At 37.1% G+C, this 144179-nt stretch overlaps 1 protein-coding gene across 3 annotated transcripts; it reads right to left on the bottom strand.

Annotated features, from left to right (window-relative positions):
• Nucleotides 1-29550: 29550 nt before the first annotated feature.
• Nucleotides 29551-136551, bottom strand: CRPPA (CDP-L-ribitol pyrophosphorylase A). Of its 3 annotated transcripts, none has more exons than XM_042817539.1 (10): nt 136391-136551; nt 129334-129613; nt 111965-112114; nt 100093-100197; nt 93661-93706; nt 81534-81631; nt 76687-76776; nt 75996-76088; nt 72027-72155; nt 29551-31995 (listed from the first exon to the last, which is right to left on the bottom strand). In XM_042817539.1, the coding sequence occupies exons 1-10, from the start codon at nt 136549-136551 to the stop codon at nt 31891-31893; spliced, it is 1257 nt and encodes a 418-aa protein (XP_042673473.1). In that variant the 3' UTR covers nt 29551-31890. The 3 variants fall into 3 exon arrangements, with proteins under 3 accessions (XP_042673473.1, XP_042673475.1, XP_042673474.1); XM_042817541.1 differs by lacking the exon at nt 136391-136551 and adding an exon at nt 136063-136156; XM_042817540.1 differs by lacking the exon at nt 29551-31995 and adding an exon at nt 49965-50111.
• Between the last annotated feature and the right edge of the window lie 7628 nt (nt 136552-144179).

Genomic DNA, 144179 nt, shown 5'->3' with positions numbered 1-144179 from the left:
AGTGGAAATGTTCAAAATATCCCTGTGATTTTTGAAACAGTTATATGCAATTTTTGGTACTTTCCAGTATAGTACTGATTAACCCAGAAATAACCAAACATTTTTCAGAACATGTGCCTTTGGAATATTACTGCATGTACTCTTAAGTCATTAGCTGCGTGATGAAGGGGATTTTTTAAATGTATTTTTGGAAGCGAAATCCCAGTGTTACCACAGCTGTTCTGAAATGTGTTCTGACAAAAAATATCCACAGAAAGTATTTTTAAAATACATTTTCCAGCTACCAGGGAAGAAACTACTGGAGTAGACGCCTTTGGGCCAGTACATTTCACATAGCAACATACATCTATTACCTTCTGATATTTCCGTATTTATAGACATAAGCCTTTTTATATCCTTATCTAGCACAGTGAAAATATAAATTACATGGACCCAAAACATAGCAGTCTTCTCAGAACTGCACTGTGGCAAGTTCAATACTCAGCTCAGCAGCCCAAGAAATCCCAAGAAGTTGTGTTGATATGTCTGGTGTCCCAACCCGGTCCACCTCTGGAGCAGCTAGCTGTGCCTGGCCAAGCTCAACTGTCATCAGCCCATCTGCAGCTGGTTCTCCCTCCACTCACATTGTCACTCTGGAAAGGTCAAAGCTTATCAAGCTGCAGCAGTGCCTCTAAGGCAGAATTAATGAACACAAAATGCTGTGTCCCTCGCACACTCCACACTGAATACTAAGGATTTTCATTCAGAAGTCTTTAAGGATGTGAACTAAACACTGCTTTCAAAGACTCTCATCCTAGTGTATTCCTCTCCCAATTTCTCAAAGACTGCTGGCATGTTAGTCAAGAAATCATCAAAGCAAAATATCTCCCAATCATTTCTAAATGAGAAATCATTTATTGAAAGGAAATTGAGACAATGGAGCTTATATTAAGCCACTCCAGATGCCAATAGGACTTCTGCTGGTTCTTCACACCTAGAAGTCTAATTCTATGACACCTTTGGCTTCAGTAACTTACTGTCATTACTGTTAACTTCTGTTACTTCTATTTTATACTAGTGTGAGCCTAAAAGAGCCAGAAAAACTGAATATTGTTACCAAGGGCAGAAAACCCTTCAACAGATGGGAAAATGATCCCACTTGGCAAGATTCAATGTTTGGTACTTAAAAAAAGGAAAAAGCTTTTGGATTTCAGCCACTAAATCCAGTCCCCATTCTTGGACTGTGCAGAGTAATTCCCAGAGCTCAAAAAATGTAATGTACTGCTGTGGATCATCCATTAAACTGTCTATTGAATGAGGTATAATGCTAAACAGGCTGAGGAGAGTTTATCATTCAGATTAATGCAACTCCAACTCACAAAACCTTCAGAAATGGTTTTTGTAGGCAGGGCAACTTGGTGCTAAATAAGTTTGTTTGCTGTGAGAGCCAAAATGTTAGAGCATTAGAAGCCCAGAAGAATACAGCTATTTCTAGGGGTTGAGTCATGACACAAGTATGCAACAAAATGGAAACAGAATAAACACTAAGAAACAAAGACAACTGCATGAATTTCTAGTTCCAGTAAAACCTCAGCAACATACCATGTCTTAAAAAAATGTCGCAGATTCTTGCTCTGAAGGCAATTTTTAAAGAGGTGGTTTTTGTCCAGTCAGTGGCCCTCTATGGAACCCGCTCTGATTCCACAGCTCCTTTGGCAATAGTCTGAAATGTGTCATTTTCAGTTGCTGTCTGGACGAAGTTTTAAGCAGCCACTGAATGTGCTTCTAATATTGTCGTCACTGTATGAAACATAGTACACATAGTACCATAAAAAACATCTTAAATGAGAGTAGAGAATATGGCTTTGCTTAAAAAGTAAGAAAAATTGTATGCAACTCAAGTTTATTGAGCATTTAAGTACCAGAATGTTTTTATTTAAAAAGCAAACAAACAAAACAAACAAAAAACACAACAGCTTAGCATGTTGAAAAGAATAATCTTTCCTCCAAAGGACTTTAAATCACTTTGATTGAAATAAAACAGTGTTACCCTCATGCTTCATTTTATAGGTGCCATAGGTATATAAATGTTGAAACATTCATGACATGAGACAGTGAATTAAGAGCTCCATTTCTCTATTATTTATATTGCTCATGCCCTCAAAATAAAAATGTCTTAGTTATTACGTGATTTATTTAAAAATTAACTTCAAGTCATACGACTATCAATATACATATAAATACTCAAAAGTAATTTCTCACTTATTCTTAGATGTTGACAGTCTGTAGCTAGCGAGGGAAGAGGAACAGAGAGAACAATGCTGGAAATTTTGGCATTTTATAGAGGCATCCAGATATGGGGCTATGTATTAGCGATCTCAATCTCTCTGTACTTCATGAACATTATCCTATTTCAATACAGCTTAAGGTATCTGGTTGTTTGGTGTTGGTAAAGCATATTGAAAATTAATGTACAGTAAGTGAGATTTCTGGCCTTACATTTCTTCCTTAGAAATCAAAATTTGATGATGCTTAGTAGCATTGAGACAAAAATTAGAATATCTGTGTAGCTTTGCCCTAGTTTAAGAAACTAGCATCAAAACAACCTGAACCAAACATGGACATAAGCTGCATCAACCCCCAGTGGAGATTCTCATCAAGGTCATCTGTCAAATAAGCTGTAGTGAACTACATGTGCAAACTGTTTCTTATGACATATGCCCTTTTCTGGCACTGCAAATAAGTGGTCTTCATCAGACTGTGGGACAATTTGTTTTAAATTGCAGCTAAAATAGATACAGTGAATTTAAAGTGATACGTCAAAAGCAGAAATAAAAGATCTTACAGGCATGATTTGTAGCTTAGCACAGCAACGGGCTAATATAGAGACTGTTTCCTAACCAGCATGTGGAATCACTTACTTGAGACTCAGTCGTTTGCCTGAAATGGTAAGCAGCATCCCCCAGCTTTCTGAATTATATAAGTAGCGAAAGCATGTGTAAAGAAAGTAATGGACAATAAATGGACAAAATCTACACCTCTTCTTTCATCAACTTTTACACAAATACCTACCTCTCCAGTGCAACAAAAGGATTCTGCCATTACACATTCAAACCAGAGACAAACAAGTAAAGGTAACAAGCAGTCTGCCCAGAAGCAAAGAATTTTGCCAAAAAACCTGACCCATCTCTCACGAGAGAAGTAAAGTAAAAACAGAATTTAGGGACCACATGAATTTATATGACTGTAAAGATCCTTCTGTTAGGATTGTACTCTACTATTCTACTCTGATATCAGGAGCATAATTTTACCAGTTATGTAGAAGACACAAAGAAAAAATCAGGTAGGTTTTGTGCTTTTTATTTATTTTTTTTTTTTGTGGTCTTCTTTTTTTGTTTTGTTTTCTGTAAAATGATTGATACGAACATTAATATTGGCATTTCATAACTGTTCCTAAATACCACATTATGAGAAGCAGATCTCCAGATCTCCAACCAAGGAATATCCAGGGCCCGTAAGAGAAGATTTGAATAACAAAATACTTTCTTATGTCTATTAAGACATTTAAAAAAAAAAAAAGTTTTCTTTTAAGAATCTTCCTCAGAAGGAATTTAGGATTTCAAGTGATTTAAGCATCGTTAAAGTAAGCCTTGCATTTGTGCTCACAAAATTCAGCCTATGCTGTACGAAACTTTCTACCAGCTCTCCAAACAAAATAATAACCTTCTACCACTGAAAGCTACTTAACACTAATGGAAAGAGCCTGGTTACTAAATACAGGTATCTAGTACCAATTTAACCATAAGATATCAAAGATGCCCATATCGCAACAATCCATATAGCGAAAATGGCATTAAATACTTTTGTTTAGCTACCTGAACTGCTTCCTACATACCCTAGGTCTGATTCCCACTGAAGGCCCATGACAGAGACAATTATCTACAATCTGTTTATAGCTTGTGGTGCACAGTAGTTTAAGGATGGATGCCTTTCGGGGGTGACATAGCTCTGTCAGCCAAAGATACTCCCAGATGGCTTGCGACTTACAAGTGTAAAGCTGCCACTCCCGGGCCACCATCAGAAGATGCCTCAGGAGCAATATTTCATGTTCTCCAGTACATCTTACCAGCAAAAGCCAGTGTTGATGGTTTGAACTGGCTCAAAACTAGGCTTTGACCCAGCTAGACTAAGAAATCCAAGTCAAGCCTTGCAGAACTAGAGGGACAAGAATCTTCAGTAATGTCTTGGTAACACACAGCTGCGGATAGTAACACCTTAAACTAACACAGCTGTCTGCAAAATGAACATCTGTCCACAAGCTAAGTATATAATAAATGGAATAAAACATACACTATGGACAACTTAAAAATGCAATTCTTACTAGTAGGTGTTCTCTTAAATCTTACAGATTCCCAGGTATTTCTTGCATTACAAATATGGAAACCCTCATTTGCCTAGTTTGTGCCATGATTGTCTGTCAGTTTAAAGAAAAAAGAAAGGAAATGCAGAAATCCTAAAAAGCTAATCATATAGGACATCACAATCTTTAAAATCTGCATGACTGTCTGGAATGCGGCATGTTTTTCGTGTCACTTCTGCCACTGCCCGAAATGCACCACCTACCCTCTCACTATGCTCACATCCACTCTTTAGTCTCCACAAACATTCGGCAAGAATGTCAATCAGTACAATTTTTCCAAATGGAGGAGTTCAATTACACACCTTTCTTTCATACACACTTTCAAGTCAGACATCATTTTGTCAGACTGTCCCTTTGCTGTCATCTGTCACATGACAACAAAATGTAATGGAATACTGGTGAGAAAGTTCAACCAATATTGCTATACCACCAACATCTGCCTCAGATACTGTGGGCCGATACAATAAAATAGGAGGAATTACTTCTGGAGCATCCTTGAGTACATGCCATCTTTGCATTGCTGAAACAAAATTGTGCTTTTGTCCCGTTTTGGTTACTTAAGAAAGTTTCTTAAGGATTTCCCAATACATAGTGTGTAATTTTAAAGCTATTACTCACTAATAATAATAGTTCTTGTTAATAAAATTTCTGTCTTCGGAGCAGTTTGTACATGTCAGCTCTCACATCATTGTGAAATGGTAGTTCATGGCAGACTTGGATAAACTCCTGCCTTGAAGACAGACACGTGGGTTTATGCTGCTGTGTCACACAGTCATTTTACATGGTGAAGGTGCATACTTTCTAACTGATGTGTCCATATAGACACAGTGCATCTTCAGTTTATCTCCTTTGATGGTAACAGAAACACAGCTGGAGAGTTTCTGTCCTTCAGGGTCTTACGCACAAAATACAACTGGCTAAACTATCCACAGCTTTCCATATGAAGTAATAGCTCTACTAGAAAGCTATAGCAACATCAGATGGGGTCACTTTATATATATGAACTATTTCCTACAGCTTTTAATCTTTTCAAAGCTTTGGAGAGATAAGAAACTACCTTTATATTAAGGGTGGAAACTTAAAAATCAAGATAGATACAATGACCTACCTTCATATTATTCAGAAAAAAACAGCAGAAAAGCCAAAGATTACACCAGAGCATCCACTGTCCTAGTTCACTATCACATACATCAGCTATCCTGGGTTAGAAATCAAAAGATGTGTTCAACAAAATCTGAAGCCCAGATTTACAGGACTAGCTGCTGCTCCCAGGAGAAAGTATGTTCCATTATCCCAACTCCATACGTTATTTCTTCTTTTCCTAATGTCTACATTAAGCCATTTTCTTAGGGATTTTTCACACAGGCTATAATGACAGAGAGGGTGGTACATAACTGCAACATATAGCCATTTTTGTGGCTGTGACCTGGTGTATTTGTAAACTACAATATAGTCTCTATAGATTCTGCTATGCTTTGATTCAGAGCAAGTTGTATGTATTTTGTCAGTATGTCCTAGCTTTATGTCCCTTACTGTCTCTGTCCCACTGACTTGAGCTGGCAGCAGAGCTTTCTGCCAGCCACCTACTCACCAACCTGCAGAGCTTTCTGCTTTTCAGGGCAAGAAGGTCTTCAAGACTGCACTCCAGAGGCTGTGGAAAATTAGCTCAACTCAGCCAGAGGAAACTGCTGTCAGTACTCCGCTGTCATCTTCTCCATTTGATGCTGCCCTTCAGAATGGGGTGCTGAGTTTTGGGGGCTTGATGCAATTTTCTTCCAGAAATATTCAGCTTTCTCAAGACATATTTACTCATATCCTTCAGCATACAGCTGTTTTGTTTTGTTTCAAATTACTCTCTGAGTTTTCAGAGGTCTGAGGCTACCAAACAGTTGCTTATGCAGTTGTGGAATATAAATGCATAGTTTCACTGGTGTGAGTTGCTCTCAACCCTGACAAGCAGTCACGGGAACAATCTTAACATTTGAGAGCTCCATAGGGATTCTCATTCCTCACCCTTTGAACAACCAGTTGAGGTTTAGACAGCTACTCCATACAATTCCTGCTGAACCATACAGCAGGTGCCTCCTGCAACAAGATGTCAGTTTTCAGAGTTGGTACCTACATCCCTAACTCACTGCCCAAGATCAGCCTTGCAAGATGGTAAGAATTACTTTGTACAGTAGGCCCTCAAGCGAAGAGTGCTTGCACAGGACAGAAAAGCAGGACTGGGAACCTGTGTTTGATAAAGAAATACTCTGAGACAAATTATTTTGCTCCTTATTGTCCAGAAAAGGAGAATTATTATTTTTCCAACAGGAAATTGTAGTGTGATGAATAGAATCCATTACAGTTCATGAGAAATACACCAATAGACCAAGGTGTAAGTGGATTTCATAGTAGTACTCATCCTGAAAATATCCCATGAAATGGAGTAAGGGAGGCCAGTTACTGACAGGATCAAGCTTGGACATTTTTTTGGTAAGAATTTATACTTTCTCTAAAGAAAGGGATTGAGCATTGTTAGTTTTCTTGTCAACACTTTTTCACTATATACCTCCTCCACCTCCAGGAACCAATGTAAGCAACTGGATTTAAAAAAATAAGGATACAGAAATACAGAAGGAGGGTTGTTATAATTCAGCTCAGAATGAGGGTGGATAGGGCAGGGGGAAATGGTTTTAAACTGAGACTGGGAAGGTTTAGGTTAGATATTAGGAGGAAGTTTTTCACTCCGAGGGTGGTGACGCACTGGAACAGGTTGCCCAAGGAGGCTGTGGATGCCCCATCCCTGGAGTCAATCAAGGCCAGGCTGGATGTAGCTCTGGGCAGCCTGGTCTGGTGGTTGGCGAACCTACACACAGCAGGGGGGTTGAAACTGGATGATCTTTGTGATCCTTTTCAACCCAGGCCATCCTATGATTCTATGATTCTATGCTTCTACGATTCTATGATTCTACGATCTGTTATAGCTTTTTTGTTCAAACTCTGCAGCACTGGTTTTTTACTTGCATTTGTCACAGGACCCAGGACACCTGAGACACACCGTGATACTGATTGGTAATAGCCTATTTGCCTATGAACAGCATATTACTTATTTTGATAGCTATGAAACGAATGTACATTAAAATGCAACATCTATGGCTCTCTTTCTTTCCAGTATTATACAATATATGCTTCCAGTCACATGACAGAGAAATGTTCAGACAACTGAAACATTTCTCCCACATCCTATCTCTAGCTTATGTATGCAGTGTATCCAACCCTGGGATCTCCTACCACTGTTTTATTTTTCCTGTTTTAAAAACAGAACAGATCATCTCTTTTAACTTATAAGGAGATGAAGAGAAAAAAAATGTAAAAGGAAAAACAAAAAAAACCCAAACCTTTTGTAAACTTGGGGGACAGCCTGTAAGGAGGAAGATACTGGAAGGTAGCTGAATCCAGAAGTAGATGACATTGTCCAGTGCTTTAGGAATTGCACTTTAAATATAATAGACTGACTAGAGTCACTAGGCATAGATCAAAAAGTTCAACTGATGAAGACAAAGGGTAACCAGAGATTCATCAAATTTCTTGTAACACATAAATATGGTGGTCCAGCATACCACATTTTTGCTCTATTTAGGATCCAGCTACTGGGGGAAAACAGCAGATTAAGTAATTTCACCACCAGAAAACAGTATTAAATCCATGATAAATGTCAACCACTGCTCGAGTTGTGTTTTTTTCTTTCACACTTGAGCATTACTGATTAATCACAGGAACAGAAGAAGCTTTCAGTACCAGGCTAAATTGTCTGAAAGTCTTTCTAGCTTTCCCAAGCATGAATCCACACCAGAAACCATAAGGAAAAATATTTACAAGCTGGGAGGTAGGAGACACCTGGGTGGAATGAAATGGATAGTGGAAATAGAAGTCTGACTTAGCCATGGTTAGAGGGAAAAGCTTATCCACAAAGTACAAATGATAAGTCATTAACAGAAACTATGCTCTTGAGATTCATTCCACGAGTATGATAGTACAGCAAGGAAACAGCATCAGCAATGTCAACTGGCAGCAAAACAGAAAAAGAAATATCAGCAGGGTATTAGAAACTGATCTGGGAGAAAAAAAAAAAATGCCTTTTGCAGGTAAGATATATTAGGTGAGATCTGTCCTGTGACTGCAGCTCTTTCACGTGAGGAAAAGGTTCAACCCATGAAAATTGCCTCTAAAATCTCCAGATGCAACTGATGGAAGATTTCCTCCAGCAGCCATGAGGAAGGTTTTTGGCTGCTCCTCTAAAAGTCACCAGCGACCCCAGGCATTAAATAGGCCCCCCGTGGAAGAGTGGGCCAGAGAGCCAAACCACATGCATTTCAGACACATTGAGCAACACTGTCATCCACAGAACACACAAGGCCTCTGGGCTATGCAAATTGTGGAAAAATCCAAAGACCAATTTGGTGCCTGCAGCATCCTGGGCTAAAGAGTGCAGAATCTGGCTAAAGCTGATTTAACTTCTCCCTCCCTTGGCTCTTTAGCCCAGGCCATCAGCTCTTATCTTATCTCACTGACATCAAGATCCAAAAATTTAAGGACAGGCACCATTTTAAAAGAAAGAATAGAGAATCACAAAGCCAGAAGATGCACTGGTGAAGGCCTACTTCGGTATCCCACAGGAACACTGTAGTGACCACAGTGCACATCGTTACATCCCTAAAATCTCTGAGGACCTGCTTCTGTGGGCTGAGCCCAAGCACAAAGCTCCTTCCACAAGGGATGGAGTGCTTCAGCCATCGTTTGGACAACACACTCTCACGGCCTTTAGAGCTTTGGCCTCAGAAAGAAAAGGAACAATTTACGCACCACCTTCAAGTCTCATATTTTAAGACTTCATTCATGTCAAGTCAATTCCCATGACCATAAAACAAAGCCTAATCGGAACGAGAAGGAGAAATAGAAGTATATTCTTATTCTAATGAAAAAATTATTAGGCTCATAAGCCTGCAGAAGCACATGGGAAGATGTCATAAGCATTTCTTTGCTCTGACAAACTGCTTTAACAGTGAGAGCATCAGAGTAGAGATCCATCAGTGGCTTAAAAGGGAAAATCCCCAAACTGGCCACAGCATCCAAGAAAGTGTTCAGGTCTGAGTCAGCTGATAATTAGATAGTTTCACATGGCAGAAACCATTTATGGCAAGCCATGATTTCAAAAAAAATAATTTAAAAAAAAGAAGATCCTATGTACTCCATCTCCATCTGGCATTATGGCAGGCCTGTGAATGTTAGAAGACAAAAAGAAGCAAAGCAAAAGCTTTAATGGTGGCCAGGAAATTTTTTTTTAACTCCTTATCACATTTTCATTATCGTTTGTCTCCTCCATTGGTTTGCAGCTTATCTAGATACATTAGATTATGAAGTCATGCAGAATGACTCAGTCATTGAAGTGAGTAAGCTCTTTCTATCAGAAAAAGAATACAGTGGCAAATAAAATGTTTCATTGGAGTTCATAACAGTAATTCCCATGGTGTTGCAGGGCAGAGAACCACATGCTGTAAATGACAGTTTTGCAGTGATAACACTGTTTAAAACAAAATGCTGAGAAGTAGGGAGAATGATTCTGCAGCCTTCTGGTTTCAGATTTACTGCTGCTGGTGTGATCTCATCATTCCAAATTACTGAATTATTTAAACAAACCTAAAATACAGTTGGTATGATGGGTTCTTGCATTACGTTCACTTGCGTCTATTTTATTTTATTCCCATTCAATTTGTACAACAGACTCCCACAAGTATTTCCCAGTAACTTTAAAATTTCTACAATTGCTGAGATAGTGTCTCAGACAAAGATCTATAGGTCTGAAATAAAAATAGTGAAGGGTTCAAGATGACATCATGTTTTATGAACACAAGACATGACCACAAATAACCTACAATAACCTTTAAAATTAGTTTTTTCCTGACTTCATAAAACAATATTTTATTTGGCAGCCCCTTATTGGCAAGCGCTTTGAACAGTTCTATTTGTTTTCTGTAACCAGGAAGACACAACCAGTGTTTTCACATAGGTTTCCTCAGGACTGTGGTTTTGCCATTTTCTGCCTCTTTATAGCTGCCTGCTGCTGTTGAATATTTTTCTTTGGGATGTTTATTAAGAACAAGGATATGAATTTAAAAAAAAAAAAAAAAAAGACCAAACTTTCCTTATAGCTGTGCTGGTGAATTTGTTCCACTGTAATACAGCTGTATCAAACACACAGAAATAGATCAGGGTATCTAGAATGATCTGATTGCTTTATGTCTAAAGTTATGTAATAACATACAGCTGGCTATATGTATATTATGAGAAACTGAAGGAAATCAGCCCATATGTCCTTTGATGCATTAACCAAGACCAAGATTTAGAAATCCACCATAACTTGTAACACCATATGAAAATGGAGAAACGGAGTTAGCCAATCACTAAATTGAATAAAAAAACCAAAATCTAAGTGTTCAAGCTAAAGTAAATTAGAAATGAACATCACAGAGTGCAAGGAATGCTTCTGGCTTCTTTGCACATCTTACCTGTGATGAGTTGCTTTTTTGCGTCACCATTACCAGCTGTCCTGGTTGTGAGCTCCAGTTTGAGAGGTGTGTTTTCCACAGTGCCTCCTGCAACGAAACCAGATTGCTTGTTGTATTTTCAGCTGCTCAGAGTTTTGTTGTTTTGAATGATGCCGCTGTGAAAAAATGGACTATTTTCCCACCACATCTGTAGAGCTAGCTATGCTGCTCCCAGTGCCAGAAGTATGTATTTTTCATTGCTGTTTTTTATTATTTGGAAAAAAATCTCCATACAGTTTGTATTCAGTATATTTTGAGCTACGGGGCACACTTAGTCGGCAGTTCAAAATTCAGTAAATCCCAACTCCTCCCAAAAAATGTTTTGTATGTTTGAGAAGGGTCACAAAATTAACAGGGATGAGCTTTTCAACCTCTGTACACAGTTTGGACTTCTTAGTAATCCCTCTTTCTTCTCTACAGTATGAAGCTTGAGTGAATAAGGAAACCTCCAATAATTAAACTTGCTCTATTGACCTAACCAAAATGAACTGGCTTTGCAACAATGTAGCTGTCCATGTAAAAACAGGAAGTCAGATTTCCCCAAGTAACCCTTATTCACCATGAGAAAAACAGCTGGTGCTCTCTCTTCACATGCAAGTGTGTGGGGCATGGATAAAAGATGTACACTTCTGATATCCTCTCTTTTAAAAGGTTGTGTGTGTTTTTTGGGTTTTTTTTGTTTTTTTTTTTTCCAGTGGAAGTTTTCCAGCACTCAGTTCCTGAGAGGTAGGGCCCCAAGACAGTCTGGTCGAAATCGTTAGAATCGTATCGTTGTAAGGAGAAGTCTGTGAAAATGAACAAAGAAGCCACATTAGTATAACATGAATAATCCCCCCTGACCTCCAAAGAGAAAAATAATAAAGGATTTATTACACTTTTCTTTTTCTCCCTAAGAAAGAGTAATACGAAAAATCCTCCTTACAACAACAATAACCACTGTTTCAGAATCAGAGCTTTTGTGTCACTATTTTTCAGTAGTTACGCTACATTTCTCCCAGTACACTGCTGGGATTTTTTATTTTTTATTTTGCTACACATGCTTGCACATCTGCTCCACATGTGTGATCAGCAACTGGATTTTCTGAGCTGAACGTCCTGTTAAATGGACAGAGTGGGCAGATCATTCCTTAGAGAGCAGAGAATCTGCCTCTGGTGGATTGCCGCCAAAGGCAGTGGTGTAATAAAGAAAAGAAAGCTGCTCATTCGGATTGCTCTGAAATGAACTGTGTCCTCTCCTAAAATACCATCTGGTTAGGATCCCTGGAGGCGCAGTCCAACACACCTAGGTCTGGCAGTCTGTATGTTTGATGGCTGCAAATGTCTCTGTGTAGGTTGGCTGGGGGGAGGTAAGATCATTAAGAATCAGAAGAGGTGAAACTGTTGTGACTTTGTCTCCTTTCACCCACCCAAACGAAATAGCACAAGAAGGCTGTGGAGGTGTTTGTGTTTTTGTTGTTGGAGTTAATAGCTAATCTTTAAAAAAGCTGTCTTGGGCTTTGCCTTTCTCTATAGGACAGGTTGTGTCTCTTCAGCTTGGGCCTTTGGTTCATTAATCAAGGATATAAGAGCAAACTGTGCAAAGGAGATGGAGTAAGCCTAATAGTATGTGTGCAAGGAAAGCCGGCTTCCAAAAATCAAATCACACCAGGGGCTGATAACAGATGTACAAATTTAGAGGAGAAATTAACAGATGCTTTCCAGTTTTTGCCATTATCACCAATGAAATCCAGCTCATATGGTCCATAGATCACGTTAAAGAATCTACTGCAGATGAATTCGGTTCTCTCCTGATGCTGGCAAAATTAAGGTTGCAACTGTACCATACTGCATGTATCCTAGAGACAAGTTGGCTTTTTCAAAGTGCTGACAGTGCTACTATAAGGATTCCTCTTGTTGCTTATCAGTTAAGTCTGTAACCAGACAAACAAATGCTATCGCACTGGATAAATCCATCCCTGTAATGCATGTGCTGCTAAGCAGGGAACATGACTGTTTCATTCTCAACAAACAAAATCTTTCATTTTCTTCTCAGTCTGAATCTATCTTGGTGAATTAGACAGGGCCTGGGAACATTCCTGGGCACTGGATTATGATCGTCTATGATGTTAAACAGTCAGGCAAGTCCCTAGCACCCGCAGGGCTGTTGCCAAGCACCTCCAAACCACTCCCAGGCATAAATCAGAAGCAGGGGATTTCCAGTACCGTTCTCAATTGACAATTTGCAAGTAGACATCAGTTCTGAAGTTTAAGAGTATTTACTAGAGCTGAGCTGGCTGCTCCTCACCCGTTGGCCTCGGTTCCTGGGAACACTGAGAATGTCTCAGAAGTCCATAGCCCTGGACAACACTTGCCAGCATGACTTTATTTTAAGCAAAGGCAGAACCTACCAATTCTTGAGGTAGAAGTTTCTTTCTGCCTGGGGAGACCATTTTCTTTGTAAACAAGCCCAAGTTACGAAACTCTGGAGTTATTTTCAGGACTTCTTTCTGCAGACACCACTTAACAGGGTTTTGTTTCTGCAACTGCCCTGGAAGCTGTTGGGTGACTGATGGAGTGGGTCTCACTGCCTCTAGCTAATGCAATCACTCTCCCCCTGTGAAACAACCCTAAAAACATTTTGTCTTTCCTTTGTTGATTTTTTTTTTTTTTCCAAAGGTGTTTTAAAATAGCTACTGCTGTTGGTTATACTGTGAGCTCCTACTGTTCCTATTTATCCATCTGCTTGTAATTATGCTGGCTTCAGGATGATTTTTTAGTTAATTTGAAATAATTAATTTGATTATTGCTTACCGCCCAACAGAAAAATGACTCAAAGTCATGATTCTGCCTTTGGAGGACTTTTCAAGAACTTGAATTCAGTTCAAATTCAAATTGATTATCATCATTTTAAAATTATCTTGAGCAAGACATTTAAAAAAAATGCTTTAAAACAATGGCATAAAGCGTATCCTAAAGAAACGACTGTCCTTTGGCTCCTGTAGCTGTTATTCTGGCAACTACAAAAACTGAGAAAATCATCAGTTTCACTAACAGCTAATATTGGCTCTGTTGGGTCACAGCAGGTATTCCAAGGAAAGCCTTTTGTTTAACTTGTATTTTCCGGGCTTCCCCGCATGAAGCTACAATCTGTCAGGAATGTTCACTTGCAGTCTCAGGGGGAGTTTTGACTGAGCCCAACACTTCCAGGCTCAGCCCCAGGGTGCCAGGTGCAAAGAGCAGGAGTTGAGGCTGGGGCTGAAGGGCTTCCAGTCAGCTGGGAACTAACTCTGGTGCCCAAACTGGTCAAGCCAGCAGCTTCCATCACAGATCTCCAGACCTCTGCCCCAGCAACCTTGACTGTCCACAGCTTGGGGTTTCATGTTCAGCATTTTGGGATCAGTGAACCAACTTCATTGCAATGACAGTTTCTATTAGATAATTTCTGATGGAAATGAACGGAATAAACATAAGGTAGGAAAGAAAGCAGTAAAGCAGTGAATTGAACTATTTATTAATTAATTATTATAATTAGCTAATGCTATGTAAAAAAGCTGAAGTTTAAAGTTGAGGGAAGGTTTTGCAGATTGGGAACTGGAGATGGCTAAGGAGCAGAATTAAACATCTTTAGCCAGACTGGATTAAGTTCAGAATAAAACAGGATCCATTTCAGGAAATACTACTTGCAAAATAACACTGTTTGAGTAATATAAAGACTTCTCTCCTTGTTTCAAATAGAGATCCTATCATGATCAATCATTGTGTGCAAAAAGATGACTTCATAAATAGCCATCAATAAAACTTTTTAGGCATTATCTAAATCACTGTAGCAAGTTAGTAAGTAATGATTAGGTGAAGCCATTTTGGTGATGAACTAGAAGTCTCTCAGAGCCCAGCACTTAAACTGAAACTAGTCCGAAGTTTGGTTATGTTCAGTTAAAGGTTTTCAGTGTTTTCTGGTTTTCTTCTTGCTTTTCTGAGCCCTAACCATGCTCAGCCCTCTGCCCTTTTCCCAATGAGCTTACATCTCCCAGTACAGCAGCCCCCTCATTAGTGACAACAGCATCTTGTGGCAGTGACACAGCTGTGGCTGTGAGTGGACCTGCTCACTCTACCTGTGCTACCAGGGGTCTGTGGCACCTCTGCAAACTGAACTTGTGATGGAGGAAAGAGGCCAAGGATTTTTTGGAAGTGTACATGAGAAATACATTGTTGGTTTGAGCAGAGGAGATCCTTTTTTGAGACTTTTCTTATTGGCACTTTTGTCCTGCACCACAATACTTTTTCTCATTGTAAGAGAAGAAAACTAGAGATTGTCTATAAAAAAGACTAAATTCGAGGCCAGTAACCTCTCTCACCTTGGGAACTGCTTTGGAAATTGGGACCCTTTGTTAGAATGCCTCCAACCAAGCAAATAAAGCTTTGAGAAATCAAACCATTCTACATTTGTATTTCTCTTGTAATACACCTAACAATAATTCAAATCTTAGCCTTTCTGTAGGGTCACATAAAGAGAGGGACAAGGATATAAAGGAAGACAATATGCAGGACATAGATTCCTGCATCATAAATAGGTGATTTTAACAAACAGTGGTACAAAAGCAGAATTCTTCACACCATGCAATAAGCCATAACAACTACCTTCTACTGTGCCTGGTATATGGCTTTCTAGGTTTCACTAAGCTTAAAACAAGGAATCAGTCCTACAGTATTGTGCCATACCTTCTTACTTCACAAATACTCTGATGGCATTATGGGCTATTTAGAGAAAAAAATAGGAAAAGAATGTTTGCTGACTTTGTTCAGTGTTGTCAACACGGATTTTAATTGCCTCAGCAAGTTGTCATTAGGTGAAAGATAACAGTCTGCCAAGTCTAGAGAGTAAACACTTTGTGTTGATCCTCCCACAAAGCATTCAAATAAGAAACTGGAGCTTATTCAGCGTAACTCAGGTTTAAGTATCTCATTTTCAAGATAGTTCATTCTTCATGACCTTTCAGATTCTCATCTCTTCATGTTTGTGCTCAGCCTGCTGAACCTTGCTGCCTGCTCTTTCATGTTTAACATATGGTTAATCAGATATAGGTTATCATAATATTTGTGAACAAGATGAAGGTGCCTCTTTATTACTCACCTGAAGCCTGGTTTTAAATGTTACCATCTTAAATGTTCATAGGCTTTATTCTTATTCTCCAAACTGCATACTGTTTACACATGTTCCTTCTAGGCATGTAATACAGATATTAAAATGCAAACACACACACATATGAGGGCTACTCCAAAAGTAATTGTCTTCTATTTTTTTTCATTGGCCCATGATGCCAAGGTTGAATGTAGGTGATATAGCAGTAAAGGCTGAACCTCCCTGCCAATATTCAGTTGTATATTGTTGCCGTGAGACAGATGACAGCAGAGGAGCAGTCTGACAGAATGGCATCTGACAAGGAAATGTGTATGAAGCAAAAGTTTATGATCAAATTCCTCCATACAGAAAAAATAGCATCCACTGATATTCATTAATACTCATCAAATGTTTATGGAGACCAACAGTCAAAGTGAGCACAGTGAGGCAATTGTTGGTGCATTTCAGCAGTTTTGACAACACCAGTGGGTCATTTCCACTAGTACAGGTTTTTATGAGTGCACCATGCAGGCTCTTATTCATCACATGTGAAAATGCACAGCTAATGGTGGTGCCTATGCTGGAAAAGTAGTGTTTTGAAGCTGAGAATTTGCTCTATCAAATAGTGTAATTGTGCTCCTTGTAGCTGTCGTAGTTTCCATGTGAATAAATAGGAGGCATTACTTTCGGAGCAACCTATGCATGTGTAAATTTGCATTCACGTGACATATATTGTATGTACAAATAGAATGCACACAACATATCATACATGCAATCTATGCATTTATATTAAACTAGCACCTCTTAATGCATTTGCAAGATCACTTCACAATCCGAGTCAGCACAGCAAAGCAGCCCAAATGCTTGGGACAGCTTGTATTTAAGTGCTCTTTCCACATGCGGGTGTGGTAAGCAAGCAAGTGCTGAGTGGAAGAGGATTACATTGAGAGAAGAACATATTTGCCCCTGATTTTACAGAGCAAGGATAAAAAAAAATAAAGTACGTAGAAGGCATTGCCCTAGGAAACAGAAGAGGGAGTTTCCAGAGGAGGTTTCCAGTCTCATCTGGAAAATGGGTCAGTCAGAATTTCAGTCCAGAGAAGATAACAAAAAGTTAGTCAGGGGTAAGAAAAAGTCCTGGAATGGGAAAAGCATTCTTGAAGCTCAGAAAATGATGGAGCAGGAGGGGATGGATTTGCAGCTGACAACAATCTCTATATGAAGAGAAATTTTGCAGCTGGTGTAGCAGAAGGTATTTTGGCCAGCAGGACCTGCAGCAGAGGCTGTGATATCATCTGGAATGTCAAAAGCTTTTACCGTTCTGAGAAGTGTGTGCAGAGGCGAGTGCTGCCAGTGGGTTCTGCATTCTCTCTCCTTGGTAAGTTCCCTAGGAGCTACTGTTAGATTTTTCCCCTGAAATGTGTGCAAATCTGTAGAATATGCAAACCCCTACCGTATGACATGTCATCTGAAACAAACCATAAGCCTTTGTCTTAGGACTTTTTGCTTTTCTTATGCTAACCTACTTGAAGATTGGTAAGGCTTGTATGAGAGACTTCAATCCTCTTCTATTCAGAAGACAAGAGTGCAATATTTTTACTAAGCTGTGTACTTTCTTGATCTCCATCCCTCAGGAGAAATCTTATAAAGCATCTTAGATGATTGGTCAAAACTTCTGCTCTTGTTATTCTTTTGGACCTGAGAAACTGGCTGAAGTTCAAGGTTTTGGGACTGCTTCAAAGGGGAGGAAAAGCTGGCACAGGAATCAATACTTCTTTCAAATAATTTTATATATTTACAAGGAATGGATTGACCCTCTTTTCCTTAGGAGAAAAACCACAGTTGTTCACCACATCAATGTCCTTCTAAGTTATCTCCCCATGAGGACTCTTTCAAGGCTTTTCAGGGTTGTGCAACCAGCTGTTGTTCAAGTGCATTTTTTTATTTCTCCTCCTTTTCCTTCTATACCACATGAAGAAACGCATGGCAGAGGGGTCACAAATAGTAGGAACTGGGCTAATAGAAAAATCAAACTAACACAGTTACATCAGACCTGTGTTGCACATGAGCTAATAAAATTTGCAGAAGTTAGGGCTTATAAATGCAAGCCCAGTGCAATATACAGGAAGTTGGTTTGTTTGGGGGATATCTTTTACTATCTCCAGAAGCCAATACCTTGAACAGTATGAATGGATCACCCTGGGTTACTATTAGCTTGGGAATATATAGAATTAATAAAAAAAGAATATTATTCTTTTTTTCCTCCATTTATTTCTCTTGTGCATTCAGTCCTTAATTCAAGTGACACTTTTTTCATCTTTCCACCCAAAGTGTTAAGATCCTTCAGTTGTTTTCAATACGTATTTGTTTTACTGCAGAAATCAATGATAGTACATGAAAGGTGTTTTTTAATTGCAGCCAAAGAGTTTGCGTTGTCAATAAATGAAGAATTGGAAGAAGCTGAAGAAGTTGCAATTCAGCAATTGTTTTCTATGAATAATAAATACAAAGGTATACTGTGCACTGCTTAACATTTTAATCTGTAGTTACTTTTTATATTTAGTGTGGACAGTATGGATTTTAATTGAGTATCTGTGAACCAAACTTACTCATGCACCTAGTCAAATCCTTAAACTAGTCCTCTGTATAAAGTTGCCAACATACATGGATACAGACTTCACTTGGATGGGCCTCACTGAGAGGGGGCTCACAGGAGCAAGCTGTAAGTAAAGGTGGGGTCAGAAGTGGTAGCAATTTTTGAGCATGTGCTTCTGTGTTGCAGGAGAGGTGTAATTGTATGAATTCACTGTCAAGCCTGTGGGTAAATGGTGACAGAGAAATGATGTCTGTGCAGAGTGGGAACAGCTCTCCCTAGCTACAACATGTTGCATGCTGTCACCTTTAATGAATGTTTATAAAGTACTTGGGGACCTTTACATGCAAAGTGCTATGCACGAGCCACTGATAATTAAATGTTTTATGTTGTACTTGTTTAAGCCAATGCTAACAGTAACTAATGGAAAACTTCATGTCTGTGACTGAAAAAGGTCAGAATAATTGGAAAGAGATGGCTGTCTGGGTGAAATGTGTGAAATCGGAAAAAAGCCTGTCTGAAGAGTGTAATGTGTTCTCACAAATGGGTGGAGAAAGGATTCTTTTTCATTCAGTTGTATTCCATTATTCCATCTAATATGTTAGAACAAGAATGCAGCAAGCTGATAGCGTCACAATGTCTTCTGTGTATGTTGCACTGACAGCAGGCAGCACTTAAACTGGATGCAGTATCGAAAGGATCCAGTGTCTAAATGATAATCAAACGTATTACACGTCAGTGGTCATTTGAGAATTTTAACATTAGCAAAAGAGTCCAATCTCCTTGTTGGGAGTTATGATTCTTCTCTGAATTGGGGTAAGACACTCATTATCCACAGTGCTAGTACTGCTGCTTAAATCAAGAGGTGAGTGGCTGCAACAAGCAGCATTATAAAATGAACAGGTAGGGGACAGCTGAGAATAACACCAACGGGCCCTGTTGTACCACACGAGATTCAACGAGACTGAATGTGTGTACAGATGCAATCTGAACGTGCCCTTGTGCACGTGTACGGTGTCTGGTTAAGCTCCTCATTCTCTGGTTAGCCCTGGCAGTGGAAGAACTGCTGCCTGCTCCCCAAAATCACACACCAGGTGCAGCTCCCTTGGCTCAGCACTGCCATTCACAGCACTGATTTGCACCTGCTTCAGAACAGCCCACACATTCTGTTAACCTGAAAAAGCGAGAACCAGGTAACAAGTGCTTTAACACTAAGCAAATACGTGTAAGAAATCTTTGCCGGCTCTCTTCCTCGCTGTTAACCCGTGACTCCATGACTTCATGATAATTTGCTACAATAAATTTTACTTTTAAAAGTTCTCTGCCAGATTGGCTGAAGAACACACTCACTGCTTTCTCCACACGTTCACTCGTGCAGCTACCTGTGGGCCCCGGCTGCCCGATTACCTCAGCAGGTGGAGGCCTTGCATCCCCGTGAGCCAGCTGGAAGGCTACAAACTCACCCTTGGCACAAACGGGGATGCCTTCCTTCTCTCTTTTTTTTTTTTTTTTTTTTTTTTTTCCCCGTTCCTACACTTTCACTTCGTAATATCGCAAATTGCATTTCATTAGCTAAGCCCATTAGCTAACCTTTAGCAGATACCCAGTAAGGTTAAGTGCCGAAGTGGCTCACCGGAGGAAAATTGCGCTGTGCAGACGGCAGGGCTCGGAGGGGCGGTCTGCGGGAGTCCATTCCTGGTGTTATACTCCCTCTGCAGGGCACAGCCGGCCCGCAGCTGCTCAGGCTTCCTCCTCTCCCCCCCCCCCTCCTCCTCTCTTTCTTCCAGGGAAACGCGCTTTCTACACCCTGCAATTATCCAGCGTATCCAGGGGCAAGTTACTCAGAGAAGTATCCCACAAAAAAGGCTATTAAGTAATAAGTAGAACCGTATGTTTACCACAGAAACAGCCTTCATTCCGTCCTCCATTTACTCTCTTTCCTCTTTCCTGGTATTTTAGAGGTTCTCTCCATCACCTCACATAACACAGGGCTTTTGGGGTCCTGTTTTCAGCATGCCCTCAGGAGAGCCCCCTCCTTTCGAGGTCCAGGTCCTGTCCCCAAGCGCACGTCTCCCTTGCACTGGAGCCTTGTGCTAAGGCCTGTGAGGTAAGAGATGAGGAACACACGGGGCATTTTTTATCCCTCTGTGAATTCTGGCATTTGAACCATTTCAACTTAATTCAAAGCCAGAAAGTGACATTTACATTTTTTTTTTTTTCCTTAGTATGAATACTGAGAGAAAAAGGAAATTTTGAAACATCTGGTTTACTATTTTCGATCAAAGTAAAACATAGTTCAGCATCTAAGTGCTTTGATTGCAGTTATGCAGCTGGTTTCAAATGCTTTTTGAAAAGCATTAAAATTATTATTTAACTTACATTTTCTTATACCAGTGTATTGCTTATGGAAGGAATATTTGGACATTTAACACCATATCTTTCCCTATGGATTTGTCTCACCAGCCAAACATCTTTCACAGAGAGTTGTGTGACTCTGGTGCTTACTTATGACATTAGCTAGAGGAAAACTTATGCTACCTTGCTGAGAGATGTCATCCTGTGAGGAGCCTGGCCAGAGAACAGCCCCAGACTGGGGACAAGGTTCTGAACCACTTTCTTCTGAAGTCAGTTCCACGATGAAGAAATGCGAGACACTGGTTTTGGTGAACCCATGTGTTCTATGCTGGTTTAAAGAAAAGGAAAAAAGGATAGAAATACTCCAATTTGGTCGTGATTTCAGCTTCACACATACTGTGTTTTCTTCCCAAAAATTCATTCAAGTAGAAGACTCCTATGTATTTCCTCCTCCTTGACTCATCAAACGTCAGCCCCCCCATTGTCAAACAGAGCAGGTGAAGAGGAGCTGCTTCATGAAAATCATCTGGGAAAGCTCAAAGAAGTGCCACCTCAGGTACCTGGATTCCTGAGCTCAGCAACTGTCTAAACCAGTAATTCATCACACCAGGCTGAGGATCACGAAGAGCCTTGGCCAGCGTGGCTCCTGGATTGCTCAGGGAGAATGTATGTCCCACAGCAGTCTCTTCACAAAGGCGAAACTTGGCCTCCAGTGGGCCTCAGCTACCAGCAGAGGAGTCTGCTCCAGGCATGGTGGGTTTATGCACATCCCTTATTGCTTTCCTAGTAATGATGAGCATGGTAAAATAAGAAATGAACCAGATGTTTTGGGCAATATCTGCTGAATTCTCAGTGGCTTGCATCTGAGAACACCAAGAACAAGCCTGAATAACATACCTAGTTGTATAATATAGTCACCATAATCCAACTCAACATCCTCAAATATCTTACGCTGTCATCATTTGATTGACTCCATTTTCACATACCCTCTTCAAGCCACACAAATTTCAGGAAAATCTGGCATGACATAAATTGAAAGACCTGTTTCCTCTATCAAATATTTAAAAAAACAAAACAAAACAAAACAAAACAAAAAAACAACCCAAAACCCCCAAAAACCACTCTAATTCCTAACTGGCTAGTCACAGGTTAGCATGAGTGATGATTGCAGGTTTGTCACACTTCCATGTCAAACAGCATTTTGTCAGCCTGTGCCTCTTCTGCCATCTGTTGCACAGCAACAAAATGTAATGGAATATTGGTGGGAAGGTTCAACCTGTACTGCCATACTGCCAACATCTGCCTCTGATATCTTGGGCTGACACAATAAAACAGGAGGCAGTATTTTTGGAGCAGACCTCATAATTTCCATGGAAATAAATAGGAGGCATTACTTTCAGATCAACCTACTTACATGCTGCAAGTCCATGTCAGAATCAGTAAGCAGATGTCACTCCTCAAAAAACACAAAAAGCATCATTAGGAAAAACAATCACAGAGGTTTGGTGCTTTAAAGAGCAGGTAATTCTCTTAGCACCAATGGTCTTTTACTTCATCTATTTAGCATTGTTATTACTATTGCTGTTATTAATGTACTGGCTTAATTAAAGCTCAGCACTGACCTTCTCTGACACTGTAGGAATAAGAAAGAATACATTCCTCTATTTTCATGCTAACTAACTTTTATTTTTGTGCACTTTATGCATTTCCATGCATAATGAGCATCACATGCTTTGTTATGTATATGCTAAAGTGCTTTGCCAGAGTAGGACCTGCAAGCAAGAAATTTACAGTACTCCTTTTAGTCTGAGTGACCATTTCTTCTTTCTTTCTGTTTAATTTTTTAATGCAGTCTCACATATTTGCCTTCAAATACAAACAGAAGTGATATGATTCACTGTATACAAATCTATGTCTGAAACTCAGACATCTCCTTGAAATCCGTAATGTTACCCAGTTGCAATCACTTGAAATGACACATTTCCTCACCGGTTTTTACAACTGATTTGAGCATCATGTTTTTCTGTGCATAAACGTAATAAGCAGTCTCTAAAAAGATTAATAATAAAAAAAAAATGTTGCACGCAATTGATGAAACCCATTATTTCTTTAAAGCAGTTCATATGGTCATCTAAACATTTCTAACTTACAGCAAATATTTATGAGAATTTAAGCCTGCATATATGTTTGCATACATGAAGTGAAACCGTGTGCTCCAGCAAAGCTCTCACACTTGATTGCTTATTGTCACACTGCTCTGCTTATTCTGTACTCTTAACTATTGCTATGAGTGGCACCATGATAAACACATAGGTTCATCTGCTTTACAGCATTGCTTGATAGTTAGGTGAGTAATAAAGGCCACAACGTAGCCAACAGATAACCCCAAAAAAACTTCTAGTGGTATTGGACTCGATGATCTTTAAGGTCCTTTCCAACCTGAGCAATCTATGATTCTATGATTACTGCTTTGCTGTTTATCATTACCCTAGGGTGTCCAGTTCAAGACAAGGAAAAACACAGTTTTAGTGCACAGATACAAAGCAGTGTTTTAACTGCAGAGGGCATGAAAGAGCTACTGAACAGCCTGGTGTTTTCTTACAGGATATCATTATTTGCAGTATGATTTTCTGCAGTTAGTTTGATCTACATTGAATAATTATTACACTGCACTTTAGTCTTGAAAGATCCTCCAATGATCCCTCTGGCACAGCTCTTGTTTTCTTGTTGAAGAACACAAACCTAAAGAACATGGATCATCAGATTCACTGTCCAGGATATCTTTTTATGATAATCAAGGACTACAATTCATCCTGTCATGCTCACTGAGTCTAATGCCCGTCACTTCTTACTGGGATTATATTTCCCATTTTACCTCTTGCTTAAAATCTTTCTAATTTTATTTATTTATTTATTTTTAACTTGCATACAAAGCTCCTATTGTAGTGTGGGCTGACAGTTATCAGTTTCCCATTTAATTACAGTTTAAAAATCCCCCAATTTCTTTTAGCCATTCACAAACGCTCACTGGGTTCACTGGCCATATCCAACACAGTGCAGGATAACCAGTCTTTAAAACTAGCCAGAACTTGTCCATTTAGGCTGTATTTTAGGGTTTCCCTGCGACAGGAAACAAATGATACTGAAGGTGTGCTTTAAGAGGAATGAGAAACCAGCATGAGCTCCCAAGTATCTAGCCTAAGGCAGGCACCTGTTGGCAGGAGTAGTCCCAGCAAATAAGAAGTGTTTTGCCATTCTCCACCCATGCAACCTGATTAGCCTGATTTCCCATTTCCATTAGCCCACACTGTATCCAGACCACACCGTTATCCAGCCTCCCGTTTAAGCTAGCTGCATCTTTTTCTCTCGGTAGTCACTGGGGCTCATGTGGGGCCGGTGGCTGCACCATTCTGTGTACGGGAATCAGTGAAGACGGAAAGCAGAACACCGGCTCTCCCTCTTCTAGGTGTTTGTCTCTTCACACGGAGGATTCTTGATACAGTATCTATGGTCACCACCAGAGGGTGCATTGCTGCCGCTGTAATCCTTATTCTTACACTAAGTTACAGTGCTATTGTGAAGTTTTGGACAAATCCTGTACCTCGCACTGACGTGGAGTTGCCTACACAAAGGTGTACAGTGGAAGGCAGGATTAAATACGGAAGTCAGCTGCTTTAAAATAAAAATAAAAATAGTGAATGATTCTATGAACTCTGTGCTGAGCACTCAAGGCATTTTGCAGCTTTTCTTGAAATATTCTTTCCTCTTTGATCTGCTGCTAGCAGCCACTCCCAGAAAGGGTGAGAGACACTTTCCTTCCTTCCTTCCTGGTCTTACCCTGACCTACCGTTGTGGAATGCAGTTCATCTCTGCCATTTTCAGATGTATCATATTCAGAGAGGCTGGCATGTCACAGTACACAGCCACTTCCGCACTTACAAAGTCTACAAATGATCGTCAAACAAAGGAGCCACACACGGTACCTGAACCTCTTGTACTTCACCTGCCTACATGCCCTTGTTGAAGAAGGGGAATAACAATGACAGAACAACAAATATTCACTGGGACTGCAAAGTTAAGAAATAAGTGCCCCAGGGATGCAGCTCAGGGTTTGTGCTGAGCTGTGCCTGCATGGCTGTGCTGTGTGCTCCTGGCCCAGTGCTTCCCAAAAGGCCTCACTACATCCCTCCTACCCCAAATCTATCCCACCTCACAACTCTGAGGAAAGCTATTCACTTCTCACACAGATATTTCCTGCCAGAAAATGCTTAGTTTTTTATCTTTCTCTACCAACCTGTTGTACAGAAGCACAAACTTCAGTGCTAGTGAGCAGAAAGAGGGACAAAACACTGTCCAGAAGACACTAGGACTTTTCCTAGCCTTGTAGGCTAGCTTAAACCAAGCGTAGGACCAATCTTTTAGGCTTATTGTGCTGTTTCTGGACTTAGAATGAGTCCTTAAAAAGAGATTTTAAACTCTGAAATACTGTTTGGAAGTGCCCATCACCCACTAAACTATAGGCCTGTGAGTGCTTAGGTTGGAGGTCGCAACTAAACTCCAAAACATATTTGTGATTAAACGAGACCATAATGTTCCCCCACCAAATGCTGAGGGAGTTCAGCACAACATAAATACACACTTTAAACTGCAGCACAATAAAAATAATAATAAAGAAGAAACAAGCATAACCACCATGGTTATGTGTGAAGTTAGCAGGAGATGGCCAGAGGGAGGAGATGCCACACATTCTTGGAAGCACTGGGAGGAACTTACAGTCCCATTGACTTCAATGGGTTTTCAGTCAGGCTGTGTTTTTGCTGTGGAAAGGAACTGCTTAACACAGCATTGTGGGGTGCCTTGTTTTTTGTCTCTGAGCAACTCCTGGCAAAGCCACTGGTTAATAAGTGAAAACATACTTTTTCCAGTCACCAGGATGTCAAGCTGTACCTGAATCTGGCTTCTTTTCTTTCACTTTTTGCTGTTGCTGAGATTCTGATAGATTTGCAAATCTGGCTTCTTAACTTGGTGCTGACTTTACAAATCCTAGAGGGGCTCCCTGAGCCAGCGGGGGCTCTGACCTTGGAGCGGATCATTTCCCCTTCGAGTGGAACAGGGCTGCTTGCAGCTTGACACCGGTTAATGAGCGGCATTGGGTGTCAGCCCAGCAGCTGCCATGCAGGAGGTCTGTCCCCACGGGCAGCTGCTGCTCATCTGCCTGCAACTGGCAGCGGAAATGACATCTGCTCTTGGTCCCAGCTGTGAGCAGAACAGAGGTGCCAAAGCCACAGTGCCTCAGTTCTTGATCCAGGAGCAAGGAAGGGTTTCTGATGCCAGACCACGGCCTAGCTTTCAGGAGAAGGGAGGGAGATCACCTCCTTCAACGATGGTGGGCTGGGAGGAATGGGAGTGACAAACAGAGAGAGCAAGTAACAGAAGTAGGGGAAAGGATCGGAGAATGGCATGGGAGACGACAGGAGAATGGACTAAATGAAAAGGAAACATGAAATTTGAAGTGACAGGGCTAGTCTGAAGCAAGAAAATAAAAGGAAAGAGGCAGTGTAATGAAAAAGATGCAGAGCTAGCAACAAATGAGAATGAGAACCCATGAGAAGCAATTGTCTGAAATGACTGCTGAATAGGAAAGCACTTTATAAAGCTCCAATCCCAGGCACTACCAAGCCTGGGAGGCTTTCCTCCCCACAGTAGTTCATGTTTCGTGACATTCAAGGGTCTCCCCTGCAGATCTTGCCATCTGGAGGTGCTTTGGTATATTCTCTTGCCTCTTCGCTTCTCCATCTTGCGTAAAACCATGTTACCATTTATTTGTCCAAATCTTTTCTTTCATCTGTGTTTGTAACTATGTTACAACTCGGTGTTGTGGCATTTTAATGAGTTACAATTTCAGTTTTTGAGTGCAGGACTAAGGACAAGATCTGCTTCAGTCTAAAGAGTGAAAAACATACTTAAATTAATACGTAGGTAAACATGTTAAGAAATGTCACTTTCCTTCTCAGGTCGGTGTAGGCAAGCCAAGTATATTCTATCATGAAAAGTATTTGCACATTTAGGAATCTTTCCTCAGCACAGGCACTGAAATTGTGTTTTTCTGATCTCAAAATCAATTGCGTATTCCTGGAAGAAATAACCAAGGAAAATGTATTTAAGACAAGGGTTTTTGAGACCTGTCAATTAAAATCAACTCACATTGGGAAAAAATGTGGTTTTAGGGATTGTTTTTTTCCCAGGGTAAAGCCAGAAACAGAAAACAAACTGAAATGTGATAAACAAGTGGGTTGAGAAATGGTACAAGGAAGGCAAACACCATAAAAACTTACCAATCTAAAGATGAAGGGGTGGGCACTGTGGGCACAAAGATTGGAAATCATTTGCATGCTTTGTGTAGGTATCTTACTGAGGCATACAGAGAAGGGCATTAGTCATCTAACTGGGTGCAATTACAAATTATTATAAACCAGGTGCAAAAGATCAGATTGATTGAACGATTTGGACAGGAACAATGAAATCTGTCTCACATTTTTTCTTTCACATTTCTTAGAATTCAACTCTTCAAGATTGCTGTTAAATAATATATTTGTATTTGAGCATTTTATATTAAGGTTATATATTTATATGTTAAAGATGAGACAGATTTTTATATCTTAGTGTTTCATAACCGATTTTCACAATGAGAGACTGTAAAGATATTATTATTATTTCTTTTTTTTTACAAGTCTCAGCATATCTCCCCTTTTCAGTGCGAATCAGATGTGGTTTTAACAATCTTTGGGGGGAAAAAAAGAGGAAGTTCCTCTCAGTAGTATTTTTCATTATTGACAAAAAGAGAAAAATCTACCATTTAGCAAACCTCACATCTGAATGTAGTCTAATAGCTTAAATAGTTTGGGTGTTGGGTTTTTGTTTTTGTTTTGTTTTGTTTTTTCCAGCCATACAGGACTAAGGGTAGACCACCTATTATGTGGAGCAGAGGGAATGATCAAAAATCTTTCAAAATATAAGGCCAAGATATACTAATACTCTGAAGAGCTACATACATCCCATAACTCTGCCTTCACGACTATAGCCATTTATTATGGCCCAGCCATCAGAGCAGCAGCCAGGTAGCTCTAGCCTACACTTCAGACTCCTATAGGAACACTTAACAAGAGCCATCCCTGAATCCTACAACTTTCCTTAACAGGAATGAGGGGAAAGCGAGGAAAGTAGAAATGGCAGAGACAAAATGTGACCAGGGCACCATGGTTACCTTGTCCCTACAAATGGCTACATGGACATGCTTTACCTGACATCCTGGTGGTAACTTGGTAAGATGAACCAGCAGTTCTCAAAGTTACGGATGAAGAGGAAGGAGAAATGAGACAACAAATGCTTTCATGTATCTGGAAGTAAATGTGCTTTTCTTCTGAAATAAAACCTAAACAGAAAGCCATGACTCGTATAAAAGGTGCCCAAAATTGAGAGAATAGAATTACAGAATCACCAAGGTTGGAAAAGACCTACAAGATCATCCAGTCCAACCAACCACCTATCACCAATAGTTTTCACTAAACCATATCCCTCAACACAACATCCAAATGTTCTTTGAAGACCTCCAGGGTTGGGTGACTCCACCACCTCCCTCGGCATCAGAGAAAACAAATTATGAACCTTCTAATTTTCAGTGACCTACATACAGGAAAAGTTGCCATATCATTGGAAAGTGCTAAGCAGTAATCGAGAACCAGACAGTTCTTTGGAGGCTCCTGTTTGGGGGGGGCACCAGGAACAGTACTGTGGAGATGAGGAGACGTTGTACAAATACAAATCTGAATGCACTAGAGGCTTTAAGGCTTCCAGACATGCTTTTGTTCTGCAGCCTGTGTCAGTTACCAAGACAAACTGAAGTCCTCATATTCTGAAGTCAACTAGATTTATGCCACTGATTAGAATAGGGTCATATTCCCCTTCATTTCTTTATGCTGTTGTTTTTTTTTTAAATGCAACTGTATTCAATCCTCTTCATTGTTTCAGCAGCTTTCACAGAACCATGAGACCACCTTTTCAAGCTAGGTAACCTGGAAAACTAAAGAAAAACATTGTAGCTAGAAACTCTTTAATCAAGGGATGTAAGACAAACGATATAATGTTAGACACTGCTTGAAGTGAATTAGTTTCAATACGCAAATCTAATTCACTTAACTTTACAACTATGAAAAACATTCTTAGGGCCAGATTCTGTGTTCCCTCCACTGGTGAACATTTTACTAACGGAATATTAATTAGAGTGTTTGGGGAGTAAGGTAAGCAGAGATGGCAGGGTCTCAGCTTTTATTTACTCTGTGTTATCTCTGCTCAAATGTTCAAAGCAAAGTGACTGATTCACTAGCTAAATTCAAAACAGCATGTGTGTACAAAAGGCTGCCAAGTTTCTTGTGTGTATAGCTATTTGTAAGAGGCTATGCACAGACAAAAACCAATCAATCTGTTTCTTAATTTCATTTTATATCTTTATTCCCATTGTAAGTACTAGCAATCATCTAAGACAGCATTTAACTTTGGTTTGGATATACAATAGCATTACTCACAGTCCAGTTTCTTTTTTTTTTCTTTTTACTGCTGCCCTACTATCTTGTGATGTGTTCTAGTTGTTCTGCTGGTAGTGTTTGGCTTCCTGCAGATTGGATTTTTCAGTGATTGTAGATCATTTTAAATGATGGTTAAATTTAAAAAAAAAAAAAAAATCCGTAATGTGATGATTAACAGTACATTAATAAATCTTTCAATGAGTTTAGTACTAAATATGTTCGAGGACCTGAAATGCACTTCTTAATAGGCATCAGTTGTTCTCTTTTCACAAGAAGTTCATAAACAATCACGATACCATTTTTCTTTGCAGCACTTCATTGCAATGGCATTTTAAATTGGATTTAAATCCTTTTAAGATAATAAGTAAAACAATACAACAAAATAAAAGGTTCTGTTTAAGCAAATGACAATTTACCCAAAATCCAGTGCTAAGAATTTATCTCAATGTGTATATTAGAGTGGAAGGAAAACATAAAGGGCTTTTTTAAAATTTACTTGCTTATTATAATGTGGGGAAAATACATCACAGATTGTAGTTAAGTCTTAAAGCAAAGAATTAAAAAAAATATGGTCAAAGAAACATCTTCTATCATGTCTTTAGAAGCCTGTGAAACAAATTCCTTCATAAAATTCATTACTGTAAAAGTGAATTCAGAAAACTTATTTTTGAAAGTTGTCCTGTTAAATTATGGATACTAATAATAAAATATTTCCTCTGAGTTTATCTGACTACTCTGCATATGAACAGGCATGAATATATATATGAATAAAACACGTCTTATTGGCCACAAACTGAACTAATATAAATGCCCACATTGTACAATGTCAGAAAAGGACAAATTATTAACCAAATTAGATAGGAGAAAATCAAAGAAGGAAGCAGATGATAAGAACCGTGTTAGCAGAAAAAAAATGTATGATTTGGATACAGAACAGTCAGCTGCAACTACTATAACGAAGAAAGTTTTGGATCAACATCAGCTTCTAAAAGTAATTTAAGAGGGAGGTGTCTCAGCAGATACTAGTAAACCATTTTTAGGCAGTTATTTAGAGATCTGGGGAAAAGGGAGGGATAGAGTTCAAATCTCATTCTATCCTCACAGTTTTGTCCGTACACCAGAGGGACTGGAACCTGGTGGGAGTGCTGGGATCTCTTTCAGTGCTGGCATTGGCAATCTCTGTTGTTGAATGACAATCAGAGCTTTTCTCCCTCTATCCTCTTGAATAGCTGAGCTACATCCATTGCTGGATAATGGAGAGCCAAATTCCTGAGTTGAATCAGAAATCTTATTTGAGATGGATTTTCAAAGGTTTACCTAACAAGGGAACGATTGATCCTGAATGCCACGCAGATTGACACTCTCCACTGGACCAACCCATTTCCTTTTCCTGACTAAATTATGTTCTACATTTAGGATCCACGAGGATATTGCGAATTCTTTACAGTTTCCTTGTGCCTAGATATAAGAGACTGTACTCACGAAAGCACAGCAGTAAGCAAGTAGCTGACCTATCTGATGTCAGAGGGAGACTGGATGGACTTAGGACAGATGGAAGGGGAGGTTCTCTGGACACTTCTAGTGTGGATAATACTGTACTCAGAAAAGCTATTGGAGCTAGTTCTGAATGATGGCACATGGGTACTGGAAGCAGTATTAGTACTAAGGAGTGCTGCAGCCAGAGAACACCTGATCTAGAAAACCAGGCTATAGCACCTCAGTGTTCCCATGCACATCTTTCTTCGTGTGCCAAGGTTACCCTTTATACCATGGAGGACAGAGAGCTGACCTAACAAACACTTTTTGCAATGTGCATTTCCACTGATGTTAGTAAGGCCATACGGTATATTAAATATTCATTAATACTTATAGCAACAAATGTTAAATAATTTCATCTAAAGAACAAAAGCTGTGTTTTAGGATTAATTCATTAATGCAAAATAACACACATGCATGGGTTAAAGACAGTTCTACGTGAAGACTGAATATTTTGATGTCCTCTGTGAACACTGTTAAATGAGCAGTACCTCAGAAAAAATGTTTTGGTATCTTTCTTCAAAGCACATATCCAGTGTATTTCAGAATTACTTTCATTTTACACTTTCTACATAATATCAGACTTGCATTTTAGGTATCAAAAATACGTTGTTAGAAGAGCTTAATAGCAAATGTCATAAATCCAGAGTTTTCATCAAAAATTAAATGATTCAAGACCTTTGGTGAATGAATGGTGACAAAGAAACATTTCCAAAAGCTACGAATGATTTATGACCTTATGCTACCAAAAGCTGGCCAGTCAGCTCAGGGTTCCTGTCCTTTATTAGTGCCATGGTAAGAGCAGCAGCTGAATTTACTGTCTCCTGAAGTGGGGAATAGTCCTGGAAAAAAAAAAAAAAAAGAAGGTAGCAGGGGAAGCAATACATTAAAAAAAATGGAGGAAATAAATATTAAACAACAAATTACAAGTATGCAATTGAAAAAAAAAAATCAAAACATTTATTTGCACTTATTAGTTGAAAAACTTTTGTAACTTCTTTTTCTAAGGAAACACAATTGTGTAACAATACCAATTTTGCAATCTCCACAACGATTTAAAAAGTGAAAATAATTTTAGAAAGGAATATACTGCAATTGTTGGAATTCATACAAAATACCCAGAGAAAAGGAAAACAGAAGTTTGATTCTCTCATGTCCTTTGTAACTGATTTTTAAGATGTAAAACGTAGTCAACATTTTGGCTCAAAATCACTGAAACACAACGTATGATTTAATTAAGTAGCACAGTTAAAGACCCATATTTTCAGTACACACTAAATCTCACCTCAATTTTACAACCTACTTTCAACTCACAGATTCAAAGGACTGGGACTTCAGTAGCTTACAGTGAACTTCGTATCCCATAACCTTAATAAGTAGCCTGGTTTTGATAGGCAAGTAAACAGATTAACACAGGAAGGAAAAACAAAATGTCACTTTGATGATAGGCTTCCAACTGAGCACTCCAGCTGACATTTCAAAAAAGTCCTTTTTCTAATTGGCACGTTTTCTTAATTGTACTGACAATAATAGGTTGGCCTCTTGCAACCAGTATCATTTTTCATTTGCACATTGGGAACATTCTGATAGGTGTAGTCAGGCACAGACACATTCTTGGATAGAAAAAAAGGAGGGAACAACTAGTGTGAAGCAACAGATGAAAAGAAAGGTCTACAAAACTCTAGGGAAAATCTAGAAGAGTTTCAAATACAGAAAGTGAACCACAAAGAGAAAACAAGAGCTGTTCTCCATATGCACAGTGGATAATACTGGAAGCATCAGGCTTAGGGGAACTTGAACTGGGATATAAATTAGAAGTCAGGAGGGGAATACAAAGGAACAGATAACTGGTCAGAGCAAGAAACTCCATCACTGGGGTCTTGTAAAACAATTTAGATACATATGAAGTGGGTAGAGACGGAATAGTTTGATTCCAAATGTTTCCACCACTACTTCTCTAAGATGCTGTATCAAGGAAGAAATTGCATTTGACATTTTGAAGAAATTTGGTTTAATAGAGAAAGAGTAAACACCTTCAACAATTTATACAAAACATAATGCTTTATGCAATAAGGCTGCTGCTGGAAGGACATACTCTATCAGCTACTACAAAGGGGAGCAGTAGTCTCAGAAGTTGAGGCTGAAGGAAAAACTGATGGAAGAAAGATATCGCTGAAACACTATATATTACACAGAATTATATACTGTAATGCTGTCATTAACTTTGTGCTTTATGTAAAAGCCAGTAAGCATGACAAAGAAGTAAATGGGTATACTACCTGATTTTTTCATTATTCTTGGAAAAAATATTTGTATTTGACCAGATTGTCCTAAGAATCATCAAATAAGTAAGTGGTTACTATTTGTACTGCTGCCCCTCCAAAGATTACACTCTTCACAAATTCATGTTATATATTCTAATATGCAACAAAATTAATTACTAGTGGTCTAAAAATTGTCTACTATTTACTGAGCAGTGCTTCCCTTCCATGCTATGCAATGCAGGGGAATTCAGTGAAGCAAAGAATGCAGAAGTGTACCTGCTTCTTCAGTACCTTTTGTCATGGACTGAAGGTACAAGAAGGAACTCTGAACCCACTATTCATGTTTAGTAGGAGTTTTCCCATCCTCTTTTCCCAGGGATAAATGTTGTTATATTATGTACAAGGAGAGTTCAAACCATGTGCATACACCCGACTCAGACCATGAACACTGCAGTCACTGTCAAGATCTAGCAGCACATTTCTCACCGCCCAGCAGTGCCAGCCTCTTTGCACCCCTCATCAACTTTTGTTCAGTTTGTGTTGAGGAGTGCACAACCACACGCTCTCTGCTTTCCAAATGGGCTTTCAGCCATCTCTGAAGTTGGCGGGAGGTGTGTATCTTTTTTCCCATTTCACAAAAAAAGAAAGAAAAAAAATGCACCTGGCCAGGAATGCTCTTAATGTTTCTCTCAATAAATCTTTCCACATCCTCTGTTGGTTACTGGATTCAGTATGCATTCCTTTGCAGCAATAAATTATTTAAGTTTTTGAACATAAAAGGAAGCAAGAGAGAAATTTAGCTTCCACAAGAGAGAATGAAAATGAAACCATAAGATTATTTTAAAGTGAAAAAAAAAAAAGCTTTTTATAAATCTAAACCTAAAACTAAGGCTTTACTGCTAACTTCTGTGTTCTGAAGGAAAGACACGCGAAGAATTCTGAATAGCATTTGTAACCCATGCAATACAGCACAGCAATGGGTACAATAAGACCATTTGGTAGAGCAAAGTCCATAAATTACTATTTTTCAGCATAAGCACCACCAGGATATCTGCATTTTCACCAGAGATGAACAAGAGCCTGCACCAGTGAAGACGACCTACCGTTTCACAGCTGCTATGAGGGCATCGTTGTTAGGAAAATGCTGCCCGCACACTTCATGTTTCACTGTGCTCACACATCCACTGTTTGGTCTCTACAAACTCAGCAAGTGTTGATGAATGTCAGTGGGTGCCGTTTTTCCTGCACAGAGGAATTCAATTCTACGCTTTTGCTACGTATGCACTTCTATGTCAGATGCTGGTGCCCAGAGATGCAGTGGATGCCCCATCCCTGGAGACTTTCAAGGAAAGGCAGGCAATGTGATCTAGATGTGGATGTCCTCGTTCACTGCAGGGGAGTTGGACTGAATGAGCTTTAAAGGTCCTTTTCAAGTCTAAGGATTCTATGATTCCACGCTATTCTGTCAGACTGCCCCTCTGCTACTATCTGTCACACAGCAACAAAACGTAAAGGAATATCATCAGGAAGGTTCAACCTTTATTGCCATACCACCAATATCTGCCTCCAATGTCATGGGCCAACAACAACAAAAGGGCGGCATTACTTTTGGAGTAACCCTCGCATTATCCAATTTAAGACAACAAAAGTAAGAGGAAACATATCCTTAACTCTTTACAGTTACAACTGATAGTCAAACTTTATAACATATGATGTACTGATGCTTTCAGAAGGGCAAGAGATCACCAGACGGGTTACTAGCATTTATATTTACATTGTGGCTCCTTCCTGATAACACAGTCCCACACGGGCCTCAGGGCCAGCTGTGCAAGGACTAGGGTGCAGTGCCAGGCCTCCTGGTCAGCACTGGCACTGAGGCACATTGTTTGGCCATGCAGAGGTTAAGCATGTGCTGATCTGAACTTGCTTTATTCTCACAGCCATCGTGCTACTGAAAAGAAGCAGAAAATAGCCTGATGAAGTGGACTCTTCCAGGAATTTCCAGATAATCGTATAAGTTCTTTCCTCCTGAGAATCAAAACTTGCTCTCATGCTAGAAATCACTGTGGTAGTGTCTGTCATGGTCTGTGCAGTATTATTTAACTGTGGATGAACAATTCTATTCTGTACAATCCATCAGAAAGCAAATGGGAAAATAAATTTTAGCAACTGAAAGACAACACATTGTTCAAAGTAAAAGGGAAAGACTTCCTGAGGCAATAGTTAAGTTGCATCTTCACTATTCTTTCCTCTCTAAATCCTACAAAGAATTTATTTCATTTTTAGGCCTTTACTGTGCATTTAAACACATATTTTCAATGGGATTTCATTTTTTCCTAAGTAGTTACAGGTAATTCAGAAGCCAGCAGTTTTTATAAAGAATACAAAAAGCCTTTAGATAACAGGATTAAACAACACAGGAAAGAAAAAGAATGTTGTGAAGCTTTATTAATCTACACTTAAGCAAATACATGAATACTTCAAGTCTCCTGGCTATACCCTTCAAACACCCATGTTTTTGACACTGCAGTGTTATTTCTGGCAATGGTGCTGATTACACCTGATGGTGCCTACAGGGAGGCTTCAATAAGGATGCCAGGACAAATCTAATCTACCACACCTAACTCCATTGCACATACAGGAATCCAAGCCTCTTTTATATTCAATGGCATAGTACTAAATCTTTCAAAAAGCTCATTATTAGTTGCAGGAAGTCAAATAATCAAGCAGAACCAGGTCCTCACATGTCTAACTGCCTGACATGTTCAGATGTACTGCAACCACGATAAAAAGCAGGATGTCAGAAAAAAAGCAGCAATACAAATGCTCATGTAGCCCACAAGAGCGCTCACATTATTGCCCACCCACTGCTCAGTTTGGCGAACTCCAAGAGAAGAACATACTTCAGTGCACTACTCAGCATGTGCATATTCATGCATGCACTGGATGGATCAAACACAAATAATTCTTTCACTCATCAACAAAATCTTTAAAAAAAGACCATGACCTTTAAATAAGACCCAGAGGCAGCAACAATTTTGATGACTGAAGTTCCACATGATCTACTAATGTGCTATGATCCCCCCTAAACCATTGTGATATTCATTGTCTATTCATTTCATCCATTTGACTTAAATGAGTCTCTCGTAAAAAAGGAAAACCAAAAACCTCTAACGTTTCTTGGCCATTAATAAATAGAATTTTTTTATTGTTTGAACAGATGATTAACTACATTTATAAGCTAAAAACAAAACTTTTACCACTTTATATTTATGTACTTTGGAATAGAAAGTACTCAGAAACTCTGCCAACCTTATAAACCATAAATCCACATAACAGCACAGCACTTTGATTCCAAAATAAAATATCCACTTTGTCTGTTATTAAATAGTAAAAGTATTCCAACATAACCATATTGTATGGTGGTTGTAACTCACATTCAGAATTTATTTGATGTACAGTAGGGGTTTTCTGGTTGGCAGAATAAGACTGGAAATGGATACTGGGACAGAGTTAAAGTTGTGTTTGGAGCACGCAACGTGATACTTTACAAATGTGCATTTGTTTAAGGAACTGTGAGGGTATCTGCGTATTTATTGACATTCTCATGATTCATTTCCTTGCTTCAATCTGTTCAGGATTTTTTTTTTCCAGCTGTAACTTCATATACACACATTCCCATTTACATATGTACTAGTTCAATTTAAGCATAGCTCAAAAAACACACAGCCTCCTCTTCAGCTCCAAAAATATCTCTGCAGGTATTACCTCTGCCTTTTACTGCACTGCTCCAAAAGAATAAAACAGCTGTATTCCATTACTTGCACTCCATTTTGCTATAATGTTGTTTGACTTCACCATTAAAACCGTTTCTACAAATGAATAGGACGGCAACATTAGCCCTGATCACTCAGCTGATAGGAAACCTGAAAACATGATTTAAAGATTGGGTTAAACTTAGGGCACATCGATGTGAATACAGTTGCATCTGCATCAGAAGAGGCAAGGGGCCAGAGCAGTGCTGGCGCTGGCGTGCCCTTGCCCTTGCCGTTCCATTGTGCGACAGCTCCCTGGCACAGCTTTGGCTCCCGCCTGCTAGCATGTTCCCAGACAATGGCTGGGCACGGTTCAGGGGACAGCACAGGCCAGGAACTGCTCCCACGAGGCAGGCTGAATGAGGCCACCCTCTTTTGGGAAAAAGAGAGCTTCGCCATATGGGCATGAGACATGCTGTGTCTCTTAGCCCTAGGACACGAGAACCATCCCTGGCCTGCCATTACAAATGTGTCCTAGGCAGCACTGTGAAGTAACAGCTGTGCCTTTCTCTCTCAACCCAAATGCATCAAGAATACATAGAAATCTACCCCCCAGAACACTGTGCAAACACCACGTAGCTGCCACATAAACACACATTTAAATTTATAAACAACAACAAACAAACAAAAAACACGAACTGCTCTACGGAAATCTTTCCCTCTCAACAAACTTCAGGATGACAAAGGGAAAGAGAGAGACAAATCACACTGCAAGGCAGCACTTGTGCTGTATCTCACATTCCTGCCACTGCATGGAAAATACCAGCATCCAGCAGAGGATGGCTTGATGAAGAACGCTCACTTCTCCCCTTCACAGAATAGGCCTGTGTGTACAGCAGGCACACCACAGGGCATAAGTACATAAGTAGAAAATGGCTGAAAGGGCCTGTGTTCCGGCAAGTGCATTGCAATACCCACTCTGGCAGCACAAGAACTGCCGGTAGTGTAAATCTCTACTCAGTGCTGCAAGTTACACTTTGGCCAAACCACGTGCATCCAAAAATTTGCCTCATGACACAGACCAATATTGTTTTATCTGCACAGAAACCAAGAATAAAGACCAGCGTCAAAAGCCTCGTTATTTGACGCTTTCTTCTTCTTTTCTTTCAATCTAAAATATTATATGGGAGGACTTACGTCATTTTTCACAATATAAAATGATTTGGTGTTCATTCAAATCTCAGATTCATGAAGAAGCTTTTTTTTCCTACTCAAAATATGTAGTGGCATGCATCCACAAATTAAGGCAATTTCCATTTGTGTAACAGTACAAATTAATCCCCTTCTTTTTCAAATGCTCCCACATCAGATTTTTTAGTCCATGTGCCAAAGGATCTATTGATAAGTGCACTCTCATACATAATATCAGTGCAACTATTTACCTCAATAAGCAGACAGCTATGCAGATCATCCTAAAAGATAAGAAAACTATTTCTCTGAATATTTTTAGCTTTCCTTTCAAGTAACACATAAATAAGCTAGCATTTGAGTTCAGATAGGTAGCTGGGTTCAAAAATACTGCAGCAGGTCCACAACTCAACCTTTGCATCTACAGTCTTGCTTCTTTACTCAACTAAGAAAATGCAATGGATTCTTCACCATCATTGGATAGAAACAGAAAATCCAAGTGTGCTGCATGCAGTGGAGAACTGAGTAGCACTAGAAAAACCAAGCTGTGTGATAATGGAGCCAGGTTTTAATAACCAATAGTTTAAACTCTGATACGTCTGAGTTAGTTTGCTGCAGTTAAACAGTTGCAAATGCATGCTACAGTTGAACCAAATCCAGACAAATTGTACATAGATGTGTAGTACTGCACTGCATCTCCCAGTCTGTCCTGCACTACTCATTAACCACGCCACCTGTATTTTACCACAAGAAAACAGAAAGCCATCAACGCATAAAATGTGTATAGTTACACTGATAGACAAGTATTTTAAATCTTCTGGAGTCTGTAAGAAGTCCATCTCCAGTGCTACACATATCTTCTGACCTAAGATTCACAGAGTTAAAATAGAACGTAAATGACACGTGTTTGTTTAGAACAAAGAAACAAACAAAAGCACAACATGGACAAAACTAATTAATTACTTTCTCAAGAATGAACAGCATACACAGAATTCTCCTAAATGGGCAGTTTTAAAACATCTCCATTATTGTGTTCTGCAATATGTAGGTAACAAGGGTTTGCCTCAGTTTCCTTCTTTGTCTGATTAATCCATTGCCCCTCCCTCACACTTCTGGTGGGCTGAGGCTAAAATTCCTGTGAAGGGAGACCCATCTGAGATAGATAGTGTATGCCTCAAGAGAAAGATGACAAAATTCCAGCCTAGATGCTAGTCCAGGTGCCTGAGGGGCAACTGCGAGCTGCTTTCTGTAACCCTTGCTTGGATTTATTCTTTTCACATAAAAAAAGAGATCAGCCTTGGAGCAGACACAAGCCAGGTGCCTGTGCCTCTGTCATTTTTTGCCTACCTAGGCACTGTATTTCCTTGTTCTTGCCCTCTCCAAGGACTTTTTTCCTGTATGAAAAATTTTAGCAGGATCATACAAAATAATTCATAAAATTCCTGGACCAAAAATTCTCTGAAAAGGTTGCTGTGAAGAGCAGTTTCAGAATATTCAGTCTCTGCAGCTTGAGCAAGGTTTCATTCAGCACTTACCACTATCTGATCTGAGTTGTTGGCAATGGTGAGCAGTGACAGAACAGTCAGCTAATGACCACCTTCCCTCCACGCTGTTCAGAAAGCTACCTGATGCTTGAATTAGCAGCCAATTCTGCCACCTGTATGTACTGGGAAAGGAATAAGCCATTTAGCATACGTGGTTGTCTGCAAATTTGGAAGTGTATTACGTGTCTGAGGTTTCTTAGAGATGGTCTCTCAACACCGTATGACACCAAATAAGATTATAATATGAAACATATTAATGTTAATGAATGTTACTCTTCTACCTAACAGGTCCTGTGAGATATCACTCTGGTAACTTCGTAAAACACACCACAACAGTTTTTAGGAGGAAGGGATAATTGCTTCTTACTATCATCACAGAAAAAATGAAATGCTCCTTGTGCACAGAAAACTGGCATTCTCCTCTGACAATCACCATTGGAAGCTGCTGAAAAGCTGAGTGACGTTGACTGGCCAAGTCTTTCCTCTGGTTTCCAGTAAGCTCTGGAACAATCCAATAGCACTGACAAATTAATGTGGGAGTGGGATGCAAGTCTTCTTCCTCACAGCATCAGCAACATATGACAGGCTTTCTTTCCATGTATGTGGTGGATATTCTGCTGCCTGTTGCACTGCAAGAGTCAGTAAATACATATTTTGTTAGGCTGTGGCAATGAGTCCCACAGGTGGCCAGGAATACATAGCAGACCCATCACACATGCATACAGAGAAACGGTTGAGTAGTGCCAGCCTTCTGCAAACTATAACACTCTAGTCATGCAAATCACTTGCAGACTGTTGGAGTGCACCAGCCACCAACCAAGAGTGGAGTAATTGCATCATGTATGAATGGATTTGACAGATGGGGCAGTAGCAGAGCAGAAGCAGAGTTTAAGCAGATTTTAAGCCATTTTTATCCTATTGTAAGCTGAGAAATACAGCACTTCCACACTCAGTGTCACTTGATGAGCAGCCCTAGGGAAGCTATAGGAAATCAGCAGTATGTAGGAAGGCAAAAATGTAGGTGTAGAAAAAGCTGAGAGAAGTGGTGGGGAACAAGCTAGGAGAAAAGGCAGAAGGTGAAAGCAAGTGTTTGACACTTTGTTCTTTGGAGAGCTTTTCCTTTAAGTTGAGCAATGCTTATATTTCGATACTTCAGTAGTCCACATTAAAATATTTTCCCTTTCTTCCTAACTAACCTAAGGCAATTCCGTGAAAAGTTCTTCCTTTCCTATGTACTTTTGAAGGCACAGAGTGATATTATGTTACTCAAATTAAAATACAAAAATGTTCCAGACATTTTTTAAGGAGTGATTCATTTTCATACTCATCATCCTTTACCTTTTTCTCAGTAATCAAGCTACCACTGAGAGAAAAGGAACATATTATTACAGGAATAACACAGTAATAAGTACATCATAATACTAGAATAAAAGAAAATACCTCTAGATAAATTGCAATTTCAGATAATTTACAACTTAGTAGGTCAATGGAGACCCCTAACTCTTCTTCTTGACCTTCTGTTAGGATAACCCAGTACATTTTATCCAAAGTCTGTTTAGCAGTTCCTTTAGATTAAGTACACAACTATCTCAGTCCTCTAAAGAGATATTACTATCGATGCCAGAGGCTCTATTTGATAGGAAAATTGTGTCATATACAGCATGAAAGAATAAAAAGCATTCAAAGAACCTAACAGCATATTTCTACCCAGTGATGATGATCTGAGATCACCAGCGTAATCATAAAATTATAATCACAGAATCATAGTCTCATATCAGTTGGAAGGGACATTTAAAGATCTAGTTCAACTCCCCTGCAATGAACAGGGACACCTACAGCTAGATTAGGTTGTCCAGAGCCCAGTCTAGCCTGACCTTGAGTATCTACTGGGACAGGGCATCCCATAAGTAAACATCACATATCTGAATGCTTCCCTTTACTGTTACAGCACTACACCATCCTTACTGACAAAAAAATACCTAATAGGGAGAGAGAAAGCAACATATCACTTCTTCATATTAATTTCTAGTAAGAGCAAAAAGTACATACTTTATGGCAAATTTAACACAGTACATTTTAAATTTATAGGCTTTTCCTTTCTACCCCGTGTAATACTGAAAACATATATTGTTTGAACCTTATTTCAAGAAAAAAAAAATGAACGAAGTAGTCTGCAAACATCTAAATTGCTAATATGCAGCACAACACAGTAAATGCTCTAGCTATCGCAGATAATAAACTTCTGCCTACAAATATGCAGGATGGGGGTTTACATAATTTGTAACATACTGTTTGTGAGATATAAAGAAAGACTGGGCAACTTTTAATTGCTGTAACTGTAACAAAATGGAAAGGTTCTCAGAAAGAATGAGTGATGCAGCTGAATCCCTGGAGAGTGCTGAAAAACAGTGCAGAGGAAATCTAAGCATTTTTCCCATTCACTCAGTTGAAAGCACATTTTTCCTCCTCCTCTAGGTGCTAAATTCATACAGAAAATAATGCATAATAAATACCCAGCCTCCAAAAGAAGCAGGGGCATGACTAAAACCATTTCAGTGTAAGTGTTCTGTTCAGTCATTAAAATCTTCATTCTATAACTCCTACAGAGTGTGAATAATCTGAAATGCAAGCTCATGGCTGCGGTAACTACTGATTGGAAACATTTCTCTTGATTACAGATAATTAATTTGAGATGATTCAGAAGAAAAAAACTCTATAGCCTATTAAAAAACAAAGTCAAAACTTCTCCTCAGGGGAAGAAACGAAAACCAAGAGATTCTGAGGGTCAAAGTATGCATACACATGTGCTGTACTATTGTTCGCATCCCAGCCTTGCGGCTTCCAAACTTTTCAGATGATAACATCAGTTCAGTGGGGTAAAGGATACATTCCAATTTTTTGTTACAGAAAAATAAACCAAAGGAACTACACTGCTAGCAGCCCAGGGACTTTACAGAGAACAAAACAACTTTAGACTTCATATTTTGCTCTAGAAAACCTAATATGTAATCGCTTCAGAAACTCTGAGAGATGAGTTTAAAAGCAGCTTTACAGTAACTCAAATGACAGCATTTGTTAGTGAGACACAGTGAGAAGGATTGGCTGTCCAGAAGTTCACTGATAGCAGATTCCCATCATGTGATGTTCTTCACTGAATCTAGCAAGTTGCTTTGCAAGAAATTCTCAAGCTGCATCATCTCATCATTATTTGAGGGACTTAAAAAACTTCATTTTTAAGTTATGCAATGAAATTTGAAAACATTCTTCAATTATATATTAACACACAGAATTGAATATCCATCCCATGTATTTCAACTCGGCACTCAACTTCTACTTTTTTGAGAATATTCAAGTGACCTTTAGATATGACTCATGTCTCATCTCATTCAGGGAGGTGATTGTCCCTCTCCACTCCACCCTCATGAGGTCCCATCTGCAGTACTGTGTCCAGGTCTGGAGTCCCCAGTACAAGAAAGACAGAGAGCTTCTAGAGTGGGTCCAGAGGAGAGCACAAAGATGGTCAGGGGACTGGAGCACCTCCCCTATGAAGACAGGCTGAGGGAGCTGGGCTTTTTCAGCCTGTAGAAAAGAAGGCTGCAGGGAGACCTCATTGCAGCCTTTCAGTACCTAAAGGGAGCCTACAAACAGGAGGGGAGTCAATTTTTTGAAAGGGTTGATAGCAGCAGGATAAGGGAAAATGGTTTTAAGTTGAAAGAGGGAAGATTCAGGTTGGATGTCAGGGGGAAATTCTTTACTGTGAGAATGGTAAGGTGCTGAAACAGGCTGCCCAGAGAGGCTGTGGATGCCCTGTCCCTGGAGGTGCTCAAGGCCAATTTGGATGGGGCCTTGGGCAGCCTGGTCTAGTATTAAATGTGGAAGTTGGTGGCAGGGAGGGGAGGTGGTTTGAGATTCGTGATCCTTGAAGTCCCTTCCAACCTGGGCCATTCTGTGATTCACCTCTGTTTTCTCTTCCTGGCTACTGCTGAGATGTAGGGATATGAACTGAGTCCCAATATGGAATGTATAAGAAAATAACAATAATTCAAAAATACATTACCCACTCTAAACTCTCCATTTCTCCATTCTCTAGTTCTTTGCCAGTCTTGCATAGCTCATGGCATAAAAGCAGTAAATAAAGAGCACGTGTTCGTGTTAAAGAGTTCAGCTAAGCAATGTGCCAAGCACATGAATTTTGAAAAAATAATTTTAAAGTAAAGATGGTATTTGAAGTATGACGTGAACAGAAGCACTGGGCTCAAAAAACAGTTGCAAATATCCAGAGTAAAATCTAGCAGACAGATTACAGAAGAATCATAAAAGCACACTGGGAAACCACTGTGGCAAAAGTGCTCCCACATGCTGGGAAGACTGGAGAGCCCAGGACACAGGGTATCTTTTCATGGAATAATGAACAATAAATAAAGATGAGCAGGGCTTACGGGAACACCATGACTCTTAACGATACAACTAGAGAGTCCTCAAGTGAGTTAACTTATTGCACGTTTGACTGGAACAGCACAAAATGTCAACACAGTGACCACATGCACTTCTTCACTTTTCTCATGTGGTTTCTGTAGTCCATAGGTGGCCCACGCTGTGATGGCCCCAATCTGATCACATCTCCATAGCTCGAATGGCACGGAGAGATCCCTCCTGCCCACGGCTGCTGATCAAACAGTCACACAGCTGGAGGGGCTAATAGCCAAGTTCTAGAAGAAACTTCCTCTTGAGTATAAGCCCAGTAATAGGAAGGCAGAAGAGGGCCAATAACATGCCTTGTAGATTAAACACAGAAAACAGATAATGCAATTAGTACAATTCCTTCAAATTTAACAAAAAATATATATAATTTTAAAGTGGAAGATGTGCTTACTTTATGCTTCTTGTTTCCTTTTAGGCTACAAGATTCAAGCTACACCAAAAATATAGATCTTACAGACGTTCTCTTACATAAATTCACAGTACGCCAAGACAGGCTTCTCTTTCTTTTTGCCTGGTAACAGAAGCACAAAACATGTAGCACAATAGCCTCCCTATACATAAATAAAGGCACTCAAAATGAAAAAATATCCAAGTGACAAAAGTCTTGTGAAGTAACAAAAATTTGGTTTTGTGTTTTTAGAAAAAGAAAAGAAGCGAAAGGGGAGAGGGGAAAGAAAAAGCTACTTTAAAGTTAGTCTCACAATTCCTTATCTCTGCTTAAAAACATAAAGGAACACAATCCGTGTTGCTGTAGCATAAGATTAATGGTACTCCATAACTAAGATGCTTTATTAAAAATTAAAGAGATGAAATATTTTGGTAGTTATGAACACATCTCTTTCTATGAGATAAGCACTCAAGGATGTCCTTCAGGTATCTGGCATCCTGACGTGCATTACAGAACAGTCTGCTTTACTACCTTCAAGACTTTCAATTAAGTTATTACCAAAGCTTCCTTTCAAAACATCCTAAGACCATCTTGTGCATACTTGCAACTTCAAATATGTCTTTGACTATCTGTAAAGATAAGTTCAGATCTCTCTCATACCTTCTCATGATAGGTATTTGATTAAGGAACTTCATTAAAGTTTGTATGGACATGACTAAACATGATGTTACCACATCACTCACATTACTTACTCTTCACTTTAAAACCTGTGGATCATCTGTGCTACTTCCACGGTGAAAGGCATTCATCTTCCTCGCAAAAAAAGGTGATTGCCTTTCTTCAAGACGGAAGACTGAAAGAGGCAATATCAGTGCCTTGTAGACTGCCTGAATTTGGAGTGCTTTAATTTTATGGCATTCCTTAGAAGATAGATATTCAGCTAAATAATACTAAATATAATATTAAATAATATAAATGACATAATACTAAATAATAAAACTAAATAATACTATTGTCATTATTTACAAATGATGCAAGAACACATACGAGACATTAAATAAATATCTGTATAATTCACTTGCAGGATTTCCAAAGCATTTTTAAAATATGAGCTGGTAATAATATTAATAACAATCTTAGGAATAGTTCAGAGAGCACAACAAAGTTTTTGAACTATTTTCTAAAACTACCTGTTAAAAATGAAAGCAAAGTAGAATAACTGTTTTCATCCTGATAGCAATTTTGACTGCAGTTAATCATTATAGATCATGGATGTAAGTTTCAAGACTACAGAGAATTTTTAAATTGGTTTTTAAAAGTCAGTGCTTTCATTTAAAAAAAAAAAAAGTATTGTATTAACATTTATGTTTAAGGGAGACATAGTAGCTTAATTTTGTTAGGTTCTTTCTTGTATTTTTATTTGTATCCTCAGAAGAAATAACTCATGAAATGGTAGAGTTGCTCAAATGAGAACACTGAATGGCACAGGTAGCTTCCCCACTATGATTCTGAACAAGCACTATATGAGCTCAGCTCTTGCAGACTATAGAATTGCAATGATACAGCTTTGTCTGTTTAAAGGGAAAAGGAATGCAGCTTTCTTTAAGCCTTATCTGTATTTAAAAACTAGTTTAGCTGCTCCAGTAAATAAGGCATTTGCTAAGAACAAACTTCTGGGTGCTTCAGTTAGAAAGCAGAACTTTTTCTCTTTTCCTCACTTTTTTCCTTCCAGCTTCAGCATTTGCTTCCACTTTCACAGTTGCATTTTTAACTTCCTGCATCTTTAACTTCATGCATCTTTATACACAAGCAACTATTTCACACTGTTCATCTCCTCAGCCTGTACTGATCAGATGAACATGTAGTTTGGCTCTCTGTGGCCATGCTTTAAAAGTTTCCTCCCAACAAAAGAAGCAATCTCAAACTCCATTTCCACTAATTCCTTTTTTTACTCAGTATCACTTCTATCTTCAATGAACTGAATTGCCTTGTGCCCACTCGGCCTCAGCTTTTAGTCCGTATGCTGTAGTTCCATAAACCCACTGTCTATTCAGTAAGCAGAACTGTGTCTGCAGTGTTATATACACACCACAGCCTTGTCTCTTAACGCTCCCAGTGTCCTCAGTCACAACGTCTCCTTCACATTAACTACAAAGGTTAACTTCCTATTATTGTCTAGAAATTTACACTTTAGGGACTTTTGTGAGAACTTTTGCTACTGAGTACCCTTTCAAAGACTCAAACACCGTTCCAGTCTAACAACTGTAAGAGAGTTATGCATTCTCTTCAAGGTTCATTGACAAAACACAAGTTGTCTTTTACATGAGACCAGCTTCAGTCCAATGATGGGACCTAAAAACTCACGTTCTCTCAGTTTACTGCTTTTTGATTATTTCCCACTGGTTTCCATATATCCTTTCCTTTAAGCAAATCTGACACTAGCAGAAAAGATTTCCTGATTTTTTTTAACCTAATCTTTATGTGATAAAGTATTCTTGTCTTCAAGCCCTAGTTATTTCCTTTGTCTTATGATCTTGATGCTGCAGCAAATATTTTTACGTAAACTGTGATAGAAACATGCTAGAAAAAAAAACTTCTGAGAGACCTGGGGCTGTTCAGCCTGGAAAAGGCTCTGGGGAGATCTGGTAGTAGGCTTTCAGTACCTAAAGAGGGCACTAAGAAAGAAGGGGACAGACTTTTTCGCAAGATCTGTTGTGACAGGACAAAGGGAAGAGATTTCAAACTAAAACAGGGGAGATTTAGGTTGGATATAAGGAAGAAAGGCTGGATATAAAGGCTGGATGTTGTGTTAAGGGACATGGTTTAGTAGGAGCTATTGGGAATAGGTGAACGGTTGGACTGGGTGATCTTTTAGGTCTTTTCCAACCTTGGTGATTCTATGAAGAAGTATTTTACAGCAATGGTGGTGAGACACTGGAACAGGTTGCCCAGAGAAGTGGTGGATGCCCCATCCTCGGAGACTTTCAAAGGGAGGCTGGACAGGGCTCCGGGCAACCTGATCTAGCTGCAGGTGCTCCTGTTCACTGCAGGGGAGTTGCACTAAATGGCCTTTAAATGTCCCTTCCAATTCACATGATTCTGTGACTAAGTAAGATCAACATTCACTAGAATTTGCTAAAATAAACTCAAAAGAATAAATGCGGTTGTATAAAATGGTAGAAAAAAATTGTGGTTTTCATTCGTATATCATAAATATCAATAAATATTAATAATTTTGCATTAGCATTTACCATTAATCAGGAAGTCTTTTACTTTAAAAATTCAAATCAATTCTTGGGAAGAACATATTTTAAAATGCAGACTGATTCATAAGAAAAAAGTGTAATTAGGCCAAAATCATCCATCCAAAAACATTTCTAGATCACTCTGTGTAATTAGAATTCATTTAGGGAAATAAAGAATTTAAACAGCTTTGTAAAAGAATCCTTATTTCTTCAGCTGTTGAAGTAAATGTATTGAGTGGCCAAAACAGCTGTGTAATTCATGATCTGCCATCAGTAAATAGCAGGAGCTCTAATGCCAAGTTACTCAAGCAATCCTTTAATATGTTTAATTGATAACGTTCTGAGAAAGTTGCTATGGGTCATAACGATTTTCTAAGCCCAAGAGCTGACCACTGTAATGTTACTTTCTACTGCAACTTCAGTATGCGTTTAAAGGAACCAGAGCTGTATTTACACAATAGATAATACATAAACTTTAATAGGTTATGACAAGCATTGTATTTCAAGACAATTAAAAATTGCCTCTAGTAGGCATGAGACTAAATACCTACTGAGTTTTACCACACAAGAAGTATTGTTTTGAACAGAAATGCCTGGATTATATTACAGATATAAAATAAAAAATAAACTCAGAAATAAAGAAAACAAGGCCACATATTTATTTGTGAATGATCTCATTGCACACCAACTCCAGCACACTAATTTTATCAGGAACACTGAAGCTATTTGTAATGGCAGTTCCTATCAGTTTGCTTTCAATTTCTTAACATATTAGACAAACAAAAACACAGTTCAGATAAAAAACAGCTATTACTCTCATAAACACTAAAAAGCAAAAATGCTGCATAATTATGAGACTCTGCTGGCACCCACAATTTATATATCATGCATCCATATGGTCTCTATTATATTTGAAAATATTTCAAAAAGTTCAAAATTACAAAACAGTACTAATTTGGGATCAAAAGATCAAAATCCAGGACGTGTATTCACATGGATTCAGTTAAAAGCCAGTCTCTGAATCTTTAAATCTAAAGAAGACTTTGCTAGATGCTACAAAATGTTGCTCTGAACGTACGCCTCCTATTTATTTCCACGGAAACTACAACAGATACAAACAGCACAATAACACCATTTGATAGAGCAAATCCTCAGCTACAGAACACTCTTTTTGACAGTCACCACCATGAGCTCTGCATTCTTGCCAGTAAGAGCCTGAACGCTGCACTCATATAAATCTGCACCAGCAGAAGTGACCCACCGTTTCACAGCAGCTATGATGGCATCACTGCTAGGAAAACGTTGTCCGTGCAGTCCAGCTTTCACTACTCTCATATGTTCCGTCTTCTTAAGTGCTCAACTGCTGATGAATGTCAGTGGGTACAAATTTTTCCACGTTAAGGATTTCAGCTGCGCACCTTTGCTTCATACACACTTCCATGTCAGACAGCGTTTTGTCAGACTGCCCCTCAGCTGCCATTTGTCACATAGCAACAAAACATAAAGGAATACTGGTGGCAATGTTCAAACTCTACTTCCATACCACTAACATCTGCTTCTGACAGTATGGGCTGACACAATAAAATGGGAACATTACTTTTGGAGCAGAGCTCATTGTTTGCTATTCTTTTTAATGCTTGTTTTGCTTTTCTCCAAAAACCTCTAACTGCATAGGCTACTTTAATCGTGTAATTGAAACACTCAATGAAGCTAAACATTCAACAGAGTGAATCAGCTTTATGTTAAGTGTCCAGCGCTAGCCATAGAAAAATATGGATATTTACAGATAGAAATAACTAAGTTTTTGCTATTTCTGCTTGCCCTGTAAGCAATCACAATCTGGCTCACTGAACTTGAAAGCCCAGCAATCACTCGCTGTTTTTGGCTTGAACATTTTCTGAACAATGCCTCAGGATTATATTCGCTTTTAAATTATTTTCTCCCATCACTAACACAAAGTAGAATTTCAAGAAAGTGGAAGCATACCTGTAATCCCACTTACCCCACAGCACACAAGTTTCTTCATTTACTATATGGATTACCTTCCATAAAGAACACAATTCTTACCTCTGGCACAGAGCTCATAGGCATCCTGTGTGTGGGATAAGCAAAGTCACAAAGACTAAGTGTAAAGCAAAGTAAAAGAAAAGACGAGCTAAGAATTAACAAAATTCATTAATCTTTCACTTTGCCTTCAATTTATCTTACAACTGTGTACTTCCAATCTATGCCAGCAGGCAACAACGCTTTTGGAACACAAATGTCAAACGAGAGGTCAGGGAGGACAAGGCTTTGTCCCCTCTTTGCTATTGAGTCAGGAAGTGGATAAATTGCAAAAAAAGTTATACTTCAGGTGACTCCCAGCTTCTAAGAAAATCCCAACCTGTGCAGAAAATTAACAGGTGATTTTGATTCCCTTCTCAGGTAAGACTAAGCAGAAAATGATACTGTATGGCATACTTTTGTCATTTTGGCTTTGAGGTTCTGAGTTGTAACTACAGGCAATGAGGGCCAGTGAACCTTCTTTCTGAATAAATGATCGGGACTGAGAGAGAAACAACAATGGCAACACAAGCCTTCTGTCTACCGACCATGTTCTCTCAGCATCCAGTTGCGAATTTCTTCAGCTTTCAGCTTTTGTTTCCTGATGTTTATTTGTCTCTGTTCTAATACAGATGGCTTTTTGATGGCTAACTGAATTAAAGGCTAACTTCTATCTGATTGCATTATGAAAGACGAAAAGCATCCTCAGTTTGTCTGTCACAAGGTGCATACAGAGAAATGCACTTTCTGTTATGAACTAAAACATGGAAAACCAGATTGACACAATCCACAGGAAATGAAGAACTGCAAGACCAAGCAATGAGAGAACAGTTCTTTACGTATATACAAAAATTCACCCTTAAATGAGATGACAGGTTCCAAAAACTGTTGAGATTTGGACACCAAGTTGTAGAAGGGCTTGATTTGCATTCAATCTTGATAAGAAAAATAGTAGTGCAGTCCACAAGCATAACTTTCAACATTCAAAGACACCAATGAGTGGTGCGTGCATTTTTAACACCATAGTCCTCAGATAGTCTAGTTAGGCACCAGACTGCTAAAAAGTAGAATCTCTAGGCCTAAAACCTGCTAAATCCCTGTGTGCTTTCTCTAAGCTGTCTGGCTTACTCCAACCCAACAATACATGCAAAAACTGTTAACTAAATCAGGATTTCTGTTTCTCCTTCACTCCCCTTACAGTCATAAAGGAATCTCTTCTTTCCTATGAAGTGATTTAAGATCAGGAGCCAACAACTTGTTTGAGCATTATAGTTGGATTTCCCGACCAGGTGAACGTAGCATGGAAAGGAACGTGTTTTGTTTCATTTCGCATTCCATAGAGCATTCTGCATCTGCTGCAGATCTGAAATAATTTACATGAGAAAAAATCTTGTGTGAAGACACTTAAAAAAAGAAAGGCATTTTAAAAAATCTCCTCTAAAGGAGAAAATAACTTGATGTGATATATAAGCAAAAAGACACTAAATGAAGACTCATGGATTTTTATTCTTCATAAATCGCCGCCTAATCTGATTTTGGTAATGAAAGATAATTTGTGAAATTATTACTTGAATTGTCACTGAAACAATGCATTACAAAAAATATTGTTCTATTAACAAACTATGTAACTCCATACTAGCATTGGCTGTCTCCCCGTGCACTGAGAATTACAATGTAACTTGATAGATTTAAAATTGTTACAAATTATACCTAAAAAGAGGGTTGTTTTTTTTTTATTTTACCTCTGAAGAATTATAACAGTTTCTCACAGAAGAAAGTTTATCTTCCTCAACTCACTTCACATCTTGCAGGTTTGTTTTCAATTTACTATTACTTACTGTCTTTACTTATTTAGGGAAAAGTGCTAAAGGTAAGTAACACATTTTCTTAAAGACTTGTCTTACAGTCTTCAGTTGTCTTCAATTTAATTTTTACATTCTGAAATTTTGTATATTGTGCAAATGTAAGGAAACGCTGTATGCCAGTCTACCTACTTCCGAGGGCATTTCACTGTCACAAGGAAGCCCCGCAAAACTAAGTGATAAATTTAAATCTACAGTGGTTCATTATATCCAAAAAAGAGCATTCTTAGAGAAAATTTTGTATTTTTACAATGACATTCTGCTCTATTATAGTTGCAAAATCTACAGACTATGCGCTATATGCGGAAATTTTTTAAACTCTGACATTCATATTAAGCACAGTCCTACTTGTTTAAACTGAGGCACATATGTGATTTAAACATGATATGTTCAGTGTAAATCATTGGAAATACAGTATGTCAATGAACAATCAGCCTTTGGTAATCTCATTCTGTATTACCACACAAAGACATGAATGCCCCAATTAGTTTTTCCTATCTGTGATTATGTAAACATCATATACGCCCAATAATGTTGTTTCAGATGCTGTTGGGGTGGAGCAATAAGTGCCAAAGATTTTGGAGCTAACAGCTCCCTCTGCAAGCTGGCATTCAACACAAAATAACATTTTAGCTTTCCTGCAATAGTTGGCAGTGTTCTTAATCTGGGCACAGGAAAACTTTGTAAGGTATTTGCACACAACATTGTGGTAGTAACTTAATATTCCAGAAGTAAATCTTGTTCTGGCTAGATTTAAAACTAGCATTATACTACTGTTATACAGCATTCAGTTGATCATATACTGCTGAAAGTATGGGATCAAGCTGAAGGTCAAGCGTTTTAAAACTCCGAGCAGTGCGCTCTAAACAGCAGCACACATGAAGTTCAGCTTCGCTAGTAAAGTTAAGGTAGACACTGACAAACTTACTACAGCCTTGACTGAGGAGTGCAGTCCCCATTATAATGAAGTTTTAACTATATTTTCATTGTGGTAGACTGAAAATCAAAGTTTAAGAAGCTTTTATGGAGATGCTGTTTAACAAATGCCTGATAGGTTAGACTATTCACAGATGAGGCTTATAAATGCTCATTAAATTAGAAAGGCAACAATCACTTAGCTTGTATACATTGTGAGACAGGTATTTAAAGTTAAAAGAAAAGCATTTAATGACATCTGATTATTAGAATCCAAATCGCTGTATAAAGCTATTCAAAATTGTTGCCCTCCTGTCCTAGCAATCACACCACAGACACCCAAAAGGCAGCTTGGGTCTGTCCTGGCTGATTGGCTCAGCGTACAATATGAGCTGTGCTGAAACAGCCCCCAGCTCTGCTCTGGATTGCACTACTCCTGGGTATGCTGTAGAATGTCTCCAGGTACCACATGTACACAGTGGAGAGCACTCAGTGCACTTTGGGAAATGTCAGGAAGTATTTCTAATTATCAATATTTGAGCAATGCTACCTGTTCAGGCCAGCCTGCTCAGAATTTAGCACTGCTGATATTTTCTTTTGATGAAGGATATGAACAAAATAACATCTGGAGATATTTAACAGTTCCCTTCACCTCCTAATAAATGAATGCCTGAGTTGATGATTCACTGCAAATTTTCTAGTAACTGGCAACTTTCTGTTGCCAATTATTTAAATATCAAAATAATATATTTGCTCGAAGCAATGAAAAAAAAAAAGAAGAAACAAAAGAAGAGCTGGCAGTTATTTCTTACATTATAAGAAGCTTGACTCAAACAGTTCATCCAATGAGCAAAATAGTAAATTAGCTAAAAGATACACTATGCAAAGTATCTTTCACAGTGTATTTTGCTTTCCATTCCAAAATAACTACTAGCAAGAGAGAAAAAGATCCATTTCACAGACCCTTTCATCTGGCACAGAATCCCTTGGAAGAATAACTGTTTGAACACTAAATGCTTTCATGAGAGCGAGACCACATCTGTGAGGGGCATGGAGGGCAAAAGAACTAACAGATGTGGAGTTTACTGATGAAGAACTGGAACAGGTTGCCCAGAGAAGCTGTGGATGCCCCCATCCCTGAAGGTGCTCAAGGTACCCAAAGCCAGGACTGGATGGGGCCCTGGGCAGACTGACCTAGTAGGTCTCAACCCTGTCCACAGCAGGGGAGTTGGACTTGGATGATCTTTACAATCCCTTCCAACAGAAGCCATTCTAAAATTTCATGATTTTTCCTGGACTGGGAGACGTCTTCACCCAGGAGCAACCTCTGTACTAGCAGGATCAAAGCTTTTTAGGTTTCACTTATTGAAACACAACTCATTCCAGCCCTCCTCTACTCAGTACCAGTAGCCCAGAGGCACAGCAGTTCAGCCAGAATTTGAGTGATGATGAGACGGAAAAGGAAATGAGTGTAATCTGGAGTAAATAATAGAAGGTAATAGGTGGTTTCACTGCTGAATGGATCAATGGAAAGGGTCCATTTGCCTATCAGAAGGACAATGCTGCTGATTTTCAAGGCAGGAGAGCCCATGAGTGCACAAAGCTCATGTGTACATGAAGCCCATGTACCAGAAGACTTGGATTGATATTTTGACAGAAACTGAACACCTCCGGCAGCTTCCTAAAGCCAGATTTCTTCACTAAATCACCACAACAGGAACAGGTCAATAGAACAATGCAGTTGCTGCTGAGGACCCTGCAGTCACACACTGCAGATTTTGGAAATTATAATTCAGACCACTTCAAATCTGAGCCCCAGAACAAGCACTCTTACTTCAGCAGTTCAGAGGAAAGCTATTTCACAAATCTTTGATTTCCAGACAGCAGGTATTTCACTTGGATACTCTCAGATGAACCACATCACCCTCTTCTCTGTCACATACAATAATGCTAGCAGTGACATGTGTTTCCCTTATAGGCCTTGATTCTGGAGTCAAAGCCTTATTTTTATTTTTCTTTCTACTTCTGCTCTGCATCTTTCTGTCTTTGGTTGCATAGAAGTGCCACCATGACGCCTTCAGGAGCCTCATCTCACAGTCTCTTTGCAATACTGTTTTGTCAACAACAAATATGGAAGGAATTGCAGTGCTACTTCTCCAGCTGTGGTTGTTACTCCATGAGGATACCACTCCAGATGAACTGACTTCAGGCTTCTTGGAGGCACTTCGGTCTAGGGAGGAAGAAATATGTAATACAACTTCTAGCAGTCTCTACCAGCACTCCTACTTTGTCTTATCATCAGGACGTGCCAGAAATATCTTTGGACATGAGATGGCAGATATGGTGTGCACAGAACTTTTGAGGCAGAGAGACAAAGTCACAGCCTTCCGCCACCAGCTTGCTTCATGACATCACCATACTATGAAATACCATTATGACTGACCCTCTATGATATACCATAGTAGTTACCTTGTTCTAAAACTAGAAGTTTGCAGTAAAAATGACTAGAGAATTCCTACAGGAATCTGTGTTACTTATACTTTTCAGCAAATCTACACATTCAGTTCAATGCAGTTGGAGTTTTATAATCTTCGCAATTTTAAAGGAGAGAATAGTTCCATCATTACTTTAATTCATTTTTATAATCTTGCAAAATGTTGTTAATGTTAATAACAAACTCTCTACTGTCTTCCAAATTAAGAGTTTTAGTTTGCTAATCTCATTTTTGTGGCATCACCAACCTGTATTCAAAAGGTCTTCCTTTTGAAGAGAATATATCAGCATCGCTGCAGAATTTTGTTAATTGACACTGAATTTTTTTCCTTTAGCATCTCAGATAATAATTAGGTCTCTCCTGAACATCTTTATCAGTAACTGAGAAACACTTTTTAACATGCGCACTCTGTGAAGTACGACGAGCAGTCTGGCACAGTCATTTTCATAATTGAGTAGCTGTTAGGAATTCATTTTCTTCAACAGAAACATACAACTAGAGGAAGTCTCCATGGTCCTCTATTCCAAACCCTTGCTGCTGAAAGAACGGATATGACGCTCACTGCCATTCACAGATTGACAAAGCTTTCAAAATATTAACGAAATGAAATTAGTGAAAATGAAATCACAGGTTGGTTTGTTACCTTTCATCTTTGTGTTTTAGTGCAGCACTGAATTTAGACATTAAGTAGTTCTTTTTCCTCAGTTACACAATTCTTTTCAAAACTCATTACTTTTGCTCTAAGGTTTTATTTCTTCTTCACTAAACGAATCAAACTCCTTAAAATAAGCTCTACCACAACACAGCTTTACTACAGCTATGCACAGATGAGCTTTTTGAAATACTGAAGTACAATTACTACAGCAAATGGATCTTAACACTGACTAAACACACTGCTTCTCCCAGCAATACACAGAGACAAACCCTTCACTCTCCTATGTTCTGAGCTCCTACCCAGTCTAGTTTAATTTAGCTTTCTTCCACGTAATTAACTGAAAGCCACGTGGTTTACATACACTCATACATACTAGTATAAAGTACCAAAATCAATTCTGAAATACTGAACAATAACTGTGCATGCTACAGAACAGATTTTCAAGTAAATGTTTTCTTTCAAGACTGCGATTGCAATATATCAAAATTATGCAATATATCTAACTAATACATTTAAAACAAACAAGAAAACCTTTAAAAACAAACTTCTCAGCCTAAAGATTCAGCACGATATAAAACATTTCCTCTATTTCAAGCTCAAGATGAAGAATTCCCCACCACTTTTTCTTTCTTCCAAATCTGATCATTTGTGCTCACTCCTCCCATGTCTTTTAACAAAAGATAATAGAGGCCAAGATTTGTATCTTCAGATCTGGCCAGACACAGCATTCCCCCACACAGAGCACAGCTTCAGTGGTCCTGTCATCAATCACCGACGTAGAGAAAGGAATATGAATACTTTCTAAACCTAATAGCTTGATGATACTTGAAAAGAGATAAATCACTCTACAAGTATCTCATAAATATCATTCACTTGCAGTGAAAGCAATAACAATTCCAAGTGTATATAAAAAGCTAAATAGAAGAAATATCTATCACAGATTATGGGCAGAATAAAAACATAGAATAAACAGTTAAAAACCTCTGAGGGGAACAAAATTAGTAGGTAGGCAAAATAAACTTAAAAGCTATAAAACACTGTTGGGGAAAAATGCAGAATCACTAAGGTCTAAGCATTAAAGCTGAGAATCTGCATGCATTTCACTCCTGCAGACACTTGCCCTAGGCTACCATATTGCTGAGAGAGCGTCTGCGTAAAGATTTACAAATTAACTTGAGTTTCAAGAACTGTTACTCATCATTGCATCTTGTTTTCAATGAGGACAGTTAAAAAACTCGAAATGCTTCATCTGAAGACTAAATATTTGCTAACTTGATACTAACTTTGATTCCAGGGTGGAGAAAAGACCAAAAATTAAGGAGCATGATAGGCCAATTTCATGAGAATTTTGAAGAGAAAACTATTTTTTCTGATTTTAAAACTCCTTTCTGCCACTTGAATTTTTATTAGGAGCTCTTTCTGTCTATTTGGTTGTACTAAAAATACGCATCCTAGCTTCTTCTCTAGTGAACGATGCTGATAATCTCCAGCTAGTGGAAAAAAATAGCACAACTAGAACATAACCTGCATCACTGCTACCTCTATTTATATCTGACAAAATAGAACTGTTTCCTAGGTGCCTCCACTTTACCCTTCAATATGTCATAAAGAATAAGGATTCAATCCACCTAGGAAACAGCCATAGCTCAAAAATGAGAAGCTTGATGAATTTAACAAGCAGTCTGAACACATGGTGCTTCCTTGATACTGTATGCATTTCTAGCTCTTGGAAGGCCCTGAGCGTGCCTGCACGCGTGAGCATGCGTAGGAATGTCTTGTTTCAAAATAAACATTAGAAACTTGAGTAATAAATATTTAATTATCATCTGGATAAAATCAGATGTCTAAAATTTTATTGCTTCTGAGTATAATTACAGCAATAAAAATATTGCTGACTGATGAAGAAATGTACTATTTATGCTGCAGGGATTGCAAATCAACACTTATTTTTTTATACCCAGCCACTTAAAAAAATGCTGTCTTCATTACAAAACTTCACTGATATATAAAACAATTCATCTTTTCTGCCTTTCTTCTTTCTGTGTTATCTTTCTTCCATGATTCATACTATTGCCATGATAATAAATTCATCAGTTCAACATAGTACTTTATGTTTAGTGGATAAAACATATTTACATAAAATGCACGTCTGTTGTCCTAAACTGCATTTTCTTAAAATATATTTTGTATGTACTAAAAATTATCTCAGTAGATTAAAGCAAATATTTCCAAGCATGTCTACAAAGCACAGCTCTCAGAATTGTCCTATCTTATTTTAAAATCACATCTTTAATCTTATTTTGCTCATAAATCCCTGGAATGAATATTAAAAAGATGGTCTATTTTACAATTGTCAAGTGGAGATACATCATCTGAACTGCATACTTAAATTTAAATGCCTTAGATCTTCCAAAAAAGTTAAAATGCTACTAGTGCTTTCATCTATATTTATGAAGTACTTATTGATAGTTTCCAAGTTCTCTCAGTAGGAGTAGAAGTGCCCCTCTCACATTCAGAGATTATGTGGATATTGCAGTATCTTTTCTATTCTCATTGGAAAAGTTTCAGGCATTAGTCTATATTTGATTGAGCCACCTCATGATTACTTCTACATTACATCACTTATGAAGAAAAGGGGATGAAACCTCCTGTGCTGTATGAATTTTCTATTATAAAATCCAAAGACTTCACTGAAGTGGCAGAACTCCAACAACTAAGGACAAGTGATTTCATACCAGTGATGACTCACGTTTTCACTCCCGCAGGACCCGCTGGGGAGAGCAGAGCACTGACAAATCAGGTTGCTCACCTAGTGCTGAAGGCTACTGGGGCTAGTAAAATGACTGTGGACTCCATAACCTATTCCACACTCAGCTATGTTCACTGCTGCTCTTCTACTCTCCGTTTTGTGTTTCCTGCAACTCCCAGTCCTGCCTTGCCTTTATTCTCCATCTTTCAATAAAAATATGTTTAATCCTAAGTAAGTACAACAGAATGCATATATAGATGCATCCCCTGGCTAAAACTGGATTAATTTGCAGGAAGAGATTCCCTTACATCACCTGGCTGGTGAGCTTCCTGCCAGAATGCAGTTTACTTTCAATATTAAGAAGAAAAAGGGAGGAAAAGATTTTAAAATAAAGTTTTCTGCATTTACTGAATCTCTCAACCCATTTCTGAGCTCCTGGGTCAGATGGGAGCATGGACTCTATTAAAGATCCCTGCGAAAGGCCAGAAGTTAGGAAGCTGGGATACTTCAGAGTAGCTGCAAAAGTGGCAGTGATGATCTAACACACAAGAAACGATACTTAATAATCATAATAAATGTAAAAACAGGATTTTGGTCATTTTCCATTAAACACAGTGTTAGGAAAGTTTACAAGCATTTGCTAAGTCAGCAAAAAAGCCACACAGCTGAAAACATTCCATATTTTAAATTTACTTTCATCTCCCATGAGAACCATGCAAATAAGAATATTCCTTTCCTAATTAGAGAACTGTCATTATGCTTAGGTTGAGTACTTTTCCAAAAGGTAAAGTTTATCAGTTTGTTTTGAACAGTTAATATTTAGTAAGATGTTGTTGGGAACCTCAAAGGTTTACTAAGTAAACACAATATTTTCACAGTCTCAGAATTTACCTGAAAAAAACAAACAGAAATGGTCACATTGGTGCCTCCTTTTATCATTCTGAAATGAACTGTAACTAGGAAAGCACACAAATACAATAATCACTGATATCAGTAGCAAAATCTTTATGGTTCAGGTGAAGTGCCTGTTGAGATTGAGGCAGCAGGGTTGGAGTTCAAAGAACAGCTCTCTATTCAAAAAGCCACCAAAGCAAGTCAGTAAAAAGTGCTGAATACAGGGTATGACTTCAGTCTTTCTCCTCAAAACTTAGGTAATCAACTTCATGTTGAAGTGCATACCTGCAGCTGAGTATCTTTTGCATTTGTGAACCCTATGAATTTCTCCTAAATTTTTAAATACTTACTTTTTCTGTCAAAAAGAATTCACTGGTTTCAATTGGAGGGAGAGAAATGCAAATTCAAATTTGACTTAGAAGAGAAATTTTTGTTCACATATACAAAGGTGGTATTCAACTACATTTTTTCTTCAGCTAGAAAGCAACTTCAGAGTACATACATATCAAGACTTTCTGCCTCCTATTTTATCAAGCTTGTGGAGCATAACTGCTGCTGTTGGTATAGATCAAAGACAGGTAATAGAGCCATGACAATTACATAACACTGCTTATAATTTCTTGTACATAGGGAATTCTTGATCACAAGTCTGACAGAAGTTTACAATAGGACTACATACAATCAAAAAAATTACTTCAGATAAAGCAGATAAAGTTTTACAGAAAAGAAAAAAAAAAAAAAAGAAAAAGAAAATATTAGGAAAAGTCAAATAAATTCATTGCTGAGCCTAAGAGATCAATAATGAACTAATGAGAAGTTAGCTCTTTGAACTAACAAGTAGCAAGGTACTTATTTCTTCAAGCTCAAGGGTGCGTCTCAACAGTCTCTCCAAAGAGATGCCCAACAGGATAGTTTAGAAAATCCATAATGCAGTCCTAATTTGTTCCAATTAGCCACCTAGCTCACTCACACCTATAGTCCATTTTGCACATTTAAAGAGACATTTTGCACATTTAAAGTGGTTATTTTGACCTAAGGGAGTTTTCCCTAATCTTACCCAACATGACCATTCCATATTTAAGTGAGAGTGTCAATTTTACAAGTACCTTGTTCATAGTTTAGTTACTAAATGAAGCTGAAAGATAGAGATGACATAAATTGAAACTAAACACAACATACAAGGATATCAACTTGCTTACAGAACACCCTAAAGCTTAAGAAATAATAAACATGCTGCTACTAATGATAAAACCATAGTAAAAAAAAAAGAGCATATTGGATCAACATCATAGGACTGTACTAGCCAAGACTAATTAACACCAAAGTAGTCAATGATAAAGCTTATGCTATAAATTAGCACCCTCAGAGCTATTTTTCCAACATTCCTATCCCAAGTGAATCTGATCTTTCACATCCCTAATTATGCTGGCAAGTACTACCTTAAACACAGCTATTCTAGAAAACGGTTCATACTTGCAACTCTTACATATCTACAAAGCATGTGGGTTACAGCTGTGGTTATACCACTTTGATGGGTTCATCAGTGCTACTATACATGTTTAGGAAATACACTATTATAAAATAAATGTCCTCTTCATTCTTTTCCTGTAAATAAAAAGCTGCCTTAAGTGTGCTGCATTGCAGTGCTTTAGCCTGTGATGGACTTTGACCTGAAGCAAGTGAGAGTGTCATTTTCAAAATGCCACATGAAGAAAGATCTTGACTTATGAAACAACATGTAATTGTAATGTGTGATTCAGGCAGGTAACTGCAGGAAAAATAACAGGTTGCTTTTTAATAAAAACCCTGAACATTTCAGTGTATCCCAGTATGTATCTGAGAAGATACTGCTCACGTCTCCATTAACTCGCATGTCTCATGTCTCTATTAACTGAAAATGCGTAGGCAATAATTAGGCACTGAGCCACTCAGCCTCCAAGCAGTTTATCTTAACTTTGTAATGTGAATTAGTACAAGACATATGCACTTGCTGAATAGAATGGGAGAATGGCCTAGTTTGTAGCCTAGTTGAAAGAGTTAGACAAGGAAAAATATCCAGAGTTAATTACATAATATTTCTTCGCCAAAGAAAAAAATCAGAAATAGATTGGTACACCAAAGAATGTGTGTTTTGGATAAGTTGTATCTTGTCAGTTATGTAAGATGGACAAGAGTACTAAAACCAACACAGGAGGAGGGCAAAGATAAGAGTGTTCACTTAAATTAATAACCCTGCGTGTACAGTGTGGATGATGAATCACATTTTTTCTCACTCTAATTTCTGAAGTTCTGTATATGTTAGCCACTGATTTTGTTCAGCATTAAAATATCAAATCAAGCCCTTTTAGAACAGACCTCTTCCAATTGCTCATAGACTGAGTAACAAGGAGCTGGTGGCACATAAAATCATACCTGCTCTTCTACTATATACACAAGCCCTACTACCAAAATAAGTACAATAAATAAGTACAAAAATAATATGCAGAACTAATAACTAGCCAGAACAGGCACACGTCTGCTATTTCTGTTTCTGCCACAACCTGTGAAAACCTGATAGAATAATGTTAGAATTTTCAGCAGCTACTTTCCTTTGTTCACTGAATTTTATCCCCTTCCTCATTCTTGCAATCAACTATTTCAGCAAAGAGATGATATTGGTTGGTAAAATGGCTTTACACATGTGACAAAGATGCGTTTTTTCAATTTGTGTCTACCGTTTTACGTTGTAAATCTGCTGAATGTTAATTCTCAGTTCAAAACTAAGCAATTATTAGTTACAGACTACAGCTTTCTGAACACGTCCAAGAATTACAAATTGGTGATTTTCACAGCAACTTCATCTTTGTTCTCTAAAAGAGCTTCTGAATTGCATGTTTATCACAGTATCAAAGTAATCACAGATGATCTACTTATTCCATGCACATAGGAAAAGGCATACTTTCTATCAGACCAAACTTTCCCTGCCAGAGATAAGTGTAGAAACTTAGAAGTGGCCTACAGCCTCCCACAATGACTGACCTAAAACCATGCTCTGCTTAGAGTCACATTTAGTTCAGGCTCTCCTGTAGGATTAAATATATAAGTACAAATTTACCAGAATATACATATCACATTAATAATCCGTTTTATCTAACTTTGCATTATTAAAAATGTGCACACAATAAATTAGCATCCAGTACACTCAATTTCTCCTAAAAATGTGCTTTCAACAAAAACAAACAAAACAGATAAGTTGTTTGGGAGAAGATGTGCAATAAAATTCCTAAATGCATCTCCACTTATAGACCTCTATTCTATAATAGAATTCCAATAACAGTAAGAGTCTTTCCTGTGGGATGATGTAATACTCACCCGCTTAAGGAATGCTTAAATAATGCTTTCACCATAAAATATTTCATCTGGGAGAAATACACTATGCCAATATAACTATAAAATAGTTTGAATTCAAACTATTCACTGGAACCTTTTTCCATTCAAGTTTTCAGATAATTGATCCCTTAACACCAATTACTATTGAACAGATTCTGAAATACAAAAATCAGCAAGGTTTATTTGTAGTTGTATGCATTTATTTGAACCTCAATAATTCAATCTCTTCAAATGAATGTAATTATTTTAGGCCATAATCATTGCAGTATGACAACTATTTTTTCAGGAAGGAAAATAAGAGTTAAATTCCTGCCTAATGAAAGCATCTGGAGCATTTTATGGATGGCTTTGAAAATTCAAGAAATGAATGCAGACTCCGAAATGTCACGCATTTGCTTCAAATTTTCTTCTGCCCAAACATCAAATACAAATGGCAAACTCCTCTGCATTCTATCTCAGAAACAGATTCAGGAAATTTCATCTCTAACTCTGGGCTACTACATCATGTTTTGTCCAGTTATCCCATGTCTTAAACCTGCAAGAGTTACATTACTATGCAACATATACAACTGGTAGAGGAGGGGAAACCTTTTCCATTCAAATTTCTTGTAGACAAAATTAGAACAAAGTGCCCAAGAACAGTACCTTCACTGCTATTTTGATGGGGTGGTCCTGAAAAGAAATAATTCACCTCAGGCAGAAGGAACTGATATCTTTTCTTTCAGCAGCAATACTACCAAAAGAGGGAGGAAGATTACTCACAACATCAGAGAGAAAAATGCAAATGATGTCACTTTTGACAAGACCAACAATTCTAATTCACGAACTCTACAAGCTTCCACAGACAGTCAATGACACAATTCCACAGACTAATCTTTGTGCTTTAAACACTGCGAGCACAAAGCACACTCTGAGGAGAAAAATCAAAAACTGAACTATGGCACTGGAATGTGACCCAGCTCTAACGTCCATTTCTCTCATTTTGGATAATGAAAGATCTTGCAGAAAAAGAACAAGCTTCTAAGACTGCACAACTTGAGGACATAAAAGTTTTAGTGCAATCAGGCTTAAAAAGCGTACTTCAATTAACTGTTTTTTATGCAGGGATCATATATTATTTCTCTCTCAGATGTTTTGCTAAAAATTTTGCCTACATAATTCGACACCTGGACTGATAAGTATAAGCACTGAACACTGGAATTAACTACACAAGTCAGAGATACTTAGCATGTGTCACCCTTGGAATGGAAAAACTGAGTCAGTGACAAAGCTGAAGCTGAGGATCTGCTAAAAGTGAGCATTCAGGTTGCTGCCAGAACCATACAGGTCAAATCAAACTCAAATGTAAACAGTCATATTTTGTAAAAGATTTTGCTTGGTGGAATCTTCAGAGATCAAAACAGTTATAAATCAAGCAGACTTATTGAGTACACTGTGAAGTAATGGGCCTCCACCTCCCAAAAGAAAATAGGACTTTTCTGAGCTGGCTGGGAAATCACACTTGTAAGGTTTCAAATATAGTTAAAATATTATTTAGAAGGATGAATAAAAATTAGCTCAGGAAAATAACAGTACAAAGACTGTTTTAAAACCAAATTTAATTAGCTCAGACTGCAAATGCTGGAGATTATAATACAGTGGTGACATATTCCACCTCTTTTTAGCCCTTTTTTTTTTTTTTTTTTTTTTTTTTATGTGGCACGCAGTACCCCTTTGGTTAGCTGGGACCAGCTGTCACACTGTGCTCCTTCCCAGATTCCTGCGTCCCCCTTGAACCTACTTGCTGGTGGGACACTATGCAAACACTGTTCAGCAATAACTAGAACACGGGTGTGTTATCAGCATTGTTTCTGTCAATCTAAATCTAAAACAGAACTATGTGAGCTGCTCTGAAGAAACTTAACTCCGTCCCAGCCAGACCAGCTACACCGAGGAAGTTATACAGCAGAAATTCACATGGCACAATAAAAAATTCTGAAGCATAACAGATATCCTTGCCATTGGGTAAACAAAGGGAGTAAAAATTACTGATCTTTGCCTGTAGAAAATGTGCAATTGTTAGTCATCTTTGCCATACGATAAAATACAAAACTTGGAAGAGAGCACATCTGTGATAGAAGATGACTACAGTAAAGTACTGAAACAATATCAACATTAGTAGTCAAGCGAGCATTAACTCCATAAAATCCGATTAGTTTCATACCTCAGCTATAAAAATTAAATTTTGCATTGATACAATAAAGTCTCTGGGGAAGAATCTTGCAACCATCCAATAAAGATGAAAAGTCTCTTTATCAGGGAATGCAGAGATAGGACATTCAGAGAATGGTGAGATCAGGTTGCCCAGAGAAGCTGTGGATGTCCCATCCCTGAAGGTATTCAAGGCCCAGTTGGATGGGGCCCTGGGCCACCTGATTTAGTATGTGACAGCCCTGCCCACAGCAGGGGGTTGAAATGAGATGATCTTTAAGGTCCCTTCTAAACTAAGCCATTCTACAAAATTAGGGGAAAAAAATATATATATATAAATATACATGAAAAATTTCTGCCATTTTTTTTCCTTAGAGAAGAACACAAGAACACAAAAACCATGAGGAAATGAACACAATAGCAAGCTTATAACATTTTTAAAATACCTCTGAAGCATACCTAGCAATTTTAATAAGCTTCTTTTTTTGTTTTGCTCCTCCATGTATTCAGAGCTAAAGCCAAAAAAAGCACATGCATACATCTCTATAGGTGAGTATTTTGGGTACCTGTTAAATGATGCCTTTGGGGAACAGCATGTAAGAAAAGTGAGAAGAATAATTTTTGATGCTCTTGGTTTGGTGCCCTACTTACTCCAGGAGTAAAAAATGTAAGCACTGTTTTAAGCCAGGAATTGCAGCACTGTTCACAAACAAATACAACAGACATCACATGTTTTAATTAAGCAAGTTAGCAATGGAAAAAGAAAAGTTAAAAAGCAGTTTGTTTGCAAACAAAGCTGTATGTCAATATTCCTTCTTTTTAAATGTTTGTATGTTTCCAATAAGAGATAGTAGGTCAACATCAAAGTTTTCTTAATATGGAAAAAATGTCAGATAACAGATAACTAATAACAGATTTAAAGATCAAACTCAGATTTGATATTCATAATATTTGTTTTTGCAAATGGTTCCAATTCACTGTTTACTCCCTATCACATTGAAGTATCTGCTATAATTAAACCATACAAACTAGCAAGTTAGAGTGTATCTCCCTTCCCCAAGAGAACTTGCCATTTCCCCTTTCAAACTCATTTGCTCACAAAAATTTTACTCCATTCTTTTAAACTATTCTAGAACAGTATTATTTTATACAATTGAAATATCTGTAAAAAGAAATAACCAAGAGTCATTACTGACTAAAATTCCTAGAATGGTTGAACCAGGCTATGAAATCAAGGAAATTTAAAGACCAATTTAATGAAGGCCAGATTTTTAAGGATAAGTTTAAGTGCCTTTGGCTGACATGGTGATGTCCAATTAAAAGTTCAGGAGTGAAATGAGTCTAAAAGGGTCACGTGTAAAAGGCATAAAACATTGATCTTGTCATATTCTCTGCCGCTTGTTAAAATCCTTGAAGCTGTAAGAGCAGAGACAAATTAAGCAAGCTTCCAATCTTCTCCTGATAAAAACTCAGACAATTATTTAATGAAAACCCAAAAGATTACCAATTATTTTTCTAAAAAACTCTTCTTCACACCGGGAATTCAGTACCACACTGCAAAGTTAGCTTGCGGAAATGCTTTGAGTGCCTTTAATAAAGTTGCACAGTTGTACTAAATCCATTAATTTGTTACCTATTTTTGCTAGGGGAGGATGAAGACTTTAGGGGAAACAAAGAAAAGAGAGAGAAGTGACAGAGAAAGGTAGTAAGAGAAGCTGAGCAAGCAAGTATAAGAGCACCTGTGCACCATTTCAAGATGGACAGACTTATTAATATCCTGAAAATCACAGTGACAATTTGTTGACCAATATAATCATGCACCAGGCTTCGAGTACCTACTAAAATTAGCAGCATGCAGTACCGGTTCCTGCAATAGTACACACAAGAACTTTGAAAGCAGAACTAAGACTTCCAGGCTTTGTGTTAAATAATTTACCGTAAGTGTTTATATTCTTTCCTGACTCAAAGTATTTATTTAGAACTATGCCTCCTTGTGTTCTGCAAGCATTAAATTTGGAAATTGTTTTCTGTAAAAAAATAACACAAATATTTCACTGACAGAAACAAATGCTCATCAAACATAAAAAACTATAGAAATGTGATAATACACATCTGTTACAAATAGTAAGTCTACACTTTAATATTGTGCTATTTCTGGGAATTCTTTTAAATTTGATTTTATGTGAGAAAGCCTGACAGACAAAACATTCTGATGATAAATCAGCAAAATTGACTAATGTTTCCAAATATATACTTCCTGAACAAAGTCCACTGAGATTTACACACATTCACACCACAAAATATAAGAATGAATGCTGATCCTGGAGAAAAAAAATAAACGAAGAGAATCATCAAGCTGGGTCTGAAAGTTATCTGTAATTTTTCAGGTGTGTAAAAGTACTGATGGAGTGCAATGATTCTCCACCATGCATTATCTTCTTCATCAAAGCAAATGAATATTATCAAAAAGTATCCACCAAACTAAAAAATTCTGATTTGAAGATAAGTTTAACATTACAGACATTAACAATATTTCTGTGTGAGCCATTCCCAAGGTAAATGGGTGGTTCTATGATTTCTTGAGTATCACCTCAATACAGCTTCATTGAATAGTTGTGTATCTTTCATTCATGGAAATTTCCTTCAAGAATTACCTATATAGTTTTATTTAAAGGTCTGCTTACAAACATTTCAATCATATCAGTTCTACCTATTGCAAAATATGGAGTTATGACTAACCTCAAATTATTGTACATAATAATTAACTATGAAGGATCAAATAGTGTCTCGTGTCCATAAACATCAATCAGTATTGGTGAATGCCTTGCTTGGCCTTAAAAGCTTTAATAAGCTTTTAAATTTCAGTGAGGTTATTGACACAGACAGTTTCAAGCTGGATGTGGTTTCCCTCTCTGTCCCACACACTTAACAGCCCAGATCACTCTGGCACTTTTAGTTCATCACTCACTTACCCCATCTTCCTTGATGAAAGAGTGAACAGTCTGCAAGATCATGCTACTTAAGAGCTCAGTTTCTGGCTCTTGAAAATAAGACTTCCATAAATAGATTTTTCTATCCATTAGAACATATTATATCATTACAGCTGATAAGTAGAAACATAAAAAGTACTATCATGAAAACAGGGAGAATTCTCCAGCACCCCAATTGTTCTAATTAGATTGCAATCATCTGATCAAATTCTATATTGACTGTGAAATGAAATAAGCAGCATACAGGGGCCCCAGGGAGATTATTACTTTAATAATAATAGTAGCATATGGACTAACTAGTATTTTTTAAAATTTAATTGACATACTTCAATATAAAACCATTAGCCATATAGTGTACTATAAAAATATATATAAAATAATAATAAGCTTTTGTGATATCAAGGCTCCATTTCAATATTATTCCATTGTTCAGAACACAGAAGTATCACATGCAGTTGAGGTCCCCTCTGAAGTCTTGCAGTTTGGATGACATGAATCAGACATGGCTATAATATTGTGACATTACCTATTGTGTACTCTGGTTCATTAGAATTCTTCAAATAAAACAGTGTTTTATTGGCGACTCAAGACTAATTTGGCTTCTTTTTATAGCTTTTCCTTCTAGTTTGCAGAACGAACTGTCACACATTAGATTAGGCTGCTATTTCAAAAGAACATTCTGATATGATATATCAACATACCATACCAATGCAGTTTTCAGAGTAAGGTACTTGTACTAAACTCACTTGCAGCTTTGTCAACCTCGTCACCATCGCAGACTATTAATACCTTCTATTAAAACTGGATTTGTCTCTCTCTTATTATAATAACGTTTATGAGAGAAATAACTGTTTGTGAACAGACTGTGAACATGCGTTCAGTTTGAACAAATGGAAAGTAGGAAGCAGTTCCTTTAAACAGCATATAAAAGCCTTTTCCTTTAATTTTCCTGACTAACTGCTTGGAGTACAAAATATTTAGTAAATTATTAAATATCTTTTTCTAAATATAAAATAAGCACTGCATTTAACAAATGAAAATGAAAACACACTTTACCATCATATTACTTCCAATCAAAAATGTACTCCTTGGCTCCAAAAGCATTTCACTTCCCTTTCCAAAACATTATGTATACAAAAACATATAAAATGTATCTATTAATCTCAAAAGGATATATACCTCTCAGAAAGGATTTATTTCAACAATCTACTTTTCTAATGTAGAACCTTCACCAATGCCCTTAATATTCTTTTATTTCTCTCATATCAACATATCATCACACCTACTTACATATATACCTTACAAGTGTAAAATAATTTCACCTCTATTTCAATAGTAATGCATCTCAGTAAATTATTTGCCCATTATATTTTACTCAAATTTAAGAACTAGTAAAAGTGCATGTCAACTGTGCATGTTGTGATGATATGATGATATAGTGATGAAATAACCTGTCAGCTAGAGGGAAGCTCCATGAAGAAATCTATCATCAATCTTCTTCCAAAATAATTCATACTTTCCAGAGACTTCCAGATAGTGGATACTGACAGAAATTGCAACTACAGCCCAAGCATCCTGCATTACAGCACCTGGTGCTTTTTATGGTTTCACTTCCTACAGACTCCCCATCATGCCAGTATTAAATTCACTGTTCCATTCTCAAGCGTGCAGCTCGTATAAGTGTGACAGCATACACTCTAGCTAGCAAGCAGTGAACAGATACCACATCTAAAAGGATAGATGTGATTACAAGTTTGCTGGAGAGTCAAATTCTTATCAAAATGATACTCATGAACTTTCACTTCAGTAAAAAACAAATTGAGGACTGACGTATTACCTAATGGGTTGCACTTGAAGTAAAATACCTTGGTGACTTCTCAAATCATGCTCTGAAGTATGAAGTCTTGGCGAGCAGGACACATTTTAAAGCAGGCGTGTCCAACCTCCAGCCCCCAGGCAGCATGTGGCCCTGGAGGGCTAGTAATGTGACCTCATAAACTTTCAACACTTATTGCGACTTTTAGTGATCTTTCATGACTCAACTGTATGTAGCTGAAGCCCAGGCTGCAGAGATGAATACGGAATGCTGTGTAGGGGAGAGCAAAGTGAAGTGCTAGCACTTCCTCTCACAACTGCCGCACACACTCAGGTGAATTAAAGCTCACACGTATTGCACATTACATGAGTATATTGAGTGCTTTTGCTCTTTGGCAAATAAAACACAGTGATTGCCAATAATGATATTTCAGCCTACTTACACATGGGCATGCCTGTGAAGACACATGCTTTTTTATTAAAAGGACACGTAAGTTTTCTTATTTAATTACTAAACTTGTGCTTGTATTATTTAATAAAGTAATATATGAAATTAACAGAGAATTAACACAGAAGAAATAGTCAGAACACGTGATGCTTACAAATTTTCTAATTTTCAACTTCTCAGAAAGCTTAAAAATGTATAAAATAATTTGTGATATGTCTTTTTGGTGGACTTGATCGCTCATTTAAATGAGCTAAACATGTATCTGGGTGGCCTGGTCTTGTGGGTGGCAACCCTGTCCATGGCAGGGGGTTGAAACTAGATCATCTTCAAAGTCCCTTCCAACCTAAGTCATTCTACAAGTCTATGGTTATAAAAGATTTTCCATTCAATCAGCTTCATTAACTGCTGTTATGAGCTTATATGCATTTGGTCCATCTGCATACAAAACATAATACACTCCATTTAAGAGGAAACAAATACACTTACACTCAAGTCATGTTTTAATGTTAAACTATGACCACGATAAAGGGTTCTTTTGACCTCCTAAAGCTACTTTTCACCAATTATTCAAATGACTTTTGTCATAGGAAGACAGAATTCACCCTAGAAGAACTGAATTTTGAGAGCACCAGACAGAAGTCTGAAAAGAAATGTATGTTCTATAATGTTAAACAAACGAGAAAGGACCTACTATCATATAATAACGTTAGTCCCATACAAAATATTTATGGTTGACACCATAATTTTGTAAAAGTATAAACTAATAGGTATTGATACACATATCTCTTAATAAAGCCAATAGAATCTGGGGGAAAATCTTGTTAGATATATTTTTGTCAGGTATATCTATAGAGAGCTTTCGTCAATTACATACAAAATCAAAAACACTTCTCATTTAAAAAAATATCAGGTAAGACTACATTTATCCTTCTGTACTAAAAATTCCATTGAACATCTGACTTATTTCCTTGTTTGTTGTTGACTAGGTTGTAAAAATCTCTACAAAAGCAGCAAAAAGCATTTCTACAGTGGATGCAAGGCAGTCTCTACCTTTCTGGTTGGCAGAATGCATTTCCCGGTCTAAATGGTTTCTTTCAAATAGTTTCTATGAATGCAAAAGATGCCGGAGTGCCATTTCTTTTTCCCTGCAGCTGAAGCAATTGGCTGTTACTGGAGACACGGATAGTGTTTGTTTCACCACCTCTATGCTGTGCTCTAATTGTCACCTGAATTCCAAACACTATCTTGATGGGGAGAGTAAAATTCATCAGAATCACTGATTAAAAATGTTTTCACTACTTTTTATAGGCTCCAAAGCAGAAAAGGAAAAAGAAAAAAGAGCCGTGACTTTTTCATGTTTTAAAAAAGTGTTTGCCATTTGTTCTTCTCTACTCAAAATGCAAACATTTTTGCCTATAACAACAGGTCCTTCTCGATTTTGATCGAGAACAAGCAAGAATCTTTCTATAACACTTTCCATGTCCTAATTAACCCCCTCTGATTTTGTTTTAGATGAAGATTCTATCATTAATCATATAAATCACAAACATAGATATTTTGCAGGAAGAAAAAGAATTACATACCTTATGTTGGATAAGGAGTCCATAAACCAAAATATTTTTCCTTTTCATTTCCCTTGCAAATTTCTTCATTCTAGTTAGTTCTTCCAAATCAACGCTGAAAGAAGTATTTTCTGAAGTACTCAAGTGAACCTGCAAAAGAACAAATTTGAGAAAAAAAAAAAAAAAAGCACTTTTTCAAATTGTGTTATTTTAGCCTAGCTGTTTTTAATATCTCATGCCATTGTTACACTCATACAAGAACACAGGCAAATCAAGGTTTCTCTTAGGTTCTATTCAAGTTGAGTTCCATCACTCACATATTTAATGACAAGTATTTCTTTTCAAAGAACTGTGAAATCAATACATCAGAACAAAGCAGAACACATTGCTGTAATTAAATAATAACTAAAATAGAAAACAAACATTCTTTTCTAAGTTCTAATCTCTTTCACAGATTCTTACTTATCAGGATAATGGAGAAATAAAGCTGTTTTTCTCAAGCATCTTAAAGGTTTTCCAAATGGAATTCTATTCTTCAAAGTTTTATTTCAAACTTACTAACCTCTCAGTGCAGCATATTTGTTTCACTTCAATGAAATACCTCATGCTTAAAAAACAGAAACTACTGCAATATAAAATATGACTATCCTGAACTCCTGGGCAGGAAAAGGCAGGTCTCACACCCAGTGGGGATGCTGCACAAACAATGCGAGTCTTAGAAAACCTAAGCTGGGAGGTAAGAACTAACTAGCTTAGGGTTCTGTCAACCACTTTCCAAGATTTAAGCATTCCCACACCTTAATCAGTTTATTTCACAAAGTTCCTGTTAACTACAGAAATCAAAATTAAGGACGATAATTTGTATACGTAAAATTTAGGTATCTCTTAACAGTAAAAACTTTTTCCACTAAAATAAGAAAATGTATTTTCTGGCTGAATAGTTCAATCCCTATAAAACTTATCTTTAAGTTATACAGAGAGGAAGAAACATAGGTAGCTTGAAAGAGCTGTGATTACAAAATATATTTCAAGTTCCCTTTATACCTCATGTTCAATGTATCCTGACAGATAATATGCATTTACTCATTTTCTCTTCCTACATTTTTTAAGAAGCTGTTTATTATGTGCATATTCACAAGTAGCAAAGCTGTCCTCTTCAAATACACAGGCAGAGATTAATTTCCAAACACTCATGGTTTTGATAAGGTTACTTTTGACAAAAAAGCAAAGCTTAGTATTGCTCCTCTATGGATATTTACAAGAAAATTTTAAGCCTGTTGTTTTGAGACAACATGACCTAACTCATCAAGATTTACTTTTTCACTGAAGTGCAAATGCTAGCAACTAAGAGCTGAAGTACTAGAATTCCCTTATTTCTGCACTACCAAAACCAGAGTAGGATCACATCTATTCAGTTACGTACTTGCATCTACAGACGTGAGCGTAAATTATTATGAAAAGTAACATCAGTTTAAGAATGCTATTATTATGGATATAGCAGGGTTGGATTGAATATTGGTGAGAAGAAGGTGAAGTAACTGCATGAAATTTATCACTGCACTTCTTACTTCTCCTATGACCAGATACAATAGTCCAGTTGTTGCTCCAGCTTACGGATGCTGCAAAAACCTCCCTTAAGAACCAGTACAAAGGACAATTAATGCAAAGGAGGGAATATGGACTGAAGTCATTGTCACGTCCAGTGCAAGATCGTCCTTATACTAGGATCATTCTTCCCAAGCTGGTTAAACAGATAACACAATAGTAACACCTGTCATTTTTGCATCCAAAAAATGTCAAACACGAGAAGGAAAGATAAAACTGGCTCTCGATTATCAAAATGCTACAAAAAAAATTACAAGTATTCTGAAATCAAAAACAGACAAAAACTTTCTGATTATGGAAAACTCTAAACTGTTCTTCAGGCTGAAAACAAAATGTTACTGATTACAAGAATAGAATGGAAGCAGGTAGCTGCTTTCTTTGTTTATCTTTTCAATTCTTCACAAAAAGGGACCGTTTTACTTTTGAGAGTAGATGAGAACAGTGCTTCCAGTATAGACAGTACCTAAAACATATGCATATAAATGCCATTACATTGCTTAAACTTCTGAGTCACTTTGAGAAATATTTATTTGCCCTTCTGTAACAAAAGAGAAATGACCCATAAGTTACTAACAGTACATTCAGGTTCCATATTAACTTAAGTATATGACAAAAAATAAAGCTGAGAATCCCACTTATAAGCCTTATTGAAGAGGACACTCAACATTAATTAAAGACTGCTGAAAGAAGTTTCTATCTCCCAGACATTACATCTGTAATGAGTTTTAGGGATCGGAAGTTTAAAGGACTTAAACAGTTCCCAGTAATTAATATGAGACAATGATTTGTTTAGCTAACATATTAGTTATTTAAAACATACTTTCCAGTCCACCTTCAACCTGTTCTTTCAAAAAGATACCACATAATGTAAAGTGTAGCACAAAATGTCTTTCTATAGCTATGATACTTCATTGTTTAGAGCTTATATTTACAAATACGTGTATCTGTGTTTAAATGCTACCAACCACTTGCACCTAGTTGTAAGACTTTTCTCCCACTGCCCAGTTTTGGGAAATTTCAAATACTTGCTAGGAACAATAGAAGAATTATATTGTCTGGACAACAGCAAGGGAATGAAATGTATCATTTCCTCTCGTAGAATCATCGAATCGTTAAGGTTGGAAAAGACTACTAAGATCACCTAGTCCAACCACCAATCCATCACCACCTTGTCCTTAAGCTTACACTTTTCTTGAACGCCTTCAGGGATGGTAACTTACGGTTATCCTAAAAGGTGTTCACTGAAGTAAGTAGTGCATGCAGCAGACTGCTCAAACAAGTACACTTTCATTTAAAATGGTGCTGAATACTGCAATGACTTTGAGATCTGCTACATTACAGATAAAACCCGAGATTTATAGTGAGTGTGTTACCATTATTTGCATCCATATCTACTTCTCAGGAAATATTATGCCGAGAATATTATACCTGCAATCGTTTAAACAAAGTCCCAACATTCCACATTTCACAGGAGTCAGATAATTTTAATGTCCCTTCCAACCAACCTATGATTCTAATATTCTAATTGATTAACAATTATAACTTTAACACAGTCAATGATACCCATTTTTCCATTTGGAAAATACTTGATCTTCACTATTTCTCATTTATTTATTGGCCCAGTAATAAAATTTCAGAAGAAAAAAAAATCAGAAGTAAACTCTCAGTTTTGTCTCCAGATCACTAGACTATGCACTTTGGAAGCCAAAAAAATATAATGACAGAATTGTAACTGGTTAGAGTGCATAGACTTTCAAACCTCCATTTTAACAGACTAAAATAAAAGTCATGTACATCTCCAGCTGTTGTCTCTATGAAATGTTAGAATTATTCTGGCAACAATACTCCAAGAATTTCAGGCAATACACTTCAAAACTTTCGCCACATCAGAATATATGCTTCAATCTTACAGCATTTATATAAGTATGTTAGTTAAACTCCTATGTACTTCACAGTTCATTTTTAATACTTGATACAGAAAAGCAATAATAATTTTTAAAATTTTTAAAAAACTACATAACAGAAAAATAAAGGCATTCGATTTTCGTTCTATTGAGCATTCTAGCAGATGCCATCATTTGTGGCATCCCCAGAAGAGATGGAGAACAACAGAACAACAAAAGTTAGCAACTCAATATGAACAGCCATAAGTGATCTTTTACAGAACTATATAATAATTTACCTTTTGCTTGTGTTGGTTTATTCTCTGTCAGAATGCACTACTTTTGCTGAAATGCAAATGACACTCTTCACAAATTAATTTACAGTTCAAATTTTAAATTTTATTCAAACATAGCAGTGTCTCTCAAAATAGTCTAAACAGAGAATAACTGTTAAAAACACTTCATTAGATACTTTCTACAGGAAATTATAGGATTTACATACTGAAATAAGAACAACTGGATGTAAGAGAGGAATATTTGATTCTTCTAACATATCCACTAGCTGCTGGATTTCTTCAGTGGAATACTTTTTATCCTAAATGAACAAAAAAGATCAGAATTACTGAAAACATCAAAGAATTATTACATTCAAAAGGAATTCAAAGGTCCATTATTTACTAAAAAAGTTTTTTGTTTATTTTAATGCTTTTGTCAGATAAATTATGATTGTTTGAAAAAACTGGAGACAAAGAATACTGCCTTCAAGAAATATATACAACAAGCTTAAGGATCTTAAAGGATCTCAGATACAGTTCAACTAAAACACTCCTGTTCCCATACAAGGGCCCTTATTATGGCCACACTGGCAATGCACAGTTAGATGACCACACACAAGATATTCTTCTTAAGGCACTTCACTATAATCTCTACAAAAGGAAATTTTAAATAACTTTCAGTTGCACCTCTCATTTACAGGTGGCTTAGGAATATACTAAAGGAAGTACGAAACCAGGAGAGGAACAATGTAACAGGAGGTCAACAGTTGACTTGGATGTATATCAGAAAAAAACAAATGTCAGTCCAGATAAATCAAGGGGTTAGGAAAAAATGTATCATTTGAATACGTAACTCTTACTTGCTTTTACTAGTAAGCTTTAGTGCAAACGATAAAAGCATACATCCTTCCTACTTACATTTATGCAAACAAAATTGTAGCACTGTCCCAAAAAGATGTTCTGTAGATGGTTATCTCGTTTGCTTAGAGATATTGATATAGTTTCAACCTGATTAAAAAAATACATATTATTACTTCATGAATTAGATTTTATATACATGAAAGCTTCTACAATCATCCAAGAGATTGTTAATTCAAATGGCGTAAAAGTAGCAAATATTATTTTCTATATAAGAATTAAATACTGCTCAAACTTGTAGGTTACTCAACAGTGCAGCACAGAGTCCAACAGCCTGCAGAGGTTTTTGAAAATTTTTCCTGAAATGTGCTGCTAGAGGAAACCAATCCAAAATCACCCCTGAAAGTATCATACACACTAGAGCTACGGCCTGGATTAGGGTATTCAACTGTTACCAGAGATGAAAGGCTGCTAATACAGTAAGACAACCAAATTATTTCAGCTCTCTGATTCTGAGCAAATCTTTATGAAGTTCAAAAAATGCATATATATATTGTCTTCATAAATAAATAAAATACATGATAAAGAATATATGAAGGAACTGTTGCACAGGTATACTAAAATTTTGTTCAGAAGAATCATTTAGAATTTCTTCTGAAAAGAGAACATTTAGTTTGTAGCACCAACTATGAAATTGAACTTCTGCTGAAGCAAAATCAGAAATTCCAGATGTATTCACAATCTTCTACGTAATGAAAGAAACAGGAGCATACTCTGCAAGACTTTTCAGAAGGTAAATGGAACATGACCCAAATAAGCAGTCCTACTTTTTTCCCAATATACCAGAATGCACAATGCTTAAGCATTCCAAAATAATTAAGTGTATCATTTTTCATTTAACTTGAACAATTTGATAAAGTAGTACAACAAGCTTTTGTTTTACAGCTATATTCTTCAGGAAAAATAAACAGAGAGGAATTAGATTCCTCTCTTGGAAAAGTAAGCATAGCTAGGACTACATTCTGTAAGGGGTGGAATCACAAAATGGTATCAAGACAAACACATATAAGCAGTATATGCATATGCACATATCTCCTTTCACTGGTGGGTTGTTCAGCTAAAGAGCTTCTCAAATCATAAACATACAATGCCTGTTAGCTTCTAAAAAAACCCTTCCTACACATGAGATGCCTAATTCTGCCCCTTTCCTTCTATGATTTCATTGAAACTATGCATGTGTTCTCAAATGAGCACAGGCTCATGCAGCACGCACACTCCTCTAGTAACATGCAAACAAGAACACAAGTAGCTATCTTCATGTTTTTTGCATATCACTTCACACATGTAATTTTTCTGGTAAACCAAGCGAATTCCAAACTAGTAAAGTCAGTTTAAATTCTATGAACTGAAAAATTAATGCTTCTCTATATCATCATTTTTTACTTCATTCTACTAGAATACTAGGAAAAAAAAATAATTGAACATGCCATTCTGCAAACAAATAATAATAATAAAAAATTCTTAAAAAATAATTTTTACACTCAATTCAAAAGAAACACATTAAAAACAAGAAGGAAGAAAGCATGTCTCTGGAAAGGCTTAGTGGAGTTACATACTGATTTATTTGTTAAAAAGCAGACTCTAGAACAGCTGGGATTGTGCTACTGTACCTTTTCAAAGTTCTGAAAAGTTATAAAAAATAAAATAATCATAAAATGTATGCTACTGTTTTTATTTCTCATGTCATTGGCCAGCATAGGCATGATTTTTTTTTTTCCCAATGATGTGTAGAATCAGTATTTTTCATGCAGTGTTTTTAAAGATTCACAGATCATTTCTGTCTTTTCTAGTTTTATCCCAGGTTTCTTGCTTAATGTTTTCAAGTTACTGAAGACATAGTACCAATGATGATAACCCTTGCTTTTATTCATCTCACTCAAATAATAACATAAATATAATTAAGCAATGATTCCTGATAAAACGGTTCTCCAAACTGGTGTCAAAGGCAGCTTTTGAGCCACTCTGCCCCAGATCTCTAGTGAGGAATGGGGTTTCTGTAACAAAAATGCAGGGCTCAGCACGAGGTGTTGTTAAAACTCATACAACCAGACTGAGCCCATGGATCCAGCCTATCCAGATCCCTCTATAGGGCCTTCATGCCCTCAGGCAGATCAACACTTTCACTGAATTTAATGTCATCTGCAAACTTAAAGTCTAGATTTCATCCATAGCCTTTCCCTCATCTGGTCATAGAAGGTGATTAGGTTGGTCAAGCAAGACCCGCCTTTCACGAACACTTACTGGCTAGACCTGATTCCCTGATTGTTCCATGCATGCTACATTACTGTAGTCAAGACGATTGAGGGGAGTTTATTCTGCTCCCCCACCCCCAGACTTCCAGCTCAGGGGGCTGAGTAACCTGAGGACAACTGTCCTGACTATTAAAGACAGAAGCAAAGAGGGCATTGAGAACCTCAGCCTTTTCCTTGTCCTCAGTGATAACATTCCCCACTGCAAGGCAGGAGATTCTCCCTCCTCTTGTTCTTAATTTATTTGTAAAAACATATTTTATCATCTTTAACAACTGTGGCTAGATTAAGTCCTTGTGAGGCTTTTGTCTTTCTAATCTTTCCTCTGCATAGCTTATTGATATCTTTACACTCATATCAAGTTGCCTGACCCTTCTTCCAAAGACCACAAGCTCTCTTTTTTTTTGTCCCTGAAGTCTCAGCAAAAGCTCCCTGTTTAGCCAGGGCTGTTTTCTTCCTTTCCAGCTCATCTTCCAACACAGGGGGCAGCCTGTTGCCTAGTCCTGAGCCTTTAATAATTCCTTCTTGAGCAACATCCAGCTTTCCTGGACTCCTATGCCCTTCAGGACTGACTCCCAAGGGATTCTCTCAACCAACAATCTAAACAGTCCAAAGTCTGTCCTCCAGAAGTTCAGGGTAGTTTTGTTGACCCCATTCCAGACCTCACCAAGGAAAGAAAACTCAATCATTTCATTATGACCAAGACAACTTCCAATCACTCTGACCATTCCTTCTTTGTTCATAAACAGTAGCAGACCTAATGAGATGCTTACCCTGGTATGCTCTCTTACCAGCTATGTCAGGAAGTTATCTTTAACACACTCCAGGAATCTCCTAGACTGCCTCCTCTCAGTTGTACCAGCACATGTCAGGTAAGCTGAAGTTCCCGCCAGAAGAACCAGGGCTACTGACCAAGCGAACTCAGCCAGCTGCCTATATATAAACACTTTGTTTCTTCATCCTGGTTGAGCACTCTACAACAGACTTTCAACAGGACCTTAGCCTCACTGGCCTTTCCCCTTATCCTCTCCAGTAACAACTCAATGTTATTATTGCCAGTACTGAGCTCCATAGAGTCAAAAAATTCTCCCTAACACATAACCATCCCACCACCTATCCTTCATTGTCTATTCCTCCTGAAGTGCTAGACATCATCGTTCAGACTGATTTAATAGAGCCATCAAGAAAAGAATCAGTCTCATATCAGTAGGAATCCTTTCACTTTATTCTTTCATTACCTTGGTTGTGGTAATTTTATGTATGGTTTATTCAAATGTCCCATAGGATCAGATGCTTGACCCACCCAACTGCTAGTCGTTTCTGCAATGAAAAGATCCAAAAATGTCAGAGATTTTAATTAATTCTGACACAAATGTGACTTGAAGTTATTCAATTTGGCTTCATAAAGGTGATTGTTCAAACAAGTTATTTCCTTTTTCTTACTGGCTCTGAAGTGCTTCTTATGACATTTTTGTGTTTAAAAGCAAAAGACAGAGATGCATAAAAGTGTGTTTGCTTAAGTCAGTGTTTAAAGATTGGGCTTCTTAACATGGGAAAGTGATGTCTTCCTACCAACTGCAGCACAGTTTAAAGAGAGAAAAAAGGAAAACTAGTAATGGATATAGTATCAGTGAAGTGGAAAAAGACTTCTGCTCCATCACACAGCTACTCAGACAAGAAAAAAAATCTTATTCAACTCTACTAACATTTTACATTTTAAAATGTGGATATGCAATTGATAAAAACATGTTCCCTAATAAATACAATTGCTTCCAAATAAAAGCTGAAAGTATAATGTTAAGTTCATTTCAAAATGCAGATCAGCCAGTTCAGTATACAATAACATCCCATATTAACTGAGCACAAAAAGCAGATCAACAGACACAAACAAAATACATTATAAAACTACAATTACACAAATTGGGAAACCTGTACTTTTGAACAGCTATTCCTGCTTTGTTTCTCTGTGTAAAAGAAAGATATGATTCCATCACATAATGCATAATTAAGAATTACTCTATTATCAGTCAAGATATCTCTAATTACCAAATGTTAATCATATTTGGGAAATGAAAACATGATAGCTCCATTAGTGGGAATAATAAACAAGGGAAAGATAGCTAAATGTCAGCGGAAAAGTGCATCAATATTCAGCAATGCTTCAATAAGCATTCACTGTGAGAGAAATGCACCTCCTTATCTCTCTGTCAAAAGGCTGAACCTTACATTCACAGTTATTCAGGAATACAGCTCGTTCCTTAATTGGTTTAGACTTTAATTCAGACTTCAAAGTAACAGAAGCATTTTTTCTGTAATGTATTTGTAACAATTTGGACTCACTGAATTCATGAAATCTAAAGAACATGGCCTCTCTGCTGTTTGGATCCAATTTCTCCTCTAATCTAATAAATATATTTTTAAAAGCATCAGCAAGATCCCTCTCTACAGCATAATTAGGCAGGAGATGATTCTCAGTAACTTCCACACCTGGTGTTAATCCTTTTTATTAAATACTCAAGTGATGCAGGAGGTCTCAGAGTCTGTATTCAGAATTTAGATAATTTGTTATGAATTGTGAGAACAAGAAATAATACTTACTTTTATTTGGCTCCTTAGTGCTTCATGAAGGAGAAAACCTACTTGCACAATAGCTTCTTTCACATCAGTAATAATACAAATTTGTTGTGATAAGCTGTCTGCAACCAAGAAAAAAAAACCATTTATTTTCATGCGAAAAATAAATTACTTATCCGTTAAACATTACCTTCAATACATACACTGCTGTCTCCTGGTAGAATTTTTTCATCAGCTGTACATTTAATTTTAAGACCTCTTTCAAGGTACAATTAACATAAACACACAATTAATATATATCTGAAACTTAAAACTCATTTTACATTTTGTGACTTTTTTTACCATTTTAAAATATCATATTTAAATAATGGGTACCTGTGAAAGGGTATTTGCTCAGATCCACATTACTGCCATTAGATGACCACCAAGAAAATAATTTTTTGAAATATTTATGCTGCTTATCAATTCAGTGCCACTGAATGTAGTATTACCACCTTTGTCAAGAAGTTGGTATTAGAAAATAAACAAAAAAAAATCCAGTAGACACCAAGCAGAATAAATCTTTGTCTGAGGTAGTCATTTTTTAATTAGCAAAAAAATTTAATAACTGTGATTGAAAACTAATTATATTTAAAGCAGGTTTCAGTAAGACTTCAGGGACAAACAAATACTGAATATCTCCACAAAATTAACTAGTAGTGAAAGATGTAAAAGAAATTATGAAACTACAGCCATAGAAACAAGCCTCCTTAAAATTCAATCAAATACATTTAAGATTTAAGATATTTAAGCAAAACTCTCACATCATATTGTAAATTCAAAGACCTTAAAAAAAAACCCACAAAAATAAACAGATATATAGGCCTATAAATTAATTTTAAAATGTATGCGAAGTAAGCATTGTTGGAAAATGCTTTGTGCTTTTTAAATGATTATTGTGAGCAGGAACAGTGAGTTAACCACTGAGGATCTCAAAAGGTAACTAGAATGATTCTGTGAATCATGGACACTTATTGTGGCCAATATTTATAAATATTTACAAAAATAATGGTAGCAATTCTCATGTATTATGTAAGCAAGAATGGGGCAGGAAGGAAAAACAAAAAAAAGTATAAACATCTGTGTATAAACCACCACAACCAGATGAAAGTGAGAAAACAAAAATGCATGATCATCTCTCACAGGACAGGAGATCACAGGATGTCACAACTGTGGGAGAAAGCTTTCCACAGATTCAGTGGGCAAAAAAAATACACTGAAGATAAATCAGAGTTGGCTTCTATTTAATACAGAATAACTGTATAGTCTAAAATATGGGCCAGCAGGAAAACCATACTGAATTAATTTCTTATCAGTAGAAAGCAACAAGTAGGTAGACTGAAATCAAAGAGCAAGAGCCGCCTGAATTTAGTACTGGACATGGAATACAGATAAAAGATGGATGTACATAACAAAACAGAGCGGCATTTCAGATTTCTGAAACTCAGATTCTTTGGAACTGATTTAATAAAGAAAGTAAGATGGAAGCTACTACAAAAATCCACATGTGGAAGAAGGCTGTGGAATCCAGAAAGGCACCACAACTTAAGACTGACAGTCCTTTTATAAAAGAAGTCAGCTATCAACAAGGAGTGTCAAATGTATCCAGCAAGAGGCTGCTGAATGCCTGCAACTATAAAAGTGCATCTCACTCCCCTCCCCCCTAAATCTCTAACTTCCTGTAACATACATTAGAAAGAAGATGAGCACAAAAAGGGCAAGAAAGAGCAGCAGCTTGAATTTAATAAAGAAGAAAACACAAGCAAGGATGAAAACATATTTTTAAATTGAAGGAGGAATGCAATGCTGGAGTATGAAAAAATGAAAGCAATGAAAATGTACACATTAAAAAAATACTGAATGCTTTTAAAAGATCAAGAGGAACATGAAAGAAGTCTGGGAAATCTTTTTTTTGTTTACAAGAATCAAGCTAGCAAAGCAGCAGTTCTCTAGCTGAAGTTTAAAAGTCACTTTCAATTTAAACATCAACACTATCAAGTAGTCAAAAAAAATTCTGTATGACAACTTAAATGGTCTGCACCTTTGCTGCGTTATGGGGAAAAAGGCTGAGCACAGTCTTTCCTTTCAAGACCGCCTGTGTGCCAGCTCTGATAAGCTGATCCATCTAGCTGTTGCACAGCATTACCACAGGGAGCGCAGGAAGGCAGCAGGAGCACTGACTACAGCTCCCTCTGACTTCAGGAAGTCTGCTGGCTGAGGACAAACTAACTACATGCCATTTCAATGCTGGTTTTTAGAAGTCCGTCTAGGTGAATCAAATTATTTTGTTCAGGAGAGCTATGTTAAGGCCATGTCATCCATAATATTAACATTCAGCTAACAAAATTTTGCATCTCATCAGACTGGAAGGGATCACAGTTAATCTCCATTACAAACTTCTGCTAAAAGCCTATGAGGACAGTCATTAACCCCATGGATCTTGAAATCCTCTGAGGACAGAGCCTGCACAACCTCTCCAGGGAACCTACTGACTCCTTCACTGTCTTCATGTTCCTTTTATTGAATTGGAACTCCCTTGTTCCATTTTTTTTTTTCCTTTTACCTCTCATCTACACACTGATACTTCATCTTCCCAATCTCACCCCTCACTGTTATATTACCTATCAAAATGTCCATTACTTTGGCTTTTTCTTCCTCTATTATTTTAAACTTATTGCCCTGGAAACCTTCTCTTCCCAACACCTGTCTCCCATTGTCCCCTAACTTCTTCCCAGCTGTACCTGATTATGGAGTAATCCTCCCAACACTACCACACATTGAATATATATCTGGAGCATATTATGGCATAAAGTTAAAAATAGTTAAACTCTTTCACACTGCCAAATTCTGATCAGTTAAACATTATATGTCTCTGGGAGGAAAGTAGGAGGCTTTTTTTTTTTTTTTTTCATTAAAGATAGATCTGATACAGGATTTCAGAATTTATTCTGTTTAAACTGCTTCCTCTCTACAGTAGACTCCTTCATGTTGCATCAGACAACAAAGCAAAGATTCCCCAGTGGGATTTTACCTTCTCTACTTCAGGCAACCCTGGTGCAAACACACAGATCACCTTGTACAGGCAATAAGGAAGCATTCTTAGGAAGCAATTTATCTGGCACACTTCAGTTGTTCCCTTTCAAATAAGATTAGCTGCTCCCAAGACAACACTGACTAGATCACCACCAGCTGTAATAGTAGGTACCAGATACTAGCTTAAGATATTAATACTTGATGTCAAAAACACGTACATTCTGTTACAGGAGTCCCAACTTCACAAACTTTTCACTTATTATTTTCTTCCTGCAGACTTTGGGTAGTTATCTCCCACTTCATTATCCTTTATACTGAGCACCTCTTATACATGTTCTTTCCCCCATTACTGGTACACATTAATTTCTTCCATAGACAGCTCTATTTTTGTAATTTTATTAGACAAAGCATTCCTGATGAAATTAAAGATTTCCTCACATTAGCTTCTAGTGACATAATATTGAAATATTACAAATTAACCTGTACAGATTTGTAAAGGAATTCAATTTGGTGGTCATCGTTTTAGGAACATTGTTATTCCCCGGCAACAACTGTTTGTTCATTTCCCACATTCTACCAAAGTTCGTGACAGTAAAATAAAGAACTGATATGTAGACAACTGTAATTATATAGTGACATTAAATATTTAAATTTTATACTCAATACACTAATACATAATGCAATTATAGGCACATATATAGAAAACTCCCCTTTCCTAACAGTCCTGAAAAAATGCCATTAACAGGCTATGCATTAATTAGGAATTTTGCTTGTATTACCTAAACATTTGGCTGAAATACAGGCCTCTTGGTGGATTTCCCATCCCTGGAGGTGTCCAGGCTGGATGGGGCTCTGGGCATCCTGATGTAGGGCCTGATACAGTGTTTGGCCGCCCAGTTCAAAGCAGAGGGTTGGAGCTCAATGACCTTCAAGGATCCATTCAGCCCAAGCTATTCTATGATTACTCCATTACGAGTGCAGATAGATTCCACCAGGCTCATTTTTGAAGTGTCACAAAAAGATCACTGTAACCTATTTTTGCTGAGAGCAAAGCAATAAACAACTTAACTTGAAAAAGAGTTCTCTAAAATCTTCAGAAAAGGATAAGAGAATTTCAGCTAGGAAATGTAAACATTTTAACTTTTGGAAATTAAAATGGAGAAAATATGCCTCAGCTTAAATGTATAATTTAATTTTAAAGACAAAATTCTCTTAAACCAGAAACAAGCTAGATCAAATATGAAATCTAATTCTAAATTATTCTACACCTTATTTTGTCTGTCGAAAATACTAGATACAATACTGTTTTAGGTCACATAATTATTCAGTAACAACTGTTACAGTCTTTTCCTAAGATCTCACTCAAAATTATAAATTAAAAGGTACATGTGTTTAAGAATTACCTTAGTTTCATAATGTATTAAGTCTACTCTAACAAATTATTGAGTTTACTCTAGAAAGCATGCCACAAACAAAGAGTAATTATAACACCACTGTTTGAATACAGATCATAAATAACATATTCTACTGATTTAATAGCATAAGAATAAAAATGCATCTGAATGGCATATAGGTTTCAGCCTAGAGACAACTTTGTTTCTTCTAATTGCACATATTTGTATAATATATATGCTTCTTTTTGTAAGCATATTTACATATCATTCCTATTCTTGGTCTGTCATTATAATTCCCATTGCTTTGTAATGTTTCCTGGTCACCAAATAGTTTTAAATTTTTAAGTGATTTCAAAATAAGAAACCAGTTTATCAAAACTTAATTTTCACTTTCTGAAAATGGCTTAACAGCTCTGGAAGTTCTCCCTGGCATCTCCAGTCTGTCATAACAGATTTGTATCTACCACTGTAAACACAAGAAAAAGGAATTAAGTATTGCCAATTACCTAGTTCATTCACGTTTATCATGGGTTGAAACTGTTTGTACAACACAGATAACCAAAAATATCTAATTTTTGTTTACCCATTCCACATTTCTTTGTTAGCCACAAAAAACAAAAACAAACTCGATACCACACCTACCAATACTAATATACAAAAAGGAGAAGAATATTCAGTGATAGAAGATGAGGAAGAGGGTTATTTTCATCCAGCAATAACTATTTTGAGGAATACCTCTTTACCTACTATTCTATTTCTTTCGCACTGTGAAAAACAGCCACTGTCTAATGGGCACACAATGTCAGAGGCAGATGTTGGTAGCATGACACTAGAGGTTGAACCTTTCCACCAATATTCCTTTACATCATGTTGTCGTGGGACAGATGGCAGCAGAGAGGCAATCCAAACAAGTGGCATGTGACATGGAAGTGCATATGAAGCAAAGGTACCTCACTGAATTCCTCCATGTAGGAAAATGGCACCCAATGACATTCACTAAATCTTGCTGAACGTTTATGGAGATGAAATGGTGGATGTGAGCACAGTGAAATCTCGTCTGCGTGGGCAACATTTTCCTAGCAATGATGCCATCACAGCAGTGTTAAACAGTGAATCACCTTCTCTGGTATGGATTTTTACAAGCACAGTATGCAGGCTCTTGTTCATTGCTGGCAAAAACGCACAAAAAAGGGTGGTGACTATGTTGAAAAATAGTGTTTTGTAGCTGCAAATTTGCACTGTGGAATAACGTTATTGTGCTTTTTATATCTGTTGCATTTTCCACGGAAATAAACAAGAAGCATTACTTGCAGAGTGACTTATTTTTCTTCCGTCTTGCAAAATTTAATTGTGTGTATATCCACAGAAGCAGATACTCATGCAGCCAAATAGGAAGGCAAAGTATACAATCTGCAAGTGCACATCTGTTGAAAAGTCACTACAGAATAAGGGCCCTTAAGAAAAACAAGGAGAGGGAAAGAGTCAAACTCTAAATTACTTTTCAGTTTTACCGAGAAGAAACATTTAAAGTTTACATGTTGGAACTAGAGTTCAAAGATACTTGCCCTGAGGGCAGTAGTCATAATGGAAATATTTTTAGGATGTTTTGTATTACCCTGATCTTAACTGCATTTCTAGGTGAGTCACTCTTATTGTAAGATGATGTTTTCTTACTTGAAGACTATTAAAAGTAGGCATGTGCCACCTTGTCTGTATACTCTACAAGTTCATACCTGCTTAATTAAGAAGAGCACAAAATTGTTAGGACTCTGAGATTTTCATAAAGTGGTTGTTTAAAAGAAACTAGAGGAAATAAGCAAATTACTAATACATTTTATGAAAACAGTCTCAAAAGATAAATAACAGTCCATTTACATTACTGAAGTATTTCACTTATTACCTTGAATGAAAATAACATTTATAATCTGTAAAGTACAACGCATGTACGCATGTACATTTTCCTTACTTCTACTTGAGTGAAGTTTAACAAGCTGAAATTTGTCCATTATTACATCTAATTAGGCTAACAGTTTAAAAACTGGCTGTGCTTCTGCAAAACACTTGGGACTTGCTTCTTTTTGTAATACGGCTGACTAAAAAAGCGCTCTCATAATTACAGACACATGATTAATTTCATTTTTTTTTTCAGACATTTAATTGCCAGGTACTTGTTACCATAATCATTTTTTCTGTATTGGGTTAATTAAATAATTATAATTTAATATATGGACAAAGAAATGCAGAAGTACCTCAAAGGAAAAAAAAATAGCAAGTAGTAGTTCAAACTAAACCACAAATAACATATTCCTTAGCAAAACTGTCCACAGACACAAACGCAACCTTAATATTCCAGCATAAAAATGTAAACATTGGAAGATCAGTAGAAACTGCATTCTACTCAGTTTGAACCTGGAGCCTGAATCCACCCAAGTGTGCGATACAGGACCACATCCTCATCAAAAACTCTACTCAAAGAACCACCATCATGTAGTTCACCGCCCCACAGGTAACACCATTCATATCCAAAGTGATATTCAGTATCAGGAACTGGCACCTATACAAACACAGACATCCTAGTAGTACAGCGCTTCTGAGGACTACCAGACCAAACACAAAGGTTTTGCCCACTATGCTCAGCAAGGTTACAGACAAAACAGGAGCCAATTTCAAGCAAAAGCATTTAGCAAGGCAAAAAATAGTAAAGAGAAAATTCCTGCTGTAAATATTTTTCTAAGAAGTTGTTATCATCATCCCTGAGGTTTCCCCTTCCTTAACTCCTGCAACACTGTGAAAGCAAATCTAAACTTTAAGGAACTTAGTTTTTTCACACAGACCAGGCAAAATAAAAGACTACTGAAGCAAATTTATTAAATAGTGCCAGAGTAACAAAATATATCAGTGAAGATCAAGCAAGAGATTAATCTGATTTACCACTGTGCAGGTCTTTATTTCTACTTAAAACCACATAAATCTTTTATCATAACCAACAGCTGAAAAAGACTTACCACCTATTGTGAAAGTAAAAAATGTGATAACATGATGCAATACACATGTAAAATATATATCTATGTGCAGTATGAAAAAAAACGAGCAGTCATTTACAGCATTCTTGCCCCAATTATAAATGCATAGGTCCCGCCAAAAGTAACACCTCCTGCTTATTTCTATGGAAACTACAACAGATGAACATGGTTCTACTTGATCCAGTAATGACTGAGTCTCAGTATTCAACAGCAAAGTAAATATGAAAGATACGTAGGAAAAGGAGAATGAGATCAAAATTAACACAGAAATATGAGTTTGGTGAGATTTACTTCAAGTTGAAGACTGAACTTTTGCCAAGACATGATCAATTTTTTTCATGCATTCAGTTGACTTATTACTTGCATCATTTTATGCTGACATGATTGGCTTCAGAAGGCCTGAATAACAAAAAAGCACAATTCTTGATAAATATTTTCAAATATTGTAATCAAACAATAAATTCAAGCAACTGCACCAGACTCTGATTTCCTTACTAATATTACAATTAGAAATAAATTTATTTTAAATTCTCTACTACATAATTTTTTTAAGAATATAGATAATACTTCAAATTTTAAAAGAATCTTTACTATACATGCATGCATAAACTATCTATCATAGTATCCTATGAGTAGGAATTCATTGAGAATTCTCATACAGGTACAGACAAATTAGTATATTGCTAGATAAAATGAACTGGATGCTGCTGGTAAAAATAGGGACTCAAGATTTATTTAATACTTCGCTACTATTCTAGCTTAGTACTGATAACAAAAACTAACGATTTAACTGAAGTTAAGTCAGTGGAAGAAATCAGGTCATTAGTTATGGACAAGCCTAATGACTGGTGGAATGGGATCTACAGTTAGACTAGAAAAAAAGAAGTCTTTTTTAAATATAATTACTTTTGCAATTATCAAAGATTGGAGACTTCCCTCTGTTCCACTGAACCATTATTAAAGTATTACTTCTAATCCCCACTCATCAATGAGATAAAAATCATTTATTGATTCTATATCATACTACACCACGAAATTCCTGTTTTCCACATTGATTTGTCCTATTAACCATTTTTTTTTCTTGCAACTCATTTCACTTATGTGACAGGCATAGCAACAGTGTGCAAGCTTTCAAAATTTATAATCAAGCTGAGTTGTTTTATCAAGGAAAGATCAAATAAAATTAAGTGAAAACTACTACACAGTTTTCCAAGAGCACACTGATTCAGAACAGTAAAACATGCTTTGATAATCACTAAGTCAAGCCAAGAACTTCTACCTTTTATTTGCAAAAATCTCATACTGGCAGAAATAATTCTGATTGGATAATATTTGTAAATACCCAATACCATCTGTAGATATATATTATATATATATATATATATATATATATATAAAACAGTGGGACAAATTGCAGAAAAAACATATATTGAAACATTTTCTATTTTAAGTCAGACCACATTCCCATTTTTCAAAGCTTACCATAAGTTAAAAATACTGCTTGGAAAATATTAAGTAATTTATCTAACACAATAAGAGCTGATGATCTGAACAGGCTGGATTCCTGGGCTGAGGCCAGTGGGACGGAGCTCAACAAGAACAAGTGCCAGGTCCTGCACTTTGGCCACAACAACCCCAGGCAGTACTATAGGCTCAGGGCAGACTGGCTGGAAGACTGTGTGAAAGCAACTGATTTGGGAGTGTTGCTCAATGCTTAGCTAAACATGAGCCAGCAGTGTGCTCAGGTAGCCAAGAAGGCCAATAGTATCTTGGCTTGTATAAGAAACAATATTGCGAGCAGGACTAGGGAGGTAACTGTCCTTCTGTACCCAGCTCTTATGAGGTTGCATCTCAAGTACTGTGCTCAATTTTGGGCCCCTCACTACAAGAAAGACATCAAGGCCCTGGAGTGTGTCCAGAGAAGAGCAATGATGCTAGTGAGAGGTCTAAAGCACTAGTCTAATGAAGAGCAGCTGAGGGAACTGGGATTGTTTATTCTGCTGGAGGCTCAGGGGAGACCATACTGCTACCAACAATGACCTGAGAGGAGGTTATGGCGAGGGGGGAATTGGCCTCTTCTCCTGTATAACTAGCAATAGGACAAGAGAGAACGGCCTTATGTTGCTCCAAGGGAGGTTCAGGTTGGATATCTAGAAGAGTGGTCATGTGCTGGAATGGGCTGTGCAGGGAAGCTGTTGAATCACTGCCCTGGGAGGTGTTCAAGAAATGTTCAGATGTACTAAAGGACATGATCTAGTGGGGAAATATTGGTGGTAGGCAGACAGCTGGATTGGATAGAACTTTCTCTTGGAGGTCTTTTCCAAACTTGGTGATTGTATGATTCTATAAAAATGGCATTTAAAAGTTCTGGATTCCAGGAGAAGCGTATTAACAGTCCCCTAGCTTTATAATTAAAAATCTGAGAATCCTAAAAATTCCCAGGCATTCCAACATTTATCAGCATTGCCTGTTGTCTTTTTGCTGAATACAGAGGAAGAGTCTGGCTCCACCTTCTTTACTTCACCTCCATTAGGTATTTATACACAGATATGATTCCTTGAGTCTTCTCCAGGCTGAACAGTTCAGGTGCTCTCGGCTTCTCCTTATGAAATATGCTCAACTATCTTCATTGCCTTCATAGCCATGTTCCAGCAGGTTCATGTATGTCCTGCACTGAGGGGCTCAAAACTGTGGCACTTCACGTGTCTTACCAGGGCTGAGCATACAGAGGAAAAATCACCTCCTTCAACTTGCTGGAAGTGTTCTACCCAAATGCAGCCCAGGGGGCTGTCAGACCTTCCTTGCTGAAAGGGTGCTTTGCTGGCTCATGTTCAATTGGTTTTTCAGCAAGGAACTACAGGTCATTTTCTGCAAAGCTGCTTTCCAGCAGGTCAAGCTCTAAGATTGTACTGTTGTGCTTCTCTTGTTTGTGAGTTTGCATTACTGAATTTCATTAAGTTGCTGTTCACCAAATTCTCCAGCCTGTCAATATCGTTCTGAAATGGCAGCGCAATTGTCTGGTTTATTAATCACTCCTTTTGATTTTATACCATCTGCAGTTTTCCTGAGGGTGTTCTCTATAGTATCATCTGGATAATTATTGAAGTTAACTAGTATTGACCCCTGAGGTAGAACATTGTAGTGTTCTACCTGTAAGAAAGGTCCACTAGCAAGACCTCACTCTTTGATCCCAGCAATTCATACAGTTATCAGTCCTCTACATTGTCTAGTTTTCTAATTTATACTTGATCTGTTTTTTAATGAAGATGCTATGGGGCACTGTATCAAAAGCCTTCCTGAAATCAAAATAAACAATAGCCACTGCCCTCCTCTCAGCCACAAAATTAATCTCCTACAGCAAAATGACCATCACCACGGTCAGCTATAATTTTCCCTTCGAAAACTCATGATGACTACTCCCAGTCACATTCTCAGCTTTAATATGCTTAGAAATCTTAGATTTGAAAGCTAGAGGAGTCTGGTACCCCTAGGAATCTTACTCAAAACAATATATTCAAGAATTCTAAGCTACCAGCTGTGGAGAGAAGAGCCAAGTCCTTGCCAAAAACAGAACTTTGAGGCTTCCAGGATTCTATCTCCATGATGTGTTCCTCAAAAATTCAGTAACTTACTTTCAGTGACGCATATATTAAAATTCAAGGAGGTATAGAGAAGCAGTGTGCAGAATGGCTGATACCACAGAAACATGTGAGTTATGTTTAAGCTTTCTAGCTTGTTTGCACTGGCAGAGCTGTGCTCAGCATGTACTGCTTTACTTAAGCTGGTAGCTAAACTTACATCAGTTATTTTAACAATACTCAATCCATCAAAGTTACTCACCATACTCCTTTCTCTGGAGAAATATTTTTAACCTGAAGTCCCCTTTTCTTTATTAGTTTTTGGGTATTTATTCTTCAGTTCACAACAAAAAGTCAAGCAAGAGTCACCTGAATCAGCGTCTCTCAATTTAAAATAACCACTGTGTTCACTGTGAACTACTTACAACTTCATCCTTTCTAGAGTGTGTTAAACCTAGATTTTAGGCTGCTATTAAACCACTGTATCAGCACAGGAAAAGGTTAAAATCCAGTCAAAATGTGTATATAGACATGTACGTCTGCATATATATATATACACACATACACACTTCTAAAAAATACATATTTATTGTAAGTGAATATGTACATGATGTATCTACAATATAAATATATATTTATATATTTTTTTATTGTATATATAATATATCTACTTACTGGAATATCTCAAGATCATATAGTTGCTATGAGAAAACAGTAAAAAAAAATCCTAAAGAGTTAACAGATGTTTTAGTCTACTACTTAGAACAATGGAACATATTCAGAATTGAACTAGAATTAGAAAACAGATATTTGTTTAATGCTTATAAAGTCTTTCAAAATTAATCTTATTTGCTATGTACACAGCTTTTTTATAAGATTCTCTGTTCTAAGAGTAGTAAATAATAAAGGTCAAAAATGCATAATTTAAAATATACCTGAAAACTAGATAAAACAAGTTGCCTAAGCACATTTTACTCATCTTAAAACTTTTGTTAAAGACATTTAAAACAACAGTGTACAAAGAAAAAAAACTACAACAGACCCATGAATATGCAAACTGGCAGCAATAAGGGCAAATACGTACCCTTAATAATTGATTCAGCTGCATACAGATCCCTCTTGTAGGTCACCTAAAGGACAGACAAACCTCATTAGATTTAACACAGCAGGAAGGAATGCAAAACCAATAAAACAATGCCTTGAAGGCAATTCTTTACGTTTGAAATACCAAATGTAAAGAAATGATATTGTCAATTTCTTAATTATGATAAAATATTACTGGCAAATCATGAGAACAGAAGTTGCAGATACTATTGGAGACCTGAAACATTTTAAAAAATACTCAGACCTGATTAGCAATCATTTGAAAATACACCTACTTTTAACCCTTTAACAAATCTTGAAGTATGATATTGCACCAATTTTCATACATTCTTCATAATTCCTTACAAAAACGTATTTCTAATCTGCAATTTCATCACGAAAGAGATTCATGTTGAAAGGACTTGTGAAGGTTAAAAACCATCCAGGTAGAAGCCTAGTTATTTCTTTTGCTGATATGGGTGATTTTCTTCAGCACTGTAAAATTATTACTACTAATGAGAGTCTTGTTTCTTATTTCCATATCCAGAGCTGACACAAGGTATTTTTGTCCACAATAAAAGCTTGCTATCTACTGTTAACCCTAAAGCACTTTCAAAGTCTCTACCTTCCTAGAACAATTCTACAGGTGTGGCCTAAGGTTCGGGGGGCTTTTTGTGTGTGTTTTTGTATTTGGCTGAAATGAAATGCATGCCTTTTGCTTACATTAGTTTACCAAATAATTCTTAGGTTACTTTTCATACTTTGCTTCTGATCAATTATCTTTTTACTTGTAACTCCATAAAACTTTGTGTCCTTTGCAAAAAAAAAAAAAAAAAAAAAAAGTATAGGTAAAAATGTATCAGATCAATACTGTGGAGTACAACAGCTTCTGCATGTGGTGAAAACTACAGAAAACTATCAGTTATCTAACTTTTAATCTATTCAATGACTAAAACAGTTACAGTCATCTTTTATTTTTAATTAAGATGCCATGTAGCAGAAGTGAAACTGCTGCCAATGGAGTACTACATCAACACTAACGTCTTATGAGCCAAGACTATAATCTTGTAAAACAGGCTTGGAATCAATTTCACAAAATAAATACATTCCATGTTGGTTATATTAATTATATTAGTCCACTAACTCTTTGATAATCAAATTCTGCCTGTAGCAGCATACTCCTAAAACTGCTGATCAACACCAAATTTACATACTTTAAGTACTCAGATACTACATTTTCATGCGACAACATTAATTTTCATACAGTCCACTCAAACATCCAGCATTTCAAGACATTTTTAATACGTTTGTTGTAGAACAGAAAATTACTGTATCGAATATTAACACAAATAACTCACCAACACAGAATATGAAACCAACACCTGCTTATTCCCCAAAGGCTAGTCTTAATTAGTAAACACTTCTCTACCATTTTGTATTATAAACAAACTATTGTATCTATTTTATGAAATCCATTCATATATGCTATATTTGAAAAACCTCAGAATTGCTGGAGAGGTGTTTGTTTGTTTTTTGATTCTGTGATACCAATAATTCTACCAGAGTACTGTCATTTCAAGAAAACAACAAATACGCACAGAAACAATCTTCTCCAACAGCTTTGAGTTATTTAATGCTACAGTTTGTGCACCTAATACAGGAAGGCTGATCCAACAGTAGGGCTCCTATTTCATTATGCTGGCCCATGACTTACGGCAGCAGAGGTTGAACCTTCCTCTAATAATCCATTACATTCTGTCACTGCGCAACAGATGGCAGCACAGGGGCAGTCTTGGCAAAATAGCACCTAAGATGGACATGCATAAGAAGCAAAGCTGCATCACTGAATTCCAACATGAGGAAAAAATGGCAGTTGATATTCACTGACACTTGCTGAACATTTATGGAAACAGTGAATGTGAGCACAGTAAGGTAGTGGGGTGATGTGTCCCAGCAGTGGGAACAAAGATGTGAAAGACAGCCATATTCCAAACAGCCATATACAGCTATCATACCACAAAATAAAGTGCAATTCAATCAGCTCATCTTTGAGAATCAGCAGATTACAACCAGAGAACCATGTACAGAGATGAACACTGGCTTCAAGGCACTGAAAACAATGGCAGCAACATTGGAATATCACAATGTTTGCACCAGCTGGGTCCCATGATGCTTGCACAGGAACAGAAGATCATATACAAGTTTGTCAGAACCAACTGAATACAAGGCTGAAGGTGACAGTTTCCTGAGATGAATCCTTACCAGTGATGAGACATGGTGGCATCACTATGAGCCAGCATGGAGTGATTATTCCGGATTTCCTAGAACCCAGACAAACCATCAAATCTGACCACTACATTGCAACACTGATCGAACTGAAGGCTCAAACTTCCAGTGTCGGGACTGAGAAGGCGACAACCTTTCTCTTGCAACACAATACTGTCAGGCCCCACGCCAGTTTGAAGACTGTGAAACACACTAACAATCTTGGACGGATTGTCCTACCACATCCCTTTGTATAATCTGGATTTGGAGCCTTCTGACTTCCTCTATTTAGACCAATGAAAGATAGATTGTGTGGACAACATTTTCCTAGCAATGACACCATCATAGCAGGTGTGAGATGGCGGATCAAACAGAAATAAATAGGAACCTTCGCACAAACAGAATTCTTCTAAATACCATGTGTGTACTTAAAAGATACTAGGTCCACGCAGAATGAAAATTTTTATAACACTTGGAATACACAACCTGTTCTCTACCTGCTAACTGACTGCAGGTTTCCTGTTACACATATTCTGAAACCTCAAAAGATGTTTGAAGTATTACTATTTCAGTTCTCATCTATCTGGATGGAATATCCTTTTTCCTCTCACTGAAGAAAAGACAACCGGCCATCGGAACAACACCAGTTCTTGGAATATATCATATTGTGCATCTCAGTGTTGAAAATTTTCATAGAAAACAAACAACGACATATTATAAATCATGTAGTTTATAAAAGCTATGGAATGACAATCTTGCTTCTGAAATGTGGTCAGTAATAAACAGCTCCTAACTATTTCATAGGCAGACATAAATTGAGAAAACTGGCAGTCTTCTGAATTTCATCAAACTCTACAAACTGAAAAGTGTTTCCCTCTTTAATGCAACTGCCTCACGTCAAATGCTGGCATAGAATGGCTAAACAGCATGGTATAGAGCAACCAACAAAAGTGTGCTATTCAAACAGGAAGGAGCCATATGTCTCTGTAGGTTCTAAAATTTATGTGCATTTGCTGCAGAAAATTTATTTTACAAATCTCATCATTTTTATGACTTTAATGCTCTGACTAACTTTACAGGTGTCACTGACACTTCAATACAATAGTAGGGAACAGAATGTTAGTATGTATAAGTACTTTAAAGATATGGCACCAGTATACTTACATATACATATGTGTTGCACCATGTGCAACACAGAATTTGCACATAAATGGGTGCTGCTGTCATTGTCATGCACTACACACTTCTGTCAACACTGAAATTCTTTTTATCTGCTCTACAATATTTTCATCTTTTTGGGCGAAATCTCTTCCTCCATGATATTCTCAGGTATGTCACTAGCTAACAAACTTCTCTGTCCAAACTCTGCATGGAGTATATTAGGAGTCCAATCAACTGGGCTGTAATAAAGTAGATAGAACATAAATAGAAGTAATTATTTCCCTGTACTTGGTACTGTTGGAAAGACACCCGAGTGCTGTTTCCAGTTTTGAGCTGCTCAGTATCAAGCACTGGCAAAGTGGAGCAGAAGAGGGCTGCAAAGAACTTGGCTTGTTCAGTCCACAGAACAGAAGGTTCAATGTAAGGATGGGTCACATTACTGGTTATATAGTAAACTAAGCTTTTCTTGCAGGCTTTTCCTGTTCTCCTCTCATCCTTTCCCAACTGCAAAAGGCAGCAAGGGAAATGCTGATCAGATCTTACGGAAATACAAGTCTGTATGTAAGGACGGATAATCACAGGAATTGTTTTTCCAGAGATTACATGAAATTTCTATTCTTGGATAGACTGAAAATTCACAGGGACAGAGCTCACCCTGCACAGCCAGATTAATCTAACTAACCTGGCCCCTAGATGACATTCAGCTACTTCTTTCAATCTTAATTATTCTGTAAGCCTAGTTCATAAGACTGCATGCTATCTACTGGGCACTAATAGCATCTACAGATAATAAAGAATCATAAAATCATAGAATGGCCTGGGTTGAAAAAGACCTTAATCATCTAGTTTCAACCCCTCTGTTGCGGGCAGGGAATCAAAACATTACAAAGAATGAATTGAACATTATGGAACTATTTTGTTATCATAAGCATTATGATACTGCATGGCAGAATCTGTCCTTTAGAAGACTGAAAAGGAAGGCAGACAATCAGTTTCAGAAAGATTATCTCCACAGAAAAAATCCTGAAAGACTTTTAGGCAACCAATGTGTAAGTAAATTTTGCTGCTAAATGGCACAGGAAATTTGCAGTGCAGATTCAGGAAATTACCTTTCAGTTTAAGATTTATGTTCATATTATTAGAAATCATGTCCCAGTGGAGAAAATTTACTGTCAGAGACAGATGGAGTGATTTGAGCTGCTTCCAGATCCCTCAACACGGTAACGAGAAGAAAAAAAAAGAAAAAAAGGAACACTTACTAATTGCATGACACAACAGCTAATGGATTACAATCCAAAACAATTAAATGATAGATTTACTTAAAAACTAAAGAGATATATTGTTTGGCACCTGAATACACACTTGTTTTGTCTGTTGTTACGAACCCGTAGACTGTTGGACCTTGATATTTACAACAACAACAAAAAAATAACAGCTTGTTTGAAGAGGTCTTAAACTCTCCAGGGTTTTTGAACGCAGTGAAATGTTCAAAAATCAAACTGTTTCTAGCCAGGTATTTGACATCAGAGAACAAGAAATGTTTTCATAGAAAAAGCAGAGGAAAACAGGAAAAGTATTTAGAGGAAGCAGGGGAAAGTTAATTTCATAAAACAATGTTCTTAGTTTTATAGATACACATACAGAGTTTAACAGATTCTCAAACTATTCAAGTGCCTAGCTTGTTTTTCTAGTTCCAGATACACTCTGTCTTCATTAATTATCTCAGATAACATCTGCCCAAGCCTATCTACAATGATGTGCCCAAAACAGCTCATGATAATCCAAAACCAAAATGAACTTAGTAGGAATCTCAAAGTTATTATTAGCACAATCTATGGTATATGAAAACAGCCTTGAGAGGCAAGACAATGTGAATCAATAACTGATATTTTATTGACAATTACCAAAAATTTTAGTAATATTAATAGCTAATAATACATTATTTCAAAAATATCATTTTTCCATGAAGTTCCAGTATAATTTATCCTCGATAGTGATTATTTTATGGAAAAAGAAATGATAGCATGTTACATAGACAAATCACAAAACCAAATTCATCCAACAGGTAACGCCAGGGGCGGTAACATAACCCAACTCACGGACAGAAGACTAAGTAAAGCAACAGAGTTCTTTCAACTCTATATTTTGTAAAACTAGCTTTATTTCTTTCCATAAGCTAGTATATGATACCAGAGTTTGGGACAGCTGCTCTTCTTTTTGCATCTTGAAACTTAAGTAAGCACGTGAAAGCTGCTACCAGAAACTTAATCCATGCTTTTAGGAATTAACTCTTGTGACGTGGCCTACAACCGCATAGATGGATTTAAGAGAATATTAATTCCATAATCATTATCAGCTACTGGCTGAAGCACTCAAAAAAAAATCCACTGTTCTCTCAATATATTAAATTTCAGAATAGACTCCATATTTCTACTTGGAAATAGTTCTCCAAAGAGTAGCTATTATTCTTTTCATTACAACAACATGAAAGTTCTGAGTTTATAATACTGGAAGCAGTCAAAAATAACTGTAATCAGAACTCTTCAAAGTATCTTGCAAATCCAGTTTCCATTCCCCTATTCTGAAAGATTATCATAGACTATTATATTTCTTATTACCTGGTTTAGCACTGAATGTTGCAAAGGTTGACAATCTCCATCATCAATGCTCTGATATTTTTAAACTGATTTCTAAAATTCAAGACAGTAAGGCTACTACCAATCTGTATGAAGAATGCTTATCAAAGGATAAACATATGAGGAACCTTCACTTTCACAAGGTTTTGAAAGTGTAGGTTTTATTTATTTGAATATTCATAAAAAGAAAATAGACCTCTTAATTGTCAGAGAACATTCTTTTATTTTCAAAATTGTGAAATTTAGTAGACAAAAGTACAATTATTACACTTCACACACACTTGAATTTTCATGATTATAGGAAATCTGAAATGTTGCCTTCATTAATTTCAACAAATGTATAAGAAAATAGAAATGTTTACACTCTTTACCTTCCAAAGGTCAGCTGTTCCTTCAACAAGCTTAGCATTCGTTTTACAGTATTTCAGAGCCAGATGCAAACATTCTGTTCCATAATCCAGATCATAATCTGTGCACTGTTAGAATTTAAAAGGACATTTTATTAGTCTTAAAGAAATTGTGTTGGTTTTTTTTTTTTTTTTTGGTAATATAAGTAATAAAACATTTTTCTCAGCAGTCCAGTCCATTTACCAAATCTCAGTCTTTTTTTCCCCAGGCTGAACAGACCCAGGTTATTCAGCCTTTCCATGAGAGATACTCCAGGCCCTTTAAGTAGTACCACTACTTCCTTTTCCAAATTATTTATGAATAAAATGAACAGCACAGTGCCCAGCACAACTTCTGAAAAATTCTGTGGCTATCTCTTCCTACTAAACTTGGTCATGTATTATGTCTTGTTTCTTATCTTAAGAAATCATTTACAATCAAATAAATCCTTCCCTCTTATTCTCCATACATTCAGCTTCATTATCAAGCCCTGGTAAAACATTTTAATACATAAGCATGTTTTAATACAAAGCAAAACATTTCAATACAGAAGTCAGTAACTCAGTATCCTCCAGGATTCCAAGTTGTTAAGAATGAAATGGTATAACTGAGTTAAAGAAGACTGAAATAAGAGTGTGATAAACACAACTCACCTCTTCTTCTTAAATTTGCTCAATACATTTTTAATAAAAATGAGAGACAAAAAATTTAGTTTCTATTCTTGTTTTATAGCATAGTAGTGAAATTCAAGGAATTAACCAACATTATACATCCAAATTTTATTATTATAATGCAGAGCAGTCTCTGAAAAATCATAGTTGTCACTTCCGCATAATTTAAGTTAGTAATTTCTGACGTTCTGGATTGCTGCCATCACTGCAATCAAATGAGGATCCTTTTATACAATAAATTTTGAAAAAAAAAAGTAGTTCAGCTGTTATAATCCTCTACTGAGGTTATTAAGAGATTTCAGTACCAATAAAAATTTTAAAAAACAAAGTAATCTTGAAAAGGAAACTTATTTTAGAACACTGAAGAAAAAAAATGTAACAAAAAGATTTCTACACAATGCAGAAACTATTTGCATTCTTTAAATACTCAAGGGTTCTTTTATGGTTTTTTTTTTTTTAAGGAAAATTTTAAGGTAAAATGAAAAATATTTTCTACTGAAGTGAATAACATAAATTAAAGAATGTTTTTCCCTTGCCTTATAGTTGAAGAAAGTTTCAGAAAAGCTGTTTGTCTTTGAAATAAATTAATGTTAATTTTAATTAAGTTACATTTTTAAAAATATATGAATTACCAAGACTAGGCTAAGCAATTCCGACTTATTTGCAAAGTATTAATTACACATAATTAGTCGGGAGTGGAAAATATCCATAAATGAGATTAAACACTGTAAGGATATTGCTGTCTTCAAGGAAAGAAATATGACAGAAAGCAAAGTAATAATTAAAAACATATTTCACTAACACTTGTACATTGTGACATTTACTACTCTAATTATCAGTAATTGTTTAAACCTAAACATATTGCTATAGTGTACTCTCCTGCAACTTAATATACTGATGTAAGTGGAGAAAAAATGAAGTACAACTATCAACTCAAGACCAGCTTAATTTATATTTTACCCATACACGTGTTCTCCACACATGAAACTTAAATCCATATTTAAGATTCATAACTTGAAAGTTTCTACACTGCTCTAAGAAATTCAGTTACTGAATTTAAGTGTTGTCAGGGAGTGTCCATAGTAAAGAATAGTAGAATATGTAAGAGGAAAATTTTTACTGACTTAGGCATGCAAAAATTAGCAAACTAAATTTTCTGTTTTTCAGAAAATTTCATTGTACATCCAGAGCTAACTTACACTGCAATCACTTCTTTGAAAATACTACCATTCCTAAACTGTCATTTTAACTGAAAAGCTTTGTTAAGAAGTTAGACACAGTGCAGTTAACCATACTTGTCATGTACACATAGCTTTGTGAAACAATGAACATAGTTTAAGCTTCTGACCACAAATTCGAAATGGTGAAAACAGATGGAAATATTGGCACAAATCATATACACAAAGGAAAAAAAACAGATTAACTGAGCTCTGTAAATGTCACAGAATGAAATATGTTATTTAAAAATGCTTTTGATCTGTTGAATATTCAAAGGCATTCTAATAGGTAGTTTGGGGGACATTCTTTTTTATGGGTGCTTTTTTTCCCAAGGAAAGATGTCTGAATAAAGTACACAGCGGAGACTGAAATCTAGATTTCCACATGACATCAATTTTTCCTACCTCCAATCCCCACAGCGATTCCAAAATATTTTGATAAATAGTATGACTTCCTAAGAATGGAGCTACCCTGTGGCTTCTGATCGTAAAACACAGAACATAACTTTAGAGGAGAGAGCACTGTCTGGGAGGCACTGAAAGTCCACAACCTAACTTGTTTCCAATATGAAAACTGGAACAGTTAAAATCACAAAGAAGCAGTATTTACAATAAAAAAATACTTAACTGTTTAAATTATGATTATTTTACTGAGTACTTAACTGACTTTGGATACATGAGATCTGATAACCATAAAGCAGAACTAAAACAGATGCAATACAATTTTTCATTACAGCTTTGTCATTTTCTTACTATTTCATAATTCTTGAGTTGTAATATGCTTACAAAATAAGGGAACAAAATTAATAATTTTCATGTATTAACTGAAAGAAAATCTTCAGACTCGCTCCTTTAAATACATGGCCTTAAAGTGCATGAAAAATTGGTCTTACTTCCGCAAGCGGTGGCTGTATCATCTTTGGTACTTCTTCCCTCTTCAGCAGCAGTTAGCATCCCTACGTTATAAACTGACTGCTGTTTAATGTCAAGCACGTTTAGTAAGTTTACACACTTGCGGAATCTGAACTTCTGTTTCTATTTTTAATACACTTCCCATGTTCGTTGCCTTGGAATGCAGAAATTGCTGAATTTAAACAGTCAACTGCATATTCTATACACAAGAATTAAACAAGAATGAAAGCAGCAAAGATAAGGAAACAGGTGAAAAAGTGGAAGAAAAAGTGCAATAAGTGCACTAAAAGTGTGCAATAAAACTGAGGTGAAATAAGCTTATTCCTGAAAGATTTCCTACTGAAGTTTATTATAATTGCTGCTCCATACATCCAGAAGAATCAGTGACAAGAAAAACAATACAATAATATACTCCAGTACAGAATTATGCAAACCTGTTTAAGTACAGATCTGCAACCTACATCCCAGTGCTCCTCACTGCAGTAACTGCAAGCACCCTCTCCAAACATGGAGAAAGTGAAATCCAAAGTGAAATCATGCACAAGGGCACTAGCTGAAGTACATTTGCGGTGATAGCAGTCAGGACTCTAGGCATACTTTGGAGGCCTGTATCTAGCGGAGTTCCCCAGGGGTTGGTGCTGGGTCTGGTTTTGCTCAACATCTTTATCAGTGACCCTAATGAGGGGATAGTTTCCACCCTCAGCAAGTTTGCTGATGATACAAAGCTGGGAGGAATGGCTGACACACCAGAAGGCTGTGCCGCCATTCAGTGAAACCTGGACAGGCTGGAGAGTTGGGTGATGAACAAAAGCAAGTGTAGAATTACAGATTATTTAGGCTACTCTAAGAAAATGTAAAGACATGATGATTCAGAGTCTCACAATTAAGGAATTTTTAAATAGATATCCAATTCTAAAATTAAGTAATCAACAACAGAATTTGATCAGGCTTAAAAACCAAAGTGAGTCAAACTCCAACTAAGGAAAAATACATCCTTTATTATTAAATAATTGGAACAGAGAAAGATATTCAGTCTTAAAATAATTTACTTAGAGAATCACATCTTGAAGTTATGCATGATAATATATAGTCCTTTTCCTTGCCTTTGGATATACTAAATTGTCAGTAGTTGAGATGAAAAGTTCTAACATCACTGCATTGTATTCTTCTCAGCTTTCTGAAGAGTGGATCACAGTTCAGATGGGTGGTCTTCTGCCTGCTAGATAATAGATACAGTGATTCTCTTCAGTATTAGGCACTTTCTGAGTCTGCGCCAAATGGATGATTCTTACAGATACAGTGTATTTATCAGGGCAAATACAATAACACTTTAAATAACACTCACAAACCAGTTTAATAACCAATTTTAATAATGTCTGTATGTCTCCACCAAGTTATATCTTTCACTACTACTAAGATGCCAGATTTCACCTAGGCTGTGGCAGCTTTGCACTGCTGAAAAGTTCTGAGCTTTGAGATTCTAAAGGATGAGGAGTGCCATAAAATGGAAGCAATTATCCCATTAGCAAGTTTTTTTTTTTTCTTTAAGCAAGGCATTAGAATTTCTCTAAGCATTCCTGTGGCAGAAATTAATTAGGGCAAGGTGGGGATTCATACAACATCCTGGCTCTACCATTATGCCAAAGAACTAATCAAGTACAGAACTAGCTAAGCTAGCATGGTTTTCTCAACAGACCACCAATCTAGCTGCAGGTTTTGAATAGATGAATGCTCTGTTGACCAAAATTCATGAATTACATTTAACCTGAAAATAACTGAGTGGGTTTTATGGATAGGAAAACGGGAAAAAAGAAAATACTTCCTATAAATCTCATAACCAAGCTGTTGGGATAAGATGATGCTATATGAAGTAACAGTAAAATCTCCATGGAAAACATCTTAAATATATAATCTAAAGACTGTACAAATTTCTAAATTCATTACTGTGAGGTTGACAACCATTTAAGTGATAGTCTGAGTGCATCAGCCTGAACTGAATAGAGAAAACCAAATTAAACTTTTTTTTTTTTAAACAAAGATTACAAATTACATTATTTCATTCATTTTCAATGTAAATTCATTACAAATTAGTTCCATTAAAATTTTGCATTAGAACTAAAAAAAAATACCAATTCTCATCAGGAATTAAATGGAACAGAACTAAGATACTCCTGAAGCAGTCTTTTTTGGTTGTTTGTTTGTTTTTTTAATGGGACTAAAACCAGACTTTAAGTCCAAGCAGAAATGGACTACAGCAATGACAAGGATGCTAAACTAGAAGCTTCTTACGTAAAGAGAAATGACATTTTCCATCATTTAGGGGATACACAGACTTCCCTGTCAAATAATTAAATCTATAATCCTAACAATCTACAGGCAAATCAGTAGAAAGACTTCCTTTGTTATTTCATAAACTTAAACTGAAAACTGAAAAACTTAAAGATATTCTCCATTTTTATATTATACAGCTAATTAAAATCTATATTACCATTGAAGGAATTAAGAGTTGGAATTTTAACAAGCTGAAATAATCCACGCTAGACTAGTACACTGCCTAGGACCAATCAAGTGGTGACAATATTAGAAGTATAATTATCTATTGCACTTCACGGGCAGATGGAAGTATGATATCTTTACAACTCCATATGAATAAAGGATCTGGCTTACAGTACTGTCCTAATACAACTTACAAAGGTAGCAGATTACTATTGTTTGTTTTAGCTAGCTCATTTAAGTCACATATCACATTTTGCTTCAGTATTTCAAAATACAGTTGATGGGAAGGAAGAAAACCTTCAGACAGAAAATGAAACATGGAAGTAGAAAAAATGCAGTAATATAATGATACATGTCATATATTTGGAAAGCCTGAACATAAAACGTAGCTAAGCAAGCTTGAAGAATGAGGTAAACTTATTTTCCCAACAAAGCACACTTAATGAAAGATGCCTGGCTTTCTTAGAAAACAATGAAGGCCAAGACACAATCCTTTAGAGATTATAATAGAATCTACATGTCTTACCTACTTACTGCCATTTGTTTTTAACAATTGTGATCTATTTTTCAGTGCCTTTCTATTACAAAAGCAAAACACTTCTAACCCAAATCACCAATTCATCACTGACTGGTAAAGATTTCACATCATGTAAAGATTTATGTATCTTTTTTCCTCTGAGTAGGCAACAACTTCAACACCTTAGTAAACACATCATTTAACGTCTGCTCAATGTTAAGAAAGTTCTGTTGCCATGAAGATTCAGGTATCTTTAGTCTTAAGAGAGAGGTGTTATTTGTTTTGTGTTTTTTTGTTTGGTTTGGCTTTTTTTTTTTTTTTTTTAAAAGGATTTCAGTGTTCAACTGAAATGGCCAAATTCTGCCTCACTTGCATTTTGACCTTTTAGTCCTTCTACTGAGTCTGACCCTTTCTCCCAAAGTTACCAAGGCTTTAGTTAACAATCTGTCTGCTACTGTTCATTTAATCCTATGTTGCTTCTGGCAATGTTAATTTGAATGACACTGATTTCTTTAACAAAGAATGAACCCACAGGAAAATCCCCAAATCAGTCTAGACATTTTGCCTCGAAGGACTCGCCTGACCTATGCCAAAATATTACTAAGCTGCTACAGCTGACTCCACTTCCCCTCTACAGAGGATACTGAAACGTTTCACACATGTTTGAAGAAGAATCCCAGGGATCTTGTACTCTTTTAAAAAGCACTTGAGAAGTTTACAAAATCCACATGGAATACACTCCCTGTTATTTACATACAGAGAAGACAATGCTTTGAGCAAATACTTCTACAATGGGCCTAACAATAGCCAACTTTCTTACTCTGACAAAGTGCTCCTTGAACATTCTCAGAAGTTTGTTTGACAAGAAAAATTTCATGACTTCTGAAAAACATGAAGTCTTTTACTTCTACTGAAGATTTGTTTGGACAGCTTGCAGAATCTCTCTTCTTACCATAGTCCCATCTTGAAATGATTTTCTGGGAGTGGAAGAACATCTGCCTCCCAGAATTTAGCATCAAAGTATTTCCATGCCTCTGCCTGACACACTATTATTTTGTATCTTGACATTACTATGCTTACACATAGCAGTTCTCTCCTATGCAGACAGATGCATAAGCATAGGCGACTCCCCTCACAAGCATATGCAACTGCTTATTATCCAAGAAGTGGGTAAAGCTGGCTACAAACAGATGTATTAATTGCAGCATCAGTCCAAAAAGTACAATACTCTACCTAGTCCCTGCAGAAGTTAGATAGAAACTCCAAGGTTTCATCTTCCTTGTGGTAGTTTCTGTAAGGTACTTTAGATAAGCAGAAAAAAAATCTCTAAACACCCTGAAGTTTAGCCTCTTTTAAGGAATATTCCTGCTTTCTCTTCTTTTTTATTATTTCTGCTTCATTACCTTGAGTAACTGAATATAAACTTTATAATCTACAGGTCTACTGTCAACAGGTTAATTAACTATACATATCCATCACTGATGCTGACAATTCACTAACAATATATCATCCTCCCTAGGCTTTCAGTTACATCTCCAACACAGAAGCTATTCAGGGTCTTCTACATACCCCTCTTCTGCTTCCATTTTCAATTGTTCCTCTGCAAGATCAGGAAGTTGTTCCTCCTATCTTCCTTACACTTTAAGATACATCGTGATTTCTTGAAAACCTCAGCTATTCTGTATCATGGCTGCCTTCGTACACTAACGCGACATCACATATCAAGATGCTTTGTACTGAAGACAAAGGATACCAGTGCATTCCACAATATGTCAGAAATAGGAATTAGAGAAATCACTCTTGGCCCACACTGACTAAAGAAAAAAGAGGTAGTCTACCCGGCTTTCTGATACTCTAATTTCACATCTGATACTGCTCCAGGGAAACGTTTGACTTCTACTAAGTTTTCCCTTCACCCTACTCGTCTTCCCAGGCTTACAAGATCCAACCCTGCATTTGCTAATGTTTTATATAAAAGATGAAACTACATTACGAAAAAAAAAAAACTGGTCTAAGGAATTCAGCCTTTATTTCTTTTATTTGGAAAGAATGGATTTTCAACTAGCACTTAAACTATACTGACATTCCCAGGGGCTGATAAGAATAGGTAAAAATGTTCCCAAAGAAGAGAAATTTAATTCTTGGTAGTTCAAAAAAACAAAAACAGAGAGAGAGAAAACCAACTGGCTGGATTTGTACTGGGTAGCTAGGTGTGATTTTACAACCCATCCACAAGTTTCACTAATTATTAGGGACCTGCATTTTTTATTTTATTTTTTTTTATATACAGAATACTTCAACTAATTCTCTACTAACATTTCCTGAAGGATAGCAATACAGTTCAATACATCTTACAAGAAATAAGAAATCACAAATCAAGAACAAATACCAGAACTAGGACAATAGTATGTTAAATTTATTCCCTTAACATATGTATATGGCCTTTTACCCAACATCGTAGGCAAAAACCCTGATTAAGGTAAAGCATCATATTACTGCCTGTGTGATATCACATATATTATGAAGTTCTTACTCCTCTAGCAATTCTTTGCATCTGACATTTGTCCACCTTTTGCCAAACACACATTATACCACATACAGACTTACATAACCTTAAGAGAACACAAACAGTGCAGTACTTCATAAGGATTTGAGCTCAGGAAGCATATACATGATAAATAACATCATAAGCATACGTAATTCATCGATCTCTCTCTTCAGAACCATTTCAATGCCAAAATCTAAAGTCCCATTACAATGCAGAGGCATCAGAATACTCCAATGTATCAGAAGTAAACAGCCATTTTCCCGTGATTCGTGTAAGCAATGGAACAGAGACTCGCAACAGAAAGTGTTAGGCAGCATTACATCTATCCATCAAAATCCACTTATACCTGTTCATTTTATTATAACTAAGTGCTCCATCTAATAACACAAAACTCACAGTGGAATCGTAGTCACAGTAATGAGGCCTTTTAAGATCAAGACACCATTTTAGCTCCACCGTTTATTTTGAGTTTCAATATTGGTTTTAAATGTTTTATAGTGCACCACTTACATGTCAGACATGCAACTAAAGACGGTGGCATGTTCTAATAAGCTCTGTCATTAAAAATGGAAGTGCATGCAATTTCTGCGCAGTTAAATTTAAAAGGCTCCAAAAGCAATAGTATAAGTTTCAAAGTTAATACTCATGATGTCAGAAGTCTTGATGATCGTCAGAGTTAGATTAGAAAGCAGTATATACCTGAGCACAAAAGATCTCTTTGGAATAGGTACATTTTTTAGGCTACACAAAAGATGTAAAACAGTGAAAAATAAGCTGAGATTCAGCAATAATGCAATGCAACGCACACACACAAAAAAAATACACATACAAATAACTTGGCTGAATACCCTTAAAAACCTGTGTTCTGGCACCACAGGTAAAGCAAATTCACTGTTATATATATGCACACACACACATTTTATATTTTACTTATATATAAAATATTATATATATAAATATTTATATATATATATATATTTTTTTTAAGAAATACTGAAATAAATCTTTGGCATCTGTTATATCTATTTCAACTAACTTTATGTACAAGGTATGTATCTCTTACCAAATCACTGCCTTTTTAATCAACCAAGAAATGGAAAAAAATATTCCAAAGTTGTGATTTTTAATTTTTAAAAAATAAGAACATACAACAGTAGAAAGGTATACCAGACTGATCTGCTCAGATCTGTGCCAAACAAAAAAAAAAAAAAAAAATCAAGAAGGACTGTAAATGGGAAGCCTGCAACAGTGAGAGAACTGACAATTAATTGAATGTTGTAGCTGAGTGGCTAAGATTCCCAGAGAACTTAAATTCATGAAAAAGAACAAATCTGGAAGCAAATTCTCTAAATCTTCTTATTCATACCAGTTGATGTATTTAAACAGAAAGAATTCAGAAGTGGTATTCCATATCATCCTCAAATGCAATGTTACTTGAAGAAAAAACTGAAATGGATGTCTTTCTAAGAAATGCATGTTTGACTGCTGCTTTTCCCCCACTGCTGTTGCATAAAGGTCACATCTGTATAAAATGCATGGGATCGTGGTCACAAATTAAATGATCCAAACTGAGTTATTCCATTCCCAGCTGTGAGGAGCTGTGAGTCCTGTGAGGGACTTCCAATACGGATAGCAACATTATACTTTTTATTTATCCATACAACTATTTTACTATATCATTGTGGGAACTAAATATGGATATACTAATATCTACAAAGCACCATAAGCTGCACCCATTCCTACAGAAATCTGTCCTATAGTAGCTTTAATAAGTTCTTAAGGACAGCGATTATCTTTTTTTTTGTTTGTAGCAGAACAATAAGGTTTTAATCCTTGAGTTGGACAGCTAGGCACCATTGAAACATAAATAATTAGCAAACAATATGAGTTGAGAGGTTTAGCGAAGTGTTATCCTTCCCAGAGCTCCAAGGCACAGAGTATTTTAATGACCAGAATTTAGCCAATGCAAAGGGAATCGAGGACAAGGAACCATGGCCTCGGTTGCTTGCTAACAACTTTGGTGGCTTGTCCTTGAAAGAGCAAGGATACAAAAAAGAGAACTGATGGAATTAATATGTGAGAAGACAGCACTATTCAGAGGAGCATAGGGATTGCAAATATAGTTGCCTTTTGAGTGAGGCATTGAGAAGCAAAAGCTTCTTATGTATTTGCCAGCTCTTCTGTATCTGCAAACTAAGAGCAAACAGTAGGAAAAAATAGAGGGGCTTTTTTTTTTTTTTTTTTTTTGAGAAAAGACAAACAAGAAAGTAATGGTTGTATAACCAATATTCACTGCTGTCTCTTGATATGTGTTCTATTTAAGTATAACACTGCTCGCTACTTTCAAGCTGGAGACTTTCATTTAGAAGCCATGTACACCAAGAACATCGCCCTGTCTCACATTAGAAGCAAAACAGCTGGAAGTAGTCCAATCATTTGAATAGTTCTTCATCTTGGACAACACTCCATCTTCAGCATTTAAGAATAGCTTCAGGTGTCACACAATCAGGGTATGACACAGAAGTTCTGCAAACATTTCAAAGTATTCTTCATTGCTCGTCCATGCATTCATTCTGTTCTTGGTGACTTCAAAGCTGTGTACTCTCTGAAGGTGACTATCAATAATTTGGTCATGTTTACTCTAAAAATGAAAGACTGATGGGAAGCATAACTGTCAGCATTAGCAGAGTGAAAAATAATTCCTTCTAAGAGACAAATGAAGAAATGCTCTGCTTCCAGTCAATCTGGAAAATACCTGGAGGACAGGCAATTTCCACAAGGTGATGAATGAAAAGGAAGTAGAATGCTGAGACGAAAGCCTGGAGTGTCTCCAGTAAACTGTGAATGCAGGGTGTGGCAAATGAAAGCACTCTTCAAGGGGAATAAATGCAAAAAAGCCAGGGTTTATTACAAGACCCACAAAATTTTTCTTAAGTGAAGATGAAGTTAACATACTGTATTAGAAAAATAATAATTACAACAATGTAAAATATTATTTTCACTAATTGAAATATATATGATCATTTATTATAATATAAGAAATAAAAAACCACTTCAACCATTTACCTGGGTATACAAAGGTAATATTATCCAAAATATTTTAAAATCACTAGGATCTTATCATATTCTTACCTAACGCCATCACTACACTATGTAAACAAAGATCTATTTGAAACTCTTTCAACAAAACATACCTAATAAATACCCAACTTTAAGCACATTAGCATCCTCATTTAAGTAATCAAATGTGCAGCAAAAACCTGATCAGTCTTTCTGGGACTTTAGACCCTTCACCTACCACCTTGTAGTTTTCAGTTCAATACTGCAAAACACTTAAATATGATAATGATAAAGTACTGTCACCAAAAATACCACAGATAAACAGTACAAATACAATTTGATGTGATCAAAACAGATGCTGAATCACTTCTTTTGGTTTGTTTTTAAATGCTACAATAAAGGTAAAACGTCTAATAAGAAAACTCAAAATCTTACCTGTTGGTATGCTTGATAGATTATGTCAAATAAAAAAGCCTGAGGCATTTCGCTTGCTCTGTACTTGGCACGTTCCAATGAGTGGTCTAAACATCCATCTGCAGCAGAGGCAATGACAGTAGAAACTAGAGGACGAATTGCTCCTGCTGCCTACAGAACAAAACACGAAGAAACCTAACTGTTAACACTAATGTATATCAGATAGTCACTGCTAAAGGACAAAAAAAGTCAAAGTTTTAAAAAGAAGTTTTCTACTTACATTTCTCATAATACTTAAGTCATACTACTTATTCTGTAAGAGACTTTTCACATCAATATAGCTATGGAGGACCGTACTCAGTAGATAATGAGGGCCAATTTTTGAAACACACATGCACAAAAAAAATAATATATCCTTCAGAAACATCTATTGTAAGCATGTGCAGACCTGAGATGTCCTTTTTTCAGATCTACTTCTACATACATATCAGGTGGTTGCTGTGAGTGTGTACCTGATCTGATTCAGATTTAAAACAGCAGGAGACACTTGGAAGGCCTTAATCCACAACACCTATTGCTTTAACAGGTTTCAGCTGCTCAGATATAAGCTACAAGAAAAAATTCAGATTGAGCTCGTTCCTCCACACTGAATTATTGCCTCCCCACTTCAGTTGCTGGGCATTTGGATTAAGTTATTTTGCTCTGCCATCATGTTTTAATTGGTCACACACAAAAAAAGTTATAAAATTAGAAGGTCATGGGAAAAGAGACATAGCAACATGCTAGCCACAGCTTTTCTGTAATTAGTTACGTCTTCTTTTTTTTTCCTGAAACAGTTACCATTCCAGAAAAACAGTTAGAAAAAAGATTTCTTAGGCTGGTCCAATACTTTATTACCGTTTTTAACAATCATGTCATGTTGCATTTTAAGCATAAAACAGGCCAACAGAATACAATGTGACTTGCATAACTAAATCTCACAAGTGAAACATGCACTCTGAGGAACAAAAAAACAAACTGCAATTCTAAATAAAATTGAAATACTCAAAACGATATTCTTAAAAGAACTCTGAAATGTATTGTTTTCTTGACATCTGGTTTATTGCACAATAAAAATTCATCAATGTCTCTATCTTTGTGACAACAATGAACCACATCTCCTGCTTTGCTTAGGCCTAGCTCTTCCAGAAGATTCAGGAAGATCTCACTTCTAATAAATCCAAACATGTCATTTTTTAAAGCCTCCAATTAACTTTCAAATACTTGAGATGCTTTACAAAACTTAAGTTTTAACAAATGGAACTTTTTTAACAATTGCAATTTTGCTTTATGTTACCCTAGAACTGAATCCAATGTGTCAGCGTGAGGGTTTCTCAGCTGCCTTCCATTTGTTTTCTGCCACAGGCCGTCTCAAACCATCCCTGACACTGACTGAAAACATGAAGTTTAATACAAAGAATAAGATTTATGACTAGCTTTGTTGTCCTCAGTAGTGGCTCACCTACTTGCATCGTCCTTCCTCTTCCTCAGCACACATGCACGTGGTCCCTCAACCACACACTGTGACCCTACACTGCTGAATTTATAGTTTCAGTGACACATAGTAGTTGTTCATAAGGCCATTTTCGTAATGGGAGAAAAAAGAACAGAGCAAGGGAAAATCTGGCTTATGTATGCCTCACATAATTTTCATATGGGACAAGAGAGTTGAGTCCCTGGCACAGTAAGTCCTGCATCTGCAATACTTCTGGCAACATTCACCAGCTGGTATATGCTGACACAGCTGCCAAACCCACCTTGGCTTACACAGGACTCATCACACATATTTCAGGTTCCAAAATTGGCTCTTAGGTATATTCATTCATGGTGAAAGCATAATATTTGGCACTAAAAACAGCAGAATTATGAATTTTCTTCTCATACACAGACCGAAGAGGAACAAAAATTAAAATATATGCAGTATTTCCTTCTGGTCAAACCAAGGGTCCTCCCTACTCAGCACAGAGCCTTTTCTGAATTGTACTCCTAGCATTCCTTCAATGAATGGAACAGGGGAAAGGCTGTAGTTAACATTTTTCAGAAATCCAAATATCAGAATATATCATAGCCAAGTATTTTTGTACTTGAAGGACCTTTTGCCCTTTATAACTGTGGGATCCAAGTGAAGCACAACCATACAGAAGCCTACACCCATTCAATTACAATACCAAATATTTTATTCTGAGGACTTTCCATGCTGATTTTTCAGTTCTAAATCCATAACAGCAGAACTCTTTATGTTAGTAAAAAGAGTATATACACTAAATGTGAATTCTATTTGTTCTCATTTGAGAGGCTCTGACTTGCTATTTATGTCAGGAATGTACAGATACTTGGTGCAGCTCTCAGATAAGGGGTTCAGACATGAATTTAAAAAAAAAAAAAAAAACACTATTCAAGAAACCCAAACATAACCCAAAAGATCTGGCCTTATTTAAAATTAAAATACTTAATATGACACAATAGTTTTACATATCTTTTTTAAACTCAGAATTAGCCTACCATAAAACCCTCTGAATCTGAAGGAAGTGTTTGAGTCTTAACACTATCATTACCTTATGTAGAGATGCCATCTTCCAGTTTCTAATCATTTTGACCCAGACCTCAAGTGGATCATACATAAAATGTATCGTACACAGTTCCTAAATATGAAGTGGATAGTTAATGGACAACTAAACAATTTCTTTAAACATCCACTTTACAGCCTTTGAGCCATTCCACTTCAAAGGCAAGTCAAGCACCAGATCTGCCATGAACAGGAAATGCATATACTTCTTCCTTCCTCCATATATTTTGTTATATAGATTTGTTAAAGAATCAAAATATCTGAGTAAGCTCCTGAAGTATCCTTTTGAGCATAAGAGACACTGAAACAAATATTGAGATGCTGAAACAAATACTGCTAGTGGTTAACTTTCCTGAAGACAAAATACTGGGAGAAAAAAAAAAAAAAAACCAACAAATCCACATCCATTTTAACTCAATTATTTCTTTAAAACTACTTTAAAATGTCACAGCATACAAATCTACCAATCTACTTCAGTGAAGGTGATGAAACAGTTTCTCCCAGAAGCAAGCTCTTTCATGCACCTGCTGAAAACTGAGCTCATCTTCAGATAGTTTGAGAAACACACTTATAACTTAAACAGCACAAATGAAAAACATTCATGAACAAGTTCTCCATTTGTATCCAGCTTTTTGCTTAATTACATACAGCGTAACTACATATACCACAAATTCCTTAAATCTTGACTGTATTTTATAATACCTTATTCTATATGTTATATATATTATAATACCTTATACCTTGTAAAAAAGGTATAGAATGAAGGGCATAGTACATTCAGCATTTTCAGTAGATTCAAAGCATAGTAGTCCATCTTTGCACTTTGCAGCAGCACTGTATCCTTCCCATTTTTTATCATACTTTTATTCTAAACAGATGATTTAGAAGGATGCAACCAGCAACTATTTACCCAGTGAGATTAGGGATCAGACAATTAAAGGACAGTAAAATCCAAGCAGTATTCATGATACTGTTATTACAAAATAAACTATGAATGTTCAGGCCACAGAAGCCTACACACACAATAGTAACTTAGCTAACACAACACAACTTCTTGAATAGTTATAAAAACTGACAATACTCATGCCACCTAAAAAAAAAAAAAAAAAAAAAAAATCAGAACCCTCTAAAATTTCAAGAAGGCCTGTCTGGGATGGGGCACATGAAGCTTATAACATGCAAGAAATTGTCCAAGTTACAAATATTCCTGATTTACTGCATTCAATAAAGAGTAACACTCCACATCCAGAATACAGCTTGCCAAGAAAAAGTTATCAGAGTCAGAAGCTCCAAAACAGCATGGAAAGCAACACACTCGCATCAATTTTCCTTTTTGGCAACAAGAGACGAAATAGAACAAGACAAAATAATTCCAAAACTCATTAAGTTAATTATGCGAACTAGGAAGCCAGAAAAACAAAAACCACCTAATGGCACAAAATCCTTACCAAAAAAATACCACAACAGCAAATAATTTCATGTTACAGCAGTGGGGCAACAAAGTCAGACCACATACGCAAAAGAAGAATGCTATGCCTTTGCACACCCCTGTCCCCAGCTGACCCGAAATGTTAATGCCGACCCATAGATTTCACTTACATGGCCAATTCAACCCTAAACTTTAAGTGAGAAGGAATCACAGCCTTAGACCTTCAGAAGTTAGTCCAAAATTGTCACTCTCCCAATCCTCCAGTATGATTCCCTTCTACTTCTGAATTACTCTACCACGACTTCTCCATTCATAGCTTCTCTCTCCACTGCAGTTCATTTTTGTCTATGCTTTCTACCTCCCCAGCTGCCTAGTAGTGTAAAAGACATGTACATCCTAGATAGAATTAGATTTAATGCTTTCAAATTGCTTACAAACATACCTGGTATCATATACCTACAAAGCTTACAAGTGCCATCTTTAAAAGAGTATCCCATTCTGATGTTTTTACAGTTTTCCAATGCTCGTATTTCTGAATTCTAATTCTTTAATCAAAGTTGTCATGGCAAACAAAATGGCACTGAACTAAGACTAAATCAAAGGATTTAATCACATTGCCTTACTAAAAATAAACGTCTTGTGTATATACGCTGGACTTAGAAATATGTTTTCATCATTTCAAGGTAGCTGATTTCTTTGAAACTACACACTGAAGATTGCGGGGTTAGTCACACTTAGTAGGACAAATATGTGCATTCAGGAACTTCATTAAAGTCAATTATGTAAATGTGAATTTGGTAAGCACACAATTCTATCTTACTCTTCCATAAAGACAAGGTTAGGATTAAAACACTATAACAACATGATAACAACAGCAAATAACAATCTATGCAAACTTGTACAAGCCAGGCATCTAATAGTTTGAAAAATATATCCTGGAGTGTTCCTTATTCAGTGAAAGATTATTTATGTGTTACCAAAATGCGACCATCTCCTTATGAATTTCAGTCTAAATTAGGTCTGGCTATGAACCAGCAAAAGAACCTCAGAACAACTGATTAATTTCCTCTCACTTTCTTCCATCAAACCATTTCCACATGTTACTACAGAGCTAGTATTCTTATACACAAATCTAATTACTTGCCATGAAGGGCATTCACAGCCATCTACAATATGAAAAAAAAAAAAAAAAAAACAGAAATAAACAGTATTTGTGATGCATGAAACAGGTAGAAACATGCACTTCTATTCAGACATCTGCAGTCAAGCTGATTGTACCTATTGTAATGAACATGCTTCAGCCATCTTCAGTAATTGCCACTAAAATTTGCAGAGTTTCTTAACTAAAAAAAATTACCATTTCAAACTTATCAAACAAAACCTTCAAAGTAAAATAAAGACTCAGTTATAAGATTAAAATATTCCACATATTTAAGTGGCCCTTTTCACATTTTTATATTGTAAAACAGAAGTGGGAAATATTTAATAAAACAAAATCACAGAACTATCTAAAGTTTTTTCCAATGTCCATTCAAAGTAGTTCACAGAAATAAAACACCACATTATTTTCTCCTTATCTACAATTTATATCCAGCTGCTGTCTAGAGCTACATTTCACCTTCTCTATTACTAGAAGTTGTAATCTATAGGAAACCTTTTGAGTCCACAGCAGAGATGGAAGACAGAATATTTCTTCATATCCTCTCTACTTATCCTACCTGACACAAAAATTCTATTTGGATTACAAGGACTGGACAAACTAATGACACAAATGATAAGTTACCAGCCCTATATGGAAGAACAGTTGCAAACTATGGTTTAGCCATACCCATGCAGTTTTTGAAAACTTGAACAAGTTTTGTAAAAAGTTTGGAAGTTGGGCTGGTTTGGGCTTGAACAAGTCTGCACCCAGTACCCACAGTTCTGAGCCTCATTCTGCACCCAAAACCCACTTAATTGCTGCACAGCAAGACAAGGCAGCAGTCTTGCTGCATGAATTTGATCAAAAACCACACTCCTATTAACACCATATTAGGAAGATCCCCATAAAACAGTACCTCAGCTGCACACTCTTCCTTTAAGTGCAAGATGTGGCATGAAGACAAGACTATAGTACATCTAAGATGACAGAGTAAAGAATATGAGACCACAGAAGGCACAGAAGTACTCATCATAAGGAAACAGAGGTTCAGGGTCTATCACAATAACAAACACAGACTTCACTATGTAAAATAAAAATTTTGTGTGGCAGTTCTGCAGTTGGGACAGGAATTCCATCAACTAGCACAATTCATAATTTTGGTTGCACACCCATTAGAGACCAATGCTTGCTGGGTCATAAAACAGCAAGAGTAAATCTTAATTACTTTATTTAGAATTTTATTGAAAAAACAATTAAAACTGAGTTACCATGACCACACCATCTCTTTGATTCTCCTTAAGGAGACGTATCCTGAAGTTCTTTCAGTGCAGATAGTATAACCAAACAGACCAATTCCAGTCGCCTCAATGTTTGTACTGGCAGATTTTAATTGCCTAAGGACAGCACTGGTTGAAATGCTAAACAAGCCTGCTGTAACACAGATACTAAACTTAATCATCAGACAGACAAAAAGAAAGCTAATTTGAACATGTGTGTTAAACACTAAGAAAAGGGCTCATATGCTAAATTTCACTTAATTCCCTTAAAGCCTGTTTATGCAGCTGGCTAGAAATAACAGCAGAACTCACTAAATTTGGAGACGTTAATCTTAAACCAACACCAGGAAGGAAGAAGTTATAATTGTGTTTATTCCTAGCTGCAAAAGATGGGATGTTTAATCGGAAATTTAATATATACTTTAAACCAATGTTAATGAGCTGACACTGTATTGTACATTGAACTGACTTCAAAGAGACAGGATTTCTTAAACAAATGTAATGTATATTTATGACCCTCCTTAAGAAAAAGAAAACATTTCTCCTAATGAGGTCACCTTTATCAGTACGTGTTATCTCAGCAACTGGGAATAGTACATGTTTATCAGGACATGTCGGAGCCACAATTAGATTAAAAAAAAAAAAAGATTATTGATAGCTGAAATTGTTCCTCAGGAATTAAGATTGCACATGTTAATTTCCATTCTTTCATATTTAAAGCATTTACCTTTACAAGTGTCAGTAAATATTGCTTTTATCTGATCAACAACATGCTAAATTCCAAACATTATTCTGTAGGAAAAGTAAGATTTCTGAAAGAACATCAAAGAGATTCCCTTCAAAAAGACAGAACAAGGGGAATATCCTACTGAAATTACACCATTTCTTGGAAACAGAAGGATAACCACAGAACCAGTCCAGGAAACTCTAACAGCACATGAAACAGGTCATCTTGACTTTCAGAAACTTTGTTTAATACACAAGGCAGATATTGCCCTTGTATCAACCATCCAGATATTGAACTTGGACAAAAATGCAGCTGGGGACTTCTGGATAAAAAACCTCAGTATTTGGTGAAAAACAAAAAATCTGGAGAGGTGAGCACGCCTAATCCTTATCAGGAGAAATATGGCTGAGAGTCTCTTTCAGATTCTGGCACATGTAAGTGGCCAGAATGATCTCCTTTAAAGTGCTTATTTTTATGATGCAAAGAGGACAATTACAGATCATTTAGGCAAGACAGATCCCAAAAGACTGATAAAATTGATATGCTGATAAAACAGAAGCTACAATCAGAATACCTCCTGGCAGACAATTCCCAGAACCATCATAAAATAAATACCTGACATTTCCTAACCGTTAATCTAGCTTATGCAGAATGAAAGATAAAAGTGATTTAGAACACTGATTTTATTATTAAATCAACAGAAACACCTCAAACGGTACAGAAACAAACAGAAAGGATCATTAATTACGCCATATAACCATTTGGCTAGTTTTACACTAGATTTGGTATTTCCTTTTGCTAATCGTGATGCTTGGACTTGGATCTTAGTGGCCTTTTCCAACCTTAATGATTCTATGATATGGCAACTATAGATTTAAATAATTCTGCCACAACATACACTCTTCAAATTCTTCATTTTCAGCACTAGTGAGTGCAATTTACATATACAAGCATATGAATAATACGCATATGAAATATATAAATAGATAAATCTTTAAAATATAGAAAGAGATGTTCTATGTTGTTTTAGTGAAAAAATGAATATTTACACATTTATGGTAAAATAAAATGATCTTAAATAACCTAGACAGCTTTATGAAGACGTCTTGCATTTAAAATGGGCCTATGGATGAATCTATGCTTAATGGAATTATTTCTTTCATTCAATACATACTCAAAGATTCATATGAAAGGATTAGATCAGTTTCCTATTTATTATTGTTCTATTACATTTTTAATCCTATGTGAATTTCTTAAATGAAATAGTTGTGAAGTGAATGAGTTGACTTTTTTTCTTACTAAAAATTACACTAATAGATTAAGAAGCCATAATTTTCATTTTGTATCTGAATGGCAACCCCTTAGTATAAGATTTCACTATGCAAATCTCCAGATGTCAGATTATCCCATCTGTAATAAAACTCCAGGCTCCTCAAGGAATAAGGTAAAACAATCAATTCAAATGATCATAAGTGATAGGCAAGAATAAAGAGCAATGATTATTACTTTTTACTTTATCCTCTCCATTTACTCTTACATATATCTTTTGCAGTCTCACTATATAGGGATTGAGTGTGCCCCTTCTGAGGAAAAAAGCAAGTGTACATTCCACCTTCTACTCTGTTCAGTTTCACAGAAACTCACTTTGCATGTTATTTTGAAGTGGGCCATGTAAGGGTTCTAAGTTGTAACTGTAATTCACCACTAGCAAACTTTTTCTTGTTTACACTGCAGTCAATTGAGCAGAATTATAAACGCTACTACAAAAAGCAAACAGTTCATCTACAGCAATTTATAATTAACAGTTATTATACTGTTATATGCTCCAATTTTCATTTTTTTTCAGCAGCCACAAAACATCCATACTCTCTTCATAAACAGCAGCTCACTAACCAAACATCCAAGTCTATTCCTATGCTAAGCTCTTGGCAGTCTCTGCTAAGAGAAATTCAGAGGAGGCCTCAATTCAGCTCCTCATGCATAATTGACCAGTTGAGATTCCCCTGCTCACAATCTACAGACACTTGAGATCCATTCCCGCCAGTTTTCCTTAGTCTCAGATAGTAATAGTGGCACATAAACAGTAACTCTAAATGTAAAGGAGGTAGACGTTAAAGGATGTCATGTGAACATGATCTCAGCAACTACTTTAGTAGAGAAAGTTACTTGAAAGCTTGAAGTTTATTTCCAGGATAACTTAACTCTATCTAAAAGTAAAAATTACTGTAGTCTTCCAGAAGCTAAAAATTGTGGGATTAAATCACCTTTTTAAAAAAGATTAAATATTAGGCACAGTTATTCTGGCTGTTAGTACAATGAAGAAGTGTAACAAAGAAGGGGAGGTTGCAATTTATGTTCCTGACTATGATTCACGTATTTCAGTCGGTTCAGTTGCACTTTTCTTAATGAATGCAATGACTCATCTAAGCCATTGAAATTGCAACTGGGAAATGACAGTTGTTTCTCTCCTTACCAGTGCTTTCCCACTGCCAAACACCACAGTCTGCTAGGACAAAGACTTGAAGTAATTTGCTAACAATACATTAGTCTCCATTCAACAAAGAAACAAATAAAAGCTTTACTGAGTTCTAACTTCCTATGGGGCCAATAATGCCAAAAGCAATGGAAACATTAGTTGGTTCTGATAGTTATCCATTACTACATACTTGTAAAAAGAATACATTATAGAACTATTTTCCATACAGCAGCAAAACCACAGTAAGACTAGCTAGGGAAAAAAAAAAATCCAAACAGCTTAAGCATAAACACTGTATCATCATTTCAAGCCTCCCATTGCCCTTGTGAGGCTATTGTGATTCCATAAAGACTACTGTAAGATGTGGCTCCACATCATCATGTATCACTTACAGGATACAATGTAGGAGTTCGGAATTCAAACATTCTGCCTTTTAACAAAGTTAAATTTATATCACTTGCACCTCTGCTGAGGGCACTCAAGTTCAAGGAAAAGTGAAAAGCCCTGCCCCTGAGAAGGAACTAACCCACAAACCAGGGCATGCAGGAGCCACCCAGGTGGAAAGCAGCTTTGCAGAAGAGGACCAAGTTGGTCACCAGGTTGAATGAAAGTTAGGAATGTGCCCTGGCACCAAAGAAGACCAACAGTATCTCAGGATGTATTGAGAGTACTGCCAGAAGTCAAGAGGTGATCCTTCCCCTCTACTGAGGACTGATGAGTCCACATCTGAAGTGCTGTTAGTTCTGGGCCCCTAGCACAAGAGAGAAATGGGCATAGGGGAGGGTCCAGAGAAAGGCCACAGAGATTATTAAGGTACTGAAGCACCTTTCCTACACAGAAAATCTAAGAAAGCTGGACTGCCTAAGGAAGGGAAGGCTCAAGGATGATCTCATCAATTTATATAAATACGTGAATGGAGGATGGACAGAAGACAGAGCCAGGCTTTCTTCCATGGTGCCAGTGCCAAGATAAGAGGCAGCAGCCCCATGCTGGAACACATCCAAACATTCCAAACATTAGGAAGCACAACTGTACTGCCCAGGTGCCTCAGCACTGGTACAGGGTACTCGAAGATGCTGTGAAGTTCTTGCTCTTTAAATATCTTTGTACAGTTGGAAGAGTAGCATGGTTAGGATGGTACTTAACAGGTGTTATACTTGGAAAGATTATCATGGTGAAAAAAACAATCAAGGAAGAAATGTTTACCCATACCTGAGGATCCAGGCTCACAGCAGAAAAACTCCAAAAAGCAGGGATCTCCAGAAAGAGATCCTTCTCCAGTGGTAGTCAGAATTTAAATGGGGTCTAGGAGAGGTGCAGCCAGGCTCCACCCCTTCCTTGCCTTCACCTGTGCTCCCACGGCTGCCCCACTCCTTGCCTCAGGTGATCAATCAGTGGTTCAGGCCATGGCCCAACATCCCCATACAATCTTCAATAGCTCTATGTATTCAGTATGTGTAAATCCCAAACTAAAAATATGCCACTTTCTCTCAGAAACACCTCTGACTACTAGTACTCATTCCTTTAAATGGTGAGAAATACTTAATTCTCATTTTCCATTAGAACCTGAAGAACATCTTCCCAAATCTAAATTTCTTTTTTATAAAATAGATACACTCTAAAGGGCTTCCTTTATATTCTACAGTTGTATCAAAATCTTTTATTATTTTTGTACAATAAATGAATGCACACAGATGCAGTAGCAAGTTCATACTTAGGAGTCTTACATCTGGAAACAGTCAATTATTCTATAATCAAATCACAATTCTTCCAGTATTAAGAATTCACTTATTTTAATCATATTGATTATATCCATTCACACGTCCATCTTTCAGCAGGAAAGCTCTCCTTGAATAAAGACACCCAGACATATTAAAGAAAGCTGTTATATATTTGATTTAGCCTAAAAGAACCATTTCAAGTCTTTTGGAAACATATAGCCAATAAATAAAAGTATATCTAAGTAAGTATCTTCTTAAACAATAAACTGCATCTTCTAATAATCTACACAATTGACATGGCAGAAAAATACATCTTTATAGTCAGTTTTTGCCTCATCATATCCTCACATTTCTTAAAAGATTTTGACAGTTAAAGAATATGCTTGTTCCTTTTTTATACCTGTGAAGAGGGATCAGATTCCAATGCTAGTTTCTGGAAAATCAAAGTGTGTAACAATGTACTGCAAAAACATGGACTAACAGAATGCTGGAGATTGGAGGGGACCTCTGGTGGTCATCTGGTCCAACTCCCTTGCTCAAGCAGGGTTTCTACAGCCTGGGAGTCTATCCAGATGGCTTCTGAATATCTCCAAGGAGGAAAACAAACTCAGAAAGCTGCTCTCAATCACTAACTAAACCAAACAGGAAAACAAAAACATGTATTGAAAACAATATACATAGCATAAAAATATCTTGAAAATTAAGCAATATTTTGGGTTGTCTGAGATGGAAGAATTGTATGAGGGATAAGATACAAGGCCATCTGTAGACAAGACAGGATGTAAGTCCTTTATTTCACTACATATACACAGAAGCTAATTCATGATTCTCAAATATTAAACAAGTCACAACGCCCTGCTCTAAGGGGTTTCCAAAGCTCACTGACTCGAGGGAAATAAAGCCAACTGAATCTGTCAGACCCAGTAACTTTACACGTGCCAGCAGACTATGCCTTGATTTTTTTGTACATTCAGAAAAGTTTCAGGGCTACTGAACATATTTTGGTGTTCATAATAGCTAAACTTTTCAAAAGATGTTTTCTTCTAAGATTTTTATATAACATATCTAATACTCATTAATACACATTTTTGCGCTGGCGTAAGTCAGAGGTTCCTAAACTCACTCCACCATATATAAATGCTAACATGATGTCATCAGTTCTTGACTCTCCTTTTGCACAAGTGCCTGACAGGACAGAAAGAGATTCCAAAGTACAAGGAAAATTAAATAAAACCAATGACAATGACTTCAGATGCCCTAGTATGTAAATGTGATTCAAACGCAATACATCAGATACTGATGCAGCCTTTAGGGGTGGATAAAACTAGTCTCTGATTACAAAACGGACAAATAAAGTGTAAAATATTTCACACATGATGAATACTGAGTAGATATCAAGAAAACAAAAAGGTGATTGCTTTTAAAAGAACAAAGAAAGAACAGAGCAGAACTACTCCAACAGTGCACCACTGACGTAAGTATACTAGACTAGATCAGCCTCATTACTTATTCACATGCTCCTTTATTTTTGGTGGAGAAAAAGCTGTTTTTTGGTTTGCCTTTTACCATACTCTGCTAATACTAGTTTTATTTTGCTGTCTAACTGGGTGAAAGGCAAGCATGTGCATTTTCTACTCCAGTCTTCCAATACATCAGGACTGATAACCACAGCACTCACTGTGACTAAACTCAGAGGCAAGAAGACACTGAGCACATATGCAGCATTCTCCATGCAAAGAACTTACATTACCTGACTGTAAATGTGAATGAGAGCCCATGAGACTGAGTAGCACCATACATTTCTACTGACATTTATGCTTTGTTCAGACCCTTGCTAAATCTGAAAATAAGGACACTTAATAGTTTTGAGAATCCACCTTTTAAGAATGTCATTTGGATTCAGTTCTTTCAAAGAAGTGAGTTATACTTCTATACTTTCAAATATAGCTTGTTAAATACAGTCTTTGACTAAGTCATTTAAAAAAAAAAAAAAACCTTTCAACAGCATGACTGACAGGTTCCTGTTAGTTTCTGCCTCCCTGTTTCTTTTTTTCCTGTAAGCACTTTTTTTTTTAGTTGTTTAAAATGCAATGCTGGCAATGAGATATTGCTAGAGGCTTTGGACTAATGCCTTCTGATGATTCCACTTTTCTCAACTTTTACTTGCAATAAAGAATTTTTTTCTAGAAACATTTAGTTTAAATTACAAAATTACCCAAAAACATAAATGGAATATAATTGGTTACAAAGTAATATTTTCAAATAATGGAAGAGTTGTTTGGGTTATTTAAGGCATAATTTATTAGTTCTGAGAGGCTGCACATTTGAATTCCTACAGGCAAATAACAAACTGATTAGTAAGAGTAATAAAGCAATTTATTTGTCTGACAATTGGCAGCTAGAAGTGCAATAATTTACTTGATCAATTGCCATTTTCAAGAACATTAAAGCTTCTCATAATTATGTTATCTATATGGCATGCAGATGAACAACAATACAGCATTATCCCTATTACACTGATTGGTGATTACACTGGTGATTTAATATGATGCTTCTGCCAGGTTTTGTACCTTTCTACATAAAGAAAAGGAAGTAATTACTTTTTTGTACCGAAAGGTTGAGAAATTTATCCTCTTCTAGACATGCAAAGAATTTGATTACAGAAATAATTTAAGATGCTAGCTTCCCTTCATCAAAACCTTTCTGATATTCAGAACAACGCATGGAAGTTTGGAGAAAGAATCTTAGCTTTCCAGCCACATAACTCTACAAAACTCTATACTTGTCAAGTAAAGATAACCACCTCACTTTTCTGATGGGAAGCTTTGCCTTTTGTTTTTGTATTTTTTTTTTTTTTTTTTTTAATTATTATTATTATTTTTTTCCATAAGATGAAGTTCTCCTCGTGCTCACTGACTCAATTTCACTATGGGGTAACATCAGCAGCTAACAAATTATGTAGTCCGGTTCTCCAAACGCCTACCTTCACTGCATACAGTGACTCTAAGCCAGCACAGGAAGCCACAGCAGAGCCAATAAACACTACACATTCCTAACACTGTAAAATGGAAAAGAAGATTAAGAAAAATGCATAAGAACACTTTCATTAGATAAGTGATGCCTCAGCAATCTGGATGAAGAAATATTTATTAGTCAGAAGTTCAGATGTACTAAAATATACTGCCTTGAGAATGTCAATTGAGATTGCCTTGATTCCCTATTGTTTTACTAAAAATATCTTATACCCAATTAAGAACAAAAACAGGGAAAAATATTACATTAAAATTACAAGTTCAAGAAAAATCAAACATATATTTTTATAGTTTCCACTAAGAAGTTTTAAAAAAACCACAATGCTCAATGGGATATCACATACCATACATTCATGTAGGCACCTAAACACACACACACACACACACACTCAAAAAACAGTTACTCTCATTTCAACTAATCATCAGTAAAATTAACCCCATTCTTCCACTACTCAAGAATCTCACTTATAAAACAGATTTACAAAGGGGATTTATGGATTATATAGTCTTTGGCAGATAATTCTGGAAAGCTATTCTGTGCTAAATGGGAAAGGTCAAAAATCTTGTTAAGATTCTACCAGAATTAAAATTTCAATGACTGGAAACTTACACTCTACATCACTTAAAACTTTTCTATTTTTATTTATATTTCTAAAGAAGCCAACTTACAAAAACACAAAACAACTGCAAACAAAATATATTTAGATTTCTAACAATGTTCTGTGAGTCCTTACATAATTTAATTATCATAACAAATATTTTAACAAGTGTTACATTCCCTTTTTACACTGTGAACTTTCAGAAAAACTGTACTGCCAATGTTGCAAATCATCTGTCAACTTAAGTTCTACTTCATTTCCTGAGAGAGATGAGCAATGGGAGATTTTCATACCTTTCTAATACTCAAACACTTTTACCTCATTTATTTATTACAAATCTTTTCAGTTCTAAGGGACAATTAATGGTTATCTAGTCTAACTCCTCTGCCACACACAGGGGCGCCTACAGCTAGATTAGGTTGCTCAGTGCCCTGCTGAGCATGACCTTGAGAGTCTCCATGGATGGGGCTTTCACTACCTCCGGGCAACCTGTTCCAGTGCCTCAAACTCACTTATTGTAAAAAAAAAAAAAAACGAAAAACTTCCTTACATACAATCTAAATCTCCCATTTTAGTTTGAAATCATTTCCCTTTGCCCCACCACAGCTGACCTTGTGAAAGAGTCTGCCCCCTTCTTTCTCATAGCCCCCCTGCAGATATTGAAAAGTCGTGATCAGGTCTCCCTGAAGCCTTCTCTTCTCCAGGTTGAAAAGCCTCAGCTCTCTCAGCCTGTCTTTACAGGAGAGTTGTTCCACCCCTTGGATCATTTTGTGGCCCTCCTCTGGACGCACTCCAACAAGTCCTTCCCTGTACCAAGGGCTCTACATTTGGCCACAGTACTCTAGGTGAGATCTCACCAGTGCAGGGCAGAGGGACAGCATCACCTCCCTCGACCTGCTGGCCATGCTTCTTTTGATCCATCTCAGAATACAATCAGCTTTTTTTGCTGCAAGGACACATTGCTGGCTCACATTCAGTTGACCACCCACCAGTACCTCTATGTTCTTCTCAGCAGAGCTACGCTGTATCCCTTTGCCCCCCAGCTAGTATTGATAGTTGGGTGTTGCCACAACCCAGGTGTAAGACCCAGGCTTTGTTGAACTTCATGAGTTTCTCTGCTCGAGCCTTTTGTAACATGAAAGAAAGTGCAGCAATGACAGCAGAGTAGCAAGGTCCTAGGTTGCAGCAAGTGAAAGTTTGCTCAAATGCAACAGCTGTGGATGCAGAAATATATGAAAGAAGCTGCTTACCTTCAAAAGGCCTTAGGCATGCAGGGCTCTCCAGCAAGATATCCTTGCCTCCACTGCCAACTCTTAATTGAGGTCTGGGAAGAAGCGGATCCTGGCTCCACCCTTTCAGTCACTCCAGTGCACTGCATGCGCCTGAGCTCCCCTGCACTGTCCCTGCCTTCCTACCAGGTGCTCAATCACAGCTCAGGTCATGACTTAGCATTCTGCTACACCTTTCTAGGTCTCTCTGAATGGCATCCTGTCCTTCAGGCTCATCATCCGCACCACACAGCTTGGTGTTACACACAAAAACTTCCTGAAGGGGCACTCAATTCCACTATCAACATCATTGATGGAGATATTTCAGAGCACTGGTCCCGGTACAAATCTCTCATCACTGATCTCTATTCAGACATTGATCCATTGACCATTCACTCTCTGGGTGTGACCCAGGTGCAAGATCTTGCATTTGGATTTGTTGAACATCATGAGTTTTACTTAGGCCCACTGCTCAAGCCTGTCTAGTTCCCTCGGGATGGCATCCCATCCCTCTGGTGTCAACTGCACCCCACAGCTTGGCATCATCAGCAAACTTGCTGAGGGTGCACAGCCTGCTATCAATATCATTGATGAAGATATTCAAGTGTATTGGCACCCATATCAACCATTGGGGAACAACCCTCATCACTGATCTCCATTCAGACACTGAACCATTGACCTCCACTCTCTGTACTCAATCATGCAGCCAGCTGTTAACAAATTGTATAAATAATGCTGTGGCTACATCATGAGTTATATCTATCTGTTTTCCTCAGTCAGTTAATTCACTAAGTCCACTTGCTGGTAATGCCTTTAACAATTTGATCATTCTACTTGCATAACATACAACTTCTACAAGTTACTGATTAATTCATTATCCTACTAATAGTCTCTATGACAATAATTTTTTTTCCATGACAGGTAATCTTTGAGGCATTCAAAAATGTCACCCCCTTCCTATCTCATTTCTCTGCATAACAAGGATTCTGAATCTGAAATGTATAGTACATAATACACTAATACAATTCCAAGAGAAATCCTTGTTTTACTATCATGAGTTTCTGCTGTATATTACGTAAGAGCCTCGCAGAGTTGCTTTGCTGTATAGTACATACCCCGTGTTCTTTAGCAGCCATCACCACTTTTAGAAGAATATCTTCTTCAACAAATGGTCTCACAGCATCATGGATAATCACTACTTCTGGTTTCTGGAGCAGATGATTCGAAAATTCATTCTCTGAAAATAATTTCAGTCCATTGAAAATTGATCGGTGACGAGTTGTTCCTCCTTCTGTAACAGTAACTCTTTTGTGGCCATATTTTTCAATGATAGACTTCATTGTTTCAATATTTTCAGGAGAGACCACCACAATAATGTCAGATATCCAGCTCACCCTAGAAAAAACAGTATAAAAACAGAGAGAATTAATGACTGAATACATCTCTATGAGATAAAGAAATTCATACTGGAAGAAATTGAAGCTGGCTAAATAATCTGCCAATATTCTCAAGTACATATTTATTCATGTATTAGCATACAACCCCTAAGAGAGAGGAGAACTACATGAGAGGATCTCCACTGATACATGGATGTCAACCGAAGTAAGTGGAATTCTGGGGAGGACTTCCTTTCAACAAGCAGTTTGCAGAAATAAAAACTTCAGACAACTCTTTGAAAAGACTTCAAAAAAGCTCTAATTCAAGCCTCACTCCTAGCTTCAAGTTGTACTTCTAAAACAATCAACTACAGTCTATTACTTTAGTTCCCTCTAAAATATAGCCTTGGATCAACTGGTACATCCTGGGATTTGGAATATTCTCAGTTCTAATGCTGAGTACATATGTACAATTGAATAAGAGCAAGGAAGCAAGAGATTCAAGAAAAACTCTGAAACAAAGGTCGCTATGAAGACAGGACTGACCAAGAATATAGATAGATTGCAAATAACAAAAATAATAACACTTGAGTATTGACACAAAACACGCTGATAGTTTGAGAATATGTACATGTGCAAAGGTCTCCCCTCTACAAAGCTACTGAAATGTGAACACAGTTATGGTAGATACCACTACCATAACATAAAAGCATGTTTTTAAAATCAAGTTCTTAATGATAGCATCAGCCTACCCTTTAAACAGGTGTGGGGAGTGAAGCATCCACAAGATTAAAACCAAACATTACTGAAGTTAGCCTGAGATCACACTTGTGTCAGAGTACCTAAGAATACGAAGTAAAGTCACATGCATCATATCCTACATCAAAATACTGCAAATATCACACCACTTAAATGCAGCTATTTGATTCTTTTATATATTAAATAATATGTAGAGGGCATCAAAAAAAGGATTTCAAATTATTTCTTTCTCCACAGAGAACAGTGTAAGTTTTTGCTCGTTTTTGTTTTTTTCTATTATGACTGACAAATTCATCAGGCGAACAATGATTTCAAGAAAATTCACTATCTGTAATACTTATGGGGAGCCTACACGCTCAGCTCTGAAGGAGGAGAAACAGTTATGATATATTCTTACTAGTAAAACTAGTGAAGCTATTGAGATTAATTTTACAGACACAAGATGCAGTAAAGCACTAAATACTTGCAGTATTTAACAATAGTGAAAAATGTATTGTTCTTTAGGAATACAAATGCTCAATATATTGTTTTCTGCAATAAAGCCTAAGAAGGCAATAACTAGGAACTACCTTTATTCCAAAAGCAAAGTCATCTGTGATACAAACCACTTTCCTGGAATTAGTGAAACACAGCATCTTCAACCTTTTGTACATTTTGTGGGGTTTTTGGGGGGAATAATAGAATTCCAGGAAAAATTATTTTAATGAATTTTAAAATAACTACTAAAAATGAAATAAGCTTCAGTGTTGTTAGACTTTTTTTTTTAAAAAGAAAAGTATTTGTTCTTACATTCTTTTATTACAACAAAGGCAGAAAATACAGCCAAACCAACATATTCTCAGCATTTCTTAAGTATTGAAGTTGTGTAAATGTAAAACACAAAGTCATATGGCTTCAAGTTTCATTTCGACTTGTCACTCACCACAGGTTCATCAAAAGGTTTGCAACTCTCTGAAATGAATACTGGCACAGTCCTACACACTGAGCCACAAAATTTAACACTTCTGCATGACTTCAACTCCAGACTAGGGCAGACTAATTGAATTCATCTCAGTTCGTCTTTTGACTATAGAGAATCAGGAATTTAAATACAGCAAACTCAAGAAGAGCGATTTCACACTAAGCAGAAATCAGAGCTGTGCACTCCTCTTTGCAGAACAGCCATAGAACAACAGAGTAGAGTAGGCATTCTGCACATCCACCAGTGATGGCTGAAGGACACCGACATTTCCATTCTGGACTCAAAGAAAACAGATTATAGTGCAACTGAGCAGTACATAGCATCTTCTGAGAGCTAGAGAGGCTAGCCTGTGATAGATCTATCTGTGCACAGAGGGGCTGGAATGACTCAAGGCCTTTAGTGGTACAGTACACTGGGAACTGACAGGATGCGGTCAGAGCTCCACCCTGTGTCTGCATAAACACATTTATAAACCCAAGCCTGTCCTCAAATTCATTCTGAACTTATGTCCTATCATTAGATCTAGGATTTAGAGATGCAGTATATTCCTTTACAACTACACAGGAATCCTCTGGATTGATTAGACGGAAAACCAGTTTGTGCTTTGAAGCCTAAAGTGCCCCATCAAAACTGACTTACAGAATTCATGAAACAGTACAGTAAGATATGCTAGAAATTTAACATGCACGATTACTGTGTATCACACCAAGATGGTTATACCTGTCAAGATATGCCTATGGAAATGTTGTAAAGTGATCTAATGAAGTAGAAAGACATCAGTCCAGAGCCAATCTGACAGCAAAGCAATCTCTCTTCCCATTAATTTCACGCTATTCTCTTCATAAAGATTTCATACTAAAATAACAAGTTCAAAATCCACTGAAAAGGTAAATGCCTTTTCTGTCTTACAGCTGTAATATAAAACCATGAAAAAACCTGCAGCCTGATAAAACAATCTTTAAAGACAATCAGCACAAGGCATGGAAGAGATCAAAATAAGGTACCCATTAACAAACAACAAATACAGGACTGTAATGCTTCCATACAGCATAAGCTGTACTTTTAAAGTGGAAAACTGCATCTCACCAAATGAAACAAAAGCAACAACTTCAGACACAACCACTTTACAACTGTCTCGAGAGGACCTCAATATTACCACAAGGAGAAAAACGGAAGCAAAAAAGGACTTATGTTTGTCTCCTGAGACTGTCCTTCTGGTCATCACCCACTGAAGTCTAAAGGATAAGTCACGCCAGCTGCTTAGGGGTATTGCTTCAGTACATTACAAATGACGTGTATTCATACTAGCTGATGTACAACTCAAACTAAAGGAGCTCCGTAACCCAGCAACAGTTTGAGCTATTACATGGTTTTGCAGCAATCCACAGAGTTACTCTATAAGCAGCAGGCTCAGGTACAAATGTGACTTTGAGGTTTAACCCTTTATTAATTTACTCAGATATAAACCAGTGCCAAGAGCCTTAAATCCTCAACTTTTCTGCAACTGCAGACAGCAGCAACTCACTTCACACCAAATCTCATGATATGGGCAGCTGTGTCAGAGAAACAAGGCCAGAGCCAGGCAGTCACTGCTGAGATGGTTCTAGGACTTGGAATACAATCTTTCACCACGATAAAAACTCTTCAGATGCAGAAGACAACTATTATGTTACTTCTGCTGATCTTACTATTTAAGCATCACATGAAAAAAAGAACTTTCAGGAACAGAACACACATGAAGAATGAAAGCACTTTTTTCTCTTCCTTTTTTCCCCAAATCTCTGTAAATTTTATTATAACTTTACTCACAGAGGAAAAATATATGCATTTTTACAGTCCAAAATGGAAGCAGGAAGAACTTTGAAGCATGAGAAGTTTTGTGGACACAAGAAAATTTTAAGCACCTTGTATGAAGTTGATACCCACCTTTTTCCTGAAGGACTAAATTGGCATTCCTTATTGCCCAGGAAAGATAAAGACATGTTTTCAAAGAGCTTAAATAACTTGACTATTTGCTATCACTATTTTTTCTATCATAAGCAATTTCAAGAGTAACTTGAACAAACAGTTATATTAAGCCAGATATATTTAACAAAAAATGTGTGACCTGGAGAGACAGGGAGCACACACCAGCCAAGCAGAAAAAAAATACTTGGCAAACAAACTATAGAAGACACTTCCGAAGAGGTGATTATTTTGAAGCTTCCCTCAGGTGATGTTTTTTTGACATCAAGCCACCTGCTTCATGAGACTACGCTGCAACAAACAAAGCTGTCTGAACCCCTTCTGGAAAATTTTTATTCTGCCAGTAAATATGTTAACTCTGCTTTTCTCTTTCATAACTTCTCACCGTACTTCCAGTGACTGGTGAATTATGAGCACAGGAAGAATAACAGCAGCTTACTTCTCCCACATTTTTATATCAACCTTTACCCCATTCTTTTTTTCTTCTCTGTAGCTTTAGTAAAATTCCTCAGTAGTGCACACACAGAGCTGAGATTCCTCCCTACATTAGGAAAGGAATTGGGAACGTTCTACTCCAAAAAAAAAAAAAAAAAAAAAAATCCACAAGAAAATTAAAGCAAAGGAAGAATATATGCAGAAGCAGAAAGGAGACTACAGTCCTGTTGGACTTCATGCAAAAGCCTGGTATAGTTCAACAGAAGCAGAAACAAATTCAATGGGAAAAAAAAAAAAAAATAGACGTTTCCCTAACACACTTAATCTTTTTAACCCCAGTAGGACCTTACCTTCCTACCAATGCCACTGTATAGTTAATAAAAAACAATCCTTCCTCCTTACAGTTTTTTTTTCCTCATCTCCTCTTCCTAAGGGCATTATCTTTGATTATTATTGGCAAGCTAACCTTTTACATTCCATGATTCTATACAACAGGAAGCAATACTTAGTTACTCATTCATGTCTGCTCTTGTCAGACAGTTTTTCTACATCAGTACTGAAGATGCTCTCTCCTTTTAGCTGTGTTAAAATCTTTTTTTCTCATAATTTTTAAAAAGGGCATGAAAATCAGCTGCAAACTCTTGGTTTGCTCATGTATTTCTGTCTGTACATTGTTTAAATGCTTAAAAAGAGCTACAGTAGCTGAGACAACTGGAAGCCCAAAAAACAGTTATTGTATGTTAATGAATAAATGATTTATCCAATTACAGCAGGTAAACAATAGACAGCAGGAGATAGCATCCAGCTAAACACAGAAAATCTGCTTCTTCCAGGTTTTGTGACAAACTGCAGTTCCTCAGTGTTACTTTTTTGAGCTCCACTCACAGAGTAAGAAAGAAGTACCTCTCTGCAGTCAGAAACAACTGAGCAGATGAGTCATTCCAAGCTTTAGATTGTATCTGTTCCCAACTCCCCATACACACACATAGCAGGCAACGCTCTAATTCAGTGCAGAGATGGCAGAAAGCTCTGCCTGAGACAGGACTGGCACCAGTTACTACACTCTTAAAGCCAGGAGAAAGCACTACATTATTACTCACACAATCAAGTTTGGATCACATTCCTGGTTGGACTGTACAACTCGAATTCACTCTAATTTTTTGCAGCTTCAGGACATAACTATAATACTGTTACTCAAAGAATTGTTATTTTCCCAGAGCTTACTGGCAGAAGAAACTAAAAGGTCCGGTTTTTTTTTTTTTTTTTTTTTTTTTTTAATAAGTGTTTTATCTTCCTATGAATATCGTTTACTTCCCAAAACACCACTCTGTTCTCTTTTCCAGGTCTCTAGAATAGAGGATATTCTTCTCTGCACATTTCCATGACATTTTGACAGAAGCTACAGCTGTGACAAGCTTTGGACTGGAAGTTTTGCTTTCTGATGTGTTTAGCTTAGTGACTGAGTGCTATTGAAAATTAAAGAAAACAAGCAATATTCTTTCATAAAGTAACAAGTGACCCGAGGGAAGCCTCCCTGTGTGGGAATGGAAAAAAAGTCCCAGTTTTGATGTTCCACAAGCTTCCATAAGTTTATAACTTTGAGAGATGTCAGCAATTCCATGTCTTTTCACCACCTCCCCCTCCTCCCTATTTCTTCTCTCTAAAAACAAAAGGTTTGTTTTTATACAAGTTACTGCAAAACATCCAAAATACATCTGACACTCCACTATCTGCAGTGTTTCAAATGACTCTAGATACGTGACTTACACTATGTTAACATTCAACAATATATTAATTGTCAACCCCATGCCTAGAACTCAGTCTTTATTTATTTATTTATTTATTTTAAAGTAAGACCAGATTGCTAAGATATCCTATTGCTTGAAATATTTGCTCCAGTGTAAACATAGAAAAGTCACACAGGCAGCCTCCTGCTGTGGGTACCAACTTCAAGCCTGGTAACCATAACTGCCAAAGATGCAGTTCAGTCCCTACTGGTCAGGGCATCGCACCACAGAATGCAGTGGTGAAGTGCAGTGATATAGACAGTGGTCTATTTATCAGTTTGTCCCAGTTTGATATTTCTCAAGGCCTTTGGATTACACTGATCCCACCTGCAATCAATGAAGCAGGCAAGACCTCTCATTGAGACTGGAAAGCAGCGAGACTACGTCCAAGTGCCACGGTAGGTTTGCAGCTCATCAAACTGGCCAATACAGTTGCAGAAGCCAAGCATCAAGGCTATGTGCATTAAACAGAAGCTTCAGCAGCTGAAGAACGCTGTGCAGCTTCAAGGTGATGATGCAGGGGACCATAAGACATACTGGATTTCAGTCCAGGGGCCTCACCAGGCTTTGGAAGCGCACAGCTCTCCTCAGCTGAGCCCGCCTGCCGTCAGCTCCGAACAGCCACGTGCACGCCGGCCTGGGTGCTTTCAGCCGCCCTATAATTTACTGAGCCTTTTAGCGTGACAAGGAGGGAGGCAGACACTACCGAAACGCAAAAGCAAAGCCTCCGAGGGGCAGACCTCAGTGAGACCCGGCTGTGCGGCCGCCCACGGTTGCCCGCAGAAGGCCGGGAAGAGCCGGCGCTCAGGCCTGAAGAGAGGGAGGCGGGGGAAGGAAAGAGAAGGCCAGCTGGGAGCGGGAAGGGACGGCGCTGCGCCTGCCTCATTACCTCTCCACGGCCCGCACTGTGTAGCTGACGAGCGGCCTCCCCTGCACGGTGCAGAACTGCTTGGGGGTGGCACCGCCCAGGCGCTCACCGCTCCCGCCCGCGGGTAGCACCGCCGCCACCGCCTTCACCGCGGGCCCGGCCTCGCAGCCGCCGGGCTCCATCGCCGCTCCTCGCCCCTCCGCCCGCCCCCCAGCAGCCAGAGCTCGGCCGGCACGGCGCGACCGCCCGCGTCGTTTATTTGTCCGCAACGCCCGCAATCCAAAGAATCTAGCGCGCGCCCGCCCGCCTCCAGCGGCGACCGGGCCCCACTCCTCGCCCACCCCGCGCTACGCGAGGCTCCGCTGGCCCAGGCGGCCCCACAGTGCGCATCTCAAGCTCGGTGCAGGGAAAGAAGGAAAGGCGCCCGCCCGCACCAACACGCTGAAAAGGTGCAAATAGCATAGAGCAGGGGTAGTTGCCATTGCCCCTTTAAATGCGCAGTGAGCGGGTAGTTCCCCGCAGCGCATGCGCAGCCGGGCTGCTCCCACCTGCGGCGGGCCCCGGTGGGCGGTGCTGGCTGCAAGGACGGCGCTTCGCCCGCAGGCTTAGGTGGAGCGGCTGCAGATGGCGGGAAGTCTCTGCTAGCCCAGTGGACCAGCTCTGCTTCTTCCAGGGGATGAGCACAGGGCACCAAGCTCTTATGCTTAGACGTTATAGACAGGAAAAAAAAAAAAAAGCATCGGTCTTATATGCAGATAATACTAAAAATAGCGAGAGGCTTCAGGGTTTGTAGGTCTGTTTTGATCTAGCCTTCATATTTTTGAGGTGCTGCCTTGCTGGCAGCTTTTCATGTTTCTCTGAGTTGTGTCAAGAGGAACCTAAGTAGAACACAAATGGAGTCTTCTGTGAGGGAAGTCAGGCTGAACAATCTGGGGAAAAAAAAGAAGAAATAAAAAAGAACTGCATAAATGGCAGGTTGTGAAATGCCAGGTGGGCTGCTTTGCCAGGGTCAGTTTTGAGCTAGGGTAAAATGATGGTATGAGATTGCAGAGGCATCGTAAGCAGGAGTCGTTCAGTGGAAATGAAGTGATGCCTGTTAGCAAGAGGAGAATTCACTGTCATCTTTGATTCCTACAGAAGTAGGGGGGTCATGAAAAATTGTACAATGCAATGGAAACATAAAATGCTTTGCATGCAGAGGTGTTCTGACAATTGAGACAGAGAACAGAAATGATGTCAACTAGCACCATGCAATGGAACATGGGAGGGACTGATGGCAAACAAAGAAAATAGACATACAAAAGAAGGGAAGGAATGTGTGTGCTGAAGAACTTCTGGGATAGAGACCCCCTGTGTTGCTGAAAACATTGACTGAAAGCTGAGCTGACAACTTGTGGTCTCATCTTCAGGACTGTTACTTTTGTGGGATTTTAGAAAATCCTTAGCTGAGGAACTGTAACCACCTGTTGCTTTTCACTTTTGGTGGGTTTCATATTTTCTCATCTTTGAAAATGTCTTTCACTACAGCTAATTCTGAAGTGATTACATCTGTTTGTACGTTTTCTCTTTACAGAACTTTGGAATTTGTTTGGACTCTTCTCTTCTGTGCAGATTGCCATGCATTCAGCATCGCTTCTTTGTTATCAGATAGCCCAAATGAAATTTTCTTCTTGAGGTAGGCTTATCCAGTATTTATGCTCATCACATAGTTACATTATTATGAGTTGCTTTCTTGCAGCTGTTCTATGCAAACACATTTATGGCAGGTTTTTGTGCAACATTCCCACTTTTTTTTTTTTTTATAGCAGACATTCTGAATTCCTGACCCATGTCTTCATACCTCAGTTTATGAAGAGCATGGTTGTTACTCTAGGCAGGTATAACTTATCTAGCAGATTTTTTTCTTGTTTCTATTGCTGTCATCAGCAAAGTAAGCTCATGACTCCTCCCACTGTACATTAGTTCTGAAGAGTAAGTAAGGACTTTCCCTAGCAAAGAATCCCTTTCAGAATTATTTTCTCCTTCTTATAATTCTGATTTTGAACTTCTTCCTCTATTCCAACAGTCTGTTTTATCTTGTCTTGCCCAGGAAGTTTTCCTCCATTTTGTTTCTTTCATGTTTATTAATTTATTCTGTCAAAGTTAAAGAGCCAGTGGAAATTCAGGACAGAAGACCAAATGAAAAAGTTGGTTCTGTTCTCGTTCTGAAGTCCATTTGCTTTATTATGTTAGGTGGATGAGGCTTGATCTGTCCTGAAGAAATTATTTCTTGTGCAGGGCAAAAGTTTTTATGTTCATCTTCTAACATGTATTTTTTAACTTCTCTAGGTAGCTTGTTAAGTATGAAACCTCTCTGCTTCTACCTTTCAAACCTTCAAATTGAGCTATTGTAGTAGTGAAGAAAACCTGCTCTCCTCATCCTTGTCTCAGGAATAGTTGTGACAAAGAACATGTCCTTAGATGTAATGTCAAAATTGTAGGAGATGGAAATGCTAAATAAGTTAGTGCCTTGGATATTGGCTTTAACGTTCTGGTCTGAGAGGTACCTCAGATTTATTTGTAATCAGGAATTAGTACTTTTGTTCTGGATTGACAGTGTAATCCAGAACAGTTTCTTCAGGAAACCTTTCAGTACATAGATTCCCATGGTCTTGGTTAGACAAAGCATTTTACTGCTATTTCTCCTTGAATTTTCTGTTTTCTTAAAGAATGACTAAGAAGGCTTTGTTTGATATCCTTATCAATTTATACTGCCTTAGCAAAAGTTAAAAAATTTTGATTTTATTTTCATGTGTTTTTAATACTCATTTGATAGTAACATGCAATGAAACACAATAGTATTTTGTGATTACATAATTTGCTTGAATGCCATTCCATTTTACATTTTTATTAATTTAATCATATCATTACTGTGTCCAATGCAGGCTCATATATAAGCATTTGAAGTGGGATAGAAGTTAAATTGGTGGATAATGAGAGAACTTTATACCTTTTTTTTTTTTTTTTTTTTTCAATAAAGATAAATGAAGGCAATAAAGAGCAGTTTAATCCATAGTTTCTGTGCAGGGATATAACAGGTGAAACCACAGTGCTAGTTTGCAGTTATGCAGTATATTTGCCATATATTTGAAAAGGGTTTTTTTTCCTTTTCTGTTATAGAAAGAAAATACATGCAAATTGAAATGAAATGATAGAGGAGAAATTAGCCTGAAAATGTGAAAATGTTTCTGTGACTGAAACTCACCGTAGTGTTTATGGGGGATGTTAAATGAGAATTAAATTATTGGACTGATAGAATGATTTTCTTATAAGAAATGATGTTCAAAACCTGCAAGTGAGTCCTCTGTAGGTGTGACATAAATTAACAGAAATTGTCTCTCCCTTTTTTATAGTCATTTCTAAGCTCTTAAAGGATTTTGTTTTTAATGCAGTCCAAGTTGGATGAATTTACCTTTTCTTCACCAGCAGCAAGGTTCACAATGGTGTGTTTCAGTGGGAGTGCATACAGTAGGGGAACATTTGGCAAATTAAAGTGAATTAAAGTGATAAAAGCAAATTAAAGTGATAGCAAAATTAGGAAAACTCCACACCATTATTAAAACAAACAAACAAACAAAAAAAAAAAAAAAAAAAAAAACCCTTAAATTCTGAGACCCGTTCTTGCAGCAGATTTTATATCTGAATCATTCTGAGCAGTGAGCCGTGTAGGATCTTAGCCAGGACTTTGTGTTTATCCAATTGTTTTTCACTGATTTTATGCAGATATGTAACAGTTACTAATTTTATGGTGGCTTGCCATAAAATACAAGTTGAGTACTGTAAGTAAGCAAGTTCTCTCTAGAGAGTTCTTCCATTTAAGTAGAATAGCAATCTTAGGCTTAAGTCACTAGTCACTGTAATTGTTGGAGCCACTGTTCACAAAGAAAAGACATAGTTTTTTTTGCATATTTGAACAGATTAGAACAACATCAGAAAGAAATGGCAGTATTTCTGGGCTTACCTTGCGTGTCCATTGCTATCTGTAGCTCTTCAGACCAGATCTCAAAGAGTTACAGTTTCATCATCCTTTCTATATCTGTATAGTTTGTATATGAAAAAAAAAAAAAAAAAGAGAGAGAGAAAATATGGCATCTGGGCAGGCATTTTGTTTCCAGATATTTCATTTCAGTTCTGTTTGATCACCATAAAAAATAATCATGTAAAAGTTGTCTTTTATGTCCTTCCCAATCTTCCACTTGCTGCCTGCAACTGAGGCCTAATCAGCCCTCAAGTTTATCCTTTTGAACTGACTTGCTACTTCACTGTTTCAGTCCATGTTGCTTCAGAGCTGTCTCAGAGTGTTTCTTCCAGGGTGGCAGTGCTTCCCAAGGCACAGTGTCACAGGGAGCATTGCTTGAGGCAATACAACAGTGAGGGAAACTTTGAAAAAGGCAAAACAATTTTCCCTCCAAATCATAATTAGCAAGTTGGAATTTTTACCTTATTCATATTGGCATATTTCTACATGTGTATTTTTACAAATACCATTGCAAAGAGTTATTTCTTGCTTTTAGATTCTTTGGTGAAAGATGCTATAGATATGCAGAATATTTGCATAAGCTTTATTTATTTCCTTCTATTGCTATGTAAAGTCGAGATCAAAACATCAGCAAGGGAGTTACACATGCACATAACATGAATGATGTAAATAGTTGGCTATCAAATATCAAAGAGTGCTTATATGCCTAATATACGGTGTACATAGATCTGATCTGTGACGGAAATTGTAAGTGCTATTGCCTTCAGATCTGTGAAGGGATTTCTAGGTGCTATTGCCTTCATGCACAGGTCTGCAAAGTGTTACTGATATATGGTTTGATCTTTCACAAAACGGTATAAATTATAGAATGGCCTGGGTTGAAAAGGACCACAGTGACCATCTGGTTTCAACCCCCTGCTATGCACAGTGTTACCAACCACCAGACCAGGCTGCCCAGAGCCACATCCAGCCTGGCATTGAATGCCTCCAGGGATGGGGCATCCACAACCTCCTTGGGCAACCTGTTCCAGTGCATCACCACCCTCTGGGTGAAAAACTTCCTCCTAATATCTAACCTAAACCTCCCCTATTTCAGCTTAAGACCATTCCCCCTTGTCCTATCACTATCCACCCTTGTAAACAGGGTGATTGGTATAATGAGCTGCAAGTTTTAGTTGATGAGGTAAACGTGCTTCGTGATTTTTAGATAGTTAATCATTGAAGCATTTGTAGAGAATATGACAGTTATGAATGTAAAGAAAATGTGGTTTCTGCACACAGTGGAGTATTTCCATACTTGCACTTAGTTGTATTTTATTGTTGAAAAGCGTATTTTGGTTTTAACCTGCTGTATTATGTGTGTTTTCTGTCACACTTTTGGCATTGTTTTATATGATTCTGGAAGATACATTTCTTCTAAAGCCTATGCATATTTGATGCACAGAGAAAGCATAAAACACGTTCAGAGCAAGTACTAGAGGAAAAAAAAATGGAAGGGATTTAATTTGATGTTAGACACTTTTAAAGCTTCAGCCTAAGATATTATATTATATTTCCAGTGGCGTGTTTATCCCTTCTCTACTGAATAATCCTTTAGGCTATTTCGTTGGGATGTGGAAAGTTAATTCAAGAGCTAAGTTCATGTACATTGTGTATGCAAAGCAAAAGAATTTAAGCAAAAGAGAACTACTCTGTAGTATCTCATCCAGTAACTCGCAGGGGTGAGAGTCCCTGACTGCAATAGTTTTTGTGAAATTCAAAATGATTAAAGGACTTCAAGATCTTCTACTGCCTTCAGGAGTGCAATGGCAAGTAGCTGATGAGGTGGAAGCCTCATGTAATTTTTTATTAGAAATTATTCTCTCTAGTCTTAAACACTTGGCTCCTGGATGATCTTCATGGCTTCTAGGTGCTTTGATCAGATGCTAAGTAATGCCACGGTTAGGTAGGCTGAAATTCTCAGCTTCAGCATCACCACTGTACTTGGGCTAACTTATAGAAATTGTGTATTGGGGCATCAGACCACCTGAGTGCAATGTATGGTGACCCTAATAAGGGTGAAGATGTGGAAGCTGAGGGACAGAAAATCCAGAGACTGTTTTCCACTGTCATTGCGTCTTAATAGCTGCCAATAGTCGTTTTAAAAAAAAAAAATTAAAAAAGTAGTTTAATTTGTTCTTTTTCAACAGGCTTCCAATCATGGCAGAGTTCAAGATGTTCAAGGCCAGGTTGTATGGGGCCCTGGGGAACCTGGGCAACCTTATCTTCTGCCTGATTTTGTGATTTCCAGTGGGGGGAAAAAAAATCACAGCTTTGCATTTTAAAAATAGTCAGACCTCTGTTCTTCATCCCAGTTTAATGGCCATAGGGAATCTAGAAGAGCTTTCTTCAACCCATCCCAAAAATAAATGAATAAATAAGAAAGTAAATAAATAAAATAATAATCTAACAGGCAACAGATGTTTGAACTTGTTTCAGCTGCAATTAAAACAGTCTTTGTGCTACAGAATCTGTTTTAAAACTTTGCATAGTCCCACCATTTCTGAGTCTGCTCATGCATTAGGGCTGGACGTGCACTTCCTCTTCTTCTTAGGCCCCCTTCCTGAACTCTCCTCTGTTTTATATAAAAGAACTTCAGTGAATGTGCCTGGTTAGTTCTTCTTTGCTTCACCAAAGCATCAGATTCTACCAGCTGGTCTCTGCTTTTATTATGTTTGGGTTTTTTTGTTTTGCAATTTCCCTGCTAAGTAACTTCTCAGCAAGTCTACCAAAACAAATCAAATGTGAAAGTTCTGCATCAAGTCAGAGCATTAATTCCTCTGAGTAGTCAAAAATAATGTATTATTGTCACACTATTATAACTATGAGCTGTTTTGAACTATATTTGCACCAGCACAGTTGCTTTTTGATACAGAACTATTTTCAATCTTTTTTTGGAATGCCTGTATGTGTTAATTTTCAATTTTGATTACTATAAACAAAGCAGGGGACAAGAAATTGACAAAGTGTTCAACAAGACATTTTAGATGACTTGTTATTGATTTACTACTAAGTAGAAGGTAATTGCTCAGTAAGGTATATTGTCTTTAAGATTTGCTAAATTTTATTATTTTTACAGAAAATTCTGAGTTAGGCCTCCTTTCCAGGGATCTAATTTTTTTTTAATTTTCTTTTATGTTCATGGAGTACCATATTCCACAAACAGCCATAGTAGATGGTCCTGATTTTCATTTATATCAAGAGGTCGTCTGTGTTTCTTTTTTATTGTGTAGAGGCATTCGGAAGGCCTGAATTCCAGCTATGTGGTGTAACATTACTTCATTCACTATAATATGTTGTCAAACCAAAGTGAAGGAACTAAAAACACACCTTCCAAAGTGGAATTACAATCCAATGTTTGTAGGTACTTTTGTCAGCAATTAGTAGAGACTAATTTTTTTCATGGCATCTATCTTGACCATTATTACAAAATAAAAGCATTTACTTGTCATAGAAGTACTGAGGAGGGTAGTTGTTTGCGTATTAACTCAGTGGTAGGCAATATCACATTTTTCTAGTGTGCCAGTCCACATATCTCATATGACAAGTGAACTGAAAGTCTGGATGTCTTTCAGAAAGATGGAGGGCCTGTCTTTTTATTGTGGGGGAAACACTCAGGTAAAATTAACAAATCCAGTGATAGAATGTCTGTTAAACTCATAAATCTCTAGAGAAAATTCAGTTTTAGCCTGAAGCTATGTTTATATGTATGTCAACAAAATTAGAATCAAAGCCCCTTGCCTGACCTAAGGG

This window comes from Centrocercus urophasianus, unplaced genomic scaffold (genome assembly GCF_019232065.1).
Source record: "Centrocercus urophasianus isolate 14NV4802_14NV808 unplaced genomic scaffold, USGS_Curo_1.0 seq_16, whole genome shotgun sequence".
NCBI lineage: Eukaryota > Metazoa > Chordata > Aves > Galliformes > Phasianidae > Centrocercus > Centrocercus urophasianus.
This window is presented reverse-complemented; position numbering and strand designations above follow the sequence as displayed.

Bases quoted from the DNA above. Each gene is read 5' to 3' on its own strand.
- CRPPA (XM_042817539.1), bottom strand. From the start codon at position 136,551: ATGGAGCCCGGCGGCTGCGAGGCCGGGCCCGCGGTGAAGGCGGTGGCG. The intron at 112,115-129,333 runs GTATGTACTATA...TTTGTTCTGTAG, and splicing joins TGGCTGCTAAAGAACACGGG to GCAGCAGGAGCAATTCGTCC. The intron at 93,707-100,092 runs GTAAAGAGTGTA...TCTGTCCTTTAG, and splicing joins GAACAGCTGACCTTTGGAAG to GTGACCTACAAGAGGGATCT.